This window comes from Embiotoca jacksoni, unplaced genomic scaffold, assembly GCF_022577435.1.
Source record: "Embiotoca jacksoni isolate LCO1_2020_lvr unplaced genomic scaffold, fEmbJac1.0.p SCAF_86, whole genome shotgun sequence".
NCBI classification, from domain to species: Eukaryota; Metazoa; Chordata; class Actinopteri; family Embiotocidae; genus Embiotoca; species Embiotoca jacksoni.
The window spans coordinates 377984-497500 of record NW_027185443.1 but is presented as its reverse complement, the minus strand read 5'-3'; the positions used below and the strand labels follow the sequence as shown (position 1 = coordinate 497500).

Here is a 119517-nt window from a genome sequence, read left to right as displayed (position 1 = left end):
TAATTAAACTGGATCTACTGGACTGACCTCCCATGTGAAGCAGTGACACTGACAGAGATGCTTCTTGGACGCAGGGTGTGTGTGTGTGTGTGTGTGTGTGTGTGTGTGTGTGTGTGTGTGTGTGTGTGTGTGTGCAGTAAAGATAAGCCTGACAATCACTGCGTCGCATACGAACATGCAATCTGTTTATTTGCCACGTAACAACCTGCGCTGGCATTCACCTGCTGTCTGTGTGTGTGTGTATGTGTGTGTGTGTGTGTGTGTGTGTGTGTGTGTGTGTGTGTGTGTGTGTGTCAACACGAAAGGCTAATGTGTTGACGGAGGGGTGGGGGTGGGGGAGGGGAGAGGGGATGAGATTGATAAAAAGGACACGGGCTAATGTGCTTCGCTGGTCTCCCGGGTGACTCACGCTGGTTGTCATGGAGACTGATGGGAAGAAGAGAGGAAGAGGGGGGACAGGGGATAAAATTCAGCGCCACAACGAGCCGTCCTCCCGAGTCAGGAAACTGCAGAAGTGACGGTTTTTAGGATTTGGACGGGACCCGGACATGAAAGATGGACATTAATCTTTCTGGTTTGACGCAAATAATGAACGATATTATTTACTGAAGGCCCAAAAAAAAAAAAAAAAACTCTCCTAAAACGTCCAAAGAAATTGACAAAATTCATGCTCTGTTTCGTGTCGTTTTGTACTTTTTGTATACATCCGTTCTGAAGTATCAGTTCCCTTTAGACTACTGTTTGTTTAGTTTACTCTGTTTTACACCATCTGCCTTAATGCTGCAGTGTGTTTCATTTAACCGTGATAATAAAGCTGAATTTCACTTCATGTAAATATTGATAACTCCTTCATGCAGGGCGTGTTTTTTATTAATTAATTAATTGTTTAATCGCTGTGTCTGTTCATTAAGGGTAAAACTACAATCAGCAGGAAACAGATGTTATATAAATCCGGTCAATTATTATTTTTTTTAAATCCATAATAAAACAAGAAACTTATCTTTAAGTTATGTACAATAAAGTAAACAATAAAGGTAACTAAAGAGACAGTATTTAGAATAGTTTTGATGCCTTCGAGAATTAATTTAGCCTTTAATGAAATGTTAAGTTACACATTGTCTTATCTGTAAAAAAACGTTTATTTAATTTTATTAACTGTAATTATGCAGCAGTTTGCATCTTCAAAAGGTATTTTTAGCCTCTTAGCTTAGTAAAAAAACCAAAACAAGAAACATCTAATCGCTCTCAAAATCCATCTAGTGCACGAAAAATAAAAGTCTTTTTTTTTTTTTTTTTTTAATTTTTGGGGGGTTTTATTTTTTAAAATGCAATTTAAGCTGCTGTGATTTCCTGCCCCGTCAGTTTGAGATCCATCCAGGGAGGATCTGAAACCTTCTGACAGCAGCGCCCGGTTCTCTCCTCCTCCCTCCTCCTCCTCCTCCCTCCTCCTCGGCGGGTAATCCCGGGCCGCGTTGACCGGCGAGAGGCCGCTCAGAGGCGGGATGGAGGCCAGCGGACGGGCTTCATCTCGTTAAGAACCGCGTTTTAAGCCGATCGCGTAGATCCAGACCCCGCTGAGAAAACTGCGAAGCCGGTAAACGACTTGCGGTGAACCGCGTTCTCCTTCGTGCGCACGGAAGGAGCCTCATCTGGATGTTTAATTCCTGCACGCATGTCCATTTTGTTTACTTGTTGTCGCATTTAAAATAGACGATAAACAATAACAACAACAACAACAAACAAAAAATACACCCCTCCGTTTAAAAAGACCCCGATTTTTGGTGTGGGTTTTTTTTGTGTTTTTTTTAAAAGCAACATCGACCACACTGCACGTTTGAAGTGGCTTTTAGGATATTAGGAGGTATTGATAGTAATGATGATAATAAATAGTAAAGACGCTCACCTTATCGCACGGCCGCAAGTCTCCGTCGGCCGACGCTGATGATGTGTGAGCGGTGATGAAGAGTAAAAGGCAACGGGTGAACCAGGAGACCCGCACCTGCTCCCTCATCCTCGGCTCGGATCACCAGCAGCCGGCTGTCCGCTGCCCGGAGCCACGAACGTGAAACAGGCCGAGCGGTGAAGCGCCTGTACGGGGGTCCCTGTTATTGACGCGCCTGCCTGCCAGCCTGTCTCTCACCCTCCTCCCCCTCTTCCACCCACAACCGCTGTCACCACCGCAGTCTAACGAAGGCACTTCCGGTCCCGGCTTTTCAAATTAAAACTATCCTGCCAGAATTGGTGTTGGAGGGGGTCGATCACAAAGAGAAGCAAAACAATGACGCAGACTGGAAACGATCACAAACTGCAGCAGAATGACACTGAAAGATGCAAATCAAATCCAAAATGAAAAAAAAAAGAAAAAAAGAAGCAAACTGAGATGCAAAGAGAAGCAAAAGAACCTGAAAGAGATTTAAATAGGTCATAATGGAAAATTTGACCAAAAGGAGATCATAATAAAACCACCTCAAACTAGGAGCGAAGGACCGATAAGACACACAGAAGGACAGCAAACAAACAGACTATTGTTTAAAAACATCTGCAAAGAGATTTGAAGTGACTGAAACCAATGAATTGAAACCAGTGCAGCACAAAATGACCAGTACGAGATGCAGGATAACTGCAAAAATTACCACAATAAGACACAAACTGACTTTAAAACGATGTACAAAACAAGGAGAGAGACGCAGGGGGCGGGCTATTTTCTTAAAAACAGTCCACGATTCTAAAAAAATGAAAAAGAAAATCATAAATTTAACATTAAAATAACATTCTGATATTTTTCATTGTAAAAAACATAACTTACTGATTGACAGCAATTACAGCTGACTGTCAACATTTTAATTAAAAGACCATCACTCGATAAATATATCAAATTTTGAAAAATAGCTCTATGCTTTTATTTTGAAAGCGCTGCTTCCGGTCCCAGTCTGGTTCATTCTCTGTAAATTGACTTCTCTCGGTGCTAAACCGTCACAGTGACGCCACGAGGGTGATAACGCACGTTATCTTGATTGACAGGTGGAGATGGACAACATAGCAGCTGATCTTATTTTAAATGAATGACACAAAAACCAGCGGTGTGCGGTCACAAGTAAAATATCATGTTTAAATTGAAAATGTAAATCATGTTTCATCCCATTAAACAAGAGCTCTTACATCCACTATGAAGCTCTCTACACCAATTTATAGTGAATGTTTCCTGATTTATGTTATTTCAGTTTGATGTTTAGAAGTTAAATAAAAAAATGGTGGAATTTTTTCTAAAACCTCTTGTCTTTATTTATTGATTACAATCTTCAAAATTAAAGATTATTCTCCAAGAGATGCCAAACCAGTGAACACTAGGAGAATATTTCTCCAACTCTTTTACTGACTGACTGAGTCCTCGTGCAGCAACAAGTTGATTTAAAACAGTAAAAGTGAAAAAAAAAATAAAAATAAAAATCAGTGCGAGGATATGTGCGACATATCTGACACGATATAATCTCCTCTCCCTCTTCTCAGATGGATTAAAACCTTATCACATGTATGTTACGTCCACAGGAGACTGCAGAGGAGAAAAACAGAGCTCATCACATCCGGAGTTCGTTCATTAAGTCACGAAGACACTTATTAATTTTATCCAGAACTGCATTTCCTTCATATGTCTCATATTTCTTTGAGGGCGTGAAGAGGAAAGAATGCAGAAATGTTTACAGCCCAACTGGTTTTAAACAGTGATCTCTCTGTGAGCCAGGAGATGGTCACATACCTGTTTACCCGTATCATTTGATGCATACCTTATTATTTCCTTGTACACATTTACAGGTCAAAGGTGTCGAGAAGTGAGCCAAATCTGCGTGAAAGTTTAGTTCGACTTTCAAAAGCATTAAAAATGATACAAAATGTGTTTGTTTTTTTAAACATAAAACTTAAATAATGTAAACACCTTTTCACCCACGAATCACAAAATCAGAGCTCAAATTGGGCATTGTTGAGAAACCACTGCTTTTCCTGATCTAAAATCAGTGCAGGCTTTAAACTGATGCTTTCCACACCTTCCTTTTTATGTTTAACCATTTCATGCTGTATTTTATGTTTTCCTCTGCAAAGAAAAGTCAGAGCTTTTAAAAACAACTGTAACTGAGCAGCATGCAGTCAGATTAAAACTTCTGCAAAGAATTTTATGATTTTTCTTTCTCTGCTGTTGTGCCTATTATTATATATTTTTTTATTTTTTTAATGTTTATAGGGCTTTTGTCCTTGTATAAATATGGTTAAAGAAACTTAAATGGTGGAAATGTGAAATATATATATATATATATTTTTTGATATTGTTAGAGATTAAATTACAAAAAGTATATAAAGATACTAAACTTTAGAACTACTCAGTAAATAATGAAAGTATAGATACAATACTTTGCATGATGAGTGCTTTTACTTTACTTACTTTTGGTTAAGTATCTTTTTAAATGTGAAACTTGTACTTGTAATATAGTATAGTTTTGGTGTGAAACTGCTTGTATTACTTGAATAAAAAATAAAAAAAAGTGTACTTTTTACACACCAGTACATGTTTTTTTTTGGTTTAAATCAAATCGGATGAGGCCGCTATTCGTAAATTCATCGGTAGGTGGCAGCAGCGCTCACACACACACATAAATATCCACGAAGAAAAAAAACCCGGATGTGACGTAGGTGCAGAATCAAAACAGTTAAAATTTGACAGCTCGGCATCGTCCCACGAAAGGCTTATAAAATGCCATGGGAGATGTTACTGCCAAGGTCATAAATAAACGACTCTATTTAGAAAACATCTGTAGAAACCGGAGACACGTTTTATCGGACTGTCGAGGAATGCCAACGCGGGGAAAAGACTCTTTTGGGTTAGTTCATGCGGCGGCTGCTGCAGCTCCTCTGCGGCTAACTGGTTAGCTCCCCCCCGGCCACAAGAGGAGCGATCTTATGGGCTGAACGTTACCATATATAGACCGGCCACGGAGCTCCCTTGCCGGGGGAAATGTAAACGGTGACTCGCTCGGGAGGCTGACGGAAAGGCAAAGCTAAAATAATAATAATAACAATAATAATAATAATAATAATTAAAAAAAAAAAAAATAAACAACAAAACTTCACCATGTCATCTGACCAGATTATTGCCATCGTCATGGATGACAAGATCTACGAGGTGAACAAAAAGAAGCTGATAGAGAAGAGCGACTACTTCCGCGCGCTGTACAGCTCCGGGATGAGGGAGTCCACGGAGGACTCGGTGCAGCTGCAGGGGCTCAGCGTGCCCGGCCTGGAGCTCGTCCTGGAGTTTATCAACACCTCCAAAGTGCAGGTGGTCAACGAGACCCTGGAGGACCTGATCGAGACCGCGTCCTTCCTGCAGGTCACCTCCATCCTCAAGCTGCTCACCTCGGAGATCCGGCTGGACAACTGCGTGGAGCTGTGCAGCCTCTCCGAGGTGTACGGGACTCACGACCTGCGGAAGGCCTGCCTCAAGTACATGAGCTGCTACTACCACCCCATGCTGAGGCGGCCCGAGTTCAGCGGCCTGCCCTCCGCCGTCAGGGACCAGGTGAGGGACATGCGCATGAAGGGCACCGCCACCCTGGTAGCCATCGGGGACTTCACCTGCCTGTCCCTGGACGTGCCTGACCAGGACGAGCCCTGGTCCATGCTGCGGTACGGAGAGGTGGAGCAGCGCTGGAAGCCCCTCGCCAACAACCTGCCCCCAGACATGATCAACGTCAGAGGCTACGGGTCGGCGGTCCTCGACAACTACCTGTTCATCGTGGGCGGATACAGGATGACGAGTCAGGAGATCTCGGCGGTGCACTGCTACAACCCCTGCAGGAACGAGTGGAACCAGGTGGCCCCGCTCAACCAGAAGAGGTCAACGGCAGCGGCGGCAGCGCGTCCTCTCGCGGGTCAACTCGCGTGTTTTTTTTGTTTGTTTTTGTTTTGTCGCTGCTCTCTCTCACTGTGCGTCCTCTCTCGCGCAGGTCCAACTTCAAGCTGCTGGCGGCGCAGGGGAAGCTGTACGCGGTCGGGGGCCAGTGTCTGGGCACGGTGGAGTGTTACAGCCCCGAGCAGGACTGGTGGACCTGCGTGTCCTCGATGCCCGACCCGCTGGCTGAGTTCTCGGCCTGCGAGTGCCAGGGGATGATCTACGTCATGGGCGGATACACTGCAAGAGGTGGGTGCACTGGAGGGCAAAGATTTTTTTTTTTTTTTTTTTTTGGAGTTTTGGAGATCTGTACCTGTTTCTTCTTTGAGTTTAACGTGGTTTGATTTCTGTGCCCGACAAGACAGGAACACGAGCGTCCTCCGCTACTGCCCCACCTCGGACACCTGGGCGGTGTTCCGCACCTGTTCGGCGCACATCCGCAAGCAGCAGATGCTCTCGGTGGAGGACACCGTCTACCTGGTGGGCGGCTACACCCACGAGCTGGAGGCGGGCCGGCGGCAGCAGCAGCAGCGGCGCCCGAGCCAGACGGAGGACGTGCTGACGGTGCAGTCCTACAACGTCACCTCGGGCGAGTGGGTCCAGCTGAAGGAGAACACGTCCAAGTCGGGCCTGAACCTGACGTGCACGCTGCACAACGACGGCATCTACATCATGAGCCGTGACGTCAGCCTGCCCACCAGCCTGGAGCACCGCGTCTTCCTGAAGTACAACATTTTCTCCGACGCCTGGGAGGCCTTCAGGCGCTTCCCGGCTCTCGGACAGAACATGCTGCTGTGCTCCCTTTACCTGCCCAACGTGCTATGACTGAGTGGAGCCCAGGCAGCGTCGACGGGGGGGGCCCGGCGTGCGCGTGAAGCCCCAGTTTGTGCCTCTCGTGTGTAAACATTAAAAACAATGCATTAAAGTCAGAAAATAATCACCTGCTGCCCTCGCGCCTCAAGAACTCTTCCGACCATCTGGATGAAAAAAGAAAAAAAAAAAGTTCTGCAAAACACCCGCCGGCCATCTTTGTTTGGAACTTTTAAAATCAAATTCCCCCTCCAGATGGTCAGAAGTGTCTTTTATGCTTTCTGGAAAAAAAAAATTCAGCGCAGCAGTCAGGCTTTTTAAAAAAAAATTATTAATAATAAATGACTTGTTGTCACGGTAACACACGAGAAAAGCTAACGAACGCAGCATGCTTTCCAACCTACGGGCCACAATAATCCTGATGTTTACACTCCAGATATGGCATCTGCGTAAAATCTTTATATCCATAATTTCACTACAAACCTTAAAATATCTCCGAAACACATTTCCTGACTCGATGATGTACTGTAAATATAGATAATCGTGAATATGGCTTTGGTTTTACACTGCCAGCTTCGTGGGAACTCGAAGTTCCGTGAAAAGTTGTAGTTTTGGGAGAAGGAGCTCAGAGGGAGCTTCATGTGTTGTATGTATTCAGAGTCACACTAAAGCAAAGCTTAAAGCGCAATTCCACAAAGTGAACGATGCACATGTGCCTTCTGCAACCTCAGTTAACAAGAAAAAGTGGGAATAAATCTTAAAAGAAAAGCACAAAAAAGCAGGAGTTTGTTACATTGCCAGCAACTGACCAAAACAGCTGTGTTTTACTTTTTTTGTCTCTCTGCCGAAAGCAGATTTAGTTTTTAAAATTGAGGTTCTTTTTCGGTTCCTGATTAAACCAACGTGCAGTCTGAAGAAAGTTACATTCATTTCTGAAACTCTTAGAAGTGTTGGTGAAACACTTTTTTTTTTTTTGGTTTTTGTATATTCTGTTCTATTTTGGTGGATTTCAGCTTCTCTGCACTATGTGTTTGTTTGGAAATTTAGGTCATCACAATAAAGGATGATGTTCAGGGGGTCTGTTTGAGTGTCCTGTCTCTTTAAATTTACCTCCACAGCACTGGTTTATTTGGTGTTGTTGCTTGTTTTGGCCTTTTTTTTTTTTTTTTTTTTTTAAATCAAAATTTCCAAATCAGCTGAGAGGACCGGTTGTTTCTAACACTGATGATCCGTGATGTGACATCTTACCCAAACGCCTGCGGCACCGTGACCTCGGAGGGAGTCCCGGAGAAGGAGAAGTTGTCACAGACGAGCCGACCGATCTAGGTTCAGGTCGAGGAGTCCTGGGGAGTCTGTGGAAGAGCTGGAGATGCTTACGAAGAAAATCTGGAGGATTAAATCATTAAAATTTAATCTAAAAAGAACTTCCTGTACTTATGGATTGGATTTATGTGATATTTAATTGTAGTTCCCAATCACATCAGAAAAAGTTCACAAAAAAGACCTCGGGATCATTTCCAATTTACCTCTTGTGATGTCCAGCGATGATGCAGGTAGTTCAGGATTCATCCACACACGTGTTTTCTAATTATCTCACCACCTCTCAGCAGCGCTGTAAACACTGGAATTTATATTCTTCAGCTTGAACAACCATTCAAAGCTGTTCGGTCTCAGACTCTGAAATTATCAGCAGGTGATTACCTTTTTTTTTCTTTTTAATTTTGAATAACTTATCTTATTTGCATATACTTCCCAGCATGCTTTGCACAGAAGTGCAAAAATTAAAAGAAATCCCTCGTTATTTTCTCATATAGAAAAAAAATACATGATTTAGGCCGTTGTGTCTCTTTCACACTTCACACACATCCTGCATGCTTCTCATCTATTTACAATATCCTAGGTGTCATTTAAGGACACATACGTGCCTTTTACTGCCATCTCAATACAACTGACATCTCGTAGAGCTTTGAGTTTACCTACATAGGTGCAAAACATCATCTAAAATGAATAAAGGTCCATAAATTAGGAAAGATTTGAAAATAGATGCATGTGAGGTTGCAAAATTAAAGAAATCATACAGAGGATGCGACCAGCAGGGGGCAGCACATGCTTTCCAAACACTAACCTCTCAGCAGGCCCACAGCATTTTCCACTTCACCTTCACAAGGACTCCCTATACATATATACATATATATAGGGAGTCCTTGAGCTATATATATGATATATATATATATATATATATATATATATATATATATATATATATATATGTATATATATATTTATAGGGGCTCTTTTCTTTAGATTTGAACATGCAACCTGCAGGAATCCGCTCATCAAACGCCGTGACAGAGAAACCATCACACTTTACTGCATCTCATGAAACCCTCGGCACCTGTAGGACCAATCATCTCCGTGATAATAATAATAAAAAAAATAAAAAAAGGTGCCATCGAGCAGAGGTCACGAACACGGATTGGATGTGTGTATTTATAGCTTCTGGGGGGTGCGGATGGGAAAAATCGGCTTCTTTTAATGCAGGGAGGCAGCGGCAGCGGGAAGCCGGAGGGGAAATCGATCGTTGCCATCATCGGGCCCAGATTGATCCTCTGTGAGGGGGTCAGACCGTGGCGATCTCACTCACACCTCCACAGCAGGACGCCTCAAAAGGGACTCGACAATACAAGAGGGACAGACTGTAACGGGTCGATTAGATGATTTTATATTGTGGCTGACTGGTGTTTCGCACGAAGGTGTCATAAGAGTCTTTTTTTTTTTTTCTCGTGTAGAGTCAGCTGAGAAAATGTGCTCGGCATTCGGAGGTGAGCGGTGCGTCTGTGTCGAGTGTGTGACGGAAAGAGGAGGGCTCAGAGAGAGAGAGAGAGAGAGAGAGAGAGAGAGAGAGAGAGAGAGAGAGAGAGATCCAAGGACAGACGGCACTGAGGGGAGAGGAGGAAACATACTCTCACTCACACCTTCCCCACAGCCTCACAGCCTCTGAAGGAAGGAGATCTTCACATTGCGAGGGGGAGATGCACGTCTGCATCAGAGGAGCAGCAGCAGCAGTCAGGGGAGGACAATAGCTCCATGCCAAGGACCACAGAGAGGGAGAGAGAGAGCAGCCCAGAGGGAAGGACAGCAGCCCTTCAGAGAGGGCAGCAAGAGGCGGAAGAGGCAACGTTTGCAAGGTTTGCTCCGTTGCTAGGGACCTTAACCAGCTGCCTTTTGGGGGATTTCTCCTCCTCCTCCTCTTCCTCATCCCTGCACACAGACTCGGTTACAGCATCAGAGACACAGAGCGCTTTGTAGTCCGGAGACCATGAGTGAGGCCAAGAAAGGTGAGCTCGCCATCCGGGATAAAGCCATCCTGCACCAGCAGAGGCGCCTGAAGCAGGCCACCCAGTTCTCGCACAAGGACTCCGCCGACCTCCTGCCCCTGGACGGGCTCAAGAGACTGGGCACGTCCAAAGACCTGGTGAGTAAGGGAGGCTGAGACACGAGTGGGTGAGAGCGCCGCTTCGTAACGTGCTCGGTTGGAGAGGCTGTGGTGTGTAAGGCAGGTGTTACAAGTGGAGCCAAAAAAAACAACAACCAGGTGTCCAGAGTGTCCTGCGGCACCGGCTGGACTTCAATGGAAACATTACCCACAAAGCAACTCAACTGCCTACAGCTCAGTCACGGGATTTAAGTAAGGGTGACCGACGTGGGGCAAAAAGTAAGTTTATGTGGGACTTTAAAGTCTAAAATATGAATAACTAAGAACATAAAAAAACCCACAATATCAGTCTTTAGCATCTCCAAATAATCTTAAGTATGCGTGTAAAGAGTATCAATTTGTTATTATTCACATAAAATATGACGTGGAGCTATGTGAATAAATATTTCCACTTTCATTTTGTCAAAGTAGCTCTCCTATCTCACCGAAAGTATTTTTGAATGCAACTCTGTGAACTCCCACGCGAGCTAGCTGCAGTTTCACAGGAAGTGGTCCTCGGCGCTCGCGAGCCAACTACCTCGGTCTGCTCACCCGAGCGATCGGGAGCGCTGCACGGTGTGGTGAATTATCTCAACTGACGTTACCCGATCTGTCTCGAGACTCGTCTTTGGGTCGCGGCATCTCGGTCGCAGCAGCACGTTCAGATTTTAGAGACGCGTCCTTCTGAAATATCTCCAAAAAAGCAGCAAATTCTGTCCTCTTCAGTAAGTCTGACCTCCATTTCCTTTTATGCACGACTCCTCTTTATGTCTCCATGAAGTGCAGCCTCGTACAGGAACATCCTCATCATGAGAAAGCATCATGGAGGATTCACAGTCCTGTCAGAGCCGGTTACAGTTCACTGAGACTGATGCCATTACACACACACACACACACACACACACACACACACACACACACACACACACACACACACACACACACACACACACACACACACACATTTTAGGGTTGACATACAGGATGAAAGACAGTGCCTGCATGCAAACTAGGACGTGTCCAACCTCTCCACTTCCCCTTCCTCCCCCCCCCCGAAGCTTCCCGTGTACACTCTGGAGGAACTCCCTGTAATAATCTGAAAACAATTTATTACTCCGGCTCTCCCAGCTGACACAGAAAACTGTGTCAGCTGGGAGACACAGCTCTCCAAGAACCTCAACACAATCGCTGGGAAGCAGCGCTGGCAGCACACTACGATGCCTTAATGTCTGCCAGATTTTAATACCGACATTTGCTGCTAGAAAAACATTCCAGCCTCCTGCTCCTCTGCTTCTTAAGACTGAGCTGCGTTCACTGATCCAATGATAGAAATCTTTTCACTCTCTTCACTGCTTCCTTCACACGTACATATTTTACATATTTAAAAGCCGTTGTTTGAATTGAGATTAAATTTAACATTCATGATCCCCAGAGGATGAATCCTACTCACTTGGACTTTTTTCTCTTGCGCTTGATATTCAGTCCCTCCTGGAAAACACAACATCGTAATCACAATAACTCATTCAACCATTCTCAGCCAATATTTGAGCGAATTTGTTATTTTGCAAGATTTCTCCGCAATAAAGTTTCTTAATAGAGCCTCCTTTCACTTTTCATTTTCAGTCTGCACAGCTTTGATCATCAAAACAAACCACTTCCTGATTGACTGAGAAAACAACAGCAAAACAGCCAGACAGGAAGTGATGTGCAGCATAGAAAGTGATTACAAATTACTTTCTTTATCAGGTAGCCTAGTAGCGCATTTAAATAAAATAAAATAAAAAAAAAATCCTCAAATTTCCTAGCAATTATTGACTATGTTAGCAATTTTACTACAAAAAGAGATCCGATAAATCCGCAAATTACTTCAGTAAAATCAAGAATTTAGAATCGCAAGAATCCGCCAAAAAATTTCACAAAATCCTGGAGGAACTAAGTGACGACAAATCAACAGCTGCACATAAACTTTCAAATCCAGCTGCATTTGCATGATTCAGACGGCTGATCTGGTTTTGAAAACAAACTGTAGATGCTGGCCTCCCACACAGCAGGGGGCGCTGCAGCAAGAACTTAAACATATTTTCCAGGATAAAAGACTGTTTTGCTATAAAGACTTTGAAGATACTCAGCTCGGGGCTCCGACTGTTTCATAAATGTCTTTGTCTTCTTCACGCTTTCGGCAAACTGAATTCTCTGTTTACACAATTAGAGGCAAATTGTGGATTAAATACACAAATCGAGGGCACAACTTTTTCCTCTATGACTCCCTCTTAGCTGTGCTATCTACCTTATAAAATAAGATAATGAACAGAATAAACAACAGACTTGCTGAAAGTCAACATATTAGCTTTGTAACTGCGAGCATGCTGACGTTAGCGTTTAGGTGGGAGCGCCGCTGTGCTTCGCAGAGCTGCGAGCGTGACCGCAGGCTCCTGTTTTGTTATTCCAGAATCTCTGAGGCTGCAGAGAAGAATCCAACACAACCACACATCTGAACAACAACAACAACAACAAAAAAAAGATAAGATTTCCCTCAAGCTCTATTAGATTCAAAGAGCTTAAATGTACAAGTCGTGCATTGGCAGCATGTAATTCAACATCTCCTGCGGGCGCCTGAAAACCCTCTATTTCTTAATGCTAATTATCTCCTCCCTCAAGACAGAATGAAGCTCATCTCAGCAGTTATCAAAAGCCCAATATGTCGCAGCGCCGTGGCCACGGGGAGCACAGCGTGGCTCACATGGCGTCTGTAACAAGTGTTTTTTTCCATGCTTTGGGAAATTGAGGAAGGAGCTGCAATTGCCGGCAGCCCCTCCGCCGTGCCTGCATGTCCTCTCTGCAGATAACACGCCTCCCCATTCAGGCTCTGAAAACAGGGACTATAAATGATGAGAAAGGATGCTCGCACGCCAAACCCTCCCAGAAAAAAAGATGACATCATGCGAGCACAGCTGTCAGATCCATTTGTTTGATGTAGGTTTTCCAGAAAGTCTGTCTTTTTATATATATATATATATATTGTGGAATTTTTTTTTTTATCTATTCACGACTGCTCGAGAGTTACAGTTTTCTTTTTGCCTTGTGTCCACCATAAACAAAGACTTTATTTCTCCTTTTTCTGGCTAGTTTAATGGATTTGTTGCTGGTTGAAGCCTCAATGGAAATATGTTAATTTAAGACAAATGTCCGCTATCTTATCGTCTGAAAACAGAAGATGCAGAAGTGCTTGAAACTGCAATACCACCGAGGGCCACTAGGCGTCGGCTCCAAAAAGTTTCCGGCTCCATAGACTCCCATTCAACTTCTCTCATGAACTTACAAAGTCAATAATTTTTTTCCATAAGTTATTATGGTGTCATTAGCAAAAATGTATCCTTCTCATTAGTTTTCTGGCAGTTAATCTGAAAATAATCCCGTCATTAATTAGATATTAGTTCTTAAAAAGCGGTGTGTTTGGGGGAGGGGGCGTCTGTTTGATTGACAGACTTCCGCTATAGGTGGGCGGGGCCTTCTCAAACTTGGAAACATCCGCCTGCTAAAGCTCGCTAAAAGACAAATATTCAATTTAATCAGTACATAAAACAAAAGTGTAAAAACACTGAAAACACTTTAGTGGTCGGAAAGCAAACAGGCGTAATAATAATTTAAAAAAAAGCCAAACTATTCCTTTAAATGTTATAATTAACGCTCTGCTGCGACACTCTCTTACTTAAAAGCAAGAAAAAAAAACGGTGCTCGCTCTGAGATTTTGTCGCTGTAACCTCGTTTTTCTTGCTGTTAATTTCTGCTGGCTGGCCTGTCCCTGTCCAGTGTTTAATTCAGCAGCACAGCATGTTACATAAGAGTGAGTTTGTTTTGCTGCTCTTTTAGCCTGAGGTCCTCTCACTCTCAGCAGCAGCAGCAGCGGCAGCGGCAGCAGCATCACTCCAGCCATGTTGTGCTGCGTAGTTCGAGGAGGGGGAGCAGCGAGCACGAAAAGGGCAAAATCCACCTCTGCAAGCGAAGAGCGGTGGAGGGGAAAGAAAGAGACGGCTGGAGATGGGGTCAGGGAGGACGGTCGGTTTAGTGGGGCCGTTTTATGTAACACGACAAAAGGCTTCGAGTAGAATAAAATGTAGGAAGAGTCAACAGAAATGAAAGAGCGCTTGTGTGTGTGTGTGTGTGTGTGTTGGGTTGGAAACGTCTGAGTGCAGCTATATTAACACTTGGGCCCAATGTGGACCGAGTTATTGTGTAACCACTGTGTCACCTTGATGTTTTCTACTGCTCAACATGAGCTCCCCAAAGCTGCTCCACCATGAGGGAAATAACTGAACGTAGACTGGACATAAAAGTGTTCGTAGCTTCCGGGCCTGAAAATGAGGCAGATGCGGAAGTGCCTTAAGCTGCAATACCACCGAGGGCCACTAGTAACCCCGTTATTAATTAGAAAATAAGGTCAAAAAGCTGTTTGTTAATGTTACAAGGGTGGCCTTTGTTTTAGGTTTGAAAGTCACAAACTCTGAAGTTAAACCACTTAAGTAACAAATTTCAAGCTTTCGCTGTCTGTTCTTCGACAAAACTGGAGATTAAAGCTTGTTTTAAAGGGTCAGTTCATGCAAATGACCAGTAAGAGAGAAATATTGTACTTTTTTTTTTTTACCATTACATTTATCTATTAATAGTTACATTAAAGTAAAAATATGATTTGTAAATTGGAACAACCAGCCCTTCAGATTTTGTCAACCTTGCGGATAAATTGCAGCTCATTCTTGCCATTTTATTTAAAAAACTGAGAATGGAAAGCAGAATACAAATAATTCTGATGCATTTATTTCAACTAATAAGAGTCAATTTATGGCGAATTCAACATTATCCAGTGCCTACATGTTTTAAAATCTGCTAATTTGTACTGATTTCAGTGGAGGAGTTTTCATGTCACCGGTTTGGAAAAGGCTTTTACTCTCTAAAGAAAACCCCAAATCCCAGAAAACCAGTTTCATTTTGCCAACATGTCTGGCTTCATTATGGTAAAACATGAAGATACGACATACATTGAAGCTTCTGGAAACCTAAAAAGGAAAATAGAATCCTTGAAAATCTTATATTGGTTTTATTTTGTTGCACACATTGCAAATCTATCCTGTTTCCTGCAGCTTAGCTGTCCGTTTGCTCATGTCCTTCTCTTGCAGACGAGCGAGTCTGAAACCTCTGTGTGTGTGTGTGTGTGTGTGTGTGTGTGTGTGTGTGTGTGTGTGTGTGTGTGTGTGTGTGTGTGTGTGTGTGTGTGAAGTGCCTGTCTAATCGAGAGTCTCCAGGTACGTCTGAGAATGATCAAAAGCTGCAGTGCCGAGCTCGGATGTGGAACCGTGGCATTCAAAGAGTGTACAGACGGAGAATAAAAGGGAGCCGTGTTAAATTTAACTAAAACACTGTGTCCAATTTAAGCCAATAAACTCGGATCGTCACTGTTTGGAAGGTGCTGCTCTCTAATCACAGCATACTCGGTTTTGACCTCCTCACAAGAAGTCATAACATTTCTACGAGATGATGGCGTCCAGCACAGGTTCTTTTATATTCATATACATTTTATATTCCCTCTCCAAACTCCACTGTGTGTTGTCCCCTAAAGGGTCAAAAGTAAGCACTTCGAGAGTGAACATGACAATGTCACACCAGAGCGCGAGGACCTCTCGGGAGTTCTCCTCAAAGCCTGCACCAAAACACACCGTGTTGAATCGGTTCAGATGCAGGCTCTTTATTATTATTAGCTCCGGGGACAATTAGATGGGCTGGAGAGAGGTTAGCTTGAACCCGTCTCTCTCCCTGTCATCTGGGGTGGCGGAGGGGCGGCAACCCTCCCTCAGCTGCTCCCTCGGAGCTGTGCGGGAAAGACAGGAGGCTAAAAATACCCGGCAAAAAAGAAAAAAGCACACAACAAACCCGACAACAGAGGGGAGGAAGAAAGAGAGGAAGACAGGAATATTTGTTGGGTGTATATGGCGAGGTTGGACACGTGACAGCGTTTAGGTGCAATTTTGGTGGTTTTAATTGCTGTAATTGGCGGCAAAAAGCGCCCAATTCCCAGAAATGTATATGTGGAAGCACACACAAACAAGCTGAATTTAAAGATATACGACGACACTGATTAAGTTGACGATTTATGTCTGTAAAATTAAATACTACAAAAAAAAAAATGGCTTTGACCAACTTCAGCGTTTTATCTTCTGTTCAGTTGTTTTGAACAACAACAACAACAAAAAACAGCCCCCAAATCCAAATCTGTATCCAATTTAAATTGGTATTAAACAGAGCGACTTCGCTAATCCTCATATTCGAGAGGCAGCGAATGTTTGGCTTGATCACTAAAATCGGTAATTTATTTTCTGTCAGTCAACTGAAGCTCTAGTCACGAGCTTAACACACAACTCACATTTTATAAAACCTGGATCTCCAAAAACATCCGCATTACATCTTATTTCAAAGGACATTTGGGGAAATGTGTTTTCGTTCTGTAAGTTGGACGGGAAAATTTAAATCACTTTCATATCTTTGTGTGATTAAAGATGAAGCTACGGCTACGAGACGATTACTTGATTTTGGCACAAAAGCTGGAAGAATAGGGAAGTGACTGCTCCTACAAAATAAAGTTTAATCTTTACAGGTGCTGGTAGTCATATATTTTTCCCACTGCATCCAGTTTTTTTTAAATAAGTTAATCGCCTCCTGGTTGTAGCTACATATCTAATGTGCTGGATTTGTGGAAAACAATTAAATTAAGTTGGCTAACGGCTCTCTACTTTGGCCTTTTTCACATTCCTACACCTTTCTTAAATCATTTACAATTTTGAAACTGACACCTAAAGAGTTAGCAGTTTCAGAGACACCTGGAACGTTGGATCAAATTTGCTAATAAGTGAAAAGTAGCTTTTATTGTAGTCGGTCAAGATGAGAAGCAGCATGAAAGACAACATCTTCCGCGGGTGGAACAGCTGACATTCATATTTGGAGACGGTCTCTTCCCTCCGCTGTCGACACGTGTTGCTAAAGCGAAGCTAGCGCAAGTAAAAAAAAATGAAGTAATTCGGACTCAGTGTGCAACAGTGCACTTCTTTAGCCTTTAATTCGTGATCGGACTCCGGTTATACGCTCTGACGTCTCCGGCTGCAGCACTAGTTGAGCATGAATAATGCAACATTTATGGAAATTGAATCCGAAACAGGCTGCTGGAGGAGAAGTGGGTAATATAGGCTGTAAGGAAAGATGAATGCAGAGAAATCGCAGCTACTTTTGAAGACTAAAATGTCACATTATACACATTTATCAAAACGAGTCCAAAAAAATGGCCATAGTAACAGATTTTCTTATCTAACTCCCAGTAAGAAACCAAATAACCATATTTCCCAAATGTCAGACTGTTTGTTCAAATCAAACTAATAGCTTTTTCATTACTTGTAACCATAGTAACAAATATTTACTTTACTTATAAATCTATCCAAATAAACTCTTGGCTTTTTGATAACTAATCTATTCAATACGATAAATATTTTCTCAAATGAAATCAAATCCTCAAACAGACCCCGAGCAGCGCTACCGGAAACCCCCGTCTGGGGTTGATTCAGTCGCTGGAGTTTTGGGCTGCAAATGATTTACCACAGCGGAGACAGAGAGCCGTAGAATGAGTGTAAGGAGGAAGTGGAGGAGCAGGCAGGAAGTAGATGTGAAGCCGGTCGGTGCGACAGGAAGTCAGCCGCTGGGGACGTCCGTCAGAACGAGAAAGAGGGAAATGGGAAGCTCACGCGAACGGCCGGATGAGAGAGACGAGCCTCCTGCAGTCGGATAATTAGTCCACACGGCAATCGGCCTTTAATCTGACTCACAGAGGAGGGAAAGAAAGAGAGACGACGACACAGAGAGGAGGAAGTGCTGGTGTCACACACCAACAGGTGTTTGTGTTCAGGCGTCCATCACAGGACTCATATCAGCAAAATCAGCGACAGTGTGAATGGACACGAAGGAAAGTGTCTGTGAGAGCGTTCGACCAGTTTTAGTCTGAATACGAGGTGCAATCAGAAAGGTAGAACCTTCGTGACTAAGTATGCCAAGTTAAGTCGCTTGATCTAAGTCACCACAGACCTGAAACTTAAGCAGAGAAACATCAGATTTTGGGGTCAAATTTTTGAGGAACAGAAAAATCTTCAACAAGTGTTTCTGAGCCCTTGCAGTGATTTCCACCACAGAATCACGGCTGCATTTTAAAGCAGTGCTGCAGTGTTTCTCTGCTGATGCTTCAGGTTCATTGTGACACAACTCGGGTGCTGATGTTGATGAAGCGACGTCACGGTGCTGCGCTCAGTTTGTGCCCTACAGGAACAGTCTCTGAAATTAGTTTGAAAAAAAATAGTATAAAAAATAGCTATAAAAAGCGACACAGTGAAGTGTTTTTTTTTTTTTTTTAATGCTCAGGAATTTTCTGAAACAGTTGGTCATTGTAGTTTTTAGTAACTCAAACTGGACATATGGAGCATTTGTTGGAGACTATTTACAGCTGCGGATTAATACATATTTGATGCTCTAGGAAGTATTTACAGCAGCAGGATGGTTTATCTACGTGGGACTGAGTAAAAATAAACTACAGTGTCTATCCGTTTTTTTTTTTTGTGTTTCTATTTTTGTGGGACTTTTGAATATAAGAAACAAAAATAGAACATCACCATCTCTTTAAGCTTACTTAAAATATTTAACCTATTTCCGAACTGCAGGAAAAGAACATTTGGGAGATAACTTCTAAACCCAAAGAGAAGTAAGACTGATTCCTCCGTTAGTCATGAACAATACCAGTGAAAGATCTCTTCAAGCTGCCACAATATCTGTGACACCTCTTGCAATCAGGAACAAAGAATGCTCAAAATGAAAAGATATCGTCCAAATTGGGCAAAATGAACAAACAGATTACACCTCAGCTCTGCCAAATCCACCTCAGCTGCTTCAACAATCAACAAATGCACATTGAAATGACAGCAGGTTGCGTAGTGTATCATAGATAAACTCTTTAAAGGGGGTTAGGAGGGGTGGGAGGGGGGGGGGGGCGGCACACACACACACACACACACACACACACACACTGCTGCCATCGATCCACCGAGAGGCCAAATGACTGATACCAACTCACATAATCTCAGCCTGTTAACGAGAAGTCGGCGGAAACAGCTGAGGAACGTGGTGAAACTCTGAGATGTGCCACGACGGGAGAAATTTTAATCACATAAGGGGTTCAAACTTAAAAAAAAAAAAAAAGTATTGATAGTGCTGCATTCTTACTTCCATTTTGTCTTGAATTAGTTTTGGTTGTTTCCCATGATGCTCTGGACAATTTAAACACATACAATAATGTTGCCATGGATTCAGTGAATTATCCTCCTCCATACCACAACTGAGTCCTGTATTGTTTGTCTATATTTATCTATATTCTGGCTAGTTGACACCGTTAAATATATGCCGAATTAGCAATTAGGAGTTCCTGTTTACGATGTTTACTACGGTCGCTGCGTCACCGTGACACAGACGAAAATATAAAATCGGGATGTTTCTCAGGCACGTTCTGGAGTTCTCTTTTTCTACGACTTCTAAATGGATTTATAGAATGAAAATCTGATATAATGATAAGTTCAGAGAGTGTGTGCCACGCTGAAACTGAACACATCCGGTTTCCATCTAAAAGTAGCGCATATTTTAACCGAACTTTGAGAAAACCCTTGTTAATGTGAGCTTCCATCCACTACTCCAGTCGGGTCTTTCTTCATTAGGGTCTCTCTGACTTGGGAATAAAAGTATGCTTGTTGGCATCGAGCAGGTTTTCCACAGATCTGGACCATTATTTTCTTCGTGGAGACTTCTACTCTGCACCTTCGCTTCAAGTCTCCTGCCTCAAGTTTAAAAAAACAAAAACAAAAAAAACATCAACTTTTACATTATTATCAAAAAGCAGATAGAGATGAAGTGCACCCTGCAGCGTGCAAGTTTTCCAATTCACCCCTGAACTGTAACACGGTCGGGTCCGTATGAAACACCGAGCGCCGCCCTCTGCAGCCGAGCGCCGTTGCTAACACGATTTGCTTGCGAGTCGACCCCGGAGCAGTCAGACAGATGCCGACCGTCAGAGCACACATGGAGAGGCTAATAGCTCAAATTACATTATGTTCATCGTCGATCAGATTCAGTCTTCGCTTCCCTGCAGTCTCATGAGAGCACGCATGATCTTAAAAGAACGAACCCTTAATTAAAAAAAAAACAAAACTGCTGGAGCTTCACATGATTTCCCGTCTCATCGTCAATAAGAAAGAAGCTCTGGTGTGCCATCAGACTTAATGAGCACTAATATTTTCCACACTTTTGCTGCTTCCGTCCCTTTAACAAGCCGCGTGTTGCACATTTGCAAAAGAGCATAATTAGTGTTAATGAATGTGTGATTTATCCAGCGAGTGCAGAGGTAGGAGAGAAGTCTACTGATGTGCAGATTGTTGAAGAACAAAAACAGAGAGAGGAAAAACTGGCAGGACAGACGAAGAGGCCAGCGTCAAGAAAACAACAGAAAGAAAGAAAGAAAGAAAGAAAAATCGGTCCAGTCTAAAGCGGAGCTCCTGAGTGAATGTGATTAGTTTGGATGTTGAAGAGTTCAGCGTGAAGGATCCTATTTTAGTCGAGCTGCCGCAGAGAGGAGGAGGAGGAGATTACTTTTAGATTAGGATTATGTTTGGCACGGGGTTTGGGCTGGTTTACCGAATTAAAGCAATCAATAGGAGGCAGGGATACATTCTTGATTTCTATTGATTGCAATGACAGACGGAAGGAGAGGAAAGAGAAAGAAAGGCAACGGAAGGAAACAAGACGGAGAGCAAATGGAGATATAATAGACGGTAATGAGAATGAGATCGGAGATGAGGATTATAAAGTATAGGACAGACAAATGAAAGCTAATAGAGGGAATGAGGAGAAGAGGAAAAGGTTAGAAAAGAAGAAGTAATCAGGGAGAGAAGAGGAGACATGACATAGAAAGAGAGACAAGAAATGCCAGAAACTGAGGAGAGGAACGAAAAACAAATGTTGGGAAACGATGAGAAGACATGAAGGAAAAGGAGGAAAGAAAAGGGCAGAAAAGATAATGAAACGACATGAGAGAAAAACACCCCCGAGAGGACGAGAGGGGAGACGTAAAGACGATACTCTCAGTGTCTCGTTTTTTCTCGCCCAGGTGTGAAAATGAAGGTTCTTTAGGTTTAGTCAACAAAAACGACATGATTATAAAAAAAAAAAAAAAAAAAAAAAAAAAAAAAAAAAAAAAAAAAAAAAAAAACCGACTTGGTTTCTGCGGGCTTTGTCGAACGCTGCAGGTATCCTGGTTCAAAGCTCTCGGTTCGAATCAGGACTTTCCCAGATACGTGTACACAAAGATGTGACACGTGATATCGGGCGAGGCGAGGCGTTGAGGAGGAGGAATATCGAGAAGAGGAGAGAGATGTAAAGCCGAGGTGAGAGACGAGGAGAGCGACGGGGAGATGGGAGGCGGAGAGAAGATTAGAGGAGGGGGAGGAGGAGGAGGAGGAGGAGGAGGTCATCATCACCGAGCGCTCGGCCTCAGCTGGAGCTCGGCGTATGAACACCAACAATCTACTCCAGAAACCTCATTTAACGTACAGTATTTCATTTGCTATTTTTCAAGGAGAAGAAGCGCTCTCCGAGCCGACCGGCGGCCCGACCGCCTCTTCAACGAGGTCGCAGCGGTGATAGATTGAGCTTCAGATGTGAACACGGACGTCTGACACAAAGAGCAACTAAAACATCACGACGGATCACACGGAGCGAGGCCGCAGACGCTCAGACATGCCCAGGCATTAGATGGCATTATTACATGTTAAGGTTATACGGGCTCATCTCTCGCCTTTTCCTTTTATTTATTTATTTTTTTATTTTTTTCTGTCTCCGTGTTTCTATCCGTCCTCCTTCTTCCATGAAGTCGTTCCTCGTCTTCATTCAAGTTCTGGTCGGGAGCACTTTTACCAGCGTTGCTGTGTTCTTGTTAATCGGAACGGAACGTCAAATAATGATAGAGAAGAGAAAATCATTTTAGTTTGCGTTAGCTGCCTCTTAAAGGGAGAGTTCAGAGAGTTTAAAGTGGGGGAGTATAAGATACACAGTCGGTGTGGATGGGCGTCAGGATGTCCCCAGTTTGGAGAAGCAGGCAAAAAAAAAAAAAAAAAAAAAAAATCATCATGGTGTCATTAGCTAATAAATGTACTAATTAATTAACAGATCAGAACCGGACAAACGATTTGATTCTGAAGTCGATTATTTTTTTGTGGACCACAACAAACCTTGTTGACTCGTCTCAATGCTCGTAGACAGAAATGAGGATTGAACATCTAAATAGTTTCAATCCTTTTGAATTTTGCGTTTATAGGTTTGTCCAGGAACTTTTCTCACTAAAGATAATAATTTAGCTGATTTGGAATAAGATACAGTCGTTATAAACCAAATTGAGTTTATAGTTTGCAAGGCTTGTATTTTAAATACAATTAAGACTTAAGATGATTGACATGATTTTTGCTTTCTAAAACACTGATGATCACAACCGCAGTTGTTTTTATGTTTTTTTCATGAAACGTGTTCGTTCATCTCTTAACATCCAGGTGACTTCAGTGTTTAAACATCCAAATAAAATAGCTGTGTGTTTTATTCATGCGGTGTTGGGTGACCGGTCTGTCCGACAGTCTACTCGGACTCCAGACTGCTGGAACAACAATGTGATTACGGAGGAACAGGCGGCTAAAATACAATTTTCTTTTTATATGATCCGAAGAGAACAAGACGGTCACCGGCAACGTGGCATTAAAGTAAAAATACATAAAGTAAAACTGCAACATACATGCTGTACTTTGGAAAGTGACGGGCCTCTGTAGATTAAAATAAATTAGCGCTTGTGTAGAGATACAGAACAATTTTACTCTGCTTCAAGTGCTTTTTGAATGGAGTATATACAGATGGTGTGCGGCAGCTTTTTTTTTTTTTTTTTTCTATTGAAAGAACCCCGAAAAAGTGTGTGTTGGCAAAAAAAAAAATATGGCCACCAGGCTGGTGCAGCGAAGAAAAGCCCCTTGCAGAAATCCTTTTATGTCTGCTGAGCTGACAGTTATGACCTGAAAGCATTAATATGCCCCTCGAATTGGCTTTCATAACATGATAATGTGACCTTCATTTCGGCTCGTGTGGATAGCTTTTCCCCTTTTTTCACTGGAGCTAAAGTTAGCAATTTAAATCTCCCTGTCTCAGTTGGTGGGGAGGGGTAGGGGAGGGGGAGGGAGGGAGGGAGGATGGAGGAGGGAGGGGGAGGGAGGGAGAGGGGAGGGTATGCAGCCTGGTATCACGCCAAAGAGTGGAATACAATCGTCAGTCAACTAAAGGACACCGCGTCAAGTGTCACGTTTTGTCTCAGCTCGGCATTACGTAAGATATTTTAAATGATTTTACCAGAACCACGATCTTTTCCAAAAACCTAACCAAGTAGTTTCGGCGCCTGAACCGAACCAAACTGTCCCATTTAACTTAAACAACGATCTTTTCTGAAAACTAACCGCGTGGTTTTTGGTGCCTGAACGTTCCACTGCCACGGTATCGTCTCAGACGTATGACACATTTTGGGAATTATATTGCCGATGTTGATTTCTCATTTGCTACCTGTGTGTGCGTCTCTTTAAGATGGATGGATACGACAGAATAGGCAAAAACGTACAATATCCAAAATAATAAAGGGCCTTCGTTAAGCATCCCAGAGACACAAAGCAACATTAGTATAAAGCCGGTTAAGCCGAACGTTTACTCTACTTTTATCTCTGTTTTTGGTCTCCTCCAGCTCCAACGGGACAATATAAGGTTCACAAACACCAGTTAACCCCCCCCCCCACCCCCCCCCACATCTACTCCTTCGGTAACCTGCCATCTAAGATCCATTTGTTTTACGTCTCCCCGTCTAGCAACCTCACAGCATCGTGCAGCGCCGCCTGATGGAGGGGAACATCACGCGGCTGCGAGGCGAGGCCCGGGACCCCGGCGGCAGGGTCCGATCCCCGCTGGCCGACACCAAGGACGGGGCCGCCGACGCCGAGGAGAAGAGCGAGAGCACGGCCGACGACTCCACGGAGGAGAGGGAGTCCCTGGAGGAGAGCGAGAGGAGCCTACGGTCGGACGAGGAGGACGACAGCAGCGAAGCCGGAGCCAGACAGACGGCGGAGAAGCCCGAAGGCACGGAGAGCTCGGGCGTCCTCACGGCTCTGGTCGTCCAATGCAAGGTACCGCACCCCTGCAAAGTACACCCGGGGCCCGTCTACCATCACCCACATTCGCCGCTCTCCACAGTGGCACACGAACCGAGAGGAGGGTACAAAAGGCTGCTCCACTCGGCTCCGGTGACTCATCATTTAAAGCCTGCTCTTCATTTACTTTCCCTTTACAACACATCACGAGCTCGGCAGCGGCCGCCTGATAGGACCCGAACAACAGATAACTGAGTCACCGTGATTAAAAGTCCGACCCGGTAAACACGTCCAACACGAGGAACAAGTACGCCGGGGATTGAACTGAGCAAACTGTGTGGGTTTCAGGACAAAGCGAAGGGACAAGAAACAGGAATAAAAAGGTCTGAATACAGGCGGAGACGTGACGAATAAACAACACGAACATGAAACGCAGTCGTACGTGAATATTTTGCATCAAAACTATTCATACCGGCAGCGATGCGCGTATGGGAGAGTTGTTAAAAAAAAAAAAGGTTTGAATAGATTCAGACAACCTCAAGAAATGATGGAATGAAAATGGCAAACATATCTTTTTCAAAATAGGAGCAGGTGGTGTTAACGTATACCGCTGCAGGTGGAAAACTTCAAAAGCTTTTTTTCTTTTAATTTGAAACATAAAAGGATTTAAGGTAAAGTACAGTCACAGTCAGTCGTTAGCATAGACTGTATATAAAAAAAACAACACTGGCAGCGGCAGGTGAGGTCGGTACGGGCGTGCTTTAAAGTGCAATACCACCGAGTGCCACTAGGGGTTAACTCTGAAAAAAGGTTGTGGCTCCATTCACTCCCATTCAACTTCTCTCATGAAATACAAAGACAATATGTCAATGTCATTGGCTAAAGTCGCTCCTTCTTATTCGTTTTCTTGCGGTCCATCTGAAAATACTTCCATCATTAATTTGATGTCATTTTTAACACATTCTGACCGTTTACAGGCTAAATTATTAATTGATTAATAATAATAATAATAATTAAAAAAAAAAGGAAATGAGAAAGCTATATTTGTGTAATGTTCTTCGACGTGTCGTTTTACTGCGAATACGTGTTTTTGTTTTAACCAATACACTATTGAAAGATATGCCGGGTGGTATTGATCATCTTACTCATCGCCAACTAATGCCATTGAAAGGCCAAACACAAGAACAAATTGATCACGTTGACGGGTGCCGTCTCTGTATTCAAAGCCTGATATGAATCCTCTGTGCAGCAGAGCTCCATTTTTAAAACACATCTAAGCTAACTGCTGAAAAAACGAGCCATCAAATCGGAGCATTTCCCAAAAAACGGCGAGAGGTTTTTTATTAAATGTACTTCTTTTGTAGTAAAACAATGAGCTTGTGCTCGAAGGCCGAAGACAGACTTGGAAAGTATTGAGAGAATGTCGTAAATTCCCAACACAGTTAGTCTTAATCATTAAATTAAATCAAATCAAGTGCAAAAGACGTAGAATGGAGACACAGACGTGTCAAAATATGACATACTTAACCTTCGACTAGGAATTTAAGAGATAACTTGGACTTTTGGATCAGAGAGAATTGCTGCCATGTGTGACGCTAAGGACAGAGTCATTTAAAAAAAAAAAAAAAATCCTTTGATGTTAATCAATACAGAAGATCAATCACCTTTTTGTTCCCAGTGGCATTCAAAGCATGAAGCACAGCTAATCTGAATCCTGCGTGTGTGAAGATCTTTTCCAGCGGATTCAGCGTTTTCCCCGTTACTAAGTGTTCTCTGCAGGGTTTTATCATCAATTTATTAAATGCAAAGTGTTCCTCAGGTAGTGGCGCGGCCGCTATTTTTAAACTTCACGGGTCGGGAGGGATTTTGTATTTTTTTTGCGCCGCTGGGACTGAGACAAAAGAGCAGGTTGGTGGGTCTGCTGATAAGCCGGCGTGCCCGCGAGGACAAAAGAAAGCTCGCTCAGTTTGTACAGAGCGAGAGGGATCAAAACAAGCTGCATGGAAACTGAAGGTGTTTGTTTCCGAGGAGGGAAATATCCTCGGGTCAAGAGGATAAGGTATTGATTTACGAAGGAGGCGACGGGGGGAGATGGGATGTCTGTTGGGTGGTAAAAAAACAAAACAGTAGCATTTTAGGGCAAGAACAAGAACCCTATCATTACATCTCAGGTTTATTTCCATTTTTAAACAATAAATATGTCAAATAAAGATTTAAGTATCACATTTTACACATGTCCACTGAAGGCCGGTTGTTTTAGCTGCTCTTCCTGTATGTAGCTCAACATTTAGGACATTGACTAATGCGTATTAACAATAAGTTGAGCCATTATTTTCTTGATTTATGCTTGCCGTATAAAATGTAAGCAAGTATTAGTCTCGTTTTGTCCAACTAACAGTCCAAAACCTAAAGTTTACCAGTAAGCTGTCTGTAATTAGTAAGAAAAACAGGAAATATTCACAGTGAGAAGTTAAAACTAGTGACATTTTTCATTAAAAAAAACAACCCAAAACAAACTAGATTAATGAACTGGTTACCAAAATCCTGCTGATTACATTTCAGGCGGTTGATAATCCTCACAGCTCTACAGTCAATAAAACCTTAAATATATTAAAACGACATAAAATGACCAAGAAACAACTGTTCCTGGAGCCATAATTTATCTGAAACTGATAAAAGAAATGGGGCCATAAAGCGGACATACAGGGCAGCCATATGTTCCGCATACATCCCTCTTGACTTTTATGTTGTTGTTGTTGTTGTTGTTGTTTTTTCTTCCACAAACGTGTTTCCGTGCAGGATTCATACAGGTTGCACGACATCAAATACTCCAAAATTTGGGCCCATTTGTGAACCAAAACATGGAAAACAATGCAATGAAAGCGGTGAGGCTGAACCAAAACAGTAAAGTTGAGGGTTAAGCAACGTAACCAAACCAGCTAATCAAGAAGCATCACTACATAATAATAGAAATATCAATAATAAACACTTCTAAGATAAAATAAATAAATAAATATATATATATATATATATATATAATGATTAAATGAATAGTTTTGACATTGCTAATTGAATCATGACTCTTTCCTGCCATAAATCACAACACTTTCTTCTTCGCTGCGGAGTTGTTTGACCAACGAGTCAAATGTGCTCTCGCGTTAATATTTCACGCTCCAGCGATCCGGAGAGTCTAAAAGATCAAAGTGCTCTCGACAAACTTAAAGAATCAGCATCTCCAGTCAGCAAAATGGGCCCAATACATCAGCGAATAGTCAGGAAGCGACTCGCGGGGACCAGTAATCATATACAGAACACCCTCGTTTGTTCATTTATTATTAAGTTGTCGAGCTGCTCAACCGAACGCCTGCAGCGACACGCGATCGACACGGCTCCGGTTCCACACGCAAAACAACACCCGACGTAAAAACAAAAACAAAAAAACAAGGGCGGTGTTGGAAATGCAACGACAAACACGAGATGTATTTTGTTTGTAGAAAGGTGATTTTTTTTTTTTTCTTCTTCTTCTTCATTTTTCAGTTTCACGAGGCGGCCGAATGGATCGTCTCGAAAAGAGAACAGTCTTCAAAGTCTCCCCCGAGTCGTGTTAATGTGCCGTTGTGACTGAATGTTTGCTCGCGTGCCCGATTGAAGTGAAAAAAAACCAAACAAGATAAATCACACTCTGCCCCCCCCCCCCCCCCTCCTCCCTCCCCTCATCTTCCCCACAGTGCTGTGAGACTGAAGTCAAGGCCTCCATCAACACTGGCAGCCTCCATAACCACATTTCCACCTCCTGCTGCCAGAGGCTCGGGTAAGAAACACTGAAAACACATTTACTGAATATCACTTCTTTTAAAAACTGTGTTTGACAAACAAATACTGAGCAATGATATACGTTTGTTTTTTTTTGTTTTTAAACAGTCACCAAGGAAAAACGTTTAAAGAATGTAAAATGAAGATAAAAAAAAAACAACCAATTCAACAGTAAAAGAACTGGAATAAAAAAAACAAAGAAGAAAAGAAAGAAGCTTTAAGGAGAGATTTTATAATAACGGCGTTTAAGCTCTTAAAGTTTCTCTTGATTCTTAAAGACTTGATGTCACCTTTATCTCAAAAAGAAAAGACCAAATACCGAATAAAGCTCTGTCTTTAGATCGGAGCAGAAAAAAAGATGTTGTTCTCATCTTAATTATAAACCAGCTGTAAAGTTAATTTATTTTGCCTTTATTTAAGGGAACTGGTAAACAGTTCAAAGTTGCTACAGCTGGCGGACTGTTTTAATAAAATCACAGCTGCACAAACTTTTGATTGACATTTGAATGAAAAAAAACCCCACAAAAAAAACAACAACCCCGGATGCAATTCATCATAAAGCGGCGACTGTAAATATGCCAGAAGAAGTGTGGAGGATATTGATGAGTGTGTGTTTTGTGTGTTGTTCAGCCTGGTGCCCAGTCAGAGTTCACCGTGTGGCGTGAGCAGCTCGGTGACGGACCTGCAGCTGCAGCTGGGCGGACAGACGCTCCGATGTTCGGCCTACGTCGAAGGTCAGAAGTTCAGCTGGAACGAACGGTTTAAATAAAGTTTCGGGCGATTCGAATTTCTTAAGCTTACGAGGCCGCGCTTTAACACGGCACGGGTTCAGGTTGTTTCCTTGCAGGTTTCCTAGTACTTCCTGGACTCTATATTACAGCCCGTGACCTCCCAATCATTGAGTAGTGACCTCCTCCATCGCCGCCACGTTCGCTGTTTTACACGAGGCGAGTCCAGATGTTCCTTCGAATATTCAAAAGGAAGAACGAAAGTATGCTGATCGATTTTGGAGATTAAAAAAAAACAAAAAACGACTATTTGAACCCATCCGCTACTTGGCGTTGCTGTCGTATGCGATCGCTCTGCGTTTGCTCTGAACGCACCGTTAAGAGTCAAATCTTACATCCAGAGCCCCAAACTCTATAAAACATTATAGCCGTGCGTCTAATCGTTACCTGGCTACGAGGACGGAGATAAAAAGAAAAAAAGACTGCACATTATTATTCATGCTGACATTCCTGCGCAGACTTCCTCCTTAATTCATCCACACTAGTGAGTAATGACTCTAATTCAGTCCCTCAGCCCGACTCCAGACTCCCTCATGGACATTAAATTCTCACTTAACCCCCCCACCTCCCCTCCCAATCCACCTCAGGAGCACATACGCTAAACGGCGCTCATTCTCACTGGAAGAAATCCTCCGGTGTCGTGCGGGTGATTTAACCTGGGCTCGGTAATGTATGCGTGTTAGTGAGTTTATTTCTTTCCCTTCCCTCCGCTCTTATCTCCCCTCTTTTCTTCTTCTTGCAGAGGACGAGGCGTTCGAGCTGTGCCTGGGTCTCCACACTCTGCTGGAACTTAAAGTAAGGTCCTCATTTGCTTTGCTAATATTTGATCTTATCGTGTGTCTTCCGGCGTATTTTCTTTTTCTTTTAAGAACCGACTACCTTCAAATGCTCACACGGCTTTGAATGAGAGAAGAAGAATACACATAAAACTGAACATGTCAGGAGGGCGATGATGGAGGAAGTGCAGATTTATTTATTTATTTATTTTTTAAGTCTGTGGCGTTGTCTAAATAAAAGGCAGGTGTGTATAGTAGCCGTCTATCGTCTGCCCGCCGGATAAAAGCAGATTCAGGACGTTGTGATGTAAAATAAAATAAAATTAAAAAAAAAATTGAATGTGCACCTTTTAAAAACTGGCATTTAAATCCAATGAAAAGACTGTCTGCTAATTTGAAGGCAGTGCTCCCTTTATTTCAGCATTACGTACACTGTGTCTAGTTATCATCTGCAAAATCTAATTGGAGTGGGACTTCGGGGTGTGAAAGGAACATGAGCTCTAATTTGGTAAAAATCAGCCCCCCGAGGACTTTGTGAGGGGAAGATGAACGTTTCAGCTCCGAGCTCGCTCCTCTAACTCTCAGCAAATTTTCATAAACGCCATTTGTAATTAATTACGATTCTTGGCATACGCTACCGGAGGTGAAGAGAAATGTTGTTTAACAGGGGGGGACGGCAAAAATAACATATCCCTGCCTTCGTGAATCATTTATTCATAAGGCAAAAGAATTAAACTTTTGATTTAACACTGATTAAAAAAAAACCGAGACAATGGACAACAGCTTTTTCTACAACCCTGAATTAATGCGTTACAGCAGCTATAATGAAGATCTTGATGTTAACAGTGGATCTACTTCATGTAAATGGTCCCCCTCAGCTCTAAAGAGCTATAAAGCCTATTTTCGGTCGTTGCTTTGGTTTGCCAGCTTGTGACTTTACTGTTTTGGTTCAGTCTTGCTGCTTTCAAGTGTCGTTTTTTAGGTGTAGCGAGAAAAAAACAAAAAAAGCAAAAAACAAAAGCTGAGCTGAGTGTTTAGTAGCTAAAGAGCCAGATGTTTCCCTGTGGACTTATTAATGAGCAAACACAGAGGTAAGAGGAAAGTGAATGGCAGGAAACATTAGCTCAAAATGAGCTCTGTTTTTGGTCTCCTCCACCTCCAGTGGAGAAAATATATTTAGCTTCAGCTTTTATTCGGCTGAATCCATCACGATCAGTTTTTTTATGACGTAAAACGGGGAAAAGGGGCAAATCGTCACAATTCAGAAGCTGGTATTTGCTTGATAAATACTTGATCATTTTTGTTTATAGAATTCCTGCCTATAAACTGTCATTTCTGTCCGTTGACTAATTGCTTCAACTCTATGAGGGATAAGGATTAAGATCTCATTTGTTGAAGTAGTACAGTGGTTCCCAAACTTCTTTGGTTTAGCGGTTTTGTTTTTTTGATTTTTAGAGGCACCGAAGTGGTAAAACGATCCAGTATTTGTAACAACGTTGTCCTGCAGTATGCTGTAACCTGTCCACGCCCCCTCAGATCAATCTCGCAACCTCCATTAAATTATTCAGTGTCCTAATTACGCGCCACCGTTGTGAATCCTCTCACAGTGCTGCCTGGATCTGAGCAGTCGGATGCTGAAGCTGCAGGGCTGCGGCGAGGAGCTGCCCTTCCTCAACCCTTCGACCGACAGCCGGTGCCAACACGACACCAACGAGAACCTGTGAGCCCGACTTGGCGGGCGGCTCCCTCTAAGCCTATCCGGTCGCAGCAAAGCGGCGGGAAAGCCGTTTTCGCCTGCGACCGTCGGATCACTGCCAGGACGCGGTCGAGCGGTCGCCTCCGTCGTTTCTTCGGTTTACATCTTTTTGTGTTTGTAGAATTAAAGACATTCGGCGTTAATTATTAAATTAGTCTAGTTTACGGAGCAGAATCGAACCTCCCCGTAAGTCGAATCATTCTTTTACGATCGTGCCGCACATGAAACCGATTCTTCTGTCGAGCGGCCCGGGCGCACTGACGCCGACTAAAAAGGGGAAACACCACGATGATCATTTAAAGTGAACTTTTAGTGGAATATTTTGTGATTTGACTTAAAAAAAATAAAAAAATAAAAAACATCACGTAAATGAAAACACGCTAATTACAAACCTGAATCGTTTCAGTTTGTTGTTAAAGGAATGGTTTTACATCAGGTGGAAGAATATTAACGGTATCGGCCGACAGCACATCGAAAACTCAATATTTAACATGTTACAGCTGGTTTATGTCATCAAAGGTAAAGAAAGTCACTTCTTCCATAAGCACACAACAGCCTGTAAAAATGCAACCTGACATGCCACTGTTTTTATGGATGAAACCACTGGTTCCCAACTCCACCCTCAGAGGTCACTAAACTGAATTAAGTTTAAACTTGATCAGTTTAGTTCACTTTGCACCGAAAAGTGCTCGAAGTCGAACAAGCTGGACATCAGCAAACAATTATCTGTCTTTTAATTTTAATTAACAGTCCTTCCCTTTATTGGGATTCATTAAACTATTCCTACTATTTATCAGTTAATCATTAATCAGTTTTAGCGAACTAGTTCAATGGTTTGCTCCAAATTTTTAGCCAACAATTTGAAACAGCTATCCACTACACTAAATAAATTGAAGGTTGTAAATTACTTTATTGCTGATTTTTTCCAACTATTTTCCATTACTTTGAGATATTTCACCTTTTTAGCAGACCATTTCAACTTTTACGTTTATCCGTAACGTTAAACTAACCGTTTTGGCTGTTTACTCATTAGCTTTGTCTCACTTTTCCATTCATTAATTAATTGTTTTAAATTGCTTTTTTTTTTTTACACGCTATTAGCAACATTGGTTGGAAATCACTGGCTTACCTCGCATATTTCCATAACATGTTAAATAGTGAGCTTTAGTGGTGCTGAGCCAGGCCAGCTGTTTCAGCCTTACATTTACCAGATACGGGAGTCGGGTACATCTTTTCTCAACATCATCAAGAATGTGAATATTTCCCCCAAAAATATTCAAACTGCTCCTTTAAGAACACGACTCATCCAAACAGGGTCAGTACTTAGGATGCCCCCCCCCCCTCCAAGTGTGTTCAAAGAAAGATTTTTGTTTTGAGGTCCGGTGTAATTCGGTGTGATTCAGGCTGCCTCCTTAAGAAAATCATCTAGAATTTAAAACGAGATCTGGAGTACTTAGACTCGGCTTTGTAAAAGCCCCTTCACTCTTTCTGGTCCTCATCGTGAGACCGGTGAGGTTCAGTTTTTCCAGGAGCACACTTTCCAGCTTGTCACGTTGGCCTCGACTGAATTATAGTAGTTCCCTACGAATACTTTTTTTTGAAAAAAATAAAAATAAAAATAAAAATAGACTTCAGGCCAGCCAGCCAAATATAATTGAGTCAGACTGAGCTACAGAAATATCAAAACATTCCATCAGCATGACTTTGTAAAGTTCTGCCTTCGTACAAGTCTGCATGTAGTGTACTAGACTGATTGTGTCATGTTGACGGTCTGAAGGGGGGATGAGGGGGAGGAGAGGGGGGAGGAGGGGGTGCTGGACGTGCGTGTTCTTCTGTGCATGTGCGTGTTATTACGAGTCAACGCTGGGTGTGTGTGTGTGTGTGTGTGGGGGGGGTCTGCCTGTTTCACATGGGAAAATAAAAAAAACATGGAATAGGTCCCATCTTCCCCCAACCGGTCACAGCAAGCTGCCAAAAGCCGACCGACCCCAGCTGCCTTCCCTTCTCTGCCTCTTTTAAGGACATTTTAATCACTCGGCTGCGGCTGCACTCGGTGCCAAGGCATCCCCCCCCCGCCCCCCCCACCCCCCCACACACACTTCTAGCTTCATCTTCCTCTTCAGTCGGGGGACCGGTCCTCTTGTGTATTTACCACCTATTTTGTCTCATGTCATTCACTTTCTACACCTCATGTTTGCTGATTTTGCCTGTCACACACACACACACACACACACACACACACACACACACACACACACACACACACACACCCCAACCCTCCCCACTACAGCGCCACCTGCCTCTCTCATGTTTCCATGGCGTGGAGAATCAGGAAGTCGCCTCGAGACGTGCTCACCGAAGGCCATCGCGCCCCGCTTCGACACCACCCGAGCCGTGAACGTGCTTCTGACCGTGCTTACAAGCGTCCGTCCGACCTCCTCGCAGCCACGCGTAGTCTGCCGACGTTTCGTTTTCTCTTTGACGTACTAATAGTGAACTTCGTATGCCGCGTGAGAGGAATCGATATATGACAGAAAAATTTATTTTTGGTGTTTTTCTTTTTTCTTCTTCTTCTGAACAGTATTTTCTCTGCCTAATAAAAAATATGTATTCTGGCTAAGCTCTGTTTGTGTTTTCGAGATTTTTTTTTTTTTTTTCATATTTAGGATTTCATATCCGGAGACGCCGAGCGTCAAAACGTTGGAAATCTTTCAACTCCATCTGTCTGGATAACATGACTGAGCAGACTGCGAGTGGGAGGGCTCCGTTGCAGGAGACGGTCTGAACGGCCCACACATCGATTCCCGTAGTCCGGACTATAGCCGAACACCCCTGGACGGTGTTGTGCCCTTCACTGGTACATCCTGCTAAATAAAGGAGTCATATCAGAGCAGAGAAAGCAGATGTTCCCACAGCGCCGCGGGAGGTGTGTTTTTTTGGGGGTGGTGGTGGTGAGGGGGGGGGGGGGGGGGGGGGTGTTGCCCTTTTGTCTACGACAAAGACACTAGACGGTCAATATTTAGTCTGTCGGAGCAAAACTCAAATCAGATTTAAGTCCGATAGCCCTACGGGGTCGAAGGGAAGTCTCAGGTCTTTTTTTTTCCAGCAACCAGGAAGTAAAGATTCAAGGTGTTTATAAAAAAAAACAAAAAAAAACGTTTCAACGCCCAACGAGTGATTATTCCAACCCCTGATAAAATGACATTTATTTACAACTAATGTGCAACAGAAAACACCACGCCGGTGAAACGCTGTCAATGAACGGCGTCGGTAAGACGATGCTCGTTCGATTTGTTTTCCGCCCCAAAACATCAGCTCGTTATCAGCTCGTCGTGATCACAGCGGCGTTACCGAACAAACGGGACGCGCTTTTTCTGCCCAAACCCAGGAGTGCGATCGCAACGCTGACACCGTTTTCCCCGGCGAGGATGTGTTTGCAGTTCTTTCCACTCCCCGTTTTCACCTGATTAAGTTATGGCGTCGCCGCGACAACACAAACAACACTTCCCGTACGCGTCTCCAATTAAAAGCCCCCCAACGTTTCAGTAGACAGAAACCTTTCATTTCTTAACAAAAACAACACTATTTTCCCCCAGTTGACTGTTGGAAATCCTTTAACGAGAAAATGAACGAGACCGGAAGGGGGCGACCTGGAGACGGAAATGTCGAACAGGATCAGTCACAACAACAACAACCACAAACGTATCCGCTGTCGTCACTGCTCTGCTGCAGGAGTCCACGTTACATTTCATGTCTGGCTGTTTCCTACACAAAAAAAAACAACAACAACAACAACAACAACAAAAATGCTTTTAATCCGGTCGGCGCTGTCGGGCGATTGCTTTTATGTTTTCTACGCTTCGTGTGACGGCTCCCTGCACCGGCGTGCCGGGGGAACATAACAGGAACACCAAATTACAACAAACCTTGTGAGAGAAGAAGAAGAAGAAGACCCCCCACTCCCCCCCTCTCCATCACCACCAACTCCCTCCCTTGTTTTGAGTCACTTTCCAGACCACATCCTGCCGACACCTGCGGTAGGAAAGTACCGTCAGCCGAGTAAAAAGGGCACGTGTTGACTTTGTGTGACCTTTTGAATCCGTCTTGCGTACGGCGGTTATCGTTCAGAGGGCACATCTGGACTGGAGATTGCAGCAGAGGGCGGGGGAGGGGCGGGGGGGGTGGGGGGGGGCATTGAATGACTAATATGAATCTCCTGAAAGCACGCACGTAACGACATACTGTTACAGTACACGACCCCTCCGGCTCGGTCGCCCCTCTGATTGTATCGACGGCTGGCTAGCGGTCGGCGAGGTCGGGCGTTGGAGCGGCACGCCGTGACGACAGCTCCGTGACGACAGCTCCGTGACGACAGCTCCATGACGACAGCTCCGTGACGACAGCTCCGTGACGACAGCTCCGTGACGACAGCTCCGTGTCGCGTCGCGCCAGTTACGGTCCGTCTCTGCCTGCTTACAAAATGAACTGCAGCCAAATAAGTTGATGTGTTGATGTGGGCTGAAGCATCGACTTCTGATCCGCTCTTCCTCGCGGACCCTCATCATCATCGCCGCCCGCCCGCCCGCCCGCCCGCTCCCACGGCAACAAAGTTCACCACAGAAGAACTTATTTACTCTGCCCGCCACCAGAAATAGCTTTTTGTTCTTCATCTCTATCAATAGCTTCTCCATCCCCTCCATCTGGTGAAGCAGCGTACACACACACACACACACACACACACACACACACAGAGAGAGCGCCTCCCTGCAGGCTCTGCTACCACAGTGGGAATGACCCACAAGCCTTCACCCCAGAGGGAGGCAGGGATGCTGTGGACGGGGGTGGTGGTGGTGGGGGTGGGGGGGGGGGGTATTGATGGGACCAGGTCCTTCGCGGTGAGGCAGCATGTTATGCAACAACGCAGCTCCACCGAGCGGGAGAATCTCCAGAGGATTTTCAAATCCAGACAACGGAAACATCTGAGCCGCTGCCTGCAGTGAATCTCAGAGAAAAATTAACACGCAGGCCGAAGAAACATTCGATCGTTTTAGGGGCCAAACGAAACTAACGAAGCGTTCACGTCGAGTCGGCGTCGGCATAATTACCGCTGGAGTTCTGTTTTCTCTGAAAGCTACGGCAGGAACGACGGAATCCAACCCGAAGTCTGTGATCAAGGTAATTAAATGCAAATTTAATGGAGGCGTCGCAGCGTAAGAGCTTTGAGTGGTCCAAAGAAGATAAATATTCTACCAAACAGGTCTTCATGACCATGAAACTCAGAAGTGGATTCACTTGTACGCTGATCAGCCTTTAAATGCTTCACATAAAAACCAAGTGCTCGCAGAAAAGCTGTGAATAATCAAGCAGCCTGTTAGATTACGATCCTCCGTACGTCTGCTGAGATTAAAACCGCCGGCTATTGAAACTGCCTGTTGTGCTCTTCGTCCAGCAGCGATCCCCCGCCGAGCGTGTGTGTGTGTGTGTGTGTGTGTGATGATGATGATGATGAAGAAACGCTGCCAAAATGAAGGCCCGACGCGGCGCGGAAGAGGCCAGCGTTAATCACCGGTGTCAGTTCCCTCAGAGACGCTGATGTAACGTGACGAAGCCTCACGTCGAGTCCTGGAGGTCCAGCTGTCTGTCCGTCGGGATCAGATCCACGCTCCCGCTGAGCCGCCGCGACCGAGGATACAGCAGGACGGAGTTCAGATGGAGGGACTTCAGATGTGAGTCGGCTACCTTCGGGGTAAAGGTTGAGTACAACCACCATCTGTATTTAAAAGCGTTCGTACGAGTGCCTAAACTGTAATACCACTTAATGCCACTAGTAGTCGGCTCAAAAAAAAACAAAACTCCGGCTCCATAAACTCCCGTTTCGACTTCTGTTAGAAAATACAAAGACAATAAATGTTTTCCACGAGTCATCTCGGTCTTGTTCGCTGAAGTCGCTCCTTCTTATTAGTTTTCTGGCAATCCATCTGAAAAAGAATCCCGTCATTCAATAGAAAATAAGCTTCAAAAAACGGTGTTTTTTTGGGGGGGGCGTGTCTGTTTGATTGACACGGCTGTGGTGCAGTCAGGTTTCAGCTATCGGTGGGCGGGGCTTAGAGTCCTCGGGATCCCAATCAGCTCGTCCAAATGTGCTCACTCAAATAGCAAAGATGGCGACGGCCAAAATCCGAACTCGCAGCTTCATAACGGACGTTTCACAAACCAACGGGTGACGTCACTGTTGGTTGCCGTTGGTTACAGCCTGGACAGGTCACCTGGCCTATTTATTGACGTGACGTCCTTTATGCAATTCATTTTTATCATCTAGAATCCCATGAAAAATTGTAATTGTCGATTCTAAATCACTGGAGTAAACCTTTAGTTAGGTTATTTTTTTTTTTTTTTTATCAATAATGTCATTCATATTGTTAACTAAATATTTTTGCATTTTGGACTCCTGGTCGCACAAAACAAACAGTTTAACCGCTTTATCTCATATTTAATCTAACCAAATCACTCAAAACTTGCAGCCCTGCACGGCATTCAGAGCAGAAAATATTCCTACAGATGAATATTTTCCACATGCAGCGGCTCCACAGGATCAAAACCGCCATTTAACTTTTGCATATTTGCCTATAAAAGACCAGAGTTGCCAGTAAACACCTATTTTTAGAAGGAGCTCCGTCGGTCGGCCTCCGGCGGCGGGGAGGATCTGGTGGGAACTGCAGACCGGCGTCACTGGTGGTTCCTGCGTTTTCTCACAGGACAACAGAGTCTCCGAGTGCCAACAGTCACGCGTGTTTACAGATCCGACGGCGGCCGGTGGACCGACCGACTGACCGACCGACCCGACACCGAAGGTTGTGGAGGATTCACGTGCGAGCTTCGGGGAAGAGCCGGACTGTCGCTGCGCGTTCAGCTCACCGAGGAGATTTTCCTCAGTTTGAACAAACATGTCTGTTTGCAGATTTAAGCTTTCCAGACATCAGAAAAGCCCCGTCAGAGTTGGACCAAATCTTTTCTAATTCCTTCCATATTAAGTCCATTAACGTTGAAGAGACGATGTTATTTTATGAACTTGTGGCAGTTCAGTGAGTCAGAAGAGGTTAAACCATAAAACTGATGTTTAGCATCCTAATTTGAACATGTTTATAAAGTGTTGGTGATACTAAGCGAGCGATGGAGCCTCCGTTCAGCGCGTCGAGGCGCCCGGAGGAAGTGTCAGCTTCTATAGACGAGGTCGTCGTGACGGGTTTATTTGTGACGACAATGTCTCGTGGCGGTACTCTTTTATAGACATTATACCGGGCTATATGTCCACGTCTCATCCTTTTTAACCAGCGGCCTCCTCAACAAAGCTACAACTCACATTTAAAGTCAAAAATAATTAATTACTGAATAAATGATCCCTTTATTTATCCCTGTACGCGTTTAACGAAATATTTTTATTTTTACAAAATAAAACGTTCATGAAAATGTTTTTTAAGATAAAAAAAAAAAAAGAGCCTGTTGGTTTAAAAAAAACAAAAAAAGTGGTCCAACATGGTGAAAAATCATTACAAATAACTTAATTAAAAAAATAATATATTTTTAAATACTTTTTACGATGACCTGCTGCTCATTTAGTGAAAGAATATTTGTCTTTACTTTATCCTTTAACTAGCTGCACCTGAAGCTCTCTTTCACGACCGCGCCTTTAAAATGTGTTTTAATTCCATTTTATTTGATCAGTGTGTTATCTTGTGTTTAATTTGATCTATTTTTTATGCATTTTTAAATGTTTTTCTGTGTCTTTGTGTTTTTATGTGACGCACCTTGAGCTGCATTTCTTGTATGGAAGGAGCTATACAAATAAAGTGTATTGTTAAATAAATAGTGAAGTAGAAATAAGTAAATCAAAAAATGCATTAAAATAAAGAAATATTTACAAAATGAACTCATAAAATACAATCAAATGTATGAAATCAAATGTGTAAAAAAAAAAAAAAAAAAAAAAATAGGGGGATTACGTTCCAGTGGCTACCAAATAATCAAACTGTTTTGGCAATCTAGACTTGAACATTTACTCCATAAATACTCCAGATGCACCGCAAGGCTGCAATTTTCTACCTGAAATGAGTTGAGTTTGTGGTATGAAAACCGTCGGAGGCCTGAAGACGACGCTGCTGCCGGGACCCACGCTGCGTAACAACAAAACTCCCACAGGCTCAATCCCCCAGCGGCCCGACGACCAGATGGCAAATGTCTCTGCTATAAAAGGGCAAAGTGGGCTTCATTTACAGTCGGTATTTGAAGCAACGAGGCTAAAATAGCTGCAGATAAATTCATATACACACAGAAGGTCGGAGAGATCGACGACAGGGCCGTCACCCTCTCGTTGGTCACGTCACCGGGTCGGATGTCGGAGCAGAGGTCAGAGTCGCGCAGGATTCATCACTGGAAACCACCGAGGACTTCACATGCTTACATTTTCTCTGGGAAACAAGGAGACGGCTGCTCGGTCCGAAACCAGCCGATCCTAAAAACCCGCGTGTATCTTGACAGGATCCATAAGAGCACACAACACAACACGTCGGCCGCGACCGGGCCGGACCATGAATGGTCCTGAACGTGGATCGGCTCGAGCTCAGCCTGCAGGAATGCTCCGCGCTTATAAGGACAAGCTGTAGCCGCACAGAGGACGTGTTGACGTTGTGATTACGATCATCTCTGAGGTTAATAAGGACTCAAACAGCGACCGCCCACAGAACATTTAGGAAACTACAGACTCATATAAGAACGGACGTATAGTCCAGCACCAGTGCAACACCACTGACGGCCACTAGGGGGCCGGCTCTTAAATATTTTTTTTTTTTTTTTTTTTTTTTAAAAACCTCCTCCAATAGACTCCCATTCAACTTCTGTCATGAAATACAATAGTCAGTAAATGTTTTCCACGAGTCATTATGATGTAATTTAATAAAGACTGAACATTATTACATAATCGTTTATTTTATAAAGCTTTCGGTCATTTTTGAGGCAGTGAATCGATATGTCGAGCAGACCGACTGACTGGCCAACACGGTCATAAATTACATATTTACGTCATAAAATATCACGACTTGGCATTCGTGTATTCCGGCACGCAACTTCACTTCCATCCAACACCTTCGAGTTCAACTACAGACCTCGCTAATGTTCAGATCTCTGCAGGCGGGTTGCGGTCTAGTAAAACACGCAGAGATGACGATGACGCCTCTAATGTTGTCGTGAAATATCCAATAATCGCATAAAAGCTTCATATTAAAGAGTCAATGCAAAAAAAAACACAAAAAAAACAACCAAAGGCAAACCATCTGATCTGATCTCAGCGTGTCTCTAAAGGGCAGCAGCTTGGGAGAGATGAGAGGCTGGCACACACACACACACACACACACACACACACACACACACACACACACACACACTTCTCATTTATATTGCATGAACACGACGGAGTCAGCCAACATAGGTGGTTATAGGTCCCGTGGGGAGCAGTGGGTGATCATCATCATCATCATCACACCCCCCCCCCCCCCACACACACACACACCTCCCTCCCCCACACTCGAGTCCCTCCACCCGTCATGCAAACAATACCGCCGTCTCCGCTGCCATGCAAATCTGATTATGTAACAAACGTTGCATTATGTAATATCTGTCGCTCTGTATATCTTCGAGACGCTGACACTTGGAAAAAAAAAAGAAGAAAAAAAAATGTCTGCGGGAGTGCTGCAAGTACATGAAAGATTGAAGAAGGGGTGTGTGTGCGTGTGTGTGTGTGTGTGTGTGTGTGATCCTCCTCACTTCACACGTTCACACACTAACCGGTGGAAAGAAAAAAAAAACACACACACACACACACACACACACACACACACACACACATAGCAGGTTGTGTCTGAACCAGAAACCTGAACCAGAAACCTGAACCCGACACACAATAAGAGCAGCAGCAGCATCGACATGTGATGCAGGACAGGTCCGTGTTTATTTAAAAGAGAGTATTTACAGTCCAGGCGGTGGGAGGGTAAAGAGAGAGAGAGATGGGGGGGTGGGGGGTGTTGTGTGTCACCGTGTTACGTCTGTGCATCCTCGTAGAGAAGGTTTGCCACCAGCGATCGGACCGCAGCCGAATCCTCAGCATCTGCATGAGGCAAAAAAAAAAAAAAAAAAAAAAGTAAGTAAGTAAGTGTCAACACAGAGAGGTCAAAGGTCGGATGCTCCAGCCGCCTAACCGTAAAGATTTCCGTATTATTGAAATTGAAATGATTAAAATGACGGAACCGTGAAATGAGCTACACCCGACCGACGGGACGGGACGTCACCCTGTAAAAGCAGATCTATATTTCTGTTATTAAACTTCTCCATGTGATGCCGGTCAACAAAATATTTAACATATGTTTTTGTGTTTTACTTTTGAGTCTTCAGTGTTAATGCAGTTTTCAGGAATCAGGAAATGCTCTTCAGTATCACATTTTTCTAAATGTGATGATGAAGTTTGATGGCGCAGCACTGTTTGATTAAGTGTATTTAACAAACCATATAAAGAAAAATAAGGTAAAACTTACTTTACGATTTTTAAAAAAAATTTTTTAACAGCTCCTAAAAGCTTTTTAGGGTCGAAATGGACTTTTTACAAATCTGAGCTGTTTCTCAGTTTTGCGTGATTACTTATTGAAACTTGTTATTTTGAAGAACGGTGCACGATGCAAACGTAGACGTCCACACAAACATTGTTTATTTGCCGCTAAACTGTTTTTTTTTTTTTCCCTTTGGGATAAAAGTCCAACAGGAAGCGCGCAAAACTGACTCAAGTTGTGCTGTGCGAGAAGAAGCTGCGCGAACACGTCATCTCACCGTTATTAAATCACCGTCTCGTCAGATTGAGTTTCGGCCGAGCGTTTCTCTGAGCTTCCATAAACAGCGGAGGGAGGAACACAGCGGACCGGGACTGTAATTGGAGGAGCAGGAAGCGAATGCTCCCACCGACCGCCATCATCGTTTTCAACGCGCAATCACGAGGCTCCGGCCGGTCGGCGCGAGTCGGGCTAATCGTGTGCGTTTGTGCGTCATCATTTTTCTCCTAATTTAATCTCCCGCCGGCGGAAACACGACTTAAAAAAAAAAAAACACAAAAAAAACCAAACCGCGGCGAGATTAATGTTTCGACCGCGAGAGGCCGTTCATGAAAAGGAAACGACAGGAAGTGAGCGGTGATTAACTGACTGAACGGTTTTCTGATGAGGAGAGGAGGAGCGGAAAGATAAAGATGTAAAGCGGTTAAAAGCGGGAATTATATTAACATTTAAAGGCTGTAAATAAAATGAGAATATTGACTCTCTCTCGTGTCCGTTAGATAAAATAGATTCTTTCCCGTCATTGCATGTAAATACAAACCGACATTTTGTTCGGCAGCAGTCCCATCAACAGCATTAAAATAGATCAAATATATGAATACAATAAGAAGATGCAGCCTAAACTGTCTTTACTTTGTCCCGACTGACCGTCTACAACAAAAAAAGACGTTGAGTTTATTATCATGGAGGATTGTAGCAACCAGAAAATATTCACAAGTATGAAGCTGGATTTAAAGATGTCCTTGCATTTTTTTTTTATTTAAAAAAAAAAAAAAAAGAAACAAAAAAGGCTCAAAGCGATAAATTGATTATCAAAATAATTGGCGATTAAGATTCTGTCGATCGACTCGTCGATTAATCGTAACAGTTGCAGCTCTACCGTCAGACAGCTTTGATGTGACGGCGGAGATGAAACGGACGATCTTCACGGACGATCTTCACGGACGCCCGCAGTTCAAACTCGGTGAACGATAAACCTTCGATCTGAAGCCGGAACAACAAAGTGTGTTATTTTATCGGACGCTTGCACGCACCGCCGCAGTAAGCGCTGGTAATTACCAGCCCGTCGATGCAGCTTGAAGGTACCCGCCGAGGCGACTCTTCCCTCGGCTAAACGTCTTCAGATTTAATGAACAGATAAAAAAATACAATAAAAAAAAAAAAAAAACCCGTATTGATCTTCTTATCGAACTCTCCGCTTCGAGGCCAACAAGTGCATTTCTCAACATGTCAAACGGCTCCTTCGAGGAGAGACCAGACAATAAAACGATAACTGCCTCGCCGGCCACGCGGGATCTTGTTAGCAGTAAAACTGTGTCGTGTGGAGATGATTGCTCTCCTCCCTCCTCATCAGTATTCAGCTCAGAGTCACAACAGGACGGCGGGAAAAAGACAAACACTCACAGTCGGGTTTTTTTTTTATTTTTATTTTATTCGACGACAGGCTCTAAATCGGACCCGAATCCACTTCCGGATTACTGAACCGAGCTGTTTGGTGTACTCACCGACTCCCAGCGGCTTCAGGCGGCTTTTGAACTCGGGTTTCTCCTCCAGCACTCGCAGCAGGTTGGTGGACTCCATGCGCTCCAGCTCCACCTTCCAGTAGACGTAGATTTTGTGATTGAAGCTGACGTACACCAGGCAGGGGCTGTTCTTACCCTCCTTACATGTGTACTGACCTGCGGCAACAAACAAACACAAATGAGAAGATTTTTCTTTATTTAAAAAAAAAAAAAATCAAACCCAAACCAAATCTAATCTGTCTTAATGTGACGTGGACGCACCGACTTGTTTTTTTTGGTGTTTTTTTTTACCCTCACTGGACACAAACAAAACTCTCTTGTCCTTTCCTCTGATCCACCGACCGGCTGCACACATCACATCAGCTCCCTCACATACACTGAGAGGTGTCCAAACACTGCAGGAGAGATTTGACAGGAGGCTTGGAGAAAGACGGAGGAGGAAGAGGAAGAAGAGATGAAGGCCAATGTTGCCACCTAGTGGTGCGGCCTTGAAACTCCACCCACGTGTTTACTGACTGAGCAGAATGAAATCAGGTCACAATTCAACACTAGTGGAAGAAACCTGAATAAAAAAAATGATTAAACTTGAAGCATTTCTAAGCTTTTTCTGAGGCAATAACCTTGAACACTCCCATATAAATGACACGCGTATATATGTCTGTTTTTGTTTGTTTGTTTTTCAATTTTTTTTACATTTGCGTCTTCTTCCTGAGATGATGTGTGTTTATTGTAAAAGAAAACAATAACAACAACAACACCACCAGCTTTTTTTTTACGTTATCCGTCTGCTGTTCGGTGAGAACGTCTTAATGAGAGCAGTGAGGTTGAAATGAAACGACGGAGCTGGAAGTCACTCTGAAGCTGCTTAAAGTCGAGGCGAGCAGCAGATTCAGGCGAATCATCTCTAATCTCTGAGAGCGAGAAGATCCGTCCAGATCATTCAAATAATTTGGGGATATTAACGAAGTCTCTCACCGGCACAGAAGGCGTTGACGTTCTCGTCGAACTGGAAACGCACCACGGTCCGATTGTGGTCGATGATGTAGGTTTGACCGTCCCAAGCGCACGCCACCACCTCCTCCCTGCCGTCGCCCTGGAAACGAGCACACACATTCAATCAGTCAGTTAACAAAACATTACAACAAACATCTTTATTTGGACCTATTTGAATGATAATTTCCCTTTTTCAAGCTTCTAAAATATGAAGATTTGGCCACATTTCTCTGTTTAACACATTTTTACAGTAAAATGTTTCTTTTACTGAATTTTAGACTCAACTGTTTTCCATAAAAATAGATAATCGACTCTGTAGCCGGATGTCTCTGCTGTTTGGTTAAGACTTATAATTAAAAAGCGTTTTGATTAACAGCATATATATATATAAAAAAGAAAAAGAAATGCGTTTTTACTGAGTGGGAATGAAGAATGAAAACAAGGTTTTCAAGCCGTCACGAACACAAACGCAGAAACTCACAGTGACGTCGAGCTTCTGCAGGGCGAACAGCTGATGATCCACCTGAACCGACCACAGCAGCTGCTCCGAGCTGTCCATCAGCTTCAGGGTCCCTTCGGCACACAAAACACATGGAAACTTTCAAAGATAAATTAAGAAAACAAAGACTAAATCGACAAATTACGAGAAACGCTAAGAAAAATCTCCTTCTGACAAACTCACAGAGGTTTTTGATTTTCACAAATAAAATCCTTTTGAGTGGAAAGTTTTTGTGTTCATGTTTTTTTTGTTTTAATCAGCATGTAAAGAGCCACCAGGTTGGTCACAGTTATTACATCATCACCTGACTGCAGCGATTTCAGCTGATCGCCATCATTTTGAATACAAATTTGAACCGTTTCCATTCATCTGATAAAACTGACAGAAAATGTTCCAGGTTGCCATCAATATTTCCACCATATGAGGTTTGACTCTTTTGATGACGTCATCTCGTCGTTCTTCCTTCTTCTTCTGTGGTTTAGTGCATTATTGTACACTATAAGCTTTGTATATTAAACTTGGTATTTATGTCATATATGTCCTTTGTAATTTGTGTTTCCAAAGCCTTAAATACAAAATAAAAGGGTCATTTTTATTTATGTTCTGATGTTCAAAGCCAATACATGGGCCTTCTACATAAGGTCCACTATTAAACTACGGTGAGGCTTTTATGGTAATTGCGGAATAAAATGAATAGAAAAAGATCATTAAATTGTTAATCGCAGTTATTTTTATGAAAATGAATTGTCAGCCAAAATTTCCTGATCGTGACAACAATGAAAATCCACAAAGTTCTCATGAGAAACCAAAACGGTTCCAATAAAAAAGGTGCAGCAGAATAAATTTAACATTGAATTCAGTCCAAACTGTGAAAATAAGGTGAAAAAAAAAAAAAAAAAACCCCACCGTTTAAGGTTAATTACGACATCGTTACGACAAATACCTCCTGAACTGATGCTGAAACAGAGCCAGGAATAATTTCTCTGTATTCTACGAGAGGCAGAAAAGTTTTGGTCTGACAGTTTTCAGTGATGATAATCCTACTGGATCCTCTCTTCTTTAAATATTGATGAAGTCTCCAGCTGCTCGGTTATCTGCTGCCGGCAGGAGGATCTTCGACGTCGGCTGACAGACGCCTACGTACGCTGGAGGATTTACTAACCCGCCTCTCCTCCTTAATACCCGATCAATACCTCTCTGACAACAGCTGAAGCACCAACTAAACACCGGAACGATTTACTTTTAACGGTCCACAAACATTTAGAAAGAATTTCTAAATGATTTAAAGATGTTTCAGTCTATTTCATTCAGCTACTCTTCATCCTTTTATTCACTCCTTTATCGTGATTCTGACTTGTTTATGTTGTTGTCATCTACGCTACTTTAATTATTACTATTTTTATTTTATTTCGATCTTATTTCTGTACCATTTCTCTGTAATTTTGAAAACATTTAAAGGATTTATCAAGAAGATAAATCATTTAAAGATGCTTTCTGTGAAGAATCGTATTGATTTATTTCAACTTACCATCCAAAGTGCAGAGAGCAAACAGTCCGCATTTAGAAGACTCTTCTTTTGAACCTGTTGGAAAACAGATTTTCTATTAAAATGTATTCAAATAAACACTTTGCGTCTATATGTTTAATTCCGGGCTGGGATATTTACCAATTTATAATGCAATTTAATATCTTTTTCACTCTTATACTGATCAAAGAATGACGGAAAATCAGCAGGAAGAATAATGCCAACTGGTATTTATATAAGTACAGGAATTTATTCACATTGTTGATGAGTAGATTAAAAATATATCAGTGTTAAACATGTAATATTTACAGAGTTGGTTTCAGGACGATCGTGTGTCGCACACGTCTCACTCGTAGTTTACAGATTTGCCTCTCAGAAGGTCAAAACATCACAGAAATGACAGCTGAGATTTGTGTTTACAGCAAGCAGAAAAAAATAACACACACAAAGACCTTCAAGATGGAACTGAATTCACCGATTTAAAAAGACTTTTTAAGACCTGCGGACACCGAAAGATCCACAGAATCACTCGTTTTCTACCTTTGCTGATGCTGCCGATGAGATGAGTGGAGACGTTCTTGTTGTGGATCCGCCCGGTGGTCAGATGGAGAACTACGTCTCTCGAGGGCCCCTCGCTGCGAGCAAAGACACCAAAAGCGTGACGTTAACGTGACCAGTGAGCCGACGAGTCGCTGACAACACCAGGACGTGGGGTTACCTCCCCGGCGTTGCAGGGGCGTCGTCCCCGGATCCAGAGGAGTCCTGTTGGGTCCAGGAGCAGAGCAGGATGGCGTAGCCGCAGCCCGGCTGGGACACCATCAGCTCCGGTAAACCCTCCGGACCCGGGTTCACCGAGAGACTGTCCACCTGCAAGCACAGATGACATCATCATGGAGCTGTTCAGTTTTATGAGATTCAGTCTGTGGGACAAAATCTCAGTCCCACAGACTTAACTGTTATTTTAAATGTAGTTGTGATTTTAATTGTGACTTTAACTGTGGTCATAATGTTTATTGTAATTTTAACTATTATTTTAACTGGTTGTGATTTTAATTGTGACTTGTGAATTGTAACTGTTCAAAATCATGTTGCTTGTAGGCCGTTTTCTTTTTCTTTTTTTTATTGTGAAGCACTTTGTGATTTTATATCTGTGAAAAGTGCTCGATAAACTTGACATGACAAATTAAATTATGGCTTCTTCTGCACAATTAATAACGAACTCCAAAATGAATCATCACTGTGAGGAACTAACCCGTTGACTGAAACTCCACCTGAACCCGCCGTGCTCACCTGACCCTCCAGGAGCCATTTCTTCAGCAGAACCAGATGACCAGAACTCCCGTCCGAACCGTCAGACGGCTCCTCCCAACGGAAAGCTCGCACCACCCGGTCGGTGTAGCCCACCACCAGCTCGCAGCGCCCGTCTCCATCTGCACACAAACACGTGTAGTTCCACTTAAAAACAAACAACAACGCTTTAAACACATTTAGATCAGAAGAGAGTGAAGGCCAGGCAGGTTTACTCGTAGAGCACATTTCGACAACAAGGCAATTCAAAGTGCTTCACGTAAAACCATTAAAAAGCATCGAAGCATCAGGCAAAAGAAAAGACATTGGAATGATTACAATATTTTTTTTAAAAAGTCAATAAAACAAGCTAAAAAAAAAAAAAAGGATAAAAGTCACAGTGCAGTTTAAGACACCCTCAACGTGAAGCCTGAATTTACCGATGTCACTGATGAGGATGACTTTGGTGTTGGCGGGGATGTGTTGGGTGAAGAAGGGCTTCGGGTCGTCGGACGACAGGAACTCGTATTGGCTGGACGAGTCCGATTTGCTGGAGGCGGCGACGGCCGTCAGATCGAAGAGGTGAAACCATCCTTCTGCTCCCACGGCGACCACGAAGTTCTGACAAGACGGGAGGAAAACACGGCGAGTCACGTCTCAGCGCTTCATGACACTCGGCTGCCTCCCGCTCGTCTTCCCTTACCCTTCCCTTGTTGCAGACGTCTCCCACGGCGACGCAGGTCAGCTGGAAAACAAACACACGTATGAAAGACAAAAAACACGACTCATCACGCGAGCAAGAGATCAAACTCACTCCTTGAACTTTTCAGGTTCGCGTACTGACCGTGCCCACACAGGTTCTGGTGATCCAGGGTTTGGAGTCGTCGTTCTTGTACACAAGCAGCTTTCCACTCGTGTCTCCTACGACCAGCTCGTTCAGCTGACAAGAGAACAGAGAGACAAACAGTACGAGTAAATAACCCGTGATGTTGATTTCTGATTCCTCATTTTCTCCTGTCATTGATAAAAATAAAAAAAAGATGATTTGTGGACGAGAAGCTTAAAAAAAAAAAAAAAAAAAAAAAGTAGTTTAAAGTAGTATCAGGGTGAGAAAAGACAATTACAATCAAAAATCAAATAATGCTCTTAAACTTTAAGTCTCTATTAGATATACTCTGAATACCAGCCAGTTATTTTCTCTGTTAATTAACCCATCAAAATAAGACATTAAGTTAATGACATGAGACGAGATACCAACAATAAAAAGAAGAAGAGATGATTCCCTGTTTTCAGGTGTTAGAAGTCTTGTTATCAAATTAGAAGTTCTGGATTAAATGTTCAGTAAAATGAAACGTAGATCGACATTTGGTTTAACTTCATTACCGAGTCGTTGTCCGCGTCTCCCAGACAGATAGCGTGAGGAAACAGAGTTCCTGAGAAATCCAGGCTGACCCTCTGGACGTAGTTCAGAGACCGCATTATAACCTACCGGTGTTAAACGTCTTTCAAAGCCGCCGAGTTACTTCATTCATCCGGTTAAACTTAAACTTCCTTCATTACGAGAAGTTAGCTAATTGACAGCGAGCTTAGCCACCGTTAGCTCTTCAAAAGCTAAAAGCGCTCGAATTAACCGCAACTAGGCGCAAACTGCATGATATAATAAATACGCGTCTTAATTATAGAACTGCTTTTTAAAAAAACACGTCTTTTTCTCGTTGCTTTAAAACCCGTAAACGTTTATTTTACGGCTAAATCGCTGCTAAATCAGTTGGCACGCGCGACTCCTTCAAGTAAACAAAACCATGTGACGTACAAACTACGGAAGCGCAGCAGAGACAAAATACCTGCGCCGCAAACCATACCACGGACGTTAACGGTTTTCTTTCGCTTTTTTTATTTTCAGTAATACCCATATATGTTTCTAATTTTATCACTGTGAATATAAATAACTTATATATATATATATATATATATATATATATATATATATATATATATATATATATATATATATATATATATATATATTTTAAAACGCTATATTACAACTATGACAAGATAACGTTGCATTGGCACTACTACATGTGGGTGAACTACTGACGTCTAGCGGTCAGGGAGCGTAAGTGCACCCAAACACATATTTTCCTGCCATCAACCCGAAAAAGAGAGATCAGATCCCCTCACTGTTGATAATCCATGAGGAATCGCTTTTTGTCTCAAATAACCGGGAGAAAAAAATAAAAAATAAAATCTGTTTCAAAGTTCTCCCTGGATGAAATTTAAAAAAAAAAACTATATTTACAGCGATAAAAAAATGCCATTGCTTTGTATTTGCTGTTTTTATATATGTTGTTTTTATGATGTCTGCAGCTCAGAATAAAGTTTCACATTCACAAAAGTCTATTTTATAACAGAAAAGCTGCATTTAAACGTGCTATAAATTAGATTTAACCGTATATTCAAACTATTTTACATTGTTCCAACCTCAAAAGCCATATAACTATGTATATTATAGTATAATTGTCTACACTGCTGAATTTGATTTTCTTCTTTTATGTTTTACTCACCCTTTTAACCCTGTTATAACCTCCACTGATACTGGTTGTTTGTGTACAGTTTTTAAAAATAGGGGAACAGTTTTATGATACTAAAATAAATGCCACAGTTGTCCTCTAGAGGGCGGTGTTCAATTACAACTTTTCCTGTCAGGCAAAAAACAACACAAACAGGATGGGGGAAGTCAGTGTGGAAACAAACATCACAGAAAAGGCAGAAGTCCATTACAGAAAAAGTTATTTTCAACTTTATTATATTTTCTACTATCTATCTCCCTTCTTCTGTATAAATGGTATTAAAAACTACCAATAGCCTGGTCCTAAAAAGGGTCAACTGTTGTCCTTTCAGTTTATATAATAAACCTTAAGGAATTTCTAAATTTCAATCTGTTTTGCCTTTCAAGCTCTTTTCACATTCAGCGTGTGTTTTTGTGTTAAAAGAAAAGCACTGTGAGAAAAACAGTTTTTAATGACAAACAAATTGGAAGATAATCCGTTTCATCACACAAATTAGTTTGGGCTCTTACAAGTTTATTTGTTTTATTATCTCCCCCCGCCCACAGCAAACCCCTGTCCCACCCCTCCCTCCCCCCAAAAAGAAAAGAGAAAAATACAGAAAGTGGTTAAATGGGAACTCAGGCGTCCAGATGTCATATTAATTATTACACCCAGCTTTGACTGGAAAGCCCCTCGAGTAAAGTGAGCGCCCTCCCAGCCTCTGGAAGACCAGCAGCAGCAGCAGCAGCAGCAGCGGCGGAGGGAGAAAGTCCTCACAAAGCGCTAATTGGACTCTGGAAGCACACTGACAGGGCATGGATAGGTTTCAGAAAGCCTGGCGCTGGCGGAGGGGGTGCAGGGGGACGCTGAATAGAACCCACGCCTCTTTTCTAAACTCTCTAGCAGGGCCACAAAAAAAAGGAGGGGGAGGGGGGGGTTAGGGGTGAGGGAAAGAAAAGAAAGTATAGGTGGTGCGTGTGTGTGTGTGTATGTGTGTGTGTGAGAGAGGAGGAGGGTGGAGGAGGAGGGGGGGCGGGCACAAGCTTGATTTTGAATGCTGCTGCCAACACAGAAAACTTGCACAATTTATTACAATCCCCTCTGCAAGGCGCGCGTGCACAGGTGCAGATAAAGAAAAAAAAAAGACGAGGGGACGGACAGACAGACAGACAGACAGACACACACACACACACACACACACACACACACACACACACACACACACACAGGAAGAAGGATTTCGTGCGCAAAACTGAAAAACAATCCTGTCTTCGTCCTGATTTTTTGCGCATGCACGCACCACACGTGCACGCACACACACACACAGCGCGCACACACACACACACACACACACACACACACACACACACACACACACACACACACACACACATCAGAGTGAGTATTAGGCTGCAGTTTGCTCCTGTTTTTGTTCCCCGCTGAAAGACGTGTTTCATTCTTCTCGGCGTCTCAAAGCGACAATAATCGTCAGAACGCAGCGCGTCCGCGTTACTGTAACCGTACCGGGTGTATCAAATCAAACACAAAGCCTCCTCCGAGGAGCATCTCGGGGCCCCTCCGCTGATCTGCGCCTCCACGTTCCGCCTGTGCGGCTGATGATCTGCGCTAATCAAAGTGGAAAATTCGGCCTCTGACGCACAATAGTGCCTCAAATTGAGCGGCATTCAGGCGCGTCTGTAATGTCAACAATACAACTAGACGGTGTTGGAGCTGAAATGACAGCGAGCGACTGATTTACATGCAGAGCTCTCAGATAAACTCCAACATGAAGGGGAGTGTGGGGGGGTGGGGGTGTAAATGTGTTGGTGAGCTGTCTTTCTGCACCGCAGTTTGAAAAATGCCATACTTTTTATATTTCTTTTAAACCCACCGTAACAGAGCTGGATGTTTAGCCTGATTAAATAAGAAATCCAGTTTTTTTTCTTTTGCCATTATTTTTATTTTTTCAAAAAACAATATTCATTTTAAAAACACTTTTTCTGTTGTCACCTGTTGGATTTTGAGTTTAACATTTTCACATTCAAGGAATCAAACTCACTTTTCTATTTCTAAAGAAAGTTTGTGTTTTAAAATGTTATTTAAGACTCATTCTTTGTTAAAGTAATATTTTTTTCTGTAAACATCTTCAACTGCAGCCATATGACTTGTTAACAGTTTTAAAAGCTGCACAAACAACTGAGAAAAAAAACAAAAAACTAAGCACCAAAGTGTTTCTGTGTTTTCAGCGCGTGCTGCTGTGAACATCTCGACTCCTCTCAGTTGAAAACTTTCCTCTCTGTTACACCTTCTGACAGACAGAGAAAACAAAACAAAAAAAAACCCTCACCACTGACTGTTTGTTTAGTGCTTCAAATGGCACGCGTCCGGCGCGCGCAACGCACCGGCACCGGGGCAGGAGCCCAAGGTGAATCCACGCGACCAGGGGGCGTGGCCAGTCCCTCGTCCAAACGTATTGAAAAGCAGTGGCGTCTGTCTTCGAGGACTCAGTGCAGCTTTGAGGAGCGCGCGAGGCAGCAGCCCAGCGGACTGCCCCCACTGAAACAAGTGCACACAAGCGGCCACACCACGTGAACGGCACGAGCGGAACGCACCGCCTGGAGACTTAGTGATTATTTTCTAAGTTTGTGTTGTTGGTTTTTTTTTCCCACTGGGAATGGACTTCACGGCCAAAATGGAACTTAATGTGAGCCAGCAGCACCTGATGCCGCCCGCTTGTTTCTTTTCCGCCGCAGCGGCGCAGAGCATCCAGCTGAGCCCGAGCGGCAGCAGCCAGAGCAGCGGGAAGTCGGTGTCCAAGCAGCCCAAGAGGCAGCGCTCGTCCTCCCCGGAGCTGCTGCGGTGCAAGCGGAGGCTGAATTTCGCGGGTTTCGGCTACACCCTGCCGCCGCAGCAGCCGCACGCGGTGGCCCGCAGGAACGAGAGGGAGCGCAACCGGGTGAAGCTGGTCAACAACGGCTTCGCCACCCTGCGGGAACACGTCCCCAACGGCGCCGCCAACAAGAAGATGAGCAAAGTGGAGACGCTGCGCTCCGCGGTGGAGTACATCCGCGCCCTGCAGCAGCTGCTGGACGAACACGACGCGGTGAGTGCGGCGTTTCAGTCCGGGGTCCTGTCGCCCTCCATGTCGCAGGGATACTCCGCAGACATGAACTCCATGGCAGGTTCACCCGTGTCCTCCTACTCATCCGACGAGGGCTCCTACGACCCCCTCAGTCCGGAAGAACAGGAACTGCTGGACTTCACCAACTGGTTCTGAGCATCTTGATGAGGTGAGCATGATCTGAATGATAATGAATGGATGATGAATGATAATATCAGACACTCTGACAGATACACATCCATGATAAACACCGTGAATAGTGGCATTAACTTTCCCTTTCTTCTCCTCACAGAAAGATGGATCAACTCAATTCTCTGTTGTCCTGCGCTTGGGATGGTCCCGCAGGAGGAAGAACAAGATGCACTGTACACACGCGTTTTGGTCCTTGAGTCCTCAACGCCCGGTCCTCCCGGATCGACAGACACGGCCTTAAAGTCCTGAAAACTTCGAGGGGAAAAAAAAATCAGGCCAGAGATCAGCGCCAAAGGATTAAAGGAAGACGGGTCTCCTGACAGCGTGGGAATCCGAACTTCTGTGCATTTGCCCATGATAAACAAAACAAAAAAAAGCCCTAAAGTCAATTCATGCTCTTCAAGCAGCACATTAAAAACATTATTTAATACGTCGCTCTTCAACTATGCTAATCCAATCACACAGAACCAACCCTTTGGTAAACCTCTCAGACGTTGAATTCAGAAAATGCTTCCAAGTCGCGGATTTATTCTATAAAATTCTATATCAAACGCTTTTTTAAAAAAATATATTAAGATATTTTTGTATGTAAGAGATTTATAGATGTTTTGTACACATCCTTTTGTATATATTTTGTCTATATATTGCGAAGTTGCTTCTATACCTCCTGCCTATGTAGACGTGTAGTCTATTATTCTCTGGCTCTTCTGTTCATGAGGTCTCCAGACGGAGTTTGACACTCCGATGTTGTATTCTAGCACCAATGTGTCTTATTTAATAGCAAAAACCATGTTATTGCATCATGTCACGTCATAATGATCAAAACTTATGCAGCTATTGTCCAAACGGAGTGCAATGGCCACGCATTGTCTCTTTATACTGCCAGCTCTATATCCTCTTCACATAAACAGATGTTGGAAATAAGAAGTCTTATAACCATATTTTCTAGTCCAAGAATAAAACGAGATGCTACTGAATTACTTTCTTCTTCTCTTTTTTTGGGGGTGCATTCAACGGAGGGGTGGGCACGTTTGCTGTCAACATGCGGTCAGAATGAGTTGAAAACAACGTAAAACGGAATGATAAAGCTAGACTAAGATAATATACAAGATACAGAAAGAAAAGCGATCATTGCATGCTTTGTTTGAAAAGAAACTCACTTTTACGCACAGTTACGCACATTTTACGCATGATATTTTTTCTTACTCCTGTTCTATAAATCAGTGCGCAGTGGCTCAAAAAGGTTTTTGGTCACAGATCCATTATCAAAGCCCTCAATGTCCAACTCTGCTTTCTGTCTTTCGTAATAGTGGACAGTATCTGCAGCACAACAGATAAGATTTTATTTTAAGTCGTTTTATTTTTTTTTATTTCAAAGCTCGGACACTTTTTCCAGTCTGCTAAACAGTTAACTGTAACACACGAAATAATAAGTAATGTTTGTTTCTCTTCACAAAAGACACGAGATGAACAAGCTCCTACAAAAATAGCAGCATTAATCGGTGCCTAAACAACACCGTTAATACAAAATGCAAACTTAATGTCTATGCTCACAAACGCTATTAAAAAAAAATGAGCAGATGGAGGGACTGTGAGTGGATTGGTTCCACGCTGGAGGTCAGCGGTGGATCGTGAGGTAGAGCTTGTGTTTCTGCACAAGTGAGTTTGACAGGTAGGGCGGAGGCTGCAGCCGGACGCGTGTCTGGTTTAATGAGTGAATGGGGTCTGGATGGTGGTCGAGTGGAGACACGGAGCTGAATTGGCTGATGGCGTGTGCCTCCTGACAGCAGCATGCCGCTGAACACACAACAAGCACCACCTGGGAAGGGAAAAAAAAAAAAAAAAAAAAAAAAAAAAATCCTGCGTGTGTGTGCGCGTGTGCGTGTGCGCGCGTGTGGCCGCTGAGACACTCTGCTCTGGTTTCTTTTACTTATTTTACTGCAGTGGTTTGTAAATGGAAGAAATCCCATGAAATAAATAAAACTAAATCTCACATTTGATTCAAGCAGAGAAACAAAGAGGAAAACCTCGTGTTGTGTTCAGGGTTCATTGTACATGATATGACACATCGGTTGTTCTCAAAAGGAGGGTTCGTGGACCACCAGGGGGCCTGGAAGGGGGAGAAGAGGGTTCTTTGAAAAATAAAGTGCCGCAACAAGTAGGAAAAAAAAAAAGTAAAAGTGAAAAAAAAGAAGAGCGAATTTAGAATGATTACGATTTGATTAAATCTTTCACTTTCAGCATTGTTGTCTTCTTGTTCATATGATTTAAAAAACTAAACTCATTTGGAAAGGAAACGTTTTTCTGTTTGAGTTTTATTCAGCAGTTTAGTTTTCAAAAGGATTTTCATGTAAAAATCTCTTGCTGTTCAAACATTTGAAACAGTGAAAGTAAGAAATAAATAAATAAAATCGGTTCATTTATTAAAGGAACAATCTGCCATTTACAACTTCAAAACTGATTGACAGACCTTTTCATACACAGATAGTATTTGTTTAAGTAATTTCTATGTATTTCTGACATTATTAAAGTTTTATGTTCATTGATATTATCTCTAAACTGAGCCATAAAGTTGTATATTTTCATTTAAAAACATAAAACAGATTTGAATCTAACTCGACTCTATTTAACACGTGAATATGACTGAAGTTTTCCACCGTTTTAATTGAATCGAATTTATATTTGCAGGTAACTCGAACAAAGACCATAAACAACAAAGGCCGCATTAAGAAAAAATAAATTTCAATTTACACAAACATGTAGAGAAACAAACACCTGTAACCTCCAGCGTGACTCAGCACACGTGTGATGGAGGTGAACATGTAAACAGTGGTGAGAAGTGGATTGAAAAGATCCTTCTGCTTATCTGGATGAAAAATTCCTGAAGAAAAAGTTTTGCTTGCAGCCTGAAAAGAAAACATTTTATTGAGGTTTCTAACTGATATTCAGATGCAGCCGACGCACTTCGGACTGGAAATAAATAAAACTCCAGTTGGGCAGATTTGGCGACAGCCACTGGGAAAGTTTGGTTTGGGTTTGTTTCTATCTGTCAGCGTCCATTTGGGGTTCAATTTCTCCATGTTTTCCTGTACTGAGATTTCATGTAGATGTGAATTCATGTGAATTATTCTGAAGACCTTAAACCAAATTTTCTGGATTATGATCAAGACTTTGGTGACTTTAACCTTCCCAGTAATGCTACAGTCATAAAAAAAAAATAAAAAAAAACCATCAGGAAAGTCCTTCTTACAATGGAATTAGAAGAATTAGAAGTTCAGAAGCGGACTGTAATGAGCACAAATTGCCTGTTTAGGTCCTTAAAGCTCAGAAGTAAAATAAGTAAAATATTGCAGCTGAGAGAAGAAAAAGTCTCAACTTCAGAACATGTTTATCTAAAAGGCAGCTTTGACCGTTTCCTCTCGTCTCTCTGGACTCGACGTGACGACATATGCTGTTTACGGGACGTCCCTGATCTAACAGTCCCGGTTTGCTGCCTGTCAGAGTCCATTACGTTTCCCTCCGCGGCGCTCTGTCAGGCGTGCACAGGAGGGCAGCGAGCGTGCGGCCATGTCTAATTGGCAAAGCAGCAGCGAAACAAAAGGCTGGAACTACATGAGTGGAGTATCCGAGTGAATATCAGTCATCATGGCTGATTGAGTTGAACAGAAGTGGACGACAGCTCCCGTCTCTGCTGCCGCTACAGTTGCTCAAATATTGTTTTTTTTTCCTTCTACAGAACAATAAGAACTTGTTGCGTCAGCGAATTTCAGTGTCAAGAGTTTCTGAATTTATGATGTTGGTGCAGAGCTTCAGGGTTCAGGACCGTAGACAGAAGTTTACATGAAGTGGTCAAACAGAACCAACAGGGACATCAGATGTCCAATAATATTCTGTTTGCTTGACTAGTTTTCTTTACACAGCTTCTGGGTGATGTGACTGATTTAAAATTCTTATCATTCTCCTGTGTGTGTTAATCTTAAAGGTCCACCTGTGCTGACTGATTTCACCACTTAATCTTTTTTCTCATTTCTAATTTCCAACAAAGGTAAACTATTGTCCACTTTGTATTCACGCCTTTTATTGTGTAAAACTTCTGCTTCCAGTGAAGTATCTGTTTTTAAAAAAAAATTTTTTATTAGAAATTCTTGAGTTGATTCACCTCCAGAGTTTGAAACATAAACATCTGATCGCTCACGTTTCACTCTGTTAACACAATCATCTTCCTTCGTATTTGGATTATCAAAGTCAAAGTCTGCTTGTCTTTGTGAAATATTTGCTTTTAGAAGCTTGTTGGTTAGTTAGTTAGTTAGTTAGTTAGTTCGTACTTGTTTGCTGTGATTATAGTCTGGAAACGCTGCTCACACTAATGTTCGCTCAGGCACTCTGAAGGGCCGACCAATCAGCGATGAGAGTCGGCGGTTAAGCGAGATGACGAGCGTTTCTCTTCTAAATGTCGATGCTATGTTGAGGTGAAGTTTCGGCTGGTTGTGACGCGTACCGATTGGTTAAAGATGCTCCAATAGTTTCTACATGAAACCGGGTTTCTGTGCCCGTTAGGATGCAATCGATTAGCGGGGTAGGTCTGGCAACACCGGATTGATTCCCTTCCTTTAATCTCAACTTCTGTCGCCTGTTCCCACCGGGCTGCAGCTCCGGTAGCCGAGGAGGCGGCGCTGCTGACACCCGAGCCGCACCGAAGGCTCAGAGGCTGCCGGAGTCGTCGAGCGGGTTGGAGATGATGGACTTGTGGATGAGCATGAAGAGCGGCAGGTAGGCCAGGAAGTCGAGCAGGTCCAGAGGCGTGACGCGCTGCAGCTCCATCCGGACGGCCGCCTCCTGCTCCTGCAGACGGATCCCTCCGGCCTGCAGCTCCAGCAGCAGCTGCTCCCCGCTGATGAAGCCCCGCTGAGCTCCGGCGTCTCCTCGCTGCTCCTCCAGGAGGAACAGGAAGAGTTGCTGCGTCGCACGTAAACAAAACGAGGTGAACATGCGCTGTGAGTGTGTGGGTGGATGCTCGTGTGTGTGTGTGTGTGTGTGTGTGTGTGTGTGTGTGTGTGTGTGTGTAGCCTCAGATTACCTGCAGCCTGTTTCTAGTCCTGTTTGAACGCACCTGTTTGCACAGTTAATGCAGTCTAGGTAATAATTGTGGGGGTGGGGGTGAAGCGGGGGAATAATCCTTCTGGCAATTAGCAGGTTCCACCCCCCCTCCCTCCCCCTCCCACTGCCAGCCTCTCCAGTTAACAACCCTATCCCTAACAGCTCTATAATTACACGGCCTCCCCTACCTGGCCGGGGGGGGCTCAGTTTCCACACCGACCGCCTCGCGGCTTTCATGTTCCTCCGGCCTTTCAGACGCTCCGGTACTTCCTTGTGTGAACGAGGGCCGGGCCAGCTGGTCGGCCGGTCCCGGACCATCTGAGATGAGCCGTGTGTGTCTCGGGCTGATTACAGGGCTGGGCGGAGTGGACGGCATGTTCACTGCTGGGCACTTTAATGAGATTACGACTCTGCTAATCTATGAAAAGAGAAAAAAGCACCCCTTTCTTTCTCCCTCTGGCTCGCCTCCCTTCATTTCTATGCATGAGGGCTGAGTGCCTCTCTTTAAAAAAAAAAAAGAAATAAGAAAAAAGCTTGCTGTCTAAAGTTTTGGAATTGCTCTTCAAAGTGTTTATTTCGTTATAATTATACCTGCGGAGGCATTAGAGAGAGGCGGAGTTGGTGGTTGTGATGAATGTAACTAATGGGAGAGTTAATCTGACGGTGCACCTCGTTACCTTCGCTCTGAAAAGCCGCACTTCCAGAGAGCGGAAGTCCATGTTGCTGATGAGCGATCGCATGAAGTCGCTGCAAGACAAAAGAAAAGCAAAACAATCAACAGGTGAAATGTCGGGGAAGTGGTTTAATTTAAGAATCTAAAGACAAAAGTGGTCGTAGCTTCCGGGTCTGAACAATTAGGCTGATGCGTATTTGCTTTAAACTGCAATACCACCGAGGGCCACTAGGAGCTGGTTTTAAAAAGCCTCTCGCTCCATATACTCCCATTCAACTTCTCTCATCACATACAAAGTGAATACAATTTCTCAATGAGTTATCTCGGTGTCGTTAGCTAAAGTCACTCCTCTTTATTAGTTTTCTGGCCGTCCTTTTGAAAATAATCCGTCATTAATTAGAAAATAAACCTTAAAAAACGTGTTTTTTTTTCGGGCGGGGGAGGGTCTGTTTCATTGACAGTCCTGTGGTGCAGTCAGGTTACGGCTATCGGTGGGCGGGACGTAGTATCGTCGGGTCTCCAATCAGAAGAAGTCAGATCCACCGCTGGCTCCTCCCCCAGCTCGTCCAAATATGGTCACTTGCTGCTCCAAACCGCTCCGAACTAGCAAAGATGGCGACGGACAATGTCAACATCATCAAACTCCACACATTCAGTTTGTAATCCAGGTTTTCGTCTTTTTTTGTTTCATTTCTCTCAGTAAATGTAAGTTTTGGTTTATCTAATTGTGCCTTTTTTTTTTTCACGTTGCTGCCCTCGAGCCACAGTTGTATCAAAACCCTGATGTCAGTAGAAAATCGTAGTCGTGTCCCTTTAAGGAGGCCTTCATTTGGCCAAACAAGCTTGTTGTGAAAAATCCAATAAAAAAAAAAAAAAAAAATAACGTAACTATTGCGTTGGTGGAGGCGTCGGCGGGTTATTTTTGGCGGGTCAGTCCCGTGCGACGTCGTGTTTTCGGGGACGTGATGGTAAAGTGTTCTGAGCCCATTGTGGTTGCTCACCGTGGCCTGGCTGCCAAACAATGCTCGGGCACACGGGGACATCCCGCCACACTAACGGATAAAAACTGCTCTGCTTTTGGGTCGGTGGGTGTTGGAGGGGGCGGGGGGAGGCTTGCGGCCGGGCAGGCAGGGTGATCGGGGGGTGGGGGGATTGAGCGGGGTCCGTGTGGGGGTTTGGGGGAGGGAGACGGAGCAGCACACACTCTGGTGCGATGTGACCACCGGCGGAAAATGTAGGTCCGCCGGGATAATTGGAGGGAGACACGAGCGATTGTGTCGGGACAGACCTGTCCTGTCCAGCGTGTGGCACAGCGACGGTCGTCCCTTCTCTAACGAGCGCCCGGTGTTAATGAGCCCCTCCTCGCCCGGCGCTCAATGGCCTGTTGGAGCAAAGAATGGGCCGAGCGCTGGGCCATCGAGTGCAGTGCACGCCTGAGTGCCCCGCAGCGCCGCGATTGGCCCTCGTCCTCCGACCCACGGCAACGGCAGCGGGCTTGACGGGGATGAAGCGAGACAGGCCAGCTAATGATCATTAATTGCACTTGGTTTGCAGTAAAAGAGTCCAAACGCTGGTTGCGCGAGGACACTGGCGTGATAATGGCGCGCGTAAAAAAAACAAACAAAAAAAAACTGGTGTCTGGTGGGACTTGCAAGCGAGATAATAGCAGGAAAACCCATTTTCTTGATTTCTTGATACATTACGTAATGCCGAAATCTTTTTGGCGGGGGGAGGCGGCACCGAGGGGGGTAACTGGGTATTCTGACCCAGTTTTGACAGAGTTGTTTTGGGATATTTTTGAGCGGGCTGCGGCGACGCCGGGTGAGAGGAAGCTCTCTGGAGGAGGAGGAGGAGGAGGAAGAGGGACCTGCTGTCTCATGCTGTTTTTGTTTGACTCATTATTTAGTCGCCGTGAGTTTTCCAGACGACTTACTGTAACCCTCACCGCCCGCCCACACAAAACCCAACACATGCAAACGACGGGACGACCGCGGCCGCCGACGGTCTTTGGGATTCCTGTCTGGCGAGCAGGTGACGCTCCCTGAGGGAATGCAGTGCCCATGTGAGGTGAACTTTTCAGGGGGGTGAGGGGGGCTGGAAAGTTGAAAAGAAAAGAGGAGAGTAAAAAAAAGAAAACTAAAATCTATCTAGCTATAAATAAATGTGGGATACAGCGAGTCGGATTTAAAAGGCCTTCCATGATCAGGGAGGCTGATTGTGTAACAACTGTTGCAGCTCATTTCCAAGCCAGGATTAGAGACAACAGGATTAAGTGACACAGGTAAGAGGATCAATTTAGTTCAGCCGGGAGTGAGATGACAGAAGGATGCTATTGTTTTCCTGGTGTTTTCCCTCCGAACGCTGATCTCCTCTCCTTCTTATCATTTAAATGGCACGAAGGAGTTCTGTGAAAAGAGCCTTAATGTGGACATTCATTATCATTACTATAATTGCCTCTATGCAGAGCAGACACCCAAGTCCGTCCACAGGCGCAAGGACACAAAGGGCCGGCCGTAAATCAGAGGACCCGTGACCCCCTCCCCTCCCCTGGCCCTGTCCTCGCTGAGAGGGAGCTCTCACTGCGGGGTGAGGGCTCCGGGTGCAGGCCTTGACCCCCGGGGACCTCCGCAGTGGGCTCGACTCCACACACTCCTGTCTGTAGGAAGCTGTAGACCCCAAGGGCAGGAAGGAAAAAAAAAAAAAAAAAGAAGCGCTGTGTGTGGGAATCTGAGGCATATGGGGGCATAAATGTAGGAGAGACTCTGGGGACGCTGAGGCCGACCCAAGGGTTCAATCTTCGGTTATTTTCATTAGTGATGAGGTTTTTAAATTTTTTTTTTTTTTAACGTATTCAGTTTACTGTAAAAAACAACGCATACTTGTGCTACTGAGATTTTTTGCTTTAAAAAAAAAAAAAAAAAAAAAAAAATCTTAATTTTAACAATCTCAAGAGTGCAGGAGTTAAACAGTATCTAGAAAAAGTTGTTGTTCATGAATGAATTGTTCATAAACATTTGATTTAAAGGTGCTTCACTACAATAAATCACATCAGTGCATTCAAACTCTGCTCTGCTACGCTAGGCTAGTTCGCTTCAGGATTTCTTACTTTGGGAAACAGGAACGATTGGTTAAATTAGATTTTAGCAGCCAGTGCAGTTTGGCTTTTAGATCTGTTGTCTTGTCATTGTGAACATTTGAAGCCCCCCCCAATAAAAAAAAACAAAAACAAAAAAATATTACTAATAATTTCTGTGGTATAAAGAGTTTTTACGGCAGGTGAAGAAGTCAACAAGTCAAATTCTGGTCAAAGTACTTCGTTATCACATCAAAACCTCAAAACTTTAAACCTTCAAAGTCGCATAAAACGTTAAAAAAAAAAAAAAAAGACAAGGGGATCAAAGAGAGTCCCACACACGACGACAAAATCGCTGGAACACACTTTGCGTACACACTCTTCAGTCTTCAGTATTTATGGGAGGTCAGTGGCTCCTCTGAGGAGTGTGTCTGCTGCTGGTCTCTTACTCCATGGAGGCGATCTTCTGCGCCAGGCTGGCGATCACAGCGAACAGCCTCAGGTCCACCAGCCCGTCTGTCACTCTGAAGTCCACCATCTCCAGGATCTGAAGGAGACGTTCGCGTTACAGTCTGTGTGTGTGTGTGTATGTGTGTGTGTGTGTGCAGATGCAGTTTTGAAGCCCACCCTGTAGACGTAGATCTCCTCCTCGTCAGACAGCAGCTCGGGAGGGATGATGTTCTTCAGAGCGAGCAGAAGCTGCAGGCAGGAGATGTAGCCGTCTCCGTCGCTGTCCTCCTGCAAACATCACAGGTTTCTTCATCGGAGGGATTTTAAAGAGTTAAAAGAGGCAGAAATATCCAGAAAGTCCCCCCCCCCCCCCCCCCCCAAAAAAAAAAAAAAAAAACCAAATTGATAGTTTTGACTTTTAAAAGTAGATTTTTGACCTGATAACATCTCAGGAAGAACTACAGACTGAGATTTAGTGGATTAATTGATTAGTAGTGAGTTAATAGCCAAACAATTATGATAATTTGTTGATTTATTTTTAACTCTTTTTATAGAAGGTCAAAATTCTCAGTTTTAAGCTTCTCAAATGGTCATATTCTCCGGTTTTCTTTGCCTTCTGGCATTTTAAAACCGAAAAACAATCAGTTAAAAGTGATTTAAAATCTGTTTTCTGATGGTTAGTAGACCAAAGTTCTTCATCATCATTGCTGCTGTTGATGGGGGTAAAAAAGAAGAAGAAGAAAATCACATTCTTCCTGCAACATATTACAGTGAGTGAAACAGAATATCCTGCAAGCGAAAAGGGAATATAAAAGGGTTTAAATCCCTTTTCACTCACCGCTTCAAAAGCCCTTTTGTACTCCGCCAGCTTCTCCTGACTGAAAATGCAATACTTGGCCAGAAAGTCGACTGGAAAGAGAAGAGACGAAAAACAAAGGCAGAAGTTCAGAGCGTCAACTGCACTGTGTGACAACAGATGAGCAGAGTTTCAGTTTTATGGGCATTTCATTGTGTTTTAAAAGTGAATTCTCGGCTCGAGGAACAACGTCGCGTCTCCCAGCGGCTGCGTGTGTGTGTGTGTGTGTGTGCGCGTGTGTGTGCGTGTGTGTGTGTGTGTGTGTGTGTGTGTGCGTGTGTGTGTGTGTGCAGAGTGGATTAGAGCAATATTTCTCTCCTCTGGTCACACCGGGGTCACAGAATGGGGACAATGCGGTCCGAGGGGTTCACAGGGCGTCCAGTTGGCCGGGATCTGAGTGGTGGAGAGGGAGGGGGGGGCAGAGTGGCACTTGGCTGCTGGGTCTTTTAATAAAGACAGAAAGTGAGATGAATAGATGGTGCAGCAGTCAAGGCCGGCAAATAAACTCCGTTATCCTGCTTCAACGGGGAAACGATTTTTTTTTTTTTTTTTTTTTTTTTTTACAACGGGCGGATTATTTGCATTTAAGACTGAACTTTATTCTTGGTTTCACGAGGTAGAAAACGGAATACATTTCTGTTTGGAGGACAAAATATCCCATGTGAAGACTCTTCCACTGTTTTCTGATGTCTTACAGAGCAAATGACAAAAAAAAACGTGAAATGCAACTTTACGTATCTAAAAAAAAAACAACAACTCAACTTTGTACCTTTTAAAAGTTGTGCCAGCCCTCTGGTCAATAGAAATTCTTGAAAGTTTTAAATTGTAATGCAGAATCCTAGTTTCAAACTTGAATTTGATTTCAAATCTAGAATATTTCCGTACATACGGAGTCTGCAGTCTGTGCAAAAATACAATACATGACTTTAACAACCTTAAGGCTGCTTAAGGGGAAACAAAAGGAGAACATGGTCCATTTAAGACTTTTGTTCAAGGCACAAAAAAATAAAACCAGTTTTTAGTAAATATAATATCCAAATCTGTAAAAATGTCCACTATAAATACCCAGAAGTTAAACTTTGTAGTGTTTTTTGTGACTTTTAACGATCCTTTTATGTAAAAAAAACAAAATGAGCTTGTTTCCTTGACTCAATGCTAGTCTCAAATATAAAAGCAATGATTGCACGAGGGGCACAAACGGACACAAACCACACCTATGAATATTTCAGTAGGCAAATTTGGGAGGAAGCACGACTTCGGAATAAAAATAAAGGGGGGTGGGGGGGGCGGGTTGAAAAATGGGGCTTTTAAGCTGCTGCCACTTCAATTTAGGAGATGAGAATGAGTCTACTGAATAATGGATCTATTCATTGGTTTGCAGAAGAAAGAGGAGCAACAGAGTTGGTATCAGTCTGGACTTAAACCTCTGGACCTCTGGGGTTTCTCTGCAGTAGCAGGGGGGCCTGTTTGAATCTGCTATTTATCAGCTTAGGCCTAATCAAAACCAGGCCTCGGCCTTTCACATGCAAAATGTTACATTCGTGTCGAGTCAACTCGACTTGTTAAAGCTTGATTGATCAAAAAAAAAAAAAAAAAAAAAAAAAAAAAAAAACCCGCAGCCTGCCGTCCGCCGCATCTGTTTGCAAATATCGGCGATGAGCCGCGGCTGCGGGTCGAGGATCTGCGGCAGCGCCTCGGGCCCACACGGGACCGGGCCGGGGATTTAAAGTCCTCCTCCTCCTTCTTCCTCGCTTCAGAAGGCTGCAGCAGTTAAAGTGACCCGGCACCTCGTTGTGACCCGGTGTTAAAGGATCTCTGAGGTTCACTGGACCATCTGGAGGAGAGGCAGCCGCCGACCCGGGAAAATATGAAAATGTGTTTCACACTTCGCTGACAGGAACCATCCAGGGTGTTGTGGGTGTGTGTGGTAACTTTTCATCTTTTCTCCTGTCATTTTATCAAGTCCGGATCATTTTTGGCCACCGATAGCAGAAACCTGACTTGCACCATAGACCCTGTCAATCAAACAGACACGCCCCCTTAAAAACACGTCTTTTTGAAGCTTATTTCTAATGAATGAGGGATTATTTTCAGATGGACCGCCAGAAAACTAATAAGAAGGAGAGACTTTAACCAACAACACCGAGATACCTGGTGTAAAAAAAAATTATTGACTCAGTATTTTACAGAGAGAAATTGAATAGGAGTCTATGGAGCCGGAGGGTTGTAGGAGCCGACCTCTGGTGGCACTCGGCGGTATCGCAGCTGAAGGCCCTTCGGCCTCATTTTTCAGTTACGTCCACGTTTAAATCAGTCAATAGTTTAGCACCAGTAATGAGTTTCTGATGTCAGGGTTTGATCGATTTCACTACTTTTAGATGTAGAGACGAGTATAAAGGGAGATTTAGCGGGAAACTTTCACCTCTGATGAGTTCTCTCATATGTATAATATATATATATGTATATATATATATATATATAAAAAAAAAGAATACTAGTTTTATTCTTTTCGGTATGATGGTATGATGTGTGTCTAAAACGCAGAGTAAAGCCATGTTCTGTGAGGGTAACTTACATCATCAACATCAGCCCCGACCTTCGCCTTGTCTGCAGCGCGCACACACACACACACACACACACACACACACACACACACACACACACACACACACACAGTGCAGAGGTGCTGCAGGAGGCCGGGTTCCCTGGCCGAACGTTGGGGGGGGTGGGGTGGGGGGGGGAGCGCCCTGTCGGGGGAATCAGCTGGACAAAAGGTGCAAGTGGAGTGAGAGATTGAGGGAGGAAGCGAGGGCGGGTGGAGGAGCGGGACAAAGCCGAGGCAGTAAAGCCTCCAGCCTGATAGCCTTATCTGATTCCACTCCAGTGCTTGATGGCTTTTTTTTCACCCCCTGCCTTTAAAGCGCAACAGGTTGTGCCTTTGGTGTGAAGCCTAGCAGAAAATGTTAATCAAGAGAGGGCCTGCGTGGAGAAAAGGCGAGAGAAAGGGGGAGAGTCACTCTGCCGAGGCCGTAATCTGTAATGAGACCGAGGCGATCAGTTGCAATTGAGAGAGGAAGAATAGGGGCCATGATGATGATGAGCAGGGAGGCTCACTCTTTCACTGGCGTTTGTTTTTCTGTTTTGTTCCTTTTCTCTCGCGGAGTCACTGCTCTTGCACCGGGTCCACGAGGCTGCAAACAGCCGCGGGTCACAACTCATTTAACACACACTTGGACGTCGTTTTCAAAACCTCCACCACCTGAGATGTGTCTGTAGCAACCGACACCGAGCTGGCAGGTGCTAACAGCTGGAGTTGAAGATCAGGACAGATGTGTAAACCTGTTTGGTCATTATTTGATAAATTGGCCAATTTAAGAAATTCAGTTTGAAAATCAGAGAAGTTTTGCCTCATTTGTTCATAAAAAAAAGAAAAAAGAAAAAGATGCATAACACAAGATGTCTACAAAAGTTTCATCTTGGTTTTGATATAAGAAGTCGAATATCCTGTTGGGAATAGTGTTGAACATTTTTACACACCAGCTTACAAGAAGCGAAGAGAGACCAGCTTACAAGAAGCGAAGAGAGTGCTGAAAGTTATTGTCATTTAATAACTTTGCCAATTTTAGACGTCTTCTTACAGGAAGCCTGTCGTACAGATGTTTGTGTTTAGTTTCTTTTGAAATGAGAACAAAAGGCTTTTTACAAAAGCATGTTTATGTTGCTCAATCTTAAGGCTCTGCATCATTAGTTCAACTTTGACATCAAATCTGTGTCTTTTTCAAAGTATGTGAATTTTCCTTCCCATTTTCTGGTCATTAGGTTTCCAATGTAAATATTTCATGTTTTAATGAATGGGGATGAGGACTGTCTTGTTAGCTTTGTCTTTGGCAGTGAAATACAAACATTCACAGCACTGTGGTACAAAAAGGAAAGAAAAAGTCCTGACAAATATATCAAAACTTGTTGTTTTTTTCTTTTGAAACTAGTTAACATATTTGCCGACACGAATAGCGAGGAGAATTCAAACTTGATTAGTCTGTTAGATCATAAATTTGCTCATCTAAACTACGTTTTATTAATGCACTCCTCTTTTATTTGCTGCTTGTGTTCGGACCACATTTCACACATATTTCCAGGTTGTGTAGAAATATTTAAAATAAGCAAAATTAGCACCTCTGTAAAACCATGTGAGCGCGGGATGCAATTAATAACACACACACACACACACACACACACACAGAGGGGTCTATTGTTGTTTTTGTAACGTGTTCACTTGTTTGTTGCTCTCTTTTCCCGCTTAATCCCAGACTTTTGTCTCTGCTCATCATCACACTGTATAAACTGTCCCATAATTCCTCTAACAAAGGTCACATTCAGCAGCCGAGAGGAGGTGACCCCCTTTTTTTTTTTGTTGTTAATAGGTGGAGAATGTCAGAGCGAAACGTGCCCCACATAAACGGCCTGAAAATATCTGATTAAGAGCGAAAATGTGGAGCAAAAATCCGCTCACACACTTGGAGATAAACAGAGTCTGAACCGGCTTCTAGCTGCGCGGAGATCCACGAGAAATAGGTTGATGGGATGTTTTTGGGGTTTAACTTCTTAAATATGAGATGATCCTGTGAATCTAACCGCCGCGACGCAACGAGACAAAAGCCGTAGAATATAAAAGTGTGGCGTGGAGAGATAAGGAGGTGTGTGAGGTCCGAGCGCCGAGCCGGACCTTTAAACCGGGGCCGAGCGGGTCGTTTCACAATAGTGTAGAAGAACGAGGTGCTGTCGGGTGCTCTGAACACATGAAAGGTAAAGATCGAAATCTTATCTGATGGAAGTGTTACGGGAAAACCACGTGGCCGTGGCGGGCCAGCAGGAGGTGCAGGAGGTGCAGGAGGTGCAGGAGGTGCAGGAGGTGCAGGGAGGAGGGAGTCTGCAGGTTTTTTACACTGATAAAGTGGTCACATGAAGGGGAGTGAAAAAGCAGGAAACACACTGTTGTGTAAAGGCAATAATCATCAGCAAACAAGCACATTTACCATCTAAATTACACGGATTTAGTGCTATAATATACTGGAAACTACAAATGTATTTTAGCTAGACCTACAAAGATCAAAGGATTAAGATTAAAGGAGAATTAAACTGAGTTTGTTTTTGTAGATTAAGAGGAAAAAACTGCCGGTTCTCAGAAGTGATGCTCATATATTCATGCATATGTTAATTTTTTTTTTTTATAAATGTAGAAATTTAGATTAAATACTTTTCACATGAACACAAAGCTCTAAAATGACTTCCTGTTTTGCGACCCACAAATTTGTTTTTTTGGCGGGACGTATCGTCCTCGGCTTCCAAAGGGTGACGTCACTGTCAGTTGACGCTCGGTTTAATAAAAAAACAAGACGACATTATATTAAAAACAGAAATTCCCCACTTCCCTGTTGCTCAAGAACACACCAGTAGAGTGCAAACAATATTGACCTCCAGTTTGTCCCCTGTGTTGGTTCACGGTGATGCTGACGAGGTCGTTTGTCACTTCTCTACATTCTGGCAGCAGAAATGAAGCACATTTTTAAGAGTGCTCTTAATACTCTTAATTAGGAAGTAGGACATTCCCAAAATGGGAGTTTTCCTGATTCCCAGCTGCCTGAACGCACAATAAACTATAAAGATGAGAGACCAGAAAAAACAAAAAAGCTCAAACATTGAAGTCTAAGCAGTGTTCAGCACTCGGTGCGGTGAAGAAAAAAAACAACAACAACCAGTCTTCTCGGGACAGGATTTTGGCAAACGTGTGCCGGTCTCTCCTGAGTGGGCGCTACAATGTGAAAGAGGGTGACAGTATTTGGCAGCATTCTCCTGCAGGCGCTGTTGTCCCTGCATGAACACAAGACTCCTCCCCCCTTTACTTTGTCCAAAAAAGACTGTGTGTGTGTGTGTGTGTGTGCTGAGGGAGGGAGGGAAGGGAGGAGGTTAAAACTCTGGTAGGGGAAACAAACAAAGACACACGTAGCGGCCACACTCCTGTCTCTGGCTGCACGCCATCGGCCTCACCGCAGACCACAACTTACGCTTTCCAACACACAAACACACACACGCCTACGACCAATCAGCTCCTGATCCCCCGCCTGATATACCCCCCCACCCCCCCACCCTGCCCTCCCTTCCCACACACCCTCCCTAGAGAGGCCAAATCATCTGCTTTACCGCAAGACCAGATCTCCAGAGATAACCTCACAAAGCAAAATCATCTGCTATTATTGCCCCGCCGCTCCTTGACATTGTGCCATTAATAAGGCCATTGTGGAGGCCCCCGCTCCCTGTTTGGACACCGTATAATAGACTCTTTGACAGATTTACTTTGCTCTCTCTCTCTCTCTCTCTCTCTCTCTCTTTCGTGAATACAACGGGCATTATTCCACGCTGCCGCCCGTCAATAGGCGCGCTTGTTTGGTTTGCCCAGTTCATTCTGGACGGATGCTGAATACATAGAGGTATTCCCAGACCGAAGGGGTGAGCAAACAGGGGTTAGATAAAAGGCACTGTACCTGAACGCACACACCGGGGGGTGGGGGGGGTGTTTCCTGCACACACACACACACATTCGCACAAACACCTCACGCTACAGCCGTAAACCTCCTTTTGGTCTCTCTTTTTAAGCGACTTCTCGTCCATTCGGTCGGCTGTATTTTTTTGTGTGTTTTTTTTCCGTAAACAACAGTTTAGCCGTGACCTCCGCCCACGGGCCGAAGACGGGAAACGGCTTCTGCTTATTACTGGTGGTTTTACTGGGCGGGGTCGAACTGAGGCCGGCAGGTGTTCTGTATCAACATTGATATTCATCGGAGACCTTCGGCCCACAGAGTCCCGCGCACCGCAGCCAGCCGCTGGTTAACAGGCAGGGAGCGCTTTTTTTTCTGGCAACACAAAGACAACAACAAAAAAAACAAACAAAAAAACATGACCGCTTGACTTCGGAGAGAGAGAAAAAAAAAAGTATCTCTTCAGACAATTTGTGCTTTATTTTTTAATAAAAAAATACTGTTGGCTTCAAACGCTCGCTGGCTGATGACAACTTGGAGGGTCGCGGGGGTCGAATGGGAGACGGGGCGGCGGAGTTACAGGAAGTGATAGGTGCGGGGATGTGCAGAGGGGAGGGGGGGAGGAGGAGTGGGAGGAGGAGGAAGAGGGGGGGATTTTTGGGAAGCCTTTGGCAAGCGGTCAGTGTCGGACGAATTAAAAAAAAAAAGAAAAGAAAAAAAGGAACAATTATGACCAGTTAGTCCTTTTCAGAGACTAATGAGGCGCCACGGTTACGAGGGTCGAGATGAGAGGCTGTCAGCAGGCGTACAGAAACACACACCAAACACACGCGACAAAACAAAAGCCGCCCGGCGAACATTCAAAAAGCAGAAACAAATTCCAGATTGTACCGGGACGGACCTCCACGAACACGCCACACCCATAAACACCAGCGCGCTCACGGAGTGTCTTTATCCCGACAACACACGTCCACGCGCCGAAAAATAACATAATAATCGTGATTTGATATTCCAGAATAAACATTTCCCTGTCCAATCTTAACCTGGAACTCACGATAACGTTCCGCTTTTTATCATAACAGCTTTGAATCTTGTTTTTGGGCCACTTGGGGAAAAAAAAAGTTGCGAACACGGCATTGATTTATGGTCTTTTTACCTTTTAAATTGAAAAACTGATCAAACAAAAAGTCAAATTTCGCAGTCGTTCAGTCCCGTTTGTTTTCCATCTAATCAGCGCAGGTCCCATATTCCCCCTTTTTGTTTTTGTTGTTCTCTGTTATTGGTCTCCACCATCTCCTTAAGTCCCGCCTCTTCTCTGAAAACAGCTGCCTGCACACGTTATAAAAATAAAATAAATGAACCATGACTGTAAAGTTGCTGAATGAGAGGGAGCTTCAACGACCTCATTTGATGTTTTTCACAGTCGTTTCACAACTCGCATTCGACGCCGATACCAAACGACGATCTCCGCATTGAAGGAAACGAGACCGGCCGACATTACCCCGCTTCGTTCAAATTTTCACCTGGTTTCCACGACGATAAGAGCGGACGTAAACCGCAGTCCGTACTCCTGTAACAAGACAAAAAGCTTTTCCATCAGTAATAACCTTGCAGCAGAATAGCGAGGCCAGCTGCAGGCTTCTCCCTCCTGCTTGATTACCGTCTGAACAAACCTGTCCAATCAGCCCCATTCACGGGGGCGCCGGCACTCACGGGACAACTCTGACCCGACTGACCTACGCGAAGGGCCGCCCCCCCCCCCCCCCTCCCCTCCGCCTCCCACCCCCCTGACCCGCGGTGTGGATGCTTATTGTCGCACCCGCCGGCCCCGGCGCTCTCACAAAGGCTTGGATGCCAGAAATTAGGCACTTGAGGAAACTGGAGAACTCCTGGCCCAAAACTCCTGTTTGCTAAAAAAAAAAAAAAAAGAGCCAATTCTAAAAATCAAGTGCTGTAATTGAATTTTTTAGAGTCGAGTGTTGGTAAAAGCGTTTTGTTTTTTTTCATGCATCGTCCATTGTGTGAAGAGGAGGGGAAGAAAAGGGGTTGGCAGGCAGACACAGTTTTAACATTTAAACGTTGCTAATTGCTCACAGTTAAAGCAAAAACACTTTACATTTTAACAATCAGGGGGGCCGTTTTCCTGTTTTTTGTATTTTACAGCTCCGCCTGAAACTCTCCACACCGCAGAGCTTATACCGTGTGTGCAAGTCTTTAATGTCAAATAGACACAAGCTTTGGCAGATTATATTAGAGTGATTTGAGTTCGCCTGATGTTACCGGACCCCAAAAATCACTGTGGGAACATACGGGGTCACTTCACGGGGAACCGTCTCCTGTCGTTTCATCGTACCGGGTGTAGACCCTCGAGCCTGAAACGATTGTGAGCAGCCCTTTAACCAATCAGCATCGACCTCCACACGGGCCAAAACTGGACGAAATCCTACCACCGCTGAAATTATTACATTTGGCCAACGGCGTCATCGCACGTCACCACCAACCGTGATCGCAGATTGACCGCCGCAGTGCATTGTGGGACGATCTTGCATTTGAATGATTTTTCTTTTTCTTCTTACACCGTGGTAACGTTGGTCTCAGTCTGATGTCATTTTTGGGTTAAAATTGAACAATTCGGGGCGAGAGAGTGTCATGCGATCAGGTTTGTTTGCAATTTTAAGGTATAAAACAGAATCAGCTTATTTTAGGGGATTTCAGGACCATCGACTTGGGGGACAAACATAAATCAAAGACTTTGTGAGCTTCAGTAATGCACTAAAATGATAGTTTTCTGCACTGTTTATGACTTGATTGCTCATATTATCGTGCGGTCATTGTTTGGTTTTCTTATATCTATTTAACAACAAGTATTAAATCCTGTGAAAATTCCCAGAGCACTTTAGATGACTCGTTTTACGTCCCGATCAATGAAAGAAAACTAATGCTTTAATTGTTTTAAATAATTTTTCAAAATAAACTCACAGTCCTCGAAGTTGGAACAGCCTCTGCTGCTTTTACTCTGGCGGGGTGTGTCGTCCTGCAGTTTGGACAGCATGCTCAGCGCCTTTGTTTTCCTCTCCTCCATCCTTCTCTCCTTCTCTTCAGCTCGACGCTCGGGCCTCCTGCCTCCATCCGAGAGCTCGTCTCTCCATCCTGGATAATTGGAGTCGTCCTCGGCGGGGGCCCCCGTCATCTGCGTGGAAAAGACGTACAACGTAAAATATATATATGTTTTGAAAAAAAAACAAAAAACGAAGGAAGTCTTGAATGTAGTATGATGTATTTTAAAAATGTTTAACTCTACGATCAACCGCAGTCCTCAACAGGAAAGAAACAAAAACACATTTGTATTCACGATCATCTACGTGGAAGCAGCCACTTAGTAAAAAGCACTAAAACCCATTTCTGGTCCTTTAATAAACACTAATTCTCCTCACATTGTTCTCTTAAATGCCACAGTCACATCTCCCCTCAGCCCTTTCAGAGCTTCACCAAAGGAGCGGACGCTGCCCCCTGAAAAACTTAAACAGCCGTCCATTTCGTCGCTGACCCGGCCAATTAAGAGTCCCATTATCTCCGAACACAAAGTCCACAGAATACAGTTTTTCGGTGTGGAAGCGCGGAGACAAAGAGCGCCCATCAATGCAGCCTCCAGCTTAAAGGAGCCTCGGATTGTCTTCCGCAACAGTTTCCATTAAGAGTTTCGGACTCTTTTCTTCCGAGCTGCTTCTACGAGTGTTTTCTTGTGGTGAGCGCATGAGCGATGATTTAAAAATGCGATACATCTGGAGATGGCTCCATTCAACAGGGCTCGACCAGTCGAGTAGCCGGCGGCCTTCAGATTCATTAGGGGCCCTGGCGAACGCGGTCGGCGAGTATTTACCCGCCCCCTCCTCCCCCCCCCCCCCCATCCTCCCCCCCCCCCCCCCCCCCCCCCCCCATCCTCCCTCCCCCCCCTCTGCCGGCGAGCGCTCGGGAGGTCAGCGGGCCTCAGATTGATGGAGCCACGTCTCATTTGACGGAGCCGTCTTCCACCGCGCTGCACACAATCACACGCTCTCCGCCCGGCCCGGCCGACGCCCACCCGGTGTCACCGGAAAACAGACGACGGGGGGGGTGAGAAAATGTATTCATCCTTCCGAGCGCAGGATTCATCATCCCTCGTTTCACATGCAACCAAAAAAAAAAACATCCACGGGGCCAAACGATGACGAACGAGACGCGAAGACGGGTCATTTTCAAAAACACCAAACTTTTGTGGCGCGAGGTTAAAAACGATCGCCGCACTTCTCTTTTAAACTAAATGAACTACATTTTTTTGCTGGTTGTTCCGACACATTCAGGATCATTGCTGCCTTTTCCGTTAGTTTGTGTGTGCGATTGTCAGAAGTTACATTTGAAGGGCTCTTTATTACAATCTTGTATTTTTCTGTAATGCAACACAGTGTTAACAATGTTTTTTTTTATTACATTATTCAACCAGAAATTGAACTGTTTTTTTTTTTTTCTGTTTCTGCAACTAACCTAAATCGTGTGATGACGAGTCGAATGTTTGGCTTGAACTAACGACTGTTTATTGAGGAGGAGAATCTTCAGTCGGGGCATCTCTACTTCAGGCATTTGTGTATTTTTTTTCTTGACGTGCAGCCTATCAAATTTGTTGGTGATTCATATTCTCATGAAAGACACTGATTAAAATCTGTACTTCCACTCTGTTTCCGTGACATCTTTAAACGTGGGCGAAGCTCCGACTAAAAATTATTCAGGCTTTGTTTTGTTTTTTTCCCTTTTTTTTTTTTTTTAGAAAAACCCTCCTCTCCTATAACCTGTCCTTATAATCCGTGAATGCATGGCGGCGATTACTGGTCAGTACGAGCAAGGAAACAAGAGCCCATCTGAAAAAAAAAAACACACACAGCAGGTTGCCATACCAACCGCAGCATCTGAGCGCAGCAGATAGCTGGATTTGGCTGCGAGCGGCCGAGTCAAATCCGCTCACTGATCTTAAAAAAAAAAAAAAAAGGCCACCGGAGACAAAAAAAACAACACACACACACACACACACACACACACACACAGCACACACACACACACACACACACACACACACACACACACACACACACACCGCCTGCCCCTTAACATCCAGCGCACCGGGCAGAGGCAAGAAGGTTGGACTTGTATCTCTTTCTTTGCGTGTTTGAGAAAGGGATGAGCATCAGCGAGACAATCAGCAGCGCCGAGGCCATTCAGCGATGCCACCCAGAGACTTCCCTCCGACATCGGCTGGAAGAATGGACGAATGGGAGCGGGGCGGAGTAAAAAGGAAAATCCTCGCCAAATTATTATTCATGGGGAGGGGATTTTCCTTTCAGGCCTCCTTTATCGAAGCCTTTCCCAACAGGTCACCCCTCTCTCTATCAGCCCTGACAAGTGCCAATCAAAGGGGCTTGAGTCCAGGTTCATTTTATTTTTTTGGGGGGGGGGGGGGGGGGGGGGGGGGGGGCTGGAGGATTTCAGAGACAATAGCAGATGAGTCCACAGCAGCGGTGGCTTAGAGACAACAGTGACACGGCTACACTGTCAGTGTGTGGTCCTCCGGGGGGGGAAACGATCCTCGCTTAGTACACGACTAATCTCTGCCTACATCATCTCTGTCTTTCTGCGGCCTAATCTGTCCCCGTAGCTTCCTCAGCTTTCCCCCCTCCGGAACAATCCGCCGGGGTCAGTTCAGATTAGTGCTCTTTGTGGCCCCCGCCACATCGCCACATTCACGTGGACGCTAACATCTTTAGTGGCAGCTGAATGCTAAAAAAAAAAAACTCGGTGGGTGAACGCAGAGTGACCGCGCCGAGGAAAGAAAACCACCAAAAAAAACCAGCCATGAAACAATCATGCGGGGAGGGATTATTCTACCTATGAATCCCTGATGAGCAAACGGGGACAAAGGTCTTATCGTGAGCCTCGCCGGGGAGCCGCAGCGTCTTTATCGCAGCTGATTTGAGGCTCCGCTTTTAATCTCCGAATCACTCGACCATATTTGAATCGATCCGAAGAGGTGCAGGGATCAGAAAAGATATTTATCATTAAATAAAAACATGTAGATTTTCACATTATTTGATTAATCACTGATTTAGGACTCAAGTTCTTTCAGTTTGTTGATCACGAGGAGCACTACAGAGGACAGATGCAAATTGTCTTCTGCAGCTCTGAAGGAGCTTTCCAAAGATTATAAAAAGGTTATTTTAATCAATGTTTATATTCCGTTGCATTATGGGAAATGTAGGATACCTTGTTTTTAAAACTTGGCCAACACCAGAAAGGTGGGCATCTGTCGCTTTCACCTCGCTCGGCGTCACAGATTGAAAATATCTGGTTTTCATTGAAAGTGAAGAAATGTCTTGAAATAACCTTTCACCTCACAAACAGTCCAAACTGAAAATATCTGGGCAATAAAATAGATTTTTTTTTTTTTTTTTTACAACACTGTAAACAAAATATTGACAAACCAAAACAAGGAGCTGAAAGGTGCTAAAACTCTCCTGTGGGTTTGTCACTCTGAGCGATGCCTTTCACACGACTCAATTCATCCACAGTTGATATTAAATATTGATTATAGCTACAATCATACAAAGCAGAGAAAGACAGAGAACAGCTGGGCCCCAAATAGTCGACTAAGTGTTAGTTATAATAATAATTTATAATAACAAATTGATACTCAACACACACATACCAGCTCACAAGCTGCCGGTAGGAGACCCGGTTGATTTAAATGATGAAATGAAAATGATAAACATGCAACGGCGGGTCGACTACTGGCTTGAACTCATGACCAGAAGCCGACTTGGAGACTCTTTAGTCGGGAGCAGAAACCAATTCAACCCTGAATATTTAATCGTCCCTGAATCTAAATGTAAATCAGCCCGGTAGTTTTCGCTGACCACCACAATGCTCTCTCTTGCCCTCGCCCCCTCTCTCTCTCTCTCTCTCTGCAGCCTCACACACATGGAGGACGAGGTCACTCCCTCCATTACCGATTGAGAGGTTTGAACTGCTCGCACCTCCGGGGTAACCAAATCTCACCTTTCCAACACAAAGACACGCCACACACTGGGCATCCTTTTAGAGCCTGCGTGACCTCAGCAGTGACCTCTCCACGCCCTGCTGATGAACCTCCCCTCCCCTCCACCCTGACACCTCCACCCAACCCCCTCCCTCAGAGGGCGACCATGCCTTTGGCCTCCAAAAGGTCAAAGCACACCAGCCATCAGCAGGATCCTCCGTGTGACATCTTTTTCTTTGCTCTGATTCTTACGGGGGCAGTCGAACGAGGAGAAGTCATGTTTTAAAATGCAGCGCCCCCTCCCCTCTCGTCCCCCCCCCCCCAAAAAAGCTGCGGTTTTAAAGCCGAAGGGTATTTCATTCATTGTCTGTCGATACAATAGATGTACATTGTGTACATTTAACAAGCTAATAAATCAATCGGGCTCTATGAGAAAAAGTCCCTTAAAATGTGTTAAACTTGTGTGGTCACTCGTCCCTGTCAGAAACATAAAGGGACATATTGCAGAGTAAAGTACAGCAGCTCGCTTTGTAAACATCTCTCTCTTCTAACTCTGTACGTTCCGACCTTTCCTGTGACTTTCTGTCACCAACGATGCGACATCCACGCCCTCGTCAGCCGCGCAGACATGAGAGAGTAACACGGAAATTTAACAAATAAGGACACGATTTTTGTAAACTTTCTGTAACAGGTCCTGGGGTCTGCAGCGAATCGCACCTTAGCGGCCTCACAGCGCTTCACAATTCGCCTCCTATTCACACACCAACGAAGACGGAGGTTATGCTACTTAGACAAGAGTTACGCCTGCCAATCGGGGGGGGCAGCTCGGGGTCCCACGGACGCTTCGGGCATGAGGACAGGAGGAACCGGTGATTGAACCGTCATCCTAAAGAGAGCGGGGGGCAACCCGCTCTACAATCTGAGCCACGGTCCGACCCGCAAATACGACCCCCCCCCCCCGGGATTGTTTCCTAAATCAGCGCCCCCAGGTTTTGGTTTCGGACACAAAAACACTTGATTAAAGTTCGGGGGGTGGGGGGGGGGGTGGGGGGGAGTTAACGGATTGGATTAAAATGATGCCTCGCGCCGTGTTTTGCGTTTAAATCCTTAAAGTTACGCAACCTCCGTCGTCATGGCGACAACAAAGGCGAAACTGCCTAATGTGCCGACAACTGCTTGAACTATTTCATGTGAGCCATCGTGTACAAGAGGAACTTTAAAAGTCACACACAGGTGCAGGTAAGATCGAATGTTTGACCTTTGACCCGAGATGCCGTTGAACAGTATCCGCTGTTCCCACTAATTACAGGATAATGTTGATAAAGCGCTGCAACCGTTGCAAAAGAGGGATAAACAATCATGTTCATCCAACTTTTCATTTCTTAAAGGAAGGAGGTGCTTTTTCTTTAACTTCTGATCGTCTGACCGATCAGTGCAGTTTTACAAACAACCAAACAAATCTCTGCAATAAAAATGTACACTTCGAAAACAGAAACACGGAAATGATGGACGAGTTGGAATTATTCATGCCGAGCAGCCTGACAGCAGACACATCACCGCACCCTGGGCTCCGATCGTTTGGCCCCTTTCAGACGTATCAATCTTAGGCGGTGGATGCACCTGTAACATCCTGCGGGGATAAAGCCACGCCACGGGCCATTAACGCCGCGGCACGGTGACCGATACCGGACGAGCGAGTCGCCAGGAGAAGCGGAGGACCATCGCCGGTCTGACTGATGGGTGGGGCCGGATGAAGGCGTCTCCGAAGGCGACAGCGCTCCCGACTCTCGTGGTCCGTTAACAGTAAAGCGCCGCCCCCGAAGCCATCACTCACGAATGTACACAAGCCGGGGCCCTACAGGTGAAGGCGATACTGCGGGCCAGCTGGCCCCCGGCGAGGATTAGCGGGCTTAAGTGTACCGGAGGCGAAAGGGAACGCCAAACACAGCGCTGACAGCGAGGAGACAATGGCTCCGTAATAAAGCAGAGCCGACGGGGACTGAGTGGGCTTTTACCGGATCACACGCTAATGGCGAAGATGGGGCTCTCGTATTGATTAAGTATTGTTGTCGCCGGCTCTTAAAAGAGAGCGCCGGTTTTAACACGGAGGTGGCATGTCACAGCGGCAGGTCACAGAAGAAAAAAAAACATGTTCTCCGGGCAGATTCGAAGAGGATGTCTTACCGCGGTCGGACTGGCAGGGAGAAGCAGAGGATCCGAACACGTCGAACGACGGACTCGGGTCTATGAGCCATGAAGATGGCGATCCAGAACCTCCTTCGGACCGATCCTGCAGGGAAGGAGAAGACGAGGAAAGTGTTCACACAAAGGAGTTATTTCTCAAATATCAAGAAAATGTTATAACAGGAAGTGCAAGAAACACGAGAATCTAGAAAGACATTTCGGGGCATTTCTGTCGTTTTACTGATCACGTTTCGTTTAATCGATAGCGGAGTATCAAAATAAGAGTTGTGGTTTTCTTCCTAACGCCAAGGCCACCTTGAGACTTCTCTTTTAATTTGAAAACTTTGTAAAACTAAGGATATATCGGCTAAAACTCACAATAAGCATGTGGACACACACACACACACACGCACACGCACACGCACACACACGCGCACACACACACACACACACACACACACACACGCCTCCCGATTGACTGATCCGAGACCTGTTGGAAGGTGGGTTTCAAAAACGGAAAACAAAAAGCACATAAATATCCCTTTAAACATGTACAAACTACCCCGTCCAGGTTTGTTTATTCTAGAGAATCCTGTTAAAGTTGCTGGTGGTTTTGTTAAGTCTCCCAGGAGACCCCGTGTTTGGTCGTTGAGGAATATCGAGGCTCCGCCCACTTTACAACCTCCGAACATACCACTGCTTTCTCTTCGCTCCATAAATAATCCAGTGTGGTGCAGTTCAGCGAGTTGAATTATGCAAACGGTTCGTATGAATCCTGCTCCGAGCACTCCAGCTCCTCATTGTGGTCGGGGCATAATTGCTTGGGGGGGAGGGGGGTATATAAAGGGGGGCGGGGGGGGGTTTAGGGGGGCTTATGAGTCTCATTCATGCTTTTCAGGGTTTCATTCTCTCTCTCATCCGTCATAAAGGGGGAGATTAATCGTAGATCACGTGGAGCACCTGCATCCATTCCCCTGCAACCCAGCATGCGAGGGCCCTGTTTACCCCCCTACACCCTCCCCCCCCCCCTCTCACTCCCGTGACCCTTCACCCCCTCAGCCCCTGTCTGATCCTGGTGCTGGTGCATCCTCCAAAAGAATCCCACCGTGTCGGTCGTTTAGCCGTACGTGCGTCCACCCCCCCTCCCTCCCCCCCCCACCTCCACGACAGAGCAATGAGCTTGTGTAAAAGCCTGCCATACAGCCCCCCCCCCTCCCCCCCCCCACCACCACCCCTCCTGCAGCCCGTGACTGATTAACCACACACCTGCTGCACGCCGCGTGTCCTCTGTTATATTGTGTCTCAATTATCAACAACAATTTGGCTCGTCTTACTGGAATGACAGTTATTAATGCACGCCGGTTCAACGCGGTAAAAGGAGGTCTTTGTGTGGATCGGAGTTGATTCCTGAAGGTCCAGTGTTTGCTCACAACGAGCCGCAAGTCCTGCTTTCGAAGGGGAAATCTGACAGATGAACGGAGGAGGAGGAGGGAGGGGGGGGGGCAGAGAGTGAAAAGCGGTTTGACCAGGGGCAGCGGCACTCACCGATTTGTTCTCCTGGACTTCCCCCGCGGAGTCACACCTTTCAGAGTCGCCGCCGGCTGTGAGAGGCCTCGAACCACCTGACACACGGGGGGGGGGGGATGCACACTGAGCACGGCGTCGAGCAAGAAGGGAGAGGAAGTGTGTCTGCAGTTGTGCTGCGAGGCATGCGTGTGTGTGTGCGTGCTCAGATATGAGTAATGCCATGTACTAGTTCCAATTATGGCTCTTAATCTCTGAGCAAATAACGGCAGAAAATGGAGCAACAAAACCCCGGAGGAGCACCTGTCTGCAGGAGCGTGCCAGGTGCAAACATTGTTCTGGAGACACAGAGGGAGGAAAGACGAGCTTCCAGAAGACTTGGTCTTTTTGTAAACGTAGATGCACGAATACCGAAAACAAGGGTCAGTCCGTGTTATAAAGAATACATTTTCCCATTCACCTCGGTTGATATCTGCTCATGTATGAAGGTATTTTGGTGTCTTTATTATGCAGATTGGGCGGCACGGTGGTGCAGTGGTTAGCACTGTCGCCTCACAGCAAAAAGGTTCCGGGTGCGAATCCGGTCCTGGGCCTTTCTGTGCGGAGTTTGCACGTTCTCCCTGTGCTTGCGTGGGTTCTCTCCGGGTTCTCCGGCTTCCTCCCATCATCCAAAAACATGCACCTCAGGTCAGGTTACCTGGCGCCGCGCTAGTGGCAGCCTGCTGCTGCAGCAGCTCCCCCCTGAGAGCCCCCCTGCTGTAGCGAAGAAATTTCCCCTCGGGGATTAATAAAGTGAAATTTAAAAAAAGATTGCCCTGAATTTTGACCTGAGAATATAATTATTTGCGTTGCAAACACATTTACGCTCACCAGTTTTAGTTTTAGTCACAGAGTTCAGAACTTTGCTTGTGAAACTGGACAGTTCGGTCCCCGAAGCTAAAACTTTTGTTTTCGTCTCTAAACCTTTTGCTGGTGGAGTTGAATGGGGGGTGGAGACGGGACTTTCTACTGGTGGGCTTTGATTTAGAGGCACGCATGAAGTGGTTCAAATGAAAACGGCCACATAAAGGCCAAAGTATTACTTATAAGTACGTATGTCAAAACCTGGACACAAAAATAGAAACGTCTCTGCAAGGGCATCGCGCCACTGATATTCACTGAGGGATGTTTCTTTGAACTGAGCCTTTAAACTGTGCTTATCGCCCGCGTTATCAGACTATAAACACCGGCCCGCGAGACTAATTGAGTTTTCCTCACACACTCCTCCAAGTTTCTTATCCCCCCCGTTATGAGCGCTCGGTTCCGAGGGTCTCCGGCTATCTCAGTCGGACTTTCCCAGTTAATGATCCACCGTAGCGGTTTGATCTTTGTTAACACGGCACATCCTGATATGCCCGTAAACCACTCCTCTGAGCGGCCACACCTTCGGTGGGGAGGTGGGGGGAGGAGGGGATTATGGGAAGCAGTTAAGAGCTCGCATGGGGCGCCCCTGCAGTCCGACGAGGAGCCGGTACCACAGCTCGTTAAAAGAAGGAGTCGCTCGACGCCATAAAGGCATCGCTTTTACGCTCAGTGTCACGTTTTTTTTGTTTTTTTTTCTCCTTGCAACTGAACACCTGTCTGACCACCCCCTGTTATTGAAACAACGTTTTTTTTTTTTATCTTATCAAACGATCTTGTTCAAACTGTCAGAAGGCTTTGTTTTGTTTGACTGAGATTCCTCGTCAGTCACAAGAAGCAGTTAACTACACACTCACTACAAGATCACAAGGAATGGAGGCTTCGCACTGACAGTCATAAATCACTGAGTCAAACTGCTGACTCAACGTTTTTTTTTTTTTTTTTTTTTTAAGTCTGAACTTCCTCTTTGGGCTTAAAAAGAGCGCTCGTTACATAAAGTGTATCTGGATGTTCTGCATTATATTTAATCCTGGTATTAAATTATTTCTATGCTGCGTTCCTTCAAATTCCCACAAACATCACTTCCACTAATAACATTTGAGGATTCTTGACATCCTTTCAGTGTGAAACGATCATTTTTATCATTGAAATGTTTTGATTTAAGTTTTTGATTCATTTTCTCCAGACAAAACAAAAACAAAATCATAGATTTTACTTTAAAAAGTGAATCCATTGATAGATTTCCTTTGCCTCTCCTGAGAAGCTCTACCTGCTGACGTCAGTCCCGGATCGTACTGCAGATCGGACCAGTCCTGCTCCGGGAAGAACTCCTCCTCCAGACAGGGCGGACTCGGCAGGTTCTCGGGCGCCGGTCGGTCCAGGAGGAGCAGCTGGACCCGGGACAGGGAGCCCAGATTCCCCGAGTCGCAGCCCACCGTCAGCGCTGCGAGGCCAGGAGACAGCTCTGCGGGGGGGGGGGGGGACGACAACAAAGTCTGTTTACTAGAAAATATCCTGCAGCGCTGCACATCGCGACGTTCTGTCAGACAGGTCAGTTTTGCACAGATGGACTGAACAGACATCTGATTTGGTCCTCCAATACAGCTACAAACAACAAGCAGACAAACAAGGGATTTCCTCTGACATATTCAGGTATAAACATTTTTCTTTAACAACAAAAAATGTGATTAAAATCATTTTTTCATTTTAAAACCAGGTTTTACTGTTTTTTAGGAAAAAAAAATTGACCAAAGTAATAAACCTTTAAAACTCCCCTGAATTAAACTTAGTCTGTCGGGGGCCGAGAAAAGAGAAACGTGAAAGAAAAATAGAATATGAATATTTGACATGAAGAAATTTATCAACGGAAAAATTCAGACCTGGAAAATAACAGAATATGAGTGTGTAAATGAAAGATTTTTTTTTTAAAAATATACTAATTGTAGTGTTATTCCGGGGGAAGGGGGGGGGGTTAAGTGCAGAGACATTTTTTGTCACATGACCTTCTCAGAAGAATCTCGTCAAGGTAACGAAGAGAAAAGACACCTCACGTGTATCTCCGACGCCAACGGCTGAGACAAAACGGCGTTATTTGACGCCCTGGGAATGAGAACAAGCCGAGTGCTCAGGTATCACAAAAATCATTAGGATCCATCCTCTGACGACCACGAATGTCTTCAACAAATTTCATGACAATCCATCCGAAAGGTGTCGAGATATTTCAGTCTGGACCAACCAACACTGCCATTAAACAAAAACAAAGCCTCATTGGAATGACGTCCAACCTAAATGTGCGCTCAAAAATAGAATAATTGAAAAAGTATAATATCATCCAAAGAGATTCAAATATCTTTAATATAATAACAGATGAAAACATGTCTCAACTGCTGACCTTTGAGAAATAATAACGCAGAACTGGCCAGAATGATTTGTTGAACTGGATTATGAAATTACGCAACTCCAAACCCTCCACCTCAGAGACACCCCCCCCCCCTCCACCCCTCCCCTTCCCGGCTCCAAAGTTCTCACCGTCACACCCAATTAAAAGTGGATCAGTGACAGTGTGGCTCATTGCCCATGCAAATCCCCGGCCCACGCTGGCTGGGTGTGGAGCTGCCATTCCTATCCGAGGGGATTTCACACAATACGGTCGACTGCGAGTATCCCTGCTACGTTACACACACACACACACACACACACGCACACACACACACACACGCACACACGCATGCACGCACACACACAGAGTTTCACCAACAATATCTCAGAGCCGCAGAAAACCTCTACATTTCAGTTTGTCTTGATTGGGTTATGCAATATGTCCGGTCTCTCTCACACGCACACACACACGCACGCACGCACGCACACACACACACACACACACACACACACACACACACACACACACACACACACGCTCTTCTGCGAGGTGTTTTCAGTTGGCAGATCAAACGGGTAAAGTAATCCCTCAGGTGGGAAAAAAGGAACTGTTGCCTCCGCTGATAAATGAAGGAGTCGTTGAGAGGAAATCCCTGGGATAACTGCGGGTGTGACATAACGTGGCGGGACACACTTTCAGTTAGGCCGGGTTATTAGTCCGTCATTAAACAGAAGTAGCCGCGAGATTGAGGGACACTCAGCAAACACACGGTGGCAAATAACAAATGACTAATCCTGCGATTTAAGGTGTCGGACACACGAGTTACCACCCGCGGAGGCTCACGCAGACACACACTCCTTCCCATAGTTTATAATAGTGTTTCCTGTGAGTGACATATCCAGAAATCACAGAGTGCAACATCAGTGAACTTCACGTGTCCCGAGACAAATGCACATTTTTCAGGTTATACTTTAAAGCGGAGTTAGCAATTATCTTTGTTGTGGTTTTAATTGTGACTTCATCAGTCAATTGTAAAGTTGGTGAAATGTGAGAAATTAGCTTGTTTGTGCCAACTAACAGTCCAAAATCTAAAGATGTTCAGTTTATGATGATTTTTAACTGAAAAAAAAAGAAGAAAATCCTCAGATTTGGAAATTAGATCCTGAGATGTCACCTAAAAGAAATGAAATGTTTAATCAATTATCAAAATGGCCGCTGACCAATTTTCTAATTAAACACCTTATTGACTAATAATTTACTCAACGGTGTTAAAATAGTTTGTTTTATACAGTAGCTAAGATCAAGTCCTCACCCCGCACTGGCCAAATTTTTTAATATTGTAGAGTTTATTTTGGGCTTTTTAACTTATCTTTTGGGGGTAATTTCATACTTTTATTGGACAGTGACAGAAAGGAGATGAGCCAAAAAAAACACCCACGTTTTATATCGTTACGGGTTTTTGCGAAGTCAAAACGTGACTCAACTTTTGGTGAGAAGAAATCTAGAAAGTCAAATCAAGTCTTTGGAAAGTCAAGTATGAAGTTAGTCAAGTCTGAAGTTCTCAATTTAACAAATTTGAGCTCTTCTGTTTGGTGTTCCTAATTGTGCAGGTGCAGTAAACAGAAGGTCTTTTTCAGTTATTGGTGTCTTTTGTGTTTAAAACTTGTTTTGTTTTTTTAAAACTTGATGAGTACCCTCCTCATCCTCTGTGTGAAGCGGAGCACCACAACTGTATCTCATTGTCCTTGAGTCCTTTTTGTTCATTTAGGCCTTTTTTTTTTTTTTTTTTTTTTTGGAAGCTTAATTCATGTACTTTGTGTTTGCATTAATTTATTTTCAATGCCTTGCAGGTTTTAACACCACGTATTTGGAGATGAAATCCTGCTTTCAAAGTTCTGCCGCTTTGAGATTTAGTATTAAAATACATCTGTGTTTTCTGCAGACATCCTGCTCAGTGAAGCTTTAAATCAGCCACATCCTATACAAATGTAAATTGTGCTTCATGTCCGTCTCTGATAAAAATCAGTCTGAAGCATTAGCTCACATTTGGCAGAGCTTCTGGCCTCATTTTATCACTCCGGTTGCCGTGGCAGCGGCCGCCCTGATCCTTCCACATCCTCGGGGCAAAGGTCGCCGGGGTCAGACAGAGGTTCGGGTCAAGCAAGCAGGTTAAACACCTTGTCAGGGATTAGCGGGCTATGAGGGAGGTGGAGGAAGTCTTCATTGGCTAATGTCTCTTTCTGCAGCTCACTGGACCGACTGCAGGACACACACATGCTATCTAACGCAGGCATGCACACACACATCACATTTACTACGCCTTTTGTTGGGCCGATACAAAGACCTGACACAGTGAGTGCTCAGATAAGCCAATCTGTGTCTGTAACAAGGCAGACGTCACAGAGGAAGGAGAGCATGTCTAATTGAGACATTACTGGGAGCCACGCAGAAATGCAACAATAAACAAACGTGACTTTTTAGGATTTTTAATCACATATGGACTTTTGTCCTTCTGTCACAATATGATGACAGAGAAAGCTGGGATAAAGTCGGGCTGAATTTCCAAACACTGATAACCTGTGAACTGCAAAACAACGTGAATTCAAAGAACACGAGTAGAATACAATGACATAATGATGAATTTGTTATAAATTAGGGTTTAACGAAGTTCAGACCCTCAAATGTGAGAATTTTATTACTTTCCCCCATTTTATATTGTAAATAAAATATTTCAGGTGCTGGGCTATTTAACTTAAAAACCTCAAAATATCACCTCAGGTTGGCGCAAGACGAAAAGGCAGAGGATGACCAGAGTAAGCAGGGTGTATCATGTAGGGACCATGAATGTCTGTGCCAAAAATTATGTGAATCCGTTAAATATCTTTTGAGACATTTGACCAAAAAGAGAAGTCAGGCTGTTACGTAAATCTGAGGGGTAGATCATCTGAGGACCATGAATGTCTGCACAAAAATTCGAGGCACTATCAAAATCTATATCAACCTCACGATGATGCTATCAGAAAAGTCAGAGGATTACTAAAGTCAGTAGGATATATCTTCTGGGGATTATGAATGTACGTACCAAATTTCAAAAGGCAATCGGTTGAATATTTTCTTAAGACATTTCACCAAAATGAATCAAATTTCAACCTCATGGTGTTGCTAGAAGAAATGTCGGGGGACTACCAAAGTGAGTAGGGTATATCGTCTGGGGACCACGAATCCCCGTGCCAAAATCCATGGCAGTACGTCAAATACGAGATATTTTAGTCTGGTGGACCTGAGCAACACCGCACAACTCGCATGGCTAGAAATGGCAACTTGATTGAAAAGTGTTACGTTGCTGCTCGTGATGTTGTGCGAGCGTTACCTGTGTCGTTACCTGTGTCGTTACCTGTGTCGGGTGACGGGCAGCCCGAAGAGTCTGCCGGCGTGTCCAGAGACCGAGAGGAAGCTGACAGCGGGGCGATGGCCTCCAGTTCATCAAACATACGAGAGCGAGTGCAGCTGAGCTCGGAGCGGGGGGATGCCGCTGAGCGTCCTGCAACGGCACAGAGTGGGTGTTTTATGATGATATCGATAATGATGATGAGGACTAAATGTATTTTTAATGATACACGTGGGCACAGTGGGATGCTGAATTAGAAAATAATACTGCAGGACACAGTAAAGAAGTGCGTGATAACGACAAAGAAAAATGTGAGCGCTAAATGAGACGACTGCATCGGGAACATCGTGTTATCTGATGTTACGATCCTTAAATGTTTGTTCATACCAAAACAAATAGACTGTTTAAAAAGATAAGAGGCCTTGATTTTCTTAGTAAGCTAAATAGCTGTGGCCCAGAAACAGATAGCTTAACTAGCCCATAAGATTATAATGTTTTTACACCAGTTATTTTGTGCAAATTTAACAAATTAGATGTAATGTGTAACTTAATGAGCTTTAGAGGTTCTTCGAGGCACACTGGACAGAGCCAGGTCAGCTGGTTCACACCACAATCAGTCTTTATGCTAAATTAAGATAGCTTCCTAGTGGTAGCTTCATACAGTTACCACATGAAACACAAAACAAACATCTTATTTAGGCTCTTTTCCAAAACTATAAGCAAAAGTTTATAATGGAAACTACAGTATTTGACAAAAAAAAAATAATAAGGGTACGTGTTAAACTTATATTATAGAAAGTTTTGCCACTATCTTCTGCAGATAAAATATTTTTGCAGTTAAGGGCAGTCGCAAATTAGGCATTTACATATATATATATATATATATGCAGATATTAGTGTGGTGTCATTATCTCATCTATCAGAAAGTTTTCCCAAAACGTTAAACTATTCCTTTAAAGAGATAACCGGATTTTTTTTGTGTGCTTATTTTAAGAATCAGAACAACAGTATCACAGTATTAATATACAGTATGTGTACAGTGTTTTGTAAAGTACTGGTTAGTTGGGTCATTTCTTTCATACATGTTTGGCAGACTTTTTTTAATTCATTGCTGGAAAAAAAAAAGAGATACAACAATAACAGTAATAAATCATAAAATTGTGAGTGAACTGTTATATTTTGAAAAGGAGTTTTGATGGATAACTGACAAGAGAATCACTGAAACCTCCAGCTAAAGACAACAAAAACTCCTGCAGGACATATTCTGATTCAACTATCAGCCTCTTCTATCTTGGCTGGATGTTGTCGTCGGCTTGGTTAAAGCCCGTCCCTTCGGGGCGTTGCACCGACAAGTGGACAACTCCAAAGCACAAAACCCAGGACGTCCGTGAGTGAGCCCCCACCGGGTGAGGAGCAGAGATGCCGTTAGAGTTAGGCCTGGGGGGGCCAAAGCAGTCTCATCTCACCTTCAATAAACACAGGGCAAGACAATCTGCCCTTAAGCCCTCATTACCACAGACGGTACAAACTGTCAGACTAATTACGTATCTGCTCTCAGACCGTCAAAACAAAAGTGTTTCACTTCGCGTGGTTCAGAAATCAGAGGATTAAGCGAGTGAAACAGTTTCACTGGGTGGTGGGTTTTGTCGTCGCCCTGAAAGAGGCTTGTCGGGGGCTTTTCTCACATTAGAAATGCAGAACAGCTTGGCCCGGACAAAAGGATAATATATACAGAGGCTCTAAAAAAAAAGGGAAAAAGGCAAACTCAGCTCCTTCGGGTCGGCCCACATGGACGGGTATAAATGTACACATGAAGCCACCCTCACGCAAGTCAAGTGTGTGAACAACGCGGCGCGCGCACCGCTGCACTATTGTGCACTTGAGCGGCTCGGCGCTCTACTCACGCGGGACAATGGAAGGACTTGACTTGACACTTCAAAGCATATTGCTGCTGTCAACTCAGCTGTCATTCTCAGCCGACGAGGGCCGTAGTGAGTCAGGGCGAGTTTTTCGGGGAGGTTAAGGGTGGCGGTGGCGGTGGAGGGGTGGGGCGGTGGGGGCCGGGGGTGGGGGTCAGCGGTTTTGATTTGACAGAGCCGGAGGAGGACAAACGCCTCCTCTGTGTGCCTGTGGCCCTCCTTTCCCGGTCACAGCGCCAGGCTGAACGGCCCTCCGAGCGGAGAGGCCAGGCCGGGCCGGGACAGTGGCCCCGCTTCATTGTCGGGGACAGTTAAACTCTGGACATGTTGCTCAAAACAGGTCAGCTCGGGGTCACTCTGTGGACCGGTGGGGATCTGAGAAAAACCATGTTGGGGGTCATAAAGGGCTGAGTGAGACAAGGAGAGTCCCTGGTGCCATATTCAGGACCACACTGGGGTTAAAACGCCTGATTTGCTGCTCCGGATACGAACCAACTCATCCACAGAGGCCAGTTTTCTCACTTGAACACCAAGAATCTCTCTACAAAACTTTAAAAAAAAATAATAATTTAATTCCAGTTCACAACAACTTTATTTTTAGCAGCGATATCACAGGTTTTGCAGGCGCAGACTGAAAAAGTTCACAGGTTTTCTAAGCCCATCTGGCAGCACGGAAGTCCTTTTTCCAAATGTGATTTAAGTGTGTAAAAGTTGGGGGACATATTATTTCCTCTGAAGGTAATATGAAACTGCAGAAGTCTGAAACTCTTTGGATGACTAAAAACATGCAACAATGCACACATGGGAATGTGAGTATGTTGTGGGAGGCTTCAGGTAGCGGTGACACGTGAACTATAATCTGGGCGAGGTTGGTTTGAGTGACAGATCTGTACGTTTTCGTATGCAAAAACAAAATACCTACCTAACCTGACCTAATACCCGACTGCGAATATTTTGTTTGACAGCGAGGCAAATTTTGCAACGGTTGTTAAAAAAAAGGGGTTTGGATAGATTCGTTTCAGGTCCTTCTTAACAGAAATATTGGATTCAACATCATCCAGCGATGATGATGATGATGATGACCTTGTCCTGCATCTCCTCACTCAACTAAAGAAGAAGAGGAGATTTTTCGTTGCCTCGGCTGTGTAAGGATTTCTCAAAATGCCTACAAACACGGGCAGGTTAACGGTGTTTGGAAGGAAAACCGAGCAAAGTTGTCTGTTTGTGAAAATGTATCACAGATTATAGACCAGCTGTGGGGGCTCAACTGTGTCTTCAAGTAGTTGTAGGACCGAAAACATCGAGTCTACCTCCAAATAACGAGATTTAGATCATCTGACCAAACTGTTGCCTTGTTTCCAACCCGTCCACCGGCTGTTTTTGTTTTGAATGAGAAGCAGTGCGCATCATAACTGATGGAAACGACGTCTAAACCTGCAAAAAAGTCGAGACCGCGGCTGTGACAAACTGGAATTATCTTTGAGGCTTTGCACGCTGCCACGCTGAGGCCACATTGAACTTGAATTGCCTCCATCTGTGGGGGGAAATAAATGAAGCGGTGACACTCGCTCTGTGTCTGCCGTGAAGAGAACAGCGTGCTCCGATACAGCGCAGAGGCCCCGCCCCCTCCACCCCCCACCGCCCCCTCTGCCCGACGCAGCACGGCGCCACACAGAGAACAGTAGATGTCTCTGATGGAAAGGAGAAAATCCCTACACAATTTCCACATTGTTTGCTTTCTTTCATAAAGTTCCTGGAGAAGTCAGATGTCAGTGGCCCCGTCCTTTATCCCCATTGGGAACGGTAAATTAGTGGCCGCAGGAAAGCCACGGAGGTATTCTATTGTGGCCGTCCTCAGCAGTGTTCTGCCATCAGCGAGCGGCGGTCGGTGTGGATTTATGACCATCGGCTACACGTCTCCCTCTCAGAGCCCCGGAGAATAGTAAAGGCATTGGGGGGGGGGGGGGGGGGACCGAGGCTGAGAGGCAGGGCACACGAGGTAGGGACCCTGGCTCCTATTGTTGGGGCCTCGCGCCTTTGAACAGGGAATCAAACGGTACCAGCTTTTCAACAAAAGCCCTCCTTTTCTATCGCTGATTTAGAGGAAAAAGAAAAGCTTTCTGCGTTATTTATTATGTGGCGTGAGGAGGAGGAGGAGGAGGAGGAGGAGGAGGAGAAGGTGGGGAAAAAACAGGCCGACAGCGAGGCTTTCACGACGTGCCGATGGGGGCAGGAGCATCTGAACGCCTCACCGTGGAGGGCCAGCTTTTGATTTCTCTGTCTGGCCTATAATCTCTTTGTCTCCGGGTGGATGTCCAGCCATGTTCGGGACCATAAAAGAAAAAGCGGGGTAGGAGGAGGAGGAGGAGGCTGTGAACGGTCCATATGTGGCCGGCAGAGATAGTTTTCTCACCTCTGACGGGGGAGATGGGAGGCAGCACGGGCCAGCGGTGGGACTCCAGCCGGGACGCCGGAGGAGAAGGGGTCAGCTTTGCTCCCGACCCCGAGCGGCGAGCGGTCCAAAGTGGACTCGGGCAGGAGGACCAAGTGGCGGAGGGAAAAGCCGGCGTAGCGCCGCCTCGATGAGAATTCAAAGACGGGTCGATACCAGAATCAACGGGTTTCTCTGGGTGGAGATTTTCTGCCGCGTCGGCGGTTTGGCTGCTGCTCAGAGGTCCGTCTAAATTTAGAGGGACGGCCGGCGTTGGGCGAGGCGAGAGGGGTTCAGTTTGACCTGAAGGTGGCTCGTAGAGCGGCGAGGTGGAGGCTGAGGTGGGGGTGGTGGTGTTGTTGAAGGATTGATGGAGGTTTGATGCTGCTGGAGGGTGAGAAGTCAGAGGTGACTGCTCCACTGGTGAAGGTTGGGGTGGAGAGAAACAAACGCTGCCCTCTGGATCTGAGTCCCCGATATCTGCTGTGAAAAGACAGAAGACAGTTAGGGGGGAATTTTCTATCAAAACACTGTTCGATACCTGAAATCATGAAGTCAACAGTGAGAGCCGAAACTTTTATCATATCAGCTCACTGTGATTTGCAGAATGAGATTATTTTCTCTCCAGTTAATTCTGACACGTTTCACAAATCAAAACAACTTTTATTTTTGTGACCCGTGAACTTCACGGGACAAATTTATCTGCAACCACAGATGTATTTTTCTCTTTCTTTTTTTTTTTTCCTGGGAACTGACTCTTCTTGAGCTGAAACGCCAGATGGAAATTTGACCCAAGTGGACACACGACGAAGCAGTTAAATTCATTAATTTCATATAAAATAAGTTGTTTATGTTTTTGTGAGCTCGACTGCTTTGGAAAAAAGGTCACGTCACTCAGATTGTGATTCTGATCGATACACAGAAACAGAGTGGGATGACTGCTCGATGGTTGTTCACTTATGTTGCCATGGAGATGCCCCTCTCAGTCCAATCTGATCAAGCCACACCCGCCTGATGAAGCTGATGTGCTGAGTGTTACATAAAATACACACATAATTAAAAAAATGTATCTAAAAGTCTTAAAATTGAGGAATTATGAAGGCGCCTGAGTCACATTTTGACTCGTACTAGAAATATTATTTGCATGACAACATTTGGTGAGGAAGGCTCAACACTGACATGTTATCACCAGAGAAAAGAACAAAACTGTTCATTTTACTACAATAATAAGTAAATGAAAAGTTGTTTTTGAACATGCTGTAAAGACTTCTACACTATGGAGCTTCCTTGCTTAACAAATTCAACCAATTTGAATCCACAACATTGTACATTAATGCTAAATAACAAGTAGTCGACGAAGTGAAAGAGAAAATGAATCAAGAACATAATTTAAATGACTGTTTAAATCTATTGTGAAGCAAAAGATGGAACATATTCTTCATAAATATTAGATCATATTATGATTAGGTTAATAAATGTTTGAATTTGGGGCTTTTGAAGATATCAAATTAAGATTTGGCAACTTGTTTTGTCATTTTATAGATTAAAAAAACTGAATTGTGGATGAATAAATAACAAAAACAATCATTAGCTGAAGTCCTGAGGTGAGTACGAGGGAGGCTCACTGACACTATGAAGGTTTTACCGATGCTTCGATCGCACAGGACGCTGCTCCTGCCGCTGGAGAGGTCAGTGCTCCGACTGAACAAGCTGGAAGGTGGACGACTAAAATCTGACAGTGACCCGAGAGAGAGGGAGCTCGGGGACGCCGAGAGCGTCGACCCAGGAGGCCCGAGGCTCGGCTCCACCGCGGCAGGTTGGTCCTCCTTATCCCCCTCGGAAGCTTTATCTTGTTTCTGAGGAGGAGGAGGAGAAGGAGGAGGAGGAGGAGGAGGAGGAAGAAGGCAGGAGGGAGATGCTGGGACGGTGTCCGACTCGCGTTGCCGTCTCTCGGAGTCAGAGTGAGGGGTGGTGCGGTGGGGCGGTGCGGGATGCAGGGTGGAGGGCGGTGGAGCAGCAGGGAGCCGGAGACACGGGACGACGACTGCAGAGCGTCTTCCTGCTGCCAAACCCGTCCGTCTGTCGGGACCGAGGTGGAGGTGTCCTTCAGTACAGACAAAAACAAAATGCATCTCAATCAAAGTGCTTCTATCAAACTGCCTTAAATCAGGAGTTTGACTCCAGGACACGTCCAGATCCGCTTTTCTATTCCTGAGAGGTCACCGCGGCGCGGGGTCGTCTGCTCGGGACATTTTGGTTCCCACTTTTCCTCCCGTCCCGAAGTAAACACTTGTTCCCCTGCTGAGTGGGTCGGCCTGCCAACAAAAGGCAGCGAGAAAATCGCCCCGCTGGAGCAGCTGCCTGTTTCCCAACTCGATATTCACAATGGTAATCAAGACCTGAGGGCAGCACACGCACACGCATACACACACACACACACACACACACACACACACACACACACACACACACAGGCTTCAGTATTCACCGGCGAGGTCTCTCACAGGCGTCCCAAAGAACTGTTCGTGGTAACAAGTGTTTGGAGGACACCAGCAGAGGTGGGTTGATTATTTAAGATGAATAACGATCATCATCACTGCAGGATGTCTCTGACAATGAGACTCACTCTCTGTGTGCTTCTGACCACGCTATTAAAAAACAAAGTCTACCCACAATGAGAGACGACAAGTTTCTCCATGTTTTGACACGCGAGTTGTTTATGAAAGCTGAAAAAGAAAAGAAGCTCAATAGATCGGTTGATTTTAACATTAAGAAAAACTGAACAGTCCACAATACACCACAAAAAGCTTAAAACTTCCCCTGCGATAACGCAGATATATAAGAAATCACAACTTTTCTCCACCTGTTTAAAGTTTGAATGACGTTTCCAACCCAAAAGATGACAGAGACAGAAAGAAGCTCGGTGATCTGTAATAATTTTTTTTTTTTAAAAGATTAAACTAAAAATGAATCAATCTTTCCTCCAGTTACGCTCACTGAGATGGAGGAGCTTCACAATACGAAAACTATATTAGTTTGTTAGTAGACGTTTTTCTTTTTGAATTCAATCATCTTGGAGACAAAAGCCTCAATAAAGCTCAATTTTTTTTCACAGAAGCCTATTAACGCTGTATAAAGTAGAAGATTTGATTAAACTGGAAGAAAACAGAAGACTTTTTATGTATTTTAAATATCAGTTGGATGTAAAACCTGATTGGACATCCAAAGAAAAGGACTGGACTGCTTTCATGACATCTAAGTGGTCATTGATTTTCTGCAACTCAATTCTTCTCATCAAGGAACTCTCTGTCAATGTTTATTTATTAATTATCAAGTCGATAAAATGTCTATAAAAATGAGGGAAAAATGAGCTTTGGAGATGTCTTACAGTTACGAATGTTTTCACCAAACGTGAAAATCTGACAAAATCCGCCGATTATTTGCATTTGAAAAGCTGAAACTGTGGATTTCTTCGGGGCATTTGTTTTCTGAACAAATCACAACGATCACAAATCAGCGTCACATTTAATGAACAGTTTCTTCTTCTTCCTCCCATCATCTCCCTTTCTCCTCTACATTTCCTTTCACCACTCTAAGATTCTCTTCCACAACTTTCAAATCCACCCAGCGACGCCCATTTCCTCCCTCTCCTCCTATTTTTTTTTTTTTTTTGTTGACCACTGTGTGTGTGTGTGTGTGTGTGTGTGTGTGTGTGTGTGTGTGTGTGTGTGTGTGTGTGTGTGTGGTAGTAGTAGTAGTGGTGGTGGTGTTGGGGTGGAGGGTGTCAGACAATCTGCTCTTGTTTCCTGGGGATCCGCCACCAAGAGGAGTCAGCACGGGGGGATAAAGAGAGCGCTGGAGAGCACATTTCTGCACTGCCTCCTCTTTACAAAGCCCCGCCATTCCCATCTGTTGTACACACACGCACGCACACACACACACACAGTGTACATGAGGTGGTGTGTGTGTGCTGATGTGCATGTGAATGACATGTGTCAGAGCGCACAGCCGTGGCGTTGGGCGCAGCACGTTTTCTTCAGGGAGGAGGGTGAAGGACGATTGTGAGGGAGCCGAACACCATATGGTAGAATAATTAGTATTAGACCCCAGAGCTGAGAAATGACCCCCCCCCCCTCTCTCCAACCCCTCCTCTCCTACACACACACACACACACACACACACACACACACACACACACACACACACACGCTGAAAGCAGTGCCCTGCTGTGGAGCCGAGGTGTGCGCCGGTGAGAAATGCCTTCACATCAGAGGCCGGGGCTCTGAAAGGAGCAGCGGTTCTCCCTCCACCCTCCCCTCCGCCGGCACCGGGGCCTTTCACTCCCTCCTCATGACCACCAGGAGGGCGGCGCTGTGGGCTACTTCCTCGCCACAGAGGAGAGGCGAGATTTGAACATAACCAAACACAAGCAGCAGAGAGAGATTAAGAGCCGACGACAAGCCCGGTGGCCTCCGGGTGCTCAGGAGAGGAAGAAAAAGGAGAGAGAGAGAGTTGTGAATGAGCCAAGCTGTGAGGTTGAAGGAGTCGCCCCCCCCCCCGGTGAGGCTGCAATGGTGTGAAAGCAGCAGGTGTTTTTGTTATTATTATTATTATATTATTGATCAGACTCACCCTCCAGCGTTCGGGTCTGTGGGGCAGCGACACTGTGAGGTTTCTGCAGCTTCCCCTCAGACGGTGGCTGCAGTCTGGACCTGGAGGTCAGGAAGTCCTCAGGACGAGCTCTCATGTGAGACAGGAAGCGAGGACACACAGAGGGACAAGGATGCGGACGGTCGTGGACCTGCAAGAGAAAACGAATGGGAATATTTTTAGATATGGTGCAAGACAGAGCCGGAGAGACAAACTATTTTTTATTATAATAAATGATGTCTTATTATCAAACGTTCTTCTTCCTTTTTCAATTAATAAAAACTGATCCAAGTAAAAGTACCTAAAGAAAAAATATATAAAAATAATGATAAAAAAATTAATTAAATCTGGTCAAATAAGATTAAAAAAAAATTCCTTAAAAATTCAAGTAAGAAAAAAAACCAGATTAATAAAAAATAATAAAAAATCCAAAAATTACTCAGAAAAATTCCACAATTACAATTCATGTTATTTATATAAAACTGACAATTAGAAAATGCAAAAAAGAATATAAGATTAATAAAAAAATTAACAATAAAAAATAGACTTGATTTAAAAACAAATATACAAACATTTGAATAAATTATGAGAATTTTCCTCTGACTTAACCTGCTGCATTAAAATAAATGTAATATTTTCTCAAATCAAATGTTCTCTAATAAATCAAGACATAAAATAAAGAGCTAAAGATAAAAAATAAATGTGATTGAAAATAATCTTAATTAGATTGTATCCATGTTGTTGAATGTAGCGTTCAATTAATGTAAACAGCAAACAAAGTAAAAAAAGATTAAAGTTACAGCTGCAACTGAAATGCATCATATAAGCTCCTCAATATGCAAAATAAAAGTCCCACTGAGAAACGTTTCCTCTGCATCTTCCTACAAAATAAAAGGCAGAGAGAAACCCTGCGGTGCTGAATGAGGAGGAGAATTCAAATGATGCATGGTGCCACCGCTGCCCCCTTGTGTCGAGAAACGAGATCGGCGCACAGCTCAGCGGCTTTCTCCTCCAAACACCCCTGAACCTGACAGGAGAGGAGGCAGAAAATGACCTCGAGGGTGATCAAACTCTTTGGCGTACACATGCAGGGAGACACGGGAGATAAAAGCTGGTCAATATTGAAAATGTGGAGTCTGAGTGCAGCACGCCGACCAGTGAAGAGCAGCCTCGGGGACTCATCGAGTCACTCTGTGGCCTTCAGAGAGCAAACAGTCGTAATAAACGGCCCGTGTCAGCAGGGCTTTTTATTTACCTTGGATTTAAGCTTCATTTAAAACAAAGTTCAGCTCCTCAGTCCCTTTTTTATCGCACTATATAAAGACAAGCAGACAAAAAAAACGCAGAGGTACAACATCTGTGTGAGTACAATGCTGCAGACAGAGGGTGAGGAAAGGGGGGAGGAGTGGGGGGGGGGGGGGTGACTGTCTGTGACTCACACAGGGAGGATCAGCTTTTAAATCCCCTGCACCACCTCCACTGAGTCCGCTCCTCTCAGATGTGGAGGCTTTAAAGATTTGCATTCTTGTGATGTAAAGAGGGTAGAAAACGCTCCTCTTCCTCCCCTGCGGCCTCCTTCGTCACTCGGGCCCGTCAGAGGAAAAAAAAACACACACCGGGGGGACTCGAGGAGGTGCTTTTTGTGAAAGCTCGACCGTCATCACACACAGGTGACCTTCAGTGGGAGCAGGCCCGGGCACGACCGTCTGCTCCGTTAAAAAAACAAACCAAAAAAAAAAACACGCATGAAGCTGTTTTCAATGCATCCAAACACGCGAACACGGTCACGCATGCAGGACGCAGCTTCACACACACACACACACACGCACACACACACACACACACACTCACGTCTCTGGAGGAGAAAAGAGGAGTTCACGCAACATCAATGCTGCATCCTTCTCTACTTCCTGCTTTTTCTTTAACTGAATGATGTCACAGCCAAAACTTCACCGTGAAACTCTAATTTTATTCTGTTTTAGTTGATGTTTTTTTTTTTTTCTTTTTTTTTTTTTCTATTTTTGGGTGTTTTTAACATCATTTTGATAAATTTCTGCCTCATGTAAAGCACTTTGAATTTCCTCTGCATTTGAAAGGTGCAAAAAAACAACTTATCTTTACACATCTGGATCAAAATCACCACAGGAGCCATAATGTATAATTTTTTTTATCTTTCAACGAGGATAATTGGATGATTTGTAATGAAAAAAAAAAATCACTAAAACAGATGCTTGTTTTTGTGTTACATGGAAAATGAGGTAAGTTTGACTCCTTATAATTCATTAACATTTTGCCAATTAGTTATAGTTACTGATGCCAGAAACAGATTCATGTGAAAGGATGTTTCTGCTTGTGTGTGGAGAGTCAAGGTTCATTCTTGACCTCGTCAAAATCACGTCACCACCCGGCTGTTCTCATCCGCACGGCGTCAAATACTGACGCTTTGTTAAAGTGTCACAGAAAAACCGATAAGGAGACTGAAGTTCAAGCCCGTGAGGGAGCAAAAGTCTTCTTTTGAACTTAGCATCCATCCATGCGTCATGTATACCCGCTTTTTTCTGAACAGAGTCACAGCGGGGGCCAAACTTTATAGAATTGATGTCCCATGTTTCTTTGACTCAAAAACTCATTAAAAAAACCCACCTCAATGCAGAAAATGTATAAATGTATGCGTCTGTCAGCCAAAGCTGGATTAACCAATCAGTGCAAATGGGGAAATGACCCAGGATCTCTGCATCAACAACTAAGGTGGGGTCCTCCATTACTAGCTAATGATCTGCCTCGAGGAGGGGCCCTGTGACAGTTTTAAGACTTTCATTATTTTGGTTTATATTGTCCCTTATCTTCCCAATTAACGTCATGTTTCATGAGATTATCACAAACTGAGACGTATGAAGTTCTGGTTTAACTCAGGGGGGTCTGGATGCAGGATTTAAGATGAACTTGGACGCGGAGGAGGAGGGCCAACCAAAGTTTCTTGCGCGGTTTAACGGTCGCATGCGGTCTGTTGACAACGCTGCTTCCATCCAGCATTCAACAGGGAGCCAAGAATAAAGTTTTATTATCCAGAATTACCATTAAAACTGACAGTCTGTCGGTGGGAAACGGATTAAAGTCTCCTGTGACATGTCACAGAGGGAGGCACGTCCGGCAGTGACAGTAGGTAGGACTGTACGTTTTCTGGCAGACACCCGCGTAACACTGGCGTGGGCTCCTCCGGGGGGTGGTGGGGGGGGTTGGGGGCGCGGGGAGAGGGGAGGGGGTCCCGCAGGCCCCCAGGAAACGGGCTGACCTCCTGGCGTCAGGCAAAACCCACACGCTGTCCTCACACAGCCAGAGCCGGCTAATGTCATTACGGGCCTGTTTGTGGTCAACAGCTCCCTGATGGAGACGTACAAGGAGCGCTGCTGCATGAATGTAGGAAGTCTATTAGTTAGTCAGTCAGAGTCCCAGATGGCCTGCAGAGGACGGCCTTTGCGTGTGCTCCTTAAAACACACACACACACACACACACACACACACACACACACACACACACACACACACACACACACACACACTTAATTACAGTGGCTCAGAGTGAACCCTCTGACAGCCGGGCGGCTGCGAGCGGAGACAGAAGTGTGTCTATGTCCCAGCGTCTGCAGGGACAGAGAATTCTTCACAGAGCTGATGCACAAGAAAGCCAGGCTTAGGCCCTAACAAGGTTAAACCCCATGAAAAAGAGTGACTTTTTAAATCATGGAGATTTGTGTTTCTGCGGGGCGTAATTAGCTTTGCTGTGGGGGAGGAGGAGGGGGGCAGTTGGGATGGTGGCGAGGTGGGGAGGGGGGGCACGATGACAACGACAGTGGGGCGCTTTGTGGAGTCCGGCAGATTCAGGGGAGTAAATCTGATTATCAGCTCGTGTCAGAAGCCAGGCTCAGATGCAGCTTAACCATTCAGAGCAACTTTCTACTTTTTCGACGGTTAGACAATGACCCCGCTTTTACGGGGGCCCACGCAGCCCCACGGGGGGCCTACGAAGGTCCCTGAAGAAGCACGACCAAACCGAAGGTACCGGAGAAGTTTGGGTTCGTTCACATTGAGGAACGAACCAGTCTGAATCTGAAGACAGGTGAGCGGCCGTCTGCTTTTGCTGCCAGTCAATCAAATGTGATCAAACAACTTCAGAATTTGAGTGTTAAATTATTAATAACTGCTAATTGAAAAAAAAAAGTTAATGGATCTGAATTTTCAGTGCTTTTAAGCCTGTCTATTTATGACATAATCCCCTGATTGTAATAATTTGAGCTGACGACGACCATTTTGCATAACTGTTGGAATCGTTTTCACTCATTTATATAAAAACAGCTGGATGAAACTGACAGAAATTGTCATATTTATAGTATATTTTATTTTTAAGCTCGGCAATTGGATGTTTCTCGGCCCAAATGCACCCTGGGAGTCAAAGCACCTCGAAGTCTTTATGTACGCAGGATCGAAGCTTTGACTTTTTAAAATCAAAGATCCACAGATTTTCTTAGCAGTTCTTAATCATTGGTGCTGATTATTTAATCAGAAGTTTCATGATGAATTACGCCATAAAAGTGCAACATTTCTATCGGGGGGGAAAAAAATAATTCAACTTCAAGAACCAGATGTGCTAAAAACAGCTGCTCAGGTTTTCAGATTCATAACAAAAGTGAAAGGTGGATTTTCGCCACTCACTGTCGCAATTTAACAAAACATCTAAATATATAAACTGGCCTCTAAAAAGAAACAGAAATCAGTGTCGAGCCGCTTATGTTAAAAATCCCCCTCATATATTCAGGTTTAAATTGGAGCCTTGTTTGGGCACCTGTGCATTCTGCCCTGCGTCGTCCCGGGCGACGGTACGGGCGCTGCATAAAGCCGCTGGGTCAACAGCCTCTCGTCGGCCTGCCCGTCTGTTTTGGACACCCTCGTTGTAAAAGTTGTGTCGCATGCACGACGGGAGTAGTTTTACCATCACAATGCCTCGGGGGTGGGGGGGTGGGGGGGATTTATTAGATATCGCCCGGAGCGGGAGTAGAAGTGGCGGCGGGCGACGCCGGGGCCCGATGAACTCGCTGAATGACAGAAGTGGCGCAGGCAGTTGAGGATGTAAATGAGGCTGTAAGGACCAGCGGGCCCTCTTTGTATACCGACTTTACTTGTTTGTTTAACCAGAGGCCAAGACAGGAAGCCAGGCCCACACAACTCCGCTGTCCCCATGGCAACCCCACTGTTAATTCTGGCACATCCACTCGCAGACTCCTTTCAGCGGAGGGGAGAGGAGAGGTGGGTGGAGAGAGAGGAAGAAGAGGAGTGTGTGTTTGTGTCTTTTGTGTCGCTTGTTGGAGGAGACGCGAGAATATGACGATCTGAATTTGGAAATCTGGAAATGACAACGTCCCGTCATAAATATAACAGCTGAAGTCATTTATCGAAGGAAATGAATCATGAATTTGCAGGTTTCGTCCTCTTGGATCACTTCTCTTCCATCCGCACAATGAGGATTTGCTGCTTTTCTGTCATTTCTCTTTGAAAACTGATTTTAAACTGCCGATCGGACAAAACAGGCCGTTTAAACACGTCACCTTTCGTCTCTTAGAAACTGTGATGGACAATTTTTGACAAGAGACTGAAATTTCAGATCATAATGAAACCAATCGTTTATATGAAAGGATTTGTTCTTAAGTCATTTGTAAGAGCGATTCAAGAAAACGTTAAAAAAATGTTCTTGTATTCAGAGGTTTTAGATTTAGGACCTGTTGCACGAGACAGTCTGCATCTCTCCATAGTGGGAAAAAAAAAAGATAAGATAACATGAAAATGAAATGAAACCTGATGTAAAAAATATTCTGTGTGTGTGATGTGAGGTTTAGTTTTTCTCATTCCAACGCTGCACATGTCGGTACATAAACATTCACGTCACATGGGGCCTGGTGCAAATAGGAGACATAAAAACAACCGCAAAAAACAATAAATAGCACAAAGTACGAGAATGAAATACTGAAAGACCCAGATACTACTATTACTAGGACTACTACTGGTACTACTAATAAAAAAGTTTCAAAAAAATATCTAAAAGAAAAGTACTGAAGTATGAAACTGTCTAGAAACAAAAAATGATGATTTTTCTGACAACTGTATAGATATTAACATTTATTATTTTCACCTGCTGATTTCTAAACAGCAGGACTATTTTTCTTCTTTTTTTTTTTACTCCCTTGTCACGTTACTGTGGATGAAACTCGCCCACAAACCATAACTGGTATTCGGGCGTCGTCTCTGCTCGTCTCACGAAGACACGCCCACTCATCAGGTTAAGACGACCAGTTTTGAGCGTGCGGCTGTACGAGGATTTGCCGAATCCAACTTGGAAACACTCAAACACACACACACACACACACACACACACACACACACACACACACACACACACACACACACACACACACACACACACACACACACCTCACAGAAGAAAGGAGAGCTTTGTCCTTCCATAAAGCCTATTGATCAGTTTGTGTTTTACTACGAGGTTAAGACGGTGTTTGTGGCACTCACGGTGTAGTGGCAGCGTCCTCTGTCCCACAGGATGGCCTTGCTGACAAAAGACACGTAAATGGGTCTCTGTGAGAGAAAGAAAAGAAGGCCAGATATAAACGTATTGATTACAGAAAGAAGGCACACGTTCCCGTTTAAAAACAGATCTATCAGGTTTTTGAGATTGCTCAATTAAAAGAGTGGAGTTGTTTTCAGCGGCTCAATCTCCTGCTCCGCGGGCCCTCAAAGCTGACGACAATGACTGAAGGCTGGCAAAACAAACATAAAGCCACACAATCAGAGGGCCCTCTGGAGACATTTAAACCCCCGCCAGTGCATTAATAACCCATCTGTCTTAATTATTGAAGCTGCTGCTGCAGCGGTTTGACTTCCCGCAGAAGCTGAGGACTCAACGATGAAGTCCGCTCTCCCACTCAGCCGCTTCCGAAACATCTGCTCCTCATTCTCTTTGAAACACACGCCGCTTCCTCCGGACAGTACGGCGGCCTTATGGATTTTTTTGTAGGGTGCGTCGTTTTTTTTGTTTTGTTGTTGTTGACCTGTGGTAGCAGGGAGGCTACGGTGTTAACTCATCAATCACCAGCCGGCTCATCCATCTCCCTTGGCAGCTCCCAGAAGCACCGAGTCAGCCCCAGAGTCGGTCCACTCCGGGGATCCAGAGAACAGATCCTCCAGGGTCTCACCCCTTCATTCACGGGGCTGTAACCCCCAGACCGGAGTGGGTGACGAAGGGACGAGAGGGGGGCGAGCAGGGCGGCAAGACAATGGAGCTTGATGTGTGTCCCTCCTTTCTTTTTTTTTTTTTTTCTCTTTGGAGTGCACTGATGTGGAGCTCCAGCTTGTGCCAGACTAACAAACCCCCTTCAGTGCCACTACCAGAGGCTGGAGGGCCGCGGCAGGTCTGGCTATCTCACCGCCTTTGTCTAGTGGCTTCATTTAGCCCCCCGGTACCTGTTTGTATTTAACAAAGCACACCATGTATGATTAAACACATTATGCCAGGAAATACCTTCCAAGCTCTCCGTCATTAATAGAAGCCTTAATTGCAGCCGAATAATGAACCGACGGTGAGGCGGGGAGGCGGCGGTGGCGGCGGCGGGGTGTGGGGGGGGCACACAACCAGTCTCCAAGTGATGGGTACTTCTGGCCCACTGACCTTGTTGTCACTAATTATGCTGAATGAGAAATCAAGTACATTTTCAGACAGCCGAGGGTGGAGTGGCTGGGGTGGGGGTGGAGAGAGAGGTCGGCCTGCGGGATAAAACGTAGAGAAATTAAATGAAGTGAAACACAAGACAAAAGAAGAAAAGGGGGCAACATTCAAATGACGGGAAAAAAAAATGTACGACGAGGCCGCCGGCCCGTCCGGAGGCTGGGAAGCAAAACACTCATTAAAGTGGAAATTACATGTGTTTATTCTTATTTCTACTGTTTTATTTTCACTATTAGGGACTGCATCTCTGCAGTCTCAGTTTTTGTAAAAAAATATCCTCAATTGACTTCTGGTTACGACCAACCTGGCATATAACTAAGGAGCAAAATTACCTAGTTACATGTTGTAGGGCTACAGGTTTTTGGAAAAAATAATTCCCAGTCACGACAGCTCATCCGACGTGTGTTTATCTCCCGTGTTAGCAGGCCGTGATGTTAACAGTTCAAGTTAACATTAACGTCTCTGTTCTGCTTTCATGAACGCTGAAACTGGGAGCTTCATCGTCTTTCTCAGACGTATTATTAGATTCAAGGAAAAAAGCTCTAAAATGGCCATTTTAATCATTCCACGACAACTTGTGAACTCAGAGATATCAGAGAATTCAGAGATCATAAACACCACAAGAGGACGCCCTCGGTAAAGACGCCATTTGAATTCAGTATCTCAAGTGAGCTGTGTGGTATTTGACAATCTGACCACAACATTTATTTAGTAGCTTATTTAGTCAGCTTTGTATCTTCCAAAGAAAAGTTTCACATTTTGTAAGTTGTTTTTTTTCTCGTAACAAAGATGTTAACATCTCCAATTAAAATTCCTGGACACCAATTCCCAATGTCAAAAATTATTCTTTTTTTTTTTTTCTTTTCAATTTCAACTTTTCAATTAATATATAGATAAAAAAAATTCTTAAGATGTTCCAAACTTAACATCAACAACTTGCAACAACAGTTCCCATCTACCTCCAGGAATTAACTATCAAATCTCAACAGTTGGTTAAAATTCATGTAGGAATTTATGACAATAAAGAATACAATAAGCATCCAAATTATATTTACATGTAAAACCAAGGCCCCCCCCACCCCACCAACAAAGCTAGCCACTCTATTAGCTTGAACCGAATTGCATTAATCAGTGGCCTTGCTCTGCCTTTGATGTCATCGTTTGACCCATCATCACAAATACAACACATAATCCCATTGAGGGTTTGTCTCAAGTGATTGCTGCTCCTCTTTCCCTTGCTCAGTTCAGATGATGAGATTAGGGAGATTCCTGGCAGATGGGATTTCCACTGTCGACAGCAACTATCACTCCCCCCCCCCCCCCCCCCCCCCACACACACACACACACTTTTTTTTTTTTTTTTTTTCCCCGACGCAAACTCCACCTCGACACACTTCCTGTCAGATCCGCTGAGTGCAGCACGGCGTGGGCTGGCAAGTGGACAGGAAGCGCTGTGCTGTCGCTCTGAGCCGGCAGGGGGGAAATATGGTCAAATATGGTCAAGTCTTATCAATAATGAGTTGGTGGAAGGGGCGAGATCAAATTACCAATTTAGAAGTAATCACCAAAGTGGTGGCTGGTCATTGCTTTATCCCCTCGCTCCCACTCTGCTTTGTCCTCTTCTCTGGGCGATTCCTGCCGCCATCTGTCCGTCTTTCTCAGGGGAGCCCTTCCTTCTCTCCCCGAGCTACACGCTGGATGTTTTATTAATTCTGTTTCACCTGATTACACCCTGTCTGCGAGTCGGTGCGCATAAATAGGCATTTAATCAACGTTTGATTACGAAAGCGGCGATCGACGTTGGAGCGCAGAGCTTGCGTCCCGGTGAGGTCGGCACCAAGGACACACGTCGGGCACACGAATCCAGGCAGCATGCAGACGTGAACCAGCCGTCACTGAGGTGGCGGCTCACTTGTAAACCCACATATAACACTGTAATGCATGTGTAGGATTTCACTCTCAGAGGCCTTATTCGCAGTGCAATTAGAGTTTTAAACAGTCACGTAGGAGCCTTTCAAAGTTGTGAATTATTTTCCCCCAAAACCTAAGATTGCAATCAAAGTTTAAACGTATTGATTGTAAATATTCAGTCTTTTAACTACTAAGAAATTACATTTTCTTATATTTATATCCGTATGCCAATAGATTCTTAATAAAGACTGAACTGGAATTTAGTGTTGTTTAATTCGCATCCTTGATGTTGTGCTAACCCAGAATCCCCTTTCAAATAAGGGATTGCAAACCACAATTGGTTTTGCTTGGTTAAATTAAGGTCAAACCTGATAAATGTAAGCGCAATTTTTACTCTCTTTGAGTTCTGATTTTGGTCTCCGCCATCTCCTGAAGGAAATATCTGTCACTTTGGCCGCTCAACGCTCTGATACGTGTGACGAGACGAGAGACTGGGCAAAACAAAAACAGCGAAGTTGTGGGTCGGATAGCTAAACGACGAGAAGAAACTCACTCCAACGCTCCATAAAGCTGAGGTACGACTGCCTGTAACTTCAACATCACTACACGTGACTCTTTTCACATTTTTACTTTATCTCTTGAGATCACGAAGACGAACCCGGCAACCGGACTCGTCTCTAAACCAACTAACACTGAGACAAAAGAGCTACACGGTCTCCGAAGCGCCGACCAAAACCTTAAAAGCACACCGCAGGAACTCCACAATGCAGCACAACACAAAACGGATGAGGAGATCCAGTTCAGAAAACAATCGAGCTAACGGCTGAGCTATCAATGCAAACAAAAGGCTGAGGGGGTGACCACCTCAGCATGGCTTTGGCCAGGTTAGAGCCGGAGAGGAGCGGGGTGGAGAGCGAGAGAAAGCCCGGGGGGTCAGCTATAATGAGCCATGAATGTGAGCATCCGACCAATCCCGTTTAATGGGGTTCATCCCTGGAAAGGTTTCTGTCCCCGCCTTACACCGGTGTTTTCTGTGTCTTCACGTTGGGGTCCGGGTCAGGGGGCTGCAAGGACTCTGTGACCCTGAAATGAGATCTGGGAGTCAGTGGGGACCCCCCCCTCCCTCCCCCCCCCCCCGCTGATAAGACAGAGCTCCTTTTATGCTTTAATCTGCGAGCAAGGAGGATCAATATGGCGACTGTTGGTGCTGGGATTGTGTGCAGGAGTAAGAGCTCCGGCCATTTTAGACATCTCACAGGGGAAAGGGTGGGGGGGGGGGGGGGGGGGGGGGGGGTGGAGTTGGCGCACCCTGACAAAAGCACAGTCCCGCTGCCACCACTGTGTCACAATGGGCTGTGGGACACTGGCACACCAGCAGCTAACCTACTTAACATTCATTAGTGTCAGAGAGGTGGACAGATGCGCCGGGGTCTTACGGATCTTCTTCTCTCATGTTCCCTACATGGGGCTCATTCAGCAGCGCCTCCATGTGTCTTTCATTTGGGATACTGGGAGGAGGAGGAGGCGGCGGCAGGCCACTCAGCTGCGTTGATTTGAGGAAAGAAGCTGGGTGGGCACGGACGGACTCACCCTGTGCGCGCAGCCGTCGGACGGCCAGGTGCTGGTGCTGACGGGGGTGTCCGGGTCGAGCCGGGGAGCCTCCGAGGACGCTTGAAATCCTGATTTCGGGAAGGTCCGTTTCCCCAGCGAGGGCCCCGGACCTCCTCTTCTCTGGACAGCCGACATGTCTTGAGGAGATCTAGTCTTACGCTTTACTCATTTTTCTCTCTCTCAAAACTATGAACATTTCACCATTAAAGTAGCCTACAAATGTCTCGGGACAAGTTTTAGACACACCTCGCGGTTGTAGTTGAAGAAGGGGCCGAGCGATTCCTCTCTGTGGGAGGTTAAAAGAAAAACACAGCCTGTTTAGATAGCTTAAAGGCTGTTAATAATTACCATCCAGCTAAACTAGTGTGACTCTCTCAGGCATGTTTCCTTGGTGAAAAAAAAAGAAAAGAAAAGAAAAGCACATCAAGTTTTGGGCACAATATGTATCTCCCCTCCCCCTTTTGAGTTTGCAACAATTTTTTTTTAGGCGAATAATGAACATCGACTCAGAAACGAGGGCCACAATAAACCACAGCTTTCAATTAAGAAGTGAACAGCACTGAAGCCCCACACAGTGACGGAGGCCAGAGCAGAAACCAGCACCAGCTGGACGGAGAGAGAGAGACGGCTTTTCCAGTCCCGAGTCCAGACACAACATGGATCAGGTTCTGGGCCGCTACACAGCAGCATAAATCTGCTGCCTTTAATTACATTACAGGGCATATAGTGGCAAGCTCTGTGGAAACAATGGACCCTATCAATTCCACAAATCAGAGTTCACCCCTGTGTCTGTGTGTGTGTGTGTGTGTGTGTGTGTGTGTGTGTGTGTGTGTGTGTGTGTGTGTGTGTGTGTGTGTGTGTGTGTGTGTGTGTGTGAACAGCCCTCTATCTGTATCTGCAATCAAAGCTCATTATTTAGAGTGTGTCTTGGGCATGAGGCTCTCCATCTTCAGGTTTTTTAGTCCAAGAAAATCCCACTAAATTATGTTCTTGGTGGAATATTAACAAGGGGAAGTGGACTCGTGAGTGTTTTCCATGGTGACCAGACCAAACACTTACAGTGGTGACGCAATCAGCCGCCCATTTCCCACCTCTGCTAAAAGAAAAATCTTTTACACTTGATGTAGTATTTCATTTGTCCTGTGAAGAATGATGCTTTTTTTTCTTTTCTTTTCTTTTTTTTTTAAAATGCCTTAAAAGTGACAAAGACGTTTAGCAGTGAGAATGAACCGTCTGGAAACATGTGACATGTACTAAAGCTTCTCGGGGACCATCTGAGATCAAGACCTCTCTCCTTTGCGTCTCCCTTCATAAAGCACACTCTGCCTGAGATCGCTCTCTGTTCAGCCCAGTGGGGGGGGGGGGGGGGGGGGGGGGGGGGGGGGGGGCCTGCAGTGCACTTTGGGTAATCCAGATGCCACAATGCCAGTTGCTAAGACACTGCCGGGATATGCATTGTGCGAGGGGGAAGTTTGGAAATTGCAGTATTTTTGTGGCTACTTCTTAGGAGGAGAAATTGCATTGAATACGAAGCACGAAGAAAACAGGACGTCTCGGAGATCTTCTACTACGAACTACGTTCTGCTGTTTCATCTGTTTTCTCTTAGTTTGATTTCACAAAGGGTTCGTGCTCAGACCTTAATTTCACATCTCCGCCCACCGGTCTCACCTGCTCAGACTTCACCAGTGCAAGATGGACTTATTTATAAAGAGCAAGTGGTTAAAAAGCAGCAATATTATTCATTCTGGCCACCTGGCGAATGTCCATTATTCAACCTCTCGTAGCTCTTCCGATAGATAAATCCTGCTAAATGTAATTTCATTCACTCGCTGGATTTCCTGCCATTTGTTGCCGAGCGGACGGTGAAAAGATGCTTGCTGTAGCAAAAAAAAAAAAAAAAAAAAAAACATGCTATAAGTGCGAAAACGGCAAATGTAAAGAAGGCCGGAAAACCAAAACAATAAGCTGAAAGATGATAAAATTGCAGATTCGGGTACTTATGTCCAGCGTTTCGTCACATGGAAGTAATCATGTTATCTATTGTTAATAAAAAATAAAATTAAAAAAAAGATACTGATTACAGGTGCTCTAGTCTTCAATCTTTTATCCATATTAGACTTAGAGGGAAAAACTTTTTATCACTTGATAGCTACATAAAAGTTAGCATTTTAAAATTAGTTATGGGACCAACTCTCACATTCAAATACCTTTTCTCTCCATTCAGAAAATATTTACGCCCCACTTTTGTGATAATTAAACAGCTAATATAACAGGTAGGTACAGCTGAGGGGAAAACGGATTAACCATTTCATTAACTCTGACTCATTTACAAGTAAACGTTCCAATGGAAACTCCATTTTAAAAAGTATCGTAAGATTACCATTTTTCTATTCCATTCTTTCTCTCTATTAGATGAGCAAATATTAAAATCTACTTTGACGTTGCGGATTTGCAAATACATACAAAACGCAACAACAAATAAACATATACATCGGCACACAAAAGCTGACAAAGCCTCTCACAAAACACATGAAAATACCATTACAAGGGCTTTCATGCTGTTCTGAGGAGAGCAGGCCGGCCCACTGCGTGCTGCCCTTTGTCGGCGGCGGGACCCAGAATCAAAGCGCGGTGACCTGCACCGGCTGCGGCCAGCAGGCCTGCGGGGAGCCCCGCACTGACTCCACACCCCGGTTGCCATGCCACGCTGGGATCCTCTGCTCCCCCCCCCTCCACCTCTCCCCTCCTCCCTCCCGACCCCCCGGTCGGCTCCGTTATTTCCTCATCTCATCAATCTGTCAGATAAGGCCTTTGACACGTCGCACAATATGGTCCCAGTATTTTTTTTTTCAATTCATGCCCTCTCTTTCAATATGGTTGCAGCGTTTTGGAGATTAGTCAGCCTACACGAGGTCCCCCCCCCCCCCCCCCCCCGGTGCCTCTGGACCAGGCCTCAGGGGTGCTGGGTGAGTCAGCAGCAGACTTATCATTGCTGGTAGCTGTGAGGCCTGAAGAGCAGCCAGACGTGTCATGTTATTAAACAGAATGCAAACATTTTTTGGGATCTTTTTCTAAGGTGACTTAATTCAATGACATGGATTTTTTTTTTCTTCTTTTGGACAGTTTGTAAGGCTTTATGACAGCACAACAACAGAATCAGCCACAACCCAGCAAACATCGGGAACTGAGTTCTTAAGTCAAGTCTTTTTGCTCTTTTCGTATCTCTAAGTTAAAGGCGGCCTGAAGCTACACTAGTAGCTCACTAACTTTGTCTGCCCGCCACTTAGTTTTTAGAACTTTGCGTATAAAATTTCACAGCGTTTACTGCTATAGCAAAGAACAAATTTTACTTGTATTTTTGCTCTTCTGGTATCTCAAAGTCAAATGCTGCTAAATGCTACACTAGTTTCACTATCGTTCGCCTACAAACTTCTTGGAAATTTTGCTCTTTGAGGTGCTTTTTGAGATTTGGAGAATTTTTCTAGACGGTAATGTCACTTCTGAAAAATGTTACACTCCTGAGCTGCTCGTGACCTCGAACCAGCTTCAAACCTGCTTCCCTTCAAACCTGCTTTCTTCACTGTAACGTGAATCCAAACTTCAGCGTATCCTGTATTTTGCTACAAATCTGATGCGGAAAAACATTTAAAAATAAAAGTTGGTCACCTGTGCATTTGATTAACAGTTTCCATGAAGCGAGGGAGTTGGGGGTGGTCTGTTCTCACTCGAGGACAGACCATTCAGTTTATGTTCAAGTAAGGGATGAAAGGAAGACTCCAAACTATGCATGTCGCCTATTCACGGGTGACGCTCTTTAAATGAGAAAAAAAGACAGCAAAAAAAAAAAAAAAAAAAACAGTTGGAAAAGGGTGGAGGGGTGGAGCGCTGCATAAATTTTACATACACAAGGCAGCAGACAAAGTGATTGTTGCTTCCCTCAAACTTTTTTTTTTTTTTTTTTTTTTCCCCCTCCAGAAAACACTTTCCTTGCTGAATAGGCACCTATTAGTGACTCTATTATGGGCACAGGGCTCTTGAATGGCTCCTCACTGTGTGTCTTTATCATAGTCAGGCCCGTGAATACAGGCGCCCCCTCCTCCCGCAGCCCAACCAAGCTCCTTACAGCCTGTATTGATAGGTGCTGATGATGATGGGTGAGTCCGGGGTGGGCCGCCACTCCCCCCCCCTCCTCTCCCCCACTGTGTGCTCCAGGTGTGCTGGGTTAAGCGAAGCGCTCTGCGCGCACACTTTTTTTTTTTTTTTTTCCTTTTACCACTTGTTCCAATAAAAAAAAGATTTAAAGAAAATGGATGCAGTGTTTTACATGCATTAGCTGATCTCCATAATGCCATCCCCCCCCCCCCCACCGCCAAACCCCCACCCCACCGCTGCTGCACCCCAAAACAAGTCAGGCCTCCGGCGAATCGCTGCACACCGCCCTCAGAGCCCGGTATTGTTGCTGGATTATTCAGGAGTTAGCTGAAAGAAAGAGGCAGGGGAGAGTGGGGGTGTCTGTACTTTATCTCCAGGGGAGACAGGGGGCTAAAGAAGGAGCTTCTTTTTAGAGGAGTGAGTTACTGCGGGCGAAAAGCCCCGAAAACACCTGCAGAAGAAGAAGACAAGCGAAGGGGAGGCCGAAAGCGAGCAAAAAAAACCCCCAAAAAACCCTGATTGTTTATCTTGACTTTTTCTCGTCTCCCGTCCGAAATACCGAAAACTCTCCTGAAAGGAAGGAACTTCCATTTATCAACGTCTCTCTAATAACCAGTCACAACACTCTCACCTCGCTCAGTCTGCACACACTCCGTCTATTGACAGACCCATCGGTGTCTTATCTGTTTTCAATGAGCCGTCCAAAAGAAAGCAGAGTGAACAAACATCTGTGTGTGTGTGTGTGTGTGTGTGTGTGTGTGTGTCTTTCAACTTTGAAGTTATGTGTGTGTGTACACGCAGTTGAAGGAGGGAGACAGCGAGAGTTTAGCGAGACTTTATGATGAATATGGAAGCATTGTTCAGCCATGCTTACCTCCACAGGGAACCATCTGCTCCCTGTCAATGCATCACCTGCTCGTCTGAGCCGTCTCCAGGGCAACAAGGGGTGGGGGGGGGGGGATTAGGAGAGGTTATGGCTTTGATGGGAGGGGCCGTCGCCAGGGAGGGAGAGGAGGTAGACCGGAGGAGGAGGAGGAGGAGGAAGAGGGGGCTGATGGGAGAGAGAGAGAGAGGAAGCCAAGCGAATGTCGTCCTCTGCTGGAGGAGAGAGAGATACAGCAGGAGATTCCCTGTGAGCGGACATGTGGTCGAGATACACAACACACAACAACACACACTCTGACAGGAAGTGCTCCCACACTAAAAAAAAAAAAACACTTGTTGAGAAGAAGTCATGTTTGGAGTCTGGATGAAAACCAGCCACAAAAAAAAAAAAAAGAAAAGCTCAGGAAGTCTTTTGAAGGTTTAGTTTATCCCATCACAAGGAACACACTAGTTTAATCTGCCCAGTTTGTAGATAACCGCCTCGTTCCACAGCACACGGGTGAATGGAAGTCAATCTGCACTGAATTATCATGAATAATATTCAAGTACATTCGGGGGGAAAATCTGTTTTATAGATCTTTTATCCGTTTTCTTTTTTTGGGGGGGATAAATTTTATGTTCATGTCCGAGTTACAGCGGTGGGAAAAAAAAAAAATGTCCCCAATAATTTGCCAAACATCAAGAGAGGTTTTAATGTTTCCGGTGTGATGCGTCTGAACTCAGTAAATCTCACATCACAGATCATCAAAACTTTGCGTGCGTGTACATGGAAGTGACGTGTCGTGTGATCAGCAGCTGCAGACTGACGTCCCCTTTGTGTGCGTTCATGCGGGCATCGTGCGACCGGCAGCGTGAATGAGGATCAATCACGGGGTTCTCATCAGGTCTCCGTGTTCTTTCCAGCTACACGGTACGCCGTGACGGCTGGGTAAACACGGGCCTGAGGGCGGCTCGGAGGGCAAACACACACACAGAGGAGGTGAAGTTACGGCGCTGAAAAACACGTTCAGCACGGCAGCCTCGGTCCAGGTAGTTCAGCACTTTTAACTGGTTTTACAGCAGGAGAAGAAGCGAGTCGTGTTTCCTTTAAACTCTTAAATCTCCTAAGAAAAAATTCCCCAAAAGTAATATGACTGTTCCAGATTAATTTCACCTCTTATTTTTTATTTAGGGACATTTCAACTCCTCTGAGGCTTGAATCACATGAAGAAGACTTCATTTGGGTTGAGTTCTTACTGTTTCATGTGAAGGCAGCGCACTGAAAGTAGCACGTAGACAGAAAAATGCATGTAATTCAAAGAGACAGTTTGATCCTGTGGCTTTGGGATACGTGTGCAGGTGTTCCTGTCTTTTTATGGCCTTCAATAGCGCTGCACCTCCATGTGATGTGCAGATATTTTCTTCGCTTCTTAATGTTTCCGTCTGTGTTTAACAGGCTGATCATCGCTGGAATGCTGCTATCTTTGCTAAAATTAAAAAAATAAAAAAATCACAACAGCCAATTTTTTTTCCTCATAAATTCATAATTCGGTGACCTTCGCATCCAAATAAATTCAGGGACGCCGTGAGACGTGTGAGTTTTGTAAACGGTAGGATCGTGCCCGCGGTACCTCGGTGTTCTGGGCTCCCAGGTGACTCTGCAGCTGAGCCCTTGGCCACGCTCCAACGCTCACCTGGAAACCGGCCCTCCGCGGACCCCCGGCGTGACGCCGAGAAAGTCTGAGTGACAGGTGAAAGTGACCGCGGCTGAGGGAAGGAAACACCTTTTGTGTTTGGTCAGAGAGCCGGGGCAGAGCGGCGACCCGGCTCCCTCCCGACGGGCTCATCGGCCTGAGGCGGAGGAGGAAGGGTCCGGACGACTCTCTCGTCACGTCATCAGTATGCCCCCCCCCCTCCCTCCCCCCTCCAACCCTCTCAGTTTCTGCTCCTTAAAACGAACTTAATCTAATCTTTACTGTATCTGCAGGAAACAAGATGAGAAAACAAAAAAAACCTCAACCTGCAGGTAACGCGATAGCTCTCCGTTATCTGCTGCATATTCGGCCGATGTGACGAGACAGCTGTCACGCCCGGTAGAAGCCTTTCTGGTGCACATTTTTAGTGAAATCAAACACACTCTCCTCACTGAACACTCAATGCATTTTCTATTCTCTCATTAAAAAGCAGAAGATGTTAATAAAGAGAAGCAGATGAGTTTTGAAGCTAATTTGTAGATTATGTAACGACAGCTGTAAGTCGATGCCAAGAAGACTTTTCTGTTGAGTGTTGGATGGACACTTTAAGCTAAATGCTGACGTTAGCACTCTAACATGCTCATTATCACGATGCTCACGTGCTAACCATCTTAGTGAAGCGTGTTAGCATGCTGACATATTTTTTTTTTTTTTAAATTTTAAAAAAGTATTGGCCAAATGAAGGTTCGGACTCGATGTCGCTGCAGGATTAAACGTGAGAGGTTCAGCGTGGAGGATTGAGGGCGATCTGTTGGCCGATATGTTAGCATCTAGCTCAAACTTAGACTGAGGTCTTTATATCTACACAAGGAGCAGGTCCACCTCCGAGGAGTCCACCATGTCGCACCGCCACGTTACTACGGTGTCCCAGAAGGGACAAACCCTGCCGTCACCGTCGATTCTCTTCCACACTGGAGGGTGAAGCGTGTGTTCAAGTGCTCGTAATCTGCAGCCTCACCGCTGGATGCCACCAAAGTTTTTTTTACTACAATTTATCTTGAGGTCAACATGAATGAATCAAACGTGTAAAAGTTGTTGTTTGAGATTGGACCTAAATGTTTGGGCCGACCGTGCCGACACCGTTGCCACGGCGCCCCATCAGAGCCAACAGAGCTAAAAAAAAACAAAAAAAAACAGGCGTCTTCATCGCGTCGCAGCACCGACCGCCTCCACGTATTTTCCCTTTCTCACGCTGAAACTACGATACTCGGACGAGACGTTGATCCTGGGAGAGTTCCTGTCAGGGCCACGTGTAGCCGGAGGAGGTGGGGGTTTGGGGTGGTGGTGGAGAGAAGGGGGGAGGGGGGGGGGGCATTGGGAAAAAGAGGGTGACTTTCCTGGGTGTAAAAAATTCAATTATCCAGCGGGCGAGCGTGTCTGAGCGTGTCTGTTGTGAGCGGCGAGCGGACGGCTGCCCGTTCCCAGCGGCCTCCATTATGCCCGAGTGAGAACGGCCCATGTGGCTGGCCGCTCTCGTTCACTCCCCCTTTTTACAACGGCGCTGCCGAAAGCCTCCAAGTTTTCATTCTCTTTTCTCCCCCCCCCGCCTCCCTTCTTGCTCTCCAACTCTCAGAAAAGAGCCTCCACAATGCTGAAGTGGATTCTTCAGCACCCCCGCGGGCAGCGCACATGTGGACAACATTCACGGCATGTCCGTCAACTCGTCCGTTAATCAACGACGCCTCACGAAAGCACAATTAGGAAACCTCACAACTCCATAAAGGCACGTTGCTTATTTTAGATTTAAACTCTGTTTGTGTTGAATTTGATCTGTTTCTCATGCGTCTCATTTCTGCATGTAATTCTCTTGTTGTGAAGCACTTTGAGCTGCATTTCTTGCAAATAAAGTTTATTATTATTATTATTATTATTATTATTATCATCATAAATTATTATCATCTCTAAGCACCCGCCTGCTGCTCCTCCTGCACGGCAACGCTCTCTTGTTTTTTTTCCTCGTTCAACTGCACTTTTTTTTTTTTTTTTTTTCCACCACAAAACAATTAGATAAAAAAAAATATATATATAAAAAAAAAAAAAAGCTGGAGTTGCATAATCGGAGACAAAAAGCAAATATGATTTTCTTAAGTGAGAACAGCTGCGGCGTGTTGAAGAGCTCATTCCTCGCCACCGCGTTAAGACGTGGCCTCGCTCGCATCTGGCTAATCGTTAGTGTGTGAATAAGACGGAGGCCCCGATGGAGGAGGCCATTGTGGACGCACACTGCACCACTTCTTGTGATAAATGAGCAATTGTGTCCGTCGCCATTAATGACAGTAAATGACGCGGTGGGGAGCTCTCCATCCACTGTACAATGCGAGGACGACGCCGAGGGACCTTTCGGGGAGTTTTACTGTGACATCACGTCACAGACGGGTTCATCACTCATACAGAGCTCCATTGTGAGTCCTTATTGGCGGGATAGTTGCGTTTCAAACGGGGTCTTATTTAGAGGACAGTCCGTATCTTGCGGTGTTCACGATATCGGAACGCATCATTTTTTTCTATCGGTCCGGAGTTCACGGCTTTTGTGACGTGTTTGCTGACGTTTCCAGAAAGGTCAGAGGACGTGGAAGTTCATTTCTAGTCGGATGTTAAGCTGATATGTTGTAATTTTAGTCATGTGGAGTTTTGTCTTCATAACTTGGATAATAGTTTACATCTTAGGAAAATGTTGTGATGCCTCATCTTTTCACCACCTCTTAGCTTGCTAAATCGTTAGCCTCTGTGGCTTCTAGACGCCGTCCATGTTGCCATTGCTTAGCAACAGTGTTTTAACGACCTGCCCAATTAAATATGAATATGAAGCATTACAAATTTACAAACACTAAAGCTCATTCGAAAAGGGCAAATGTCAACTTTCACAATTCTAACAAGCTATACTGAACATCTTAGCGTGCTAGCATGCTAACTTGAGCTAATTAGCATTGAACACAAAGCCCAGGCTGATGGGAAAGTTAATATTTTTTAGGATTTTGGAGGATTATCACAGATCATTCAAAGGTGGGCAACATCAGCTAATATCATAAATGTGCAAAAGTGGTACAAAATGCTAAAAAGTATTCTGCTATGTAACACAAATGGGAGGAAGAATCGCACCTGGAGATCCCTGAAGACGACGACGGCGCTGCTGTTTGGGGGGAGAGGGGGGGGGGGGGGTCAACCACGCTATCAACTCCACGTCCTGGAGAGAAAGAGATCTGTTGGAAGAACATAGTAAAATATTTTCAGACTCCAAGACTGAGATTCATTTGAAGAGATTTTCACAGAAGGAATGAATGCAGAGGCCCTAAAAAAAAGTCTTAATTGCAAGTCAGTCACATGACTATAAAATGACCACAAGGAAATACAAAAAGAGCATGTGACATACACACACACAAAGATGTAGAAAAGACACAAAATTACCAAAAACAGACAAGAGAAATTTATTGCCAATTCATCCACCTGTTGTTGAGAAATTAAAAAGTACAATGTCGACCTCATGGGGGCGCTAGAGGGAGAGTGAGCAGCTCACCAAAGTCGGAGGAATTAATGTTGCAGTAGATACAAATAAAGGATAATATCATAATCATAAAATAAAACTATAACAAAAAAGGAGTATCATCAAATCATAAACACGTGTTGCATCAGCCTGCTGGTGTCCTGCTGCTCACCCTTCAGTGTTACTCTAAATCATCTCATCGGCCATAAATCTAGAATGTTTACAGCATATTTATTAATAACAGAGTACTTTAGCTAAAAGTTAATTTACAGGAAAACCTTTGGCACACTGAGGTGAGAGACGCTGGACTTTGAATGTGTCTCTGTGCTGCTGCTGGTGTTTCACCTCTCATTATCAGACCTACGCTGCCCTCATGTGGCACCTGTGGATCACTTCAGCATCGGGTGAGCAAACAACAAGTTTTTATTTATCTGCAGTGTCAATCAATACACCTGCAACTTCTGATTATTTCATGTTTTCTGATTTATTGTAGTTTTACTGTCAATCAGTCACACTTCATTTAAATGGCACTTTTTTAATACGCATGTCATGTAAAAGCAAGTGCTTTACAATAAAAACAATACATCCCTTCCTCACCCATCCACGAATTAAATAAAATTAAATAAAATTAATAAATA

The 119517-nt window shown here is 44.5% G+C and overlaps 7 protein-coding genes and 1 long non-coding RNA gene across 9 annotated transcripts in view; 3 read left to right on the top strand and 5 right to left on the bottom strand.

The window, feature by feature from the left end:
• The window catches only part of LOC138192477 (endosome/lysosome-associated apoptosis and autophagy regulator family member 2-like), a 12376-nt gene extending 10208 nt beyond the window's left edge, over positions 1-2168 (bottom strand). Inside the window, exon 1 of the mRNA XM_069139885.1 lies at positions 1904-2168. Coding sequence (XP_068995986.1) covers positions 1904-2011 — 108 coding nt within the window. The 5' untranslated portion in view covers positions 2012-2168. The remainder of the gene's footprint in view (positions 1-1903) is intronic.
• A 2517-nt stretch (positions 2169-4685) lies between these two features.
• Positions 4686-7825, top strand: klhl42 (kelch-like family, member 42). The gene is made up of 3 exons (XM_069139853.1): positions 4686-5883; positions 5994-6187; positions 6300-7825. The coding sequence occupies exons 1-3, from the start codon at positions 5120-5122 to the stop codon at positions 6761-6763; spliced, it is 1422 nt and encodes a 473-aa protein (XP_068995954.1). The 5' UTR covers positions 4686-5119; the 3' UTR covers positions 6764-7825.
• LOC138192457 (uncharacterized) lies at positions 6876-8906 on the bottom strand. Its single transcript, XR_011177794.1, has 2 exons — positions 8275-8906; positions 6876-8100 (listed from the first exon to the last, which is right to left on the bottom strand). It is a non-coding gene; the product is annotated as an uncharacterized lncRNA (long non-coding RNA).
• Positions 8907-9658: 752 nt separating this feature from the next.
• On the top strand, positions 9659-33426 carry nrip2 (nuclear receptor interacting protein 2). The gene is made up of 6 exons (XM_069139817.1): positions 9659-10223; positions 24230-24544; positions 28237-28319; positions 28952-29055; positions 29852-29904; positions 31493-33426. The coding sequence occupies exons 1-6, from the start codon at positions 10068-10070 to the stop codon at positions 31607-31609; spliced, it is 828 nt and encodes a 275-aa protein (XP_068995918.1). The 5' UTR covers positions 9659-10067; the 3' UTR covers positions 31610-33426.
• An 8191-nt stretch (positions 33427-41617) lies between these two features.
• itfg2 (integrin alpha FG-GAP repeat containing 2) lies at positions 41618-50131 on the bottom strand. Of its 2 annotated transcripts, none has more exons than XM_069139870.1 (12): positions 49720-50131; positions 49181-49276; positions 49040-49081; positions 48777-48957; positions 48340-48479; positions 47768-47916; positions 47590-47684; positions 47053-47106; positions 45507-45598; positions 45008-45125; positions 44015-44188; positions 41618-41797 (listed from the first exon to the last, which is right to left on the bottom strand). In XM_069139870.1, the coding sequence occupies exons 1-12, from the start codon at positions 49813-49815 to the stop codon at positions 41730-41732; spliced, it is 1305 nt and encodes a 434-aa protein (XP_068995971.1). In that variant the 5' UTR covers positions 49816-50131; the 3' UTR covers positions 41618-41729. The 2 variants fall into 2 exon arrangements, 1 of the variants encoding a protein (XP_068995971.1); XR_011177796.1 differs by lacking the exon at positions 41618-41797 and adding an exon at positions 44294-44427 and having other exon boundaries at positions 44102-44188.
• A 3295-nt stretch (positions 50132-53426) lies between these two features.
• Positions 53427-55165, top strand: ascl1a (achaete-scute family bHLH transcription factor 1a). Its single transcript, XM_069139844.1, has 2 exons — positions 53427-54178; positions 54302-55165. The coding sequence occupies exon 1, from the start codon at positions 53563-53565 to the stop codon at positions 54163-54165; it is 603 nt and encodes a 200-aa protein (XP_068995945.1). The 5' UTR covers positions 53427-53562; the 3' UTR covers positions 54166-54178; positions 54302-55165.
• Positions 55166-58102: 2937 nt separating this feature from the next.
• On the bottom strand, positions 58103-74001 carry LOC138192463 (uncharacterized). The gene is made up of 6 exons (XM_069139863.1): positions 73863-74001; positions 64333-64403; positions 63672-63782; positions 63494-63591; positions 59976-60045; positions 58103-59157 (listed from the first exon to the last, which is right to left on the bottom strand). Exons 1-6 carry the CDS (start codon positions 73963-73965, stop codon positions 58903-58905), a joined length of 708 nt encoding a protein of 235 aa, XP_068995964.1. The 5' UTR covers positions 73966-74001; the 3' UTR covers positions 58103-58902.
• Positions 74002-79962: 5961 nt separating this feature from the next.
• On the bottom strand, positions 79963-113678 carry LOC138192449 (uncharacterized). The gene is made up of 10 exons (XM_069139846.1): positions 113655-113678; positions 103893-103958; positions 97302-97470; positions 94315-94773; positions 92652-93152; positions 88326-88472; positions 83822-84016; positions 81673-81749; positions 80128-80233; positions 79963-80021 (listed from the first exon to the last, which is right to left on the bottom strand). Exons 3-10 carry the CDS (start codon positions 97414-97416, stop codon positions 79963-79965), a joined length of 1659 nt encoding a protein of 552 aa, XP_068995947.1. The 5' UTR covers positions 97417-97470; positions 103893-103958; positions 113655-113678.
• Positions 113679-119517: the final 5839 nt, after the last annotated feature.

Coding starts and splice junctions, on each gene's coding strand:
- klhl42 (XM_069139853.1), top strand. CDS start 5,120: ATGTCATCTGACCAGATTATTGCCATCGTCATGGATGACAAGATCTAC. Junction 5,884..5,993: donor GCCCCGCTCAACCAGAAGAG/GTCAACGGCAGC, acceptor TCTCTCGCGCAG/GTCCAACTTCAAGCTGCTGG. Junction 6,188..6,299: donor GGGCGGATACACTGCAAGAG/GTGGGTGCACTG, acceptor GTGCCCGACAAG/ACAGGAACACGAGCGTCCTC.
- nrip2 (XM_069139817.1), top strand. CDS start 10,068: ATGAGTGAGGCCAAGAAAGGTGAGCTCGCCATCCGGGATAAAGCCATC. Junction 10,224..24,229: donor TGGGCACGTCCAAAGACCTG/GTGAGTAAGGGA, acceptor CTCCCCGTCTAG/CAACCTCACAGCATCGTGCA. Junction 24,545..28,236: donor CTCTGGTCGTCCAATGCAAG/GTACCGCACCCC, acceptor TCTTCCCCACAG/TGCTGTGAGACTGAAGTCAA.
- itfg2 (XM_069139870.1), bottom strand. CDS start 49,815: ATGCGGTCTCTGAACTACGTCCAGAGGGTCAGCCTGGATTTCTCAGGA. Junction 49,082..49,180: donor CCAGAACCTGTGTGGGCACG/GTCAGTACGCGA, acceptor TTTGTTTTCCAG/CTGACCTGCGTCGCCGTGGG. Junction 47,685..47,767: donor GCCCCTGCAACGCCGGGGAG/GTAACCCCACGT, acceptor CTTTGCTCGCAG/CGAGGGGCCCTCGAGAGACG.
- ascl1a (XM_069139844.1), top strand. CDS start 53,563: ATGGACTTCACGGCCAAAATGGAACTTAATGTGAGCCAGCAGCACCTG.
- LOC138192463 (XM_069139863.1), bottom strand. CDS start 73,965: ATGGAGGAGAGGAAAACAAAGGCGCTGAGCATGCTGTCCAAACTGCAG. Junction 64,404..73,862: donor CTGTTCCAACTTCGAGGACT/GTGAGTTTATTT, acceptor TTCTCTTTCCAG/TCGACTTTCTGGCCAAGTAT. Junction 59,158..59,975: donor TGCGGCTTTTCAGAGCGAAG/GTAACGAGGTGC, acceptor CGTGCGACGCAG/CAACTCTTCCTGTTCCTCCT.
- LOC138192449 (XM_069139846.1), bottom strand. CDS start 97,416: ATGAGAGCTCGTCCTGAGGACTTCCTGACCTCCAGGTCCAGACTGCAG. Junction 93,153..94,314: donor CCTGTGCGATCGAAGCATCG/GTAAAACCTTCA, acceptor GTCTTTTCACAG/CAGATATCGGGGACTCAGAT. Junction 84,017..88,325: donor CTGCCCGTCACCCGACACAG/GTAACGACACAG, acceptor CCCCCCCCGCAG/AGCTGTCTCCTGGCCTCGCA.